The sequence below is a fragment of the Megalops cyprinoides genome, chromosome 1 (genome assembly GCF_013368585.1).
Source record: "Megalops cyprinoides isolate fMegCyp1 chromosome 1, fMegCyp1.pri, whole genome shotgun sequence".
In the NCBI taxonomy this organism is placed as follows: domain Eukaryota; kingdom Metazoa; phylum Chordata; class Actinopteri; order Elopiformes; family Megalopidae; genus Megalops; species Megalops cyprinoides.
In genome coordinates, this window is record NC_050583.1 from 13,486,347 (window position 1) to 13,608,242 (window position 121,896).

The following is a 121,896-nucleotide window of genomic DNA, read 5'->3' on the forward strand; positions in this document are numbered from 1 at the left end:
GTAAACACATTCAGTCAGTATATCCCCTCTGTCACTGCAGTGTTAATGAACTGGAGTGTCTATACAGTCACTGTATGTGGAGCACGTTAGTAGCAGTGTGCTGCAATGTCCAGTAAAGGCATGTGGACTCATGTGTAATGCTATACCGTATGTATTAGATCTGATTTGTGCTTCTGCATATGCACTCGCTTCTGATTTGAAGTATAAGTCACCCTTTAAACAACTCACTCTCTCATTGCATTAGACTGTTAATGTATTGTAGTATCACTTTGTTACAGTGCTTTAGTACTGTCCCTTTGGGTGGAATTCCGTTCTCCCCTTTTTGGATTGGCCTTAACTGAGGATGACGTGTTGAAGGAAGCATCACCTCATTCGCGACGCATGCGGAACGTGCTGTCCATCTGACTGTCGGTGTGCATTCGCTGCACTAACTCCAGTCTGTGTGTGCAGGCCTGTTCGCCCTGCAGAGAGAGCTCACGGAAAGAGATGTCATGTGGGCAGAGGAGAGGGAGAAGCTGATGGCTGAAATAAAGGACTTTCAGTTAACGGTCGAGAGGTGAGTTTGTTTATCAGCATGCATGCCAGTGTGTCTGTAAGACATCTCTTGCAAGCACTTTTTCCTATGCAGTGTGCCTGCAGTTTCTCTTCAGTGCTGGTGTATAGAGTGTCTGCACATTTCTCCGTAAGTGGCAGCAGTGTGGCGTAGTAGTAAGTAGCAGGGCTTGTGACCAAAAAAGTTTCCTGGTTCGATTCCCTGCTGTGGCACTGCTGTTGTACCCTTTGGGCGTGGTACTTAACCCGCAGTTGCCCCAGTAAATATCCAGCTGTACAAACAGATAAAATTGTAAGTCTGTCTGGATAAGAGCATCTGCTAAATGACAATGATGTATAATGTAATGTGTAAGTGCTTGTCTGTGCTGTCTGTGTAATGCCCCCTGTGTGTACTGTTTCTGTAATATCTCCTGCAAGTGTATGCGTGCAGCAAGTTGGTGTAATGTTTCCTCACAGTGCTTTTGTCTGTGTAGCGTCTGTAACGTTTCTTGTAAACACTTACATTTACTCATTTGGCAGACGCTTTTATCCAAAGCGACTTACATAGGTTACAGTTGTTTTACAATGTTATCCATTTATACAGCTGGATATTTACTGAGGCAACTGTGGGTTAAGTACCTTGCCCAAGGGTACAGCAGCAGTGTCCCAGCGGGGATTGAACCGGCAACCTTTCGGTTGCTCCTTAACCACTATGCTACACTGCCACCCACAATACACAAACACTTGTGTATTGTTTGTGCAAACCCTTCTACATTTGTTTCTCCTCCTTTCACAGTGTAATGGATTTAATGAAACAGCAGGTGGACTCCCAGAAAACAGTGAGTACGAAGTGCCCAGAAGTGCTGGTATGGAGATAGAGTGGCATGCTAAATGCACACATACACGTACGCATAAATTAACAGACTGACACCATGACCCATGGAGGACACCCTGTGTACTGGCACACTGAGGATGCTGAGTCAAAGAGCACACTGTAGCAGTTAGACTGGGTGCATATGCATGTTGTGTACAGTGTGCAACATGAAGAGTGTGTGTGTGCTAACCATTTCATACTCTGACCTGTCAGAACACATACATTGATAACCCTTTTCTTGACTTGATATGTCCATGTTGTTGAGTAGGCGTCCCTCAGTCTCTCAGTCTTGATCTTTGAGAAATGGAGGGGAGCAGAATTGTGAGGAAACTCACCCGTGTGAATCTGTGTGTTTGGAACAGGATGTCCAGCAGATTGTAAACAGGGCTCTGAGTCTGTATAGAGCGGATGGAATCGGCATGGTGGACTATGCTCTGGAGTCAACAGGTATGTCACCACACCACTGCCTTGTGTCCAATCTCTTTTTGAACTGCATCTGTGTGCCCAGCTGTGGCTGGCTCTGGTTTAGGTTCAAAGTTCATGCTTTGCATCATGGTTTTGCATGTTTGGCCACAGTATTGACCTTACGCTGGTGTCTCTGTCCAGGTGCCAGTGTGGTCAACACTCGTTGTTCAGAGACCTACCGGACCAGATCAGCCTGCCTCAGCCTGTTTGGGATTCCGCTGTGGTACCACTCTGAGAGTCCCCGCACTGTCATACAGGTAACTCACCTTCAGTCCCCCACCCCCCTCCCTCTGCCTACCTTTCTGTCCACACCCAGTCAGATCTAACCCTCTGACCTGCTGTTCTGCAGCCTGAGGTGTACCCAGGAAAGTGCTGGGCATTTCGGGGTGGAGAGGGCTTTGTCACGATCACCCTGCCCTACCCTGTCCGTATCACTCACGTGACCCTCGAGCACCTGCCCAAAATGCTGTCCCCCACTGGCCACATTGATAGTGCCCCTCGAGACTTTGCTGTCTATGTGAGTTGAGAAGCATGTTTTGTATCCCAAGAGTCACACATTACTACATTCCTCTTACATTTTTGCATGTAAGACCATATCTTTGCTTCCACCAGGGATTGTCCAATGAAAATGAGGAAGGGACTTTTCTAGGATCATTTACATATGACCAGGATGGACAGCCTGTTCAGACCTTTAAGCTTTTGGTGAGAGTAGTAATAATAATAATCCTAATAAGAAAAAGAACCTTTTATCAGCTTTCACATTTCTGAAGTCATCCTAGAACACTGAAAAACAGTCTGCATGTTTGAGATGCATAAGGCAATATAAATTGGGGGTGATATAAATGCCAGGAACAAAAGGTGAAAATTGTGTTTGTTCTTATGCTAGCGTCCTTGATCTGCAAAAGACAGTACTGATATGGTAGATTGATTAGACATCCCTGTCAAAAACACTAAAATGCAGGCATTACCTAAAAATGAATGGCTCAGATTTCTTTTCTTGGCCAAAATTGAAAGTAAATTGATTACATGCACACTTCCGTGTATAAATGGGCTCATCACTGGTGTACTTAAAACACAATTTTCTTTTCTATGGAACTTTTTGGTATTACTTTGCGGGTCATTACTTTCTGGGCAACGTGCATTAATAAAGTATAAGGACGATGGGACTATCTGCAGCCACTGGCACAGAGCAGTGATACTGTACAGTACTGCCTGTTCTCACTGTGGTCTCTTCCCTCCCAGGACTCAGCAGAGGGGGTGTACAGGATGGTGGAGCTCAGAATCTTCAGTAACTGGGGCCACCTGGAGTACACCTGTGTGTATCGATTCAGAGTACACGGCCAGCCCTGGTCCAGATGAGGCCAACACTTGGCAGAGAATATGATCTACCTGCATGTATTTTTTTCTTTGTAATCAAACATAAAAGGGAAAATCATTCAAGAAAAATGTACTAAATTCTTGGAAACTTGACTAAGTCAGCCTACTCTGGGACAGAGTGGCAAAGAGTTACTATACTATGGGACTGCTTCCCTCATGCTCTGCCAAAGTTTCCATGTGCCCTCATGCCATGTTGTGTTGGGATGAATACTAAAAAAGTATATGGACACACAATTTACTCAGGGTCCATACATGCACAGACATGATCAACTCAGATCAGATACATGACAAGTTGTCCCACTTAGTCAAAAAAATCTGTAGTAAACAGGAATTAGGTCGTTGAAGCTCATGAACTGAAGAATACAGACAATTAAAAAATTAAAACAAGAAAAAAATTAAAATTCCTTTATTGATGGCTTTCTGGTTTGTTACTACATGACAATCACCAGGATATTTTAGAACAACCAAAGCAAGTAGTACATTTTACTTACATCTTAAACACTTTCAGCAAGTCTTAACTTGAAAGTTTGGATAAGCAAAGGAAACAAACTAGTACACTTCTAAATGACCAACTCCATCCTCATAAAAAGAGTCCTTTTGACAGAGCTTTTAAATCCAAATAGTACAAATAATAGAGGTTCTCAAACCGACAGGTAAAAAGAATGTGTCACTGTTGTCATTTTGCAGTTAGCTATATCTGAATGTTCTGCTCCGCTCCAAGAAAATACCCTGTGAGCGTGTGTAAGCGTGCATGTGTGTCTCTAGCGGCTGGAGGGAGGGGTGAACATCATCAGGTCCCTCTCGCACACTGACAGCCGCACTCTGTCCCTTGGCTCAGGGGTGAAGAGCAGCAGGTCTGCAAGCTGAGAAAGAACAAAGGAGGGGCCATTAGACTTGGGGGAAGAAAGACAAACACCATTTCACACATTCAGAAACTCTGAATGAACATGGTCAAGGCCATCAGACGAGGCAAGGAAAGACAAATGCAGAGAGAGAGAGAACCAAAAATCACCCTTTCAGTGTGTTGTGGAAGCATGTGTCGGAGGGCAGGTGACTGGGCCAGGGCTGGTGCTAGGGTGAGGAGACAAAGGAGGGAGAACCCATAAGAATGAGAACATCAGTGACCGGTATATGGCTGACCATGCATTTATGCAGAGCTCAACTCGGACAGCAGCTTTCTCCACCTGTTGGTCAGTTCAGTGCTGTCCATATGGGAGCTGTGCAGGTGACAGACATTGCAGGAGCTAAAAGGCTGTGTGACGGTGTGTGTCCAGTACCTGTGTCTGTCGGGGCATTTCTGTCTGGCATCTGTTCCTGCTGTGGCTCAGGACTGTCCATCTGCACGTCCGTCATTGTAGGCGTTGCCAACAACGATGCTGCTTCCATAGCAACGGGCGCCTGTGGCGAAAGGCTGCTCCTCAAGGTGGGCTGCAGGTAACGTTCAAAGTCCAAACTTGGGACACCCTGATACACACATTAAGGGTTACACATTCACCTTGACAATTCAGTACAGATCAACTGGGAAATGTTACTGGTTAGCAAGTATCACCAAACTCGCACTTTATTGAAAGTGTGTATTTTGTCAATATGGTTTTATCCGTACGAAGCCCATAATGATGAAACGCATGAATAAACAGTTCTCGTGTTTAGAGTATGACCTGGGTATATGGCCATAGGTTTTTTGAAAGTTAACAATCGCCAGGGTCACAGGTGGTCACCTACTCCCACCTCTAAATATAGAGAACAGAAAAGAGGTCCGAGTAGGAAAGCTGGCAGGTCACTCACTTCCGAGTATGACGTGTCTGGAGTTATGCCCATGTGCACATCTGCAGGACTAGCAGGACTGGAGAGAAGAAAAATGAGTGAGCCTGGACACGCTGAACAAGCTACACGCATCATCTCACTGGCAGAAATACAAATCATTACGTAGGTAATACAAGTATGCAACAGAGTGTACAGACTCCCAACTAACTGGGAGAAAATAGAGAAGCATGCCTACAAGAGGATAAAAATGAGAAGAGAGAAATGCAAAAGGCAAGCAAAAATAAACACCAGGACATGCAAAATTTGCATTCAACCATCCAAAGGCGTACCTGACAGTGCGGCAGACAGTGGGTGTACACGAGCTCATGGGAGCTTGCAGGGTCAAAGGGGTGATAGGAGGGGACATTTGCACCACATGAGTGGGAGCAAGTGATGAATCACCGGGGTCGCCATGCCCTCCCTGAGTGGGGAAAATGTGAGGTGCGCAAGGGGAGAGTGTAAAACTCAACCCATGGCCTTCAGTGGGGAGGGAATCTGCTTTTGCGCATGGTGAGAGGGAAAGACAGATGTTCTGCTCCTGAGTTTCTGCCGTCTCAGCCTGTCGAGATGGACTGCCGGAGCCAGACAGGGCAGGGACAGAACTGTCCATTTTGGGCTCGGAGACATCCCCCAGTTGGTTAGCCAAGGGGTCTATCGTCTCTGCAACAACTTCGCATTGGCTGTTGGTCTCTGCCTGACCCATGAGGGTCTGTACGGGCATTACCTCAGCCTGCGATTGGTTGATGACGGCGACTGTTGCCTGGCTGTGGGCTTCTGGCTGCTCCACGAGACCATCAGGCTGTTCAGAGACAAGCTCTTCTTGCTTGTCAGGGACACTACACTGCCTGCATTCATTTTCTGGCTGGTCAACAGAGGCAGACTGAACAGTTGGAACTGAAGAGCTCAGTAAGCCAATGCCCTCCAGCTCTGAAGGGTCAGCGAGTTTGGGCGGACTAGAGTGATCCTGAGGCAGAAGAGCCCGAGATACAGGGCGAGGGGTGCAGACAGGGGTCGTGTTTGACTTTGCCAAGGGGGTGAGACTCAGTTGGGGAAGAGGGGAAGGCTGAGCGATGGAGCGACGGAGCCTGGCTGGGGTGGTGAATTTTGAAGCGGAGCATGGCGAGGGGACAGCACTCATACGAGAGGATCTTCTTATGGAACCTGGAGGAGAGCAGATGACCATATGAAAAATATGAAGCACAGCCCAAAGAGACCCTTAACCATCTCACTACATACTGTTTAGACTTGAGTTACTACTTTATACAGGAGCGTGTGTGACGTAGACAAGTGTGCAAACCATAAATATTTAATAAAAGGGCTTTACATAAAAATCTGAATTTAATTAGTGGTTTGATCACAGAAATCTATACTTAAATTCCAATTGATTTATAGCCAAATTACACAAAGGAAAAGGTACACAAATTTGAAAAGTTTCATATATAGGACAAAAAACCAGAAATCATTACATTCTATGTGAGCATGAAGTACCGTGTCTCTGCATTTGAAATACTATCAGTAGAGATGATTCAGTAGAACCTCCACATAGACAGAAGCTCTACTGGACACAGACATCAGAAAGTCATGCCCCAGCTGGTCAGGCTGTAACAGGAGAACCCTTCCTGGTGCCACACCAACACTCACACAAACATGTGTTTCCTAAGTAACTAATGGCAGGACAGATTTATAGGTAACCCACTCTGGGACCTTTCTTGGAAGATAATGACTCTTGGTCAGCCTGACAGCTGGAAATCTACTTCACCCAGTCACAGCTTTTACACAAGTCTAAATTTCTGGCATGTTGCTTCCGGCTTCCGGGATCTCTACACCTCTGTAGGAACCTTCCCAGGAGGCATAACATGAAACATTGGACGCCACAAATGTTCCCCATCACTTCCTGCAACAATGAGCTTGAGTGACAATCACATCGGCAACCTGTATAGGCGATGTGGTGGCAGAGAGGAGCTCCTACCAGGCGCTTTGGCGGGGCTCTCCACCTGGAAGAAGCCCCCGTGGAACACCACGGTTTCGGTGGCCGTCGCATTGGCCTGCGGTGGGCCTTCAGGGTCAGTCGCCGCCCCTGCAGGCCCTTGTGCGGCCTTTGCTGCCTCTGCCGCCTGCTTGGCTTTCATGGCCGCCTTCACCGCAGCCAGGCGGCTCTTGGCGGCGGCGGCGCTCGCCCCTCCACCTGCTCCAGTCTTCCCTGCTGCCGCTGTGGGAGGCAGCTTCTGCGAGCAGAGAGAAAAGGCACATGTTCAGAAAGCCGCACCCACCCAACAGTGACTACACAAGTGCTGAGATGGATCACTCAGCCTTGCCAATGGGGAGGGCAGGACAGCCCACTGCTCAACAGCAAAGTAAAAATAAAGGCTCAGTCAGAACAGATTTTGACATTTTGACAGACGGACGTTTTTCTACTCTGTGAGGCCTTTTCAGGAACAAAGAGGCAGGTCTTTGTGGTGATTCAGTAGCCACAATTCAGCTAATTGCGCTCACCTTCACTGCTTTTTTTGGCCGGGGTGGGGGCTTGCGTTCCTCTTGCCAGCCCCTTGTCTCCGCCTCTTTCAGAGCATCAAACTTCCTGATCACATCATCCACCTGGAAGAGAATAAGTGACACTAAGAGGGTGAGAACACATACAAGTAGACGGCAGTTTATATCTACAACTGTGAGAAAGAACCAAAGCCAGTGGCAAAGAGCTGTTCAGCTGAAGAGATTAACGCTCTTCAGTGCAAATTTGTACCTAAACATGCAAACATGCATCCTAAAGATGTCTTTGTAGACATACATGCACATGCAGGTGTCTTTGTACACACACACACACACACACACACACACACATACACACATACACACACACACACACACACACACAGGCACACAGACCCAGAAAACTGAGTTCCAGATATACATACCTGGTAGTACACCATATCCCAAAAGCCCTGCAGGTCAGTGCAGGTGGTGACCTTCTCCCCCCTGCCCAGGTCACAGTCGTCCACAAGGCCTTCAAACTGGGAAAAACGCTCCTTCATCAGTAGCCTGGCCTGTCCCACTGCAGTCCGCATCCTGTCTCGACCTGGAAGGAGAGAGGATTGGAGGGATATGGAGCAAATCCTCTGTATGTGTGTCTGTGCATAAATGCTGAGCACAGGCTGTCATTCTGTTTCACCCAAAAAGGGAAAGATCAGACATTTACCTCTAAATGAATTAAATCTTACAGATAACACGCCCAAGTATACTGTACAATAACGTAACATGATGCTTTCACTACATTAACCACCACTCTACAGCCCTTATAACAGCAGTTTAAAGGAAAAAAAATTGTAACAGCTGAATGGCTGCTGGCTTTTGAGGTGATAAACATTGGGTCCCACATTCAATGAGCGGTGTGGTGACCAAGCGCAGACACTCACTCTCCTCTGGGATGGACAGATCCTCAGTGCGCACCTCCCACTGCTCACACAGACCATTCAGCCTGTCCGTCTCACTGACCAGCACTGACCTGAGGGAGAGACACACATACGTATGAGAGGGATGGGAAAAACCTACAGGCTACAGTGTGAGACAATAATGGATCCACCAACATACTGCCAACGCCCATGCAAATAGTGGCTTAGGGGCTGTTAGCCGTTCTGTTCCACACAATGTGAATGAATCACTCATGGCACCTTGTTTTTAAGTGGTGATGAGTGGGTGCATCGAAGCTTTAACTTATGCCAGCTGGTATGAACTCAGCACTACGCTTGATCAACTGTTTATATCTGGCTTTGGTAAGGAGGTTGTGCTTAAGCTAACGTACCCAGTACAAATTTTGCAAGTAGACAAGGACAAGAATATCTCCCCCCCACAATTTTAGAAGGTGTCTTGACTGCTTTTTAATGCTCGTTCCCCTTTTTCCACCAAAGTTGGAATCATTTCTTTGAACACCATCTATGCTTGCAGAGTAGCACTGAAGCAAAGCTAAATTGTACACCCCTGGTCACTGTATGCTGATAACTCAGCTGGGATCAAAACTGCAGAACAGTAGATCTCAGCCTGCGCTTTAGCCGGTCACACCGCTCAGTAGCCCTAAAACACCTGTTCTTTCCTTCTGGGTCTTTTCAGACAAGATGACAGCATTTAAAAGAGAAGAGTCTCCGACGAACATGTTAACAGACACTGTCGTAAGACGGCTTGGCGGCTTGCCCGTGTGACGTCTTACCTGAAGTACGGGACGTCGTGTTGCGGCTCCTGAGGGCCTGCGGGAGACAGCAGGGCCTGAGGAGGAGCAGGAGGAGATGGGAGAGGAGGCTCCACACAACGCTGGGAGGCCACAGGGGAGAACACCAGGGCAGGAGGCACGCTGCTGTAACTGAGGATGACAGAAGAGGTTAAACTCCTCTCTGTGACAAACAACAAAGTCACAAGACTCTCAGTTCAGCAATAAACACCATTTAAAGTAAACTGGGCACCTGTGTGGTGTAGCAGTAAGGGAAATGGGCATGAAACGAGAGGCCTGCTGGCTGGAATCCCAGGCAAGACACTGCTGCTGCGCCCTTGAACAAAGCACCTGACCATTTAGCAAATGGCTTCAATAAATTTCCAGCTGTGCAGATGGATAGCATTAGCATAACATGTTAACCAGCAAAGCCCCCCAACCGCTGTTAACAAATAAATAAATCAGACATCACCTGCCCTTTTGATCTGTTCTCTGTATAAAGAGGGCCATCCCTCTGGGGATTTTTTTTTTGGTCAGAGAGACAGTAATTTAGAGGAGAGTGCCCCAGAAGCAGACAGTTGCTAATTATCTGGCTCTGTACAAGGACAGAGGCAGAGTGTGGATGAGCTGTGGGGCAGTACCTGGGGGTGAGGAAGGCGTCCGCCGAGCGAGGGGTGAGGGGGATGGGCTGGAAGGGCTTCAGCCCAGAGGGAGCCTGGAACACGAATCCTTGGGGGGCAAACGAAGGCAGAGCAGGTGGTTCCTCCACCTTTGTTGTCTGCTCTTCTGTACCCATCATCTGCTCCTCCGCCTTTGCTGTCTGCTCTTCTAACCCCACTGTCGTCTCCTCGATCTTTGCCTCCTCCGCTTCAGGGTGGGGGTCAGCAGAACTGGTGTCCATCTCCTCTTCAACAGCAGGCTGGACGCAAAAGATGCGGCGCAAACATTTATGATGCGGTGATCTTGGGTCAAGGAAAAGACAGCGCCAAAAGACTGTCTGCCTCACCTGCATGTCACTTAGCAAATTCAATCTCTCGGCTTACATTCTTACGACAGTACTTTGGACACAGGCAAACCAAGCAGAAAATTTAATTCACCCACTTGTAATGTATCCCACCAATGCAGCACTACCATGCACAGTTGTTCTCTACATCGAGTCAGATTCATTCACCCACAAGAGGAGAAACATTACTCACCTTCTGTACCTTGGTTTGTGCCTTTGTCTCATTCTTGCCTGTGAAACAGGATATTGGTGTCATACATAAAATTGGCTGTATGGGGCTGCACTTTCATGGAGCCTTCTATTACAATGCACTCCTCGAACTGTTTAAAAGCAGATGCACATGAGTCAGGATAGTTAATCAAACTTGATGCTAAACATGTTAAAGAGGGTGGAGTTGATTGCTCCTGCCCAAGTATGATCTTAATCTTCATATTTTTACTACCTTGTGCAGGTCTGCCTCTGCCTGCAGGAGGCGCTACAGGCTGCTTGCTGGCAGCTCGGGTTTTCGGACCATCAGCTGCCGCATCTGCTGGAAGGGGGAAAAAAACATCACTGCTGCATTAACTCCACATTTCATTTACTTTCACTTGCTTCCTTTTCCTTCAATCAAAACTCACACCACCATGTCACCGCTTACTACAAAAGCACAAATGCTGACACACAGAAACACTGTTAAGTGGTCCTGACCCTCCCATTTACTTTGCATTATGTCATGTAACTGAAGGAAAGGTTTTGTGTACGAGGCACCTCAGAAGGTAAACCAGCTCTGCTGTACCTGATGTGGGTTTATGCGGGGCAGCTTGAGGCCTACCGGCTGCTCTGGTCGCTGGGGCACGGGCTGTTGGCTCGACTGTGACAAACAAAAGCTATCGATTAAAACCACCCTGCATTCTGTGTGCGAGTTACTGCGGCCTTTTGACAAAGGCACAGACCCAGGCAGAACAACTGTGAGGTTATAGAATCGTTTAATAAATGTACTAGTATAACAAAGAGACAGCAGAGGTGATGAAACCTGGGCACAAAAACTTGAAACGATTAAACATTACAAAATCTTGTGTACATTGAGTGGATAACATGCCAAACGCCACTGCACTAAATTGGCTTTGGGAAGTAAATGACCTGTATGCCTAACTATAACAGTGCTTTTAAGGCAAAATACATTTTGACGGTGCAAATGTTACCTGGAACAACTCTGCCCCTGCTGGTCGTGGTGGCTGTCTGTGGTTTACTGACCACTCGGCTCCTTGGTGCTCTGACTGCTGCGGGCTCCACTAGGGAAGGACGTTGACAAGGAAATGACAGATAAAAATGAACAAGAGAGAAGTCAAAATTTCTTCAAGTTTTTAAATTGAAACTTGAAACTAATTTTTAAACTTTGGTAAAAAGGCAGTGTTCCTCCCCTTTTTTATTATGCATCAAGGTTTCACAATTTTTCAGCACGGAGAAAGTTACTATGGATGTTTCATGCATTGCAGAGGAAAAACAAAGCCATTCATATCCAGCTGCAAAAATGAGACGAAATGTGAAATTTCATGGTGCAATTTCACAGCTTATGAATTACTGAGAACCTATGTAGCTGGTCATCATATGGTAAGGGATGCAAGTTTAACGGTTTACGCATAAATTCACCTACCTTTCTTGGACACAGACACAGGCTCTCTCTGAGTTACAGGCTGGCCAGTTGGATTTTATGGAACATGTCAAATGGAAAAGAATATGTTACAAAAGAGAATTAAATTTCAATTTCTACAAGATAAGGTGTGAGTACATTCAAGGGACTTACAAAATTATGAGTTAAGATCATACAAAACTGGGCTACCTTACAGAAACTAGCTTAGAAAACATACAACAGTAATAAGCAAAATAATTACACAGTGAGCACAACTTAAAAAAAAAGATGTTTGCAAAATGATGCTAACATCAATTAAAGCCCCAAGTCAGCCCCAAACAAATATAGTGTCAATATTCCTCAAAACAGCCGTTTACACAAACATGAGGGAGGTGTGTGTGTGAGAGCTAAATCGGCAGTCCTACCCTCTGAACCTGCTGCTGTTTCATGGAGCGTGTCACCCTGCTGGATGGGGCAGGTGCTGATGTCTGGCAGGAAAGAGAGAGCATCACATCCACAGTCCCCTTTCACATTGCCTGTGTCCACCACATGGAGCTCTGTCCACTTGTGCATAGTAAGGGTTTTAGTCAACCACTAAAGCACAACATTTTATAACAATCAAAGCCAGCAAACTGGACAAAGTATTTTTGAGTATTTTGGTGACAAGTCCTGATACTATACTAACTGATACTGCTAAAGTTGGTTTTTCACTCATAACATTTACTTTCAGACTATAAGGTCTTGTGAACACATCCAACTTGAGCCATTGCATGTGTGTTTAGAGAGAGAAAAATGCGTCCAAAAGTGAGCACACTGCCATACAAAGACTAACAGCAAAAGCCAATGACCCTGCACGCAATACAACAAACAGGTCAGATTGCCACAAGAAGCCGTGTACTTTCCATGTGGACAGGACAATAAGGACGTCATGCAGAGCCACTTGTGAGTGTAGAGATAGCTCCGTTGAACATAAACCTGATGAGCAATCACTCTCACTCTCAAACGATGATCAAGTCATTAAGCCTCCTGACCTCACCTTGGCCCTGCTCGGGGCAGCCGAAATCTGGGGCAGAGTGGCAAGGGGCTGGGGCTTGTACAAGCCCACTCTAAAGACTCCACCCTTTTTTTCCTTCTCTCTTTTTTCCTTCTCTTTCTGTAGCTCCTTGGCTTCCTTATAGCGTGCTAGCATCTTCTTCCTCTCTTCCACTGCAGCATTTTGATCTATAGAAGGGAGATAGAAAAATTGATCCCGAGAAGGAGGATGAAAGTTTCTGTACAGCACGCTAACTAACAATGACAGAAAGCTTGATGAATTCTGACTTCTTAAGTTCTACTTGCCTACAGAAGGGAGGAAGTGTTGAAGGCATGCATATTTGTAATGCAAGCATAGCAAGTGACAGAAACTGCATTGGCATAAATAGGAGAGAATTACTTTTCACTGGCTTCTGTACAGATGCAGTCCCTTCACTGCCCGCCACTGACGCTGTGATTACAGATTCGTCCATCACAGAGGCCTCTATCTCAGGCAGCTGGTCAAGGTGACGGCGCTGGTTCACAGCCCGCTCTCGGTTCTCCTTCTGGGATTGGGAGCGCCGACGGGCCATCTTGACCCGCAGCATGGAGACACTGCTGTCCCGCTGGTAGAGGTGAGAGAAGCGAGTCTCCATCCTGAGGGAGAGGGACGGAAAGCGGGGCTTGTGATTTAGGGAGTTTCGTATTTTAATTTAGTCATTTAGCTCCACTCCAGACTGACTTACTCCAGAGAGTATAAAGTTCAACTAATAAAGTGGCTTTAAAAACAGTACAAAAAGGACCACGTTTGAACATGTGTCCAGTCTCACTACAAAGTGTAATGATTACCAGAGCGTAAATACATAAGTCTTCACTACATGCAAGTGCAGTACAATGTAGTCTACAGTAAGACTGCAACATACTACAGGGTAGAACTGAGCCTGCAGAAAAGATACACAAATAAAGGAATGTGATTTACGCTTAGCTAGGGGAGTCAAGGTGCAGTCTGAATAGGCAGGTCTTTAATCTGGGACTCCACTGTCCTGACTGCTATGGGAAGTTTGTTCTACCACACTGGTGCTAGAACAGAGAGTGCACACAGCCAGAGCGTACGGCTTTGAAGAAGGGGCAGAAGCTAGGTCCTGAAGTTGCAGAACAACCTGGCCAATGTGTACGGTTTGATGATGGACTAAAGATAGGGGGATGCTGTTCCCTGTCACCACATGGTACGCTAAAACCACTATTTCGAACTGAAAGCTAGATGTTACCGTTAGCCAGCAAAGTGAGATCAGCAGGAGTATGATTAAGGAGTTTTACAAGTTTCAAGTGCTCACTTGTGGTGCACTTTCATATTGCCCATTTATTTATTTTTAATTTCCCAGCTTAGGAATTCTTCAATTTACAAGTAAATACACCTAAATTTGAATTAATCTGTAAACAAAGACAAAGTTGATGTTTTCAGCTCACTTGCTTGCTTCTGTAAGATGACCAGAAATCTATTGGTTTCATACTGAAACTTTTCAACTGTGCACGGCTCACTTGCTGTTTATTTCCATCAGACTGGATAACATGGAGTGATGGAGATACACAGGAAAAACGTGCAGAGTACAGTGTGTCAAGTGGTGTTTCACAACTCATATGCATTAAGAGAACATACTAAAATAGTCCACCTTCTAGGCTTATCTGTGGAAGACGCTGCCCTGTTGAAAACGACTCTTTGGAGACATCGGAAGAAGCAAACACATCAGCACACGCCATGTTCACGGAATGGTGTCCTTTTGAGGTTCGTTTCCAGTTTTCCAAATCGTAATAGATTAGTAGTGCTTAAGTGGCGCTGGGACTAGCTTTAAATTCGCATCACTGTGTGATTACGTCACTGTCAGTGTTTCACACACAGCTCCAAAATTAACGAATCAAACAGCCAAACATCTCAGTAGGAAAAAGGCCCTTAAATGGCACTTTAGGACAGGGCCACGGTTACGGAGTTGTTTAGTTACAAGTGTTATTTTGTTAACATTTTGTGACAGCTTTGATAGTGCGTTCGGCAGAAGTCATCCAAGGTTACCAAAATATTGGGTAACATTTTGGACATTAAAGAGCTTTCTCTGAACAAAAGACAACAAAAAATCATAGTAACCCGATAAATTAAACTCGCAATACAGCATTCTCCTTACCTACCCACTCTGAAAATATCCAAACCAAATAACCCATAAGACCCGATAAGATATTTTAAACACAACACAGAAATGATAAATTAAGCTAAATATAATGTAATCAAATAATACAGAATATTGACTAGCTCTACCCAGTTCACTTTAATTAAGTTAATTAAGTTAACCTTAACTCAGAAAAAGCACTTCCGCCAACTCCGAAATGGGTGTTCGAAGGCAGCTGTGGTCAAGACACTGGAAGGGGATCATTTCATGAACAGGGAAACTGAACTGAGGCCTTAACTTAAACTAGGCAGCCAACTTCGCTAGCTTTAAACTGTGGACACGCGCAAACGTTAACTAACTTCCAACACCACTACGTTAGCTAATCTAGCTAGCTAGTTGCATGCTGATAGCTAGCTGACACACTATTTATCAACACAACGGTCAACAGAAGCAGCTAACAAAAGCTACATCATTGGAAATATAATACTACTGGCTACCTAGATTTAGCTACAGCGCAAGTTATAACGTCTCAGTCCGCTAACACTGGGGTAAATAATGTAACGTTAGCGAACTAGATTGAAGGATTGCTACTTAAACACATGAACACACCTTATCATTTGCAGACGATTTTACACGGCAGGTGTAAATTTTGTGAAATAACTTACCCGCGGTATGTCGGTATCTATCCTTTAAAAAAATCCCGAAACTCTGGTTAATCCAGCTAACAAGAAGGCTACGTTAAAAACAAACTAATGGAACATGGCGGGCATGGTTTTGAAAATTGTGGTGCGGCGTCCCAATTGGTTCGTCTGTGTGCGTAGTAATGACGTCACACATGTTGGCCAATCATTCCTGTTAAAGAGTTTAAACGTCATAAACGTCACTGCAGTAAAGCATGGCGAAGGAGTCGTTTGGTTACTTCTTCTCTCGTTGTGACCACATTTTAAAAACACCAAATGTGCAATCCAAATGCGTATCTGTCCAAAACTGGCAGGCACTGCAAAAGTGTACAATGTAGGATAGCCTCAAGTGTGAATGATATTGAGTAATGAGAACAGAAATATGGAAATATGTGAGGTTTCAGAAAGCTGATTTTGTTCAAACCAATTAATACCTCATGAAATAAATACACCTGAATGTTTTGTGATGAAAATGTGTTTCTATGGGATTTTCTCAACAAACTATTTTCTAAACACTTGGGAAATTATGAATGTGAAAACACAAAAGATGGAAAAAGGGAGTGACAGAAAGTCGTAATCAAAGTGTTTCTTTATTGACCTACAGATCCAACACCCAAGTACGTTTCTTTGTAGTTCCAGACACTTCTCTCTTGTAAATCTCACTTAATACGAAAGCTTTATTTGTTGAATTGATCAAGAATGAGCAACAGCAGTTGTCAATGGCTGCAGGGTCTGCTGGTATCCTTCCTGTCAGACAGGAAGTTTGCTCACAAAATACTTCTTGTGTAAACCGGTTGCCCACCGAGAAGCATAAGTAACCACATAATCTTGATGATCGAAGTTGCCCATTACAGTAAGTGAATCAAAACCTTATGACCCTCGCTCTCAAGACATGTGCATCTGCGTGTATAAATGTATGTGCCCTGCATACGTGTGCATCAGCATGATGGTATGGTTGTACTTCTCCCATTGTGTATGTATGTGTATGTACATCCAAATATATCAAAGTTCCAGCTCAATCTTGACGTCCATGTTGTTCTTGTAAGGCTGCAGCAGGGGGCGCACCTCCTCGGCCAGAAACCTTGTCACCTGAGACACATGCAAGAAAACAAGATAAGAGCGTAAACACACTCACGCTCTCTCTCTCTTCATCTCTGACCTGCTCATATTATCAAGGGCATTCCAAAAGGGTGCAACAACTAGCAGCAAAGTAAAAACGGTATCATGTATCTTCGGTTTAATAACGAGGAGCATGAGTGGTACTTTCATGGCAGTGTGTTCACACCTGCTGAGGAGCTCGTCCTATGAAGGTTTTGGGGTCTAGGAGGGCATCCAGCTGACCCAGGATGGGGGCGAAGTAGGGGTCGGCCTGAACTCGTGCCAGGAGATCGTTGTCACCTCCCTCTTGTTTGACCACAGCTGCTGCTTGTTGGGAGAGCACTCTGATTTTCTCATGGCAGTCCTGAAAAAGAAGGTGACACAGATGTCTTAATTTCCTATATATTTCATTTTGGAACACTCCAGGAAAAAAAAAAATTCTACCATTGGCTGCCTAACTCTACCATTGAAACCCTGGGCAATTTATGCCTGACCGAAGGAAGAGAAGGAAAGAGGGAGGCAAAAGGTCATACATTCAAAAAAATTAAGCTAACATGAAGACGACACTTGACAACTTCAATGTTTGTTTTAGTGTTTAGTGGTGTGGGACAGCAGAGTCAGTGTTTCAGGGTAGAGTAGTTAATTGACAGTGTATCACTGTAAACCAGGCCTTTGACCCCATATCCAACACTAGAGCACTAGTTCTGCTGTATCTGCAGTTGATGGGGGTACCTGTCTGTTTCCTCCAGCCTTGACCATGGCCATGATTATGTTCTCTGTGGCCATAAAGGGCAGCTCTTGGCGAATGTGCCTCTCAATCACCTGGTGTGGCAGACAGGAAGAGGAAACATTTAAAACTGTGTGACCTGGACAACTGGACAGTTCTTAATTATGTCTATTTTCTTTAAATGCCTGTTATTACAGCATTGTCCTTGTCTGTAACAATCCTGTAAAGAGTTTTTACCTTTGGGTAGACCACCAGCCCCTCCGTGATATTCTGCAAAGTACTGAGGATGATGTCAGCAGTGAGGAAGGACTCTGCCAGGGAGATTCGCCTAAGAGAGAAAGATTGTTTGCAAGTGAGAGAGGGAAAGAGATTCCACTTATCGTTCAAATTGTGCAGCAAGGGTCTTGCGATCATGGCGAGGCGCGGTACCGGTTGGCGCTGTCATCCAGCGTTCTCTCCAGCCACTGCACCGAGGCAGTCTGGAGCGGGTCAGTCATCAGCGCCACCAGGTGGCGAGACAGGCTGCAGCAGCGTTCGGCCCGCATGGGGTTCCGCTTGTAAGGCATGGCGCTGGACCCTGCATGACACAGGAGGAAGAGCAGGGGGGAGATACAGCAAAAAAAGGGGGGATAGAGGGAATGAAAGAAAATACATAGGAACATATGAAGTTTCATCATGAGAACAGGCTATTCAACCCAACTAGGTTCATCGCTCTACCTATAGTCTAAAGTGTCATTGAGAACGTTGTCAAACCTAGCCTTAAACACTGTAAGGGCCTTTGTTTTCAAAGGAGAGCCATTTCAGTCATTTATGACTCTCTGAGTGAGGAAAAACACTTCATAATGTTAGTGTGAAAGGTATCTTTAACCATTTTCCATCTATGTCCTCTTGGTCTGTTGATAGAAGTCATCTTGAAATAGCTTCTGCAGCCCATTTCATTAATTCATATAAAAACTTCAGTCAAATCCTCAGAGTCATTTTTGATGTGATTAAAGTTAAATGTTTTAAGTCTCTACCCATAAATGTCTTCTCTGTAAAGAAAGACAGAGAGCTGGGGGAAAGTGTTGAGCAATGATTCTTAGGAAGGGAGTCACTGCTATGGGCTGCAGTCACATAAAAAGTTGACAGCTTTTGTCACTCACCAATCTGCTCTTTCTCAAAGGGCTCCTCAATCTCCTTCAGATTGGCCAGAAGCCGAATGTCAGTGCAGATCTGATGACAATATAAACATTTCATTAACACCATTCCTACAAAAGCCACCAAAAGATAAAGACATACAGTACATGTTTGTGGAGCAGGATGTTCATATCATTTCTTTCATCATCTTTTCATATTTTTCCCAAACCACTCAACTCCTCAAAGTGAACGTCTTCATGACTGAGTAGAGCTAGTGAAAATGAAAGGAAAATTCTCATCTACACTTATGAACTATAAATGTTTCATGATTTTGAGACTACAGTTCAGACAAAACACTGCATGAAGTTTAATAAAAATGTGTTCACGAATATAAACATAAAACCCTTCATTTCTGTCTTTTTGGGAAAAAAGCTGTAGTGGCAATATCCTCGCTTAACAGACAGTCTCTGAGTAAACATCCGGTTTATTCCCCTACTAACAGTGAGATGAGGCTGAATATATGTCAGGTACGACTAAGGCTATTGAGATTTCAAAAATATGAATATTTTTAGTCATGTATCATATTTTCAAAAGATAAATCCCGTCAAATGGAGAGAGTAGCAAGAAATACCTTATGGACGGTGGCTCCAAGACTGGCCAGCACTGCCAGGGAGTCAATATCCACCTTGCGACTATAGGTCTGTCCAGTCACCAGATACGCCCTTAAAAGGGATTACCACACATTATGTAAAGAAGAAATCAATTTAGACACACAGACAAAGATAACTAGATACAAACAAAGGTAAAGATAAACAAAATGTAGGTTGGGGAAAATAAGCAACAACAGCTACCTTTCTACTTGGAGCCATAGGCAGTGAGTGCCAATTATTTTCCATTATCTTTCTGAAATAAAAACTCTGCCCTGATGACACACTTAATACTATCAAGGAGGACCACAACTACAGAAACTTGCTAGTTAAAGATGGCAAATTTCAGTGACCTCTTTTTGTGGTTTGCCTTCAGAGGAGGTTTCTTCCTTACCATCTAGCCTTGAATGTCACATTCATGCAACTGATGTCAAATGGTACTTTTACAACACTTTGTATCCTGAAAATGCCAGTTTGTTTTAGTTCTTGCGCTGTTGCCATTGGACTTACAGCTGCTTCCCAAACCACTTGTTTCACAGCCTATGTTCCCCTTTCAGATCTTAATGGAAGTGTGAAACTAGCCTTCAGGGGAATACTCACTTTTTAAATCCTGCCATTTCTGTCACCATTCTATCAAGTTCTTCAACCTAGATGAGAGAGTACATATACCCAGTGAGTGACTCCAACAAACCAATCACATGTCTAGCATCAAATGTTTCATTTCTTTGTCTTTACAGACAAATTAAAGCCAGTTTATCCTCCCGACTGTCCATACATACCGCCCATATGACTCTACATTATTCCCCTCCAGCTCTTTCTCAATGTCTTTGACCCCCTAGGTCCTCAGTGACATCATAACACTGTGTGCAAACAGACAAAGGTTTCATTTCATCAAAGTGTAGTAAATGTGCTCACTTTATCGTGGTCCCCCTGGAAAAGCTGCAGGAAGCTGGCCTGCGTGCCAGTGGTCCCCTTTACCCCCCGGAAGCGTAGGTCGTCCCGGGCACGCTGAAGGTTCCGCATGTCCATGGTCAGATCCTGTAGCCAAAGGCAGGCTCGTTTCCCCACTGTGGTCAGCTGGGCTGGCCTTAGAGAAGAGAACACAGTTACAATGGGTAATAATCATGCTGCAGTCAATGTAAGTGAAACCACGATTTAAACAACTAATTTACATACAGGAAGACACACAGACTCACTGGTAATGCGTGAAGCCCAGTGTGGGCAGGTCGGCATATTGCTCGGCAAAGTTTGCCAGTCTGTCAATCACACGAGCGAGCTGAGAGGGGAAAAGGGGGGAGAGATGTGATACACTGCAGAGATTCAATCTTCTGTTTTTCTGACGCTGTTTTCTACATGTAAAGCACAGAGACATCTGCAGTCTCTCTCACACCTTCCTCAGAGTTAACACCCATGCACTGTCACACTACACACGCTGTCACACGTATCTCACCTTGGGTAGGAGAATGTCAAAGCCATCACGCAGCACAATCAGGTCCTACATGTGAGCCAGAAAAACTGCATTAGTGGAACTGAGCATGAAAATGTATGTGTCTGACTATCTCATGAGAAATTCATTTCCACTTCCATTGCCTAAGGGATATGACACCCGTGAAGTCTCGTCTTTGAATTCAGCAGGGACTACCTTTTATAGCATTGGATAACTATTTTTTTTTCTCACCACGTATCAAGATAGGCATACTGTATGGAATTGCTCTTTGAAACCACCACATCATTAGCCTTACACGCATGCCATTGTATCACTTACATATTATAAGAATTCAGTGAAAAGATACAAACAGGAGCATTCAGCCCATCTTGGTTCATCCTTAAGTCAGTATTTAAAGTAATTATGTTATCACGTTCCCCTGAAAGTGTATTGACAAGTTCTGCTTTTTGTAACATGACCGAGACAAGGCTGTGACAGGTCCACACCCCTCACCGTGTTGTCCCCCACATAGCAGGAGGTGGCCCCCAGGTGGATGATGGGAGCTGCCGCCGGGCAGCAGTGGGCGAAGGTGTGCACGTGCGCCATCACGTCGTGGCGCAGTTTGCGCTCCTCCTCGGCTGCCATGGCAAAGTCGATATTGTCTGCGTGGCACTCCATCTCTGCCACCTGCGCATCTGTGATGGGCAGACCCAGGGCCTGGGGGGGGGGGCAGGGTGTGGGAGAGGGAGAGGTCCACAGGGAAAGCCACAGCACACATGGCAGGAGACAGATAGCAATAATATTGCACTGAGGACTGATGTCAATACAGAGAAGACATTTTTGCACTGCACTTTGCTGGACAGAGCCAATAAAAATGAAAATTAAAAGAGGCCGCACATACACAACAGGCCCTGACACATATATAAATGCTTTGGCGAGGATTAGGCTTTTGAAGCTAAAGCATGTGGTACAATACAGCAGCCGTCATTAAGAACAGAGCCCAAACCAAAAAAAAATTAACTCCTCTAAAACCTACAAGCGCTCATAAAAAATGCAGTTGACATAAAAACCACCAAAAAGACTAGCACTATCTGTTAAAACTGCTCACTACATGACTGAGACAGTCAGAGAGTGAAAATGGCTCTCTGTCACTATCCGATTACCCTGACATTCTCTGCTTACTTATTTTAGGCACACGAGCACACCCAAGCTAATGCCCTTGTGGTATACTAAAACACACTCATGCACTGAAACATACAGAAAAAAAACAAAATAAATGCACTAAATGTACAGTATCTTCTGTATGCTCTGCAATGACACAGATACTGTAGCTACACAGATGATAATGTTATATTCTATCATAACACAATGGGAAGTTACAGAAAAATTAGCACTGCCTTAAATGTGTCATTGAAAGATTCTCAAAGGCATGACTGAACCACACCCTCTGCATCTTATTTATTAATGTAGAGCCTGAAAAGGCAGTAATACATAAAGTAACTGAAAATACAGAAGAATGAGTAACTTTCTCGTTTGTGTGTACTGTTGTAACCATATACTGCCTGCTGTAATGGTCATGAAATGTATGGGGAAAGCCCTATTTGGGACAGCACAAGTTGTAACAGATTTTAGTGGTTAACATGAATGTGTTGAGACATCAAGAATCAGTATTGTTATTCAGTCTTTACTTGTCACTGACACCAGAGTTCAACCCCACTAGTAATACTGTATGTTAAATCTCAGAGTCATATGACAATGCACTCAAATTTATGCAAGTTAATTTAGCACAATGTTAGCGCTAATATCATGTCATGCAGTCTTGATCTGTTGAATTCTACACTGGTCTCCTCAAAATTGATTTCAGCTGAGAAGACTCATGTGACAAGTAGCATGTGGAGTTGGTTACATTCCCCTTCTTTTTTGGAAACTGAAATGTGTGTTTTGGTGTGGGGCTGAGCAGGTCAAAGGGGAAAACTGGACTCACAGAAGTGAACTAGAGAAAAAAAAAATCTCTCTCGCATCCTTAAATTATTATTTTCCTAACTAATATACAATTGTCATCACATCTTCCACAAAAACACAGCTAAAGTGAACTTCAAAAGGCAAAAGTAAATTTAAAAAACCCAATAACCTATTCACTGCTTCAGCTGGTTAACCCTTGCACCACAAACCAACACAATTTTTTAGGATCTGATGGGTTAAGGTTCAAATGCTGCGTGATGGGAGCAGGGGTGAGCCAGATAACAGGATTGCAGCTTCGTCTCAGTATTCTGCAATATCTAGATGTAGCCTAATCATGACTAGACAGTGCAGTAATCTGGTCTGCATTTTAAAAGAACACAGAGGTTTTACAAAACTATTTATAGAATAGCATATGAGATTGCTATCTCGGTAACGTAGTTATCAAAGGTCGTAACAAATGACTACTTATTTTGTGTGGAGAATCAAAAGAAAGCAATAGAGGGAAGGAAAAGTATAACGTTATCGAACCAAATTAAAGTCGCGAGCTAAATTTGGCTAGATTATACAGTTTGGGTTGTATAACTCGAACTGATTAGCTAGCACTCTAGCTAACAAAATTAGTTGACAAAATCCATGCACACCAGACCTTTTCGGCTTTTGCGAGGTAGATCCATAATTTTCTCCATGTGGTGAATTTCTTCCTGTCGCTGAAGTTATATGCCATCTCCTTACTGGCGTATCGTGACACCAGTGGAGACCGGTATTTCATGAATTCGTCCGCTGTTGCCTCCATGCTTCTGATCGCTGACAGCTCCAGTCCACACACTGACTGCAGATGTGCTTGCTACAACCCGGTCGTGTCGAAAAGAGCGCTGCTTTTGCGACTTTCACGTCAGAATACGTTTAATGCCAGGAGGGGGAAGTCGGGCGAAGAGCTGCATAAAATGTCACTTGCATACCGTCGGGTTCACACATGGCGGTCGATGACGTCAAAGACGGCGCAGCGCTTGCTCTGTGTACGTGCAAGCGCAAGGGCAGCCTGGCGGTCACGTGAAGAGTTTTCTGAGTTGATTGGCATCTGTCTTGTTGCAAACGTTTTTATGCATGGGGAATTTTTAAGTAATAACTCGTCACATACATTATATGTCCTGATGTTTATTTTTTAGTGTTTTACGCGACCTTTTCACCCAATTTTGGAAATCAGAAATTGCACACTTGGCTCCACTGTTCTCTTGTACAATAGTTCTGAAGTGAGGCTAGTTCAACCCTCCATTACTCTCAAATGGAGCCATTTTTACACTGCAAGTCCCACGGGGCACATACCAGTAGCAGGGGGAGGGATCTCCACTGACTGATTACACAGCTAGGATCAAACCCAGGTTGTAGGGCTCAGCCTACACTGGGACCAGATGCTAGCTTTTAAGAACTTACGAACAATAATAAGGCCAGGTCATTTGACCTGTTCTACGCTCATCATTCTGCCTATTGTCTACAGTGTATGCAGGATGGGACATGTATGGTCTTGAACACTCTGAGGGTCTCTGCCTCCACAACAAACGCAGTCAGTGTGTCTTATCCAAGTTAGATCCACTGCAAATGCACTGTAAGACTACAGTGCAGAGTCCCATTTGTCACTGAGCTTTCATGAACACAAAACAGATGCATATTAACGAAGAGATCATCATGTCTCTAATATTCTCTTTTTCTGTTTTTTGTGTTTTATGTCTTATCCTACGCTGTATACATGTCCTGCCGGCTCAGTATGCATTCACAAGGATGACAGAGGAACTGGATTTCATGGCTCATTTGAGGCGGGACATCTGTTAGATTACATATATATTGTATGGAATCTGTGGGCCTACATGTTATGATGGGACGTGACCTCATGGGAGGTGACTGTTAATTCTAAGCACTACTGGAATAGAATCTTTGAGGTGCTCAAAAAGTATGAGCTGCTGTGTAGCATGTATAGATTTCATATGTAATACCTTGCATCATTTTACAATGCATTTTATTTTTGTGAACAAGTATTGTACATTGTATGGCACTAGTATATTGCATCACTTGTTTACATTAGTTCTTATATTACATCATTAAAGAAAATAATACCTGCCTACACCTCTGCCTATATGCTGGTTGCCAAAAAGATATTCCCGTAAGAGTACTTTTATATAGCCCTGCCCCAAATGTACAGCAACTATACTGAGAAAACATACCCCTATTGGATACAGACTTTGACGGCTGCAAGAGTAACAAGAAAGCTACAATTGCAAAAACACAGGGCAAAGCCATTTCAGTTTTTTTTTAGGTGAGATTCAGTTTTGTTTTTCAAATTGCACTTCACCAAAGTCTGATGGATGTTTATGTCCTCTAATGTTTTAAGCGCAATGAGGTTAGCACATATACAAGAGAAAGAGGGCTGCATGATTGTGCTGTTTGCCATAGAGCTCAATGCTTGCTTCAGCCATATTGTTTGTAAAATCACTTGTATTTAGCAGTTTTCTCAATGACAAAAACTTTGCAACTCAGCAACTGTTAGGTTCCTGACTGTTTTGACAGTCATTGTTCCTTACATTTTTTTTTCCATTTTTATGGAAATTTATAAGGAAAATTACATTTTTGCTTTTTAAAATCCTTGTTATTGGATGCAACCACAGGTTCCACCAGATTGCTGACACCTTCCATGGTGAGTAAGAAAAAATGTTATTTTCCTCCCCACAGTGATGAGTAGTGTGCAAAATAATATTTTGCAGTGAGGATGTCTGAGGATTCATATTAACACATGCATTGATTCAGACTTTCCCTGTATTATGAATGGAAGGCATCGTGGTGCCACAAGCTCATTAGCTACTCCAAAGTTGTTGTGAAGAGGGAGAGGAAAAAAGTAATGTCTACTCAGTGCACTACCTATCAGCTGGTGCCATTTTGGCCAATGACACCTTTTGGTGCTTAGCACTGTACTCATGTGTAAGAAGTACAACTTTCAAAAGCTAATGCAAGGCATTAATACAGCTGTCAAAGAGGCATGTCAGAATCAGTGATGGTACTTTTGGTGCAGTGCAGAACTAGAATGAGCGTTGAACTCATTTGTGGCCAGAAGGATAAAAAATAAATAAATAAATAAATAATTTAATAATAAATAAAAATAAATAAATAATTTATTGGCATTATAATTATTAATCAAGCAATTTTCTTCTGTATTACTTGTTAACTTTCAATGTTTTTTAGAAAATATCCAAGGTCATTGTTGGCAATTGTGTGACACTTTGTATGATGTAATACTGAAAAAAAAAATAATCTTGCATTGAAATTTAATTGCAGAATGAATTTTTGAAAATGGCAAAGAAAGTTCATTCATGTCCTATCCACATATTTGCTCAACACCATTGCATGACATTGGTATCCAATGCCCAGATGTTTGAACACAGAATGAATTGAAGTGAATGCAGTTGATGGCGCTCATGACACTGCCTTGACTGTTATTTTAAATAATACTCTATTGCACATTCAAGTATTAAGCTGAGTGGAAACATATATGATTTCAACTGCAATAAATTCAAGGTGTGCATTAAGTGCAACACAACGGCAATATGAACTGATGGGTGGAACAAACTCATTCCATATTAAAAGTATGTCTGAAAAAGTGGAAATGGAAATCCAAAACGCTGCTTGGTTTCCAGTTGGATAGTAGCATGTTTGGACTTCTTGGTAGATTATATCAACACCGGCAGAATTTGGGAACATCAAAAGGACACCTCTTGTTGAGGGAGGTTCAGCATTAGATTATGTTTAGTATATATTCCATAGGGCTGTTATAAGAGGGAAGGGTTTGAAAACCTGTGTCTCCTTATACAGAGTCCAACAATATGACATGATGTCTGTGTTTCACTTGAATTGCAACATTACATTGTATTGATCCAGCAATATAGGCTACATTACTTGAATCAAGGCTATAAAGCATAGCTATATGAAATATGGGCTACATTGCATTATCAGAGATATATCTGAAAACTAAAACTCTCTCCGACTGTTCCAAAAACTCAACAAATTACAATGCAATGCAGTCTGCGATTGGTCCAATCACACATACATCTCCCAAAAGCAGAATAGGTCAACAGGCAGTCTTGTCCATTAAAGAAAGGGTGAAATGAAAACCTTCCAGCTTCTTAAAAACACTGGACTGTAGGATTTAAATACTTCTTTTTGAGGAATGCCAGGTTATCCATGCCCTCAGCCTCTTTGTCACAGTTTGCTGCTATAAGCCAACTGTGACAGTCCCCCTCCACCAAAGTGGGATCTGATATGGGTATGGTGAAAGTCTACAACTCTGCAGAGATGCATTTTTCATCAACCTTTTCTAAAGAGCTAACAGTTGCATATTAACAGAGGCTACTGTTAATTCAGACAGTCTCTACTATTAACTGACTTTCCTGTTTTCTATGGTTTGTACTGTATGCATGTCCTGTATGCTTTTTATGCAGTATGGTGTTGTAGTCAAGGAACTGTACTTGAGGCTCAATTTAGGCATTGGTGTTATGCACCTAAGCAAGTACCTATCTTCAGGTTCTTCATGTAACACAACTTGATATAAACCACTGCAAAACAAATTAACATAAAATGTATGAGTGAAATTTCATATGTAATAGTTACACCATATTACAATGCATTTCTCATATTCACACCATTACTCTACACTCTTATGTTACGAGTACATTGCATCACTTGTTTACAAAGATGGGGGTACCTGCCTGCACCCCCGCCTTTTGATGTTTTACTGGTTAGCAGACAGTAGCCTCCCACCCCTTTCATCCATGTGCACCATCCACACCCGCCCATTCCAGAATATCAACCAATGGTGATATGGTACTCTAGGATTTCATCAAGTGCTACCATGGGAATGGTCATAATTTCCCTATTTATTGGATCTGCAGTCCCAAAACATCTCTGTCATTCCCATAAGAGTACTTTTATATAGACCTGCCTCATGTGTACGAGAACTATATTGAGACACATTTGGATACAGACTTTGAAGGTTGCCAGTGTACCAGGTATGTAACACCTCAGAAAACACAGGGTGAAGGCATTGCCATTTCTTGGGTGAGGTTTGATTATGTTTTTCAAATTGTACCTCTGATTGTTCATGTCTTCTAACGGTGTAGGTTTGGATTTTTTTTAAATTCTGTACTTTGCAAATTTACTAGTATTTTTAACTGAAGCAGAACTACCTCAGGGGCGTAATCGAATGAAAAATACAAATTTGAACTTTTAACCATATTTTTAAGTCATTGTTGTTAGCTGGGTGATGCCTTGGATATCTCTGCCTGATTAGATATTAGATGTAATGCAACATAAGGTCATGAGTGTCCTCACAGTGTTCCCGAGAAGGCTGAAACCGACCTTGTCATCTGCTAACAATAAATGTGACCCCACAACAGTGTCACAAATTGGCTTCATTCCGGCAGGGATAAGGCTGTCTTTGAATTGCTTCCAAGAAGTCAGTGGAGTAGTGTCTATCCTCTTGTTGGCACCCACTTGTGGTCCTGCATGTGTGCAGTTTTTGTCATGGAGAGACAAGCCTTGTACAATTGGCAATTCCAAACAGGGTTGTATGAAGCAGTTGATGATATTTGACTTACAAATGATATTTGACTTACCCTTGTCCACAATGAACTGATTAATAAGAGGATTTAATGAGAGGACTTGTTTCAGAATTAACATTTCTGTGCTAGACAGTAATGGACCCAACCACCTCTGATTTTCTTCTCCATAAGGACCCCTACAGCAGGTGCTACTACAACACCAGGATTAATCAATCTGATGACATAATGAACAGCTCTGTAATCAACTCCAGTCTACTGCTCAACCAAACCACTCCAAGCTCTGGACGCCTGCCCTGGTACCAGTTTGATGTATGTAAGGAGGCACCAAGTGGTTTTGTGTTTTACTATGCCGTGAAGGTGTTCAACCTGGTGGTGGGATTTCCAGCAAACATGATAGTGATGTGGCAGGTGCTACAAAAGAAAACCGATTCCTCCACATCAGACATTTTCATCTTCAACCTGGCCATCTTCGATGCCTACTTCTGCCTGATGACCCCCATTGAGCTGGTGAACCGTCTCCTGCTGAATGACGATCGTATATGGTACTTCCAGCGTTTCGCCTACGGAATCAAGGATGTCACCCCCCTCTTCCTTACCTGCATCTGCCTGGACCGCTATGTCGCCGTGGTCCACCCAATTGTCTTCACTGGAATCAGGGACAACAAGATCAGGGTGGCCTTTTCCCTGCTGGTGTGGGCACTGGCTCTCGCCTATGCCCTGTCTAAATCCATCGTGGGAGTTGACAGCACAACAAGCATCTTCACCGGGCTGATCCTGTCCGCCTTCATCATCATGGTCTTTTGTAACCTCTCCATCATCTGGGTTCTGAGGAAGTCAGTAGTTGGCAAAGAGGAGATGCACCCAATGAAGAAGAAAGCCTTCAGAATGGTCTCCATCATTTTGGCTATCATTGTCTTTAACTACCTGCCTCCAGTGGCACTTTTTCCCTTCACGGCGCACTACAGCTTCTTGGCCTTCAAGTGTCAGATTAGTGTGATTGCCTTCTCAATCATGGACCTGAGCTGCAGTATTGAGCCCCTGCTCTACATGTCCAAAATGGAGAAAATGACAGGCTTTGCTAACATACCCTGCAGCTGCTGGAATAACCCCTCCAAGTAGCTATGTAATGTCAATCCCTGAACAGCTCATGTTATCATATGTTGCAATACCTGATCCTTAGTAGCTTGCATCTGAATATGGCCTTAGTTTTAGATCATTACAAAAATTAGAGCAATTGGATTGGTTAGCTTTGTAAAAAAAAAAGAATACATCAGCAGCACTCATCGGGTTGAGGGAATCACTTCACAGGAGAATTAACTGATGAGAAAATGAGTCTGTAAAATGTTTTCTTGGCCCAAATATAAGGCAGTGCTGGATGCCATGTGCCCACCATTTTTAAAGCTGAGCAATTTTAAAAATTATGAGTCATGTCCTCCTATACACTATTTTATACATTAAATGTCCCACAGTGCACTGCAGAAAATCTAATGCCACTTGACACTTTTGTCATTAATTTAGCAACTAATAGGTGCCTGACAGAGATATGATTTTTTTGACAATTGTCACTACACATATGTTTACAATTTATAAAGAAAACTCAATTTTTTTGAAAACATGCAAACAATTTTTGTGGCACACAGGATTTTAAATCTTTTAATTAGATACAAACACAAGGTCTTCCAGATTTCTGAAGTCGTCTATGGTGAGTAAGATTTTTATCCCAAACATGCATTGTGTGAGAACTGAAGCCTTTGGCTTTGAGTTTGTTGGATGATATGTAATGGCACACAACTTACTGTATGTCTGCTGGTTTCGTGTATGACTGTGGGAAGGTGTTGTGGTGCAACAGTCAACAGTCTGCTTAATAAACTATTCCAAACTTTAAAACACTGGTGCATGGCATTGACACAGTTGTCAAAGAGGAATGTTAGAATTAATGTTGGTATTTAATCTACGCAAACACGCATGCTGTAAGTACAACTGAGCAGGAGTAGAGTTTGTGGTGAGATGTGTCTACATTTACATTACATTTACATTTATTTTTTTTGGCAGAAGCTTTTATCTAAAGCAACTTACAAGTGAGGCAGAGTACAACACAAGCAAAAAGCCATATAAAGAGTGCGACTGGTATAAAGACCATGTCCTTTACATTACCTTCAAAAGAACAATTGCTCCAGCGTGTTGATGCACTGTTACACGTGTAATGGAACATGTCAGCTTTGTTATAATCACTCCTTGTCTAGTATTCCTGTAATGCACATTACACTTACATCTGCATTAAAAGTACTGTTTGCCTGGTCAATTTTTAGAACCATATAAACAGTAATGTATGCTGCAATGTATGCTTAATGTAATGCTGCATTTATGCTAATCCACATCCCAAACCAAATGGTCTCACCTCAATCACACCCGCTCAGCACAGACAACTAGGTAGAAAATTTCCTGTTTTGTGCTGTCCCAAAATAGCAATTTTTTGTGACTAAATAGGGCTGCCAGCATTATTATTCATTACTATGAATACAAATACAACCTGCCTTATATTCTGGTCAGTGCAATGAAGAACCGTCATTCCTCTCCCCTGATTTCATCTCACCCTTCAGTTGCTCGAGGCTCAGGGAGGCTCACAGTTGTCTCTCGTGGGTAATGACACGTGGCAATGCTACATTCTGAACATTAAAATCACAATCATAGCAGACATCACAGTGATTAAGGCCTTGACGTGTATCAGATTTAGCTGATTAGTATCCTGCGCCAGTAAGAGTCAACAGACTTACAGTCTTACAACCGTGAGAGATAGGGTGAACTTTGCAGTGATATGATGATATTTTCTGTAATTAAACAACCTGTGTTTTTTTTTTTAAATGCATAGGCAGTCTGTAAAAGGCAACACGCTGAACTTACAGCTCTTTCACACAGAAGGAAAGCCTATGTGTATTTATTGTAAGCATTTTGGACTTTAAATTAATAATGCATATATGAAACAGTAGTATGTCTATATTTATAAACACGACACACTTGTGCATAGCTTTTGTCATATTCAGAATAAATTATTATTATCACCTTCTATTTGTTTCTTGCGTGTGGCAAATGTTCAGTTTAGAACTGGTAATTGCTAGGTTTCAGTGGGTGTCCACTGGGTGGTAGTAGCCGGATGGAACCTGAAGAGTTTGGGTCAGGTTGAGTGTGCATTGCATGTCTAACGCTTGGGCTTGGACTGGGTCAGATGTTTTAGGTTACTTATGCATTTGCATGAGAGCACAAATTAAAATTAGCAGTGTCTAAAGTTCAGTCCTCATATTGTGCATCTGTGATGCATGCCATTTTGGAGGGGAAAAGGCAGACACTGTTAACAGGAGGGAAAAAGGCAGAAGCTTCATCAGTGAACCGTCTAAGCACAATGGATGGCAACGCAATCAAACGAAAGCTTGTGAGAGCTAAGTGTGGTGGTGAACCAGATCTGCAAGTTGTCAGTTCTGAAGTTCATTCCACTCCAGTTCCAGTGCTCAGTCCAAGAAGGATGGATGGATTGCATCACCATTCACCGGTAAGACACAGACTCTTTCCTCTGTGTTCCACGTTTATTTGTTTTCATGTCAGCCAACAATTTTTATGTGGATATCATGTTTTCATTCTGGAGTGGTTCTCTCATTTTCGCACCCAGTTTTGTGCTTTATTGAGTTCTTACTACATAGGCCAGCTATGATCAGCTAATTTTAGCAGCAAAATTATTTGTTGCCAGTTGCCTGCCACTTTACCTATAGAAGTTCTTTTTCCCCAGCACCATAGCTCACACTGTTTTCCAACAAGTAAGGCTGCCTTGGTAAAACCAGCCTGGCTGCAAGAACTACTCAGTAATTATTTTTTTCCTTTTTGTTAAAACTCAATCTAAAACCCAAAGAAGACTGCATCGCTGGCCTCAGAAGAAGACCAGGCTGGCCCAGGTTACCAAGGGCAGTGCCATCCATCAGATTGGTGAGTCACACAAAACGTCATAACTTAAAAATAACATATTAAATACTATGTAGACATCGGGATATAAGGAGACAATTGGGGGTGCACTGAGGTCTGTCTGGGGGTGCAGTGCACCCCTAAGCACCTCCGGCCAGCCGGCACTCCATCAATCATTTTGTATCCTTGTACCTCTTTTACATATGTTATGAGGTAAAACTGCATATAAATTCATCACACCAAAATGAAAATGGCTGAAATCAAGTATTCATAGTCCCTGTTCCAAGCTTAATAGCATCCTTGTACTCTTCACAATATCATATTAACATTATTTTACTCATTATCACCGCATATACCAACAACTTGATGGAGTGCATGCTATGAATGCTTGATCTGCTCCGTCTCCGTTACAGGGTGCCTTATCATTCATCCAAGATGTCAGAACTAAGAACATGCTTGTTCATGGAACTTTGTCAGTATAAAACAATCAATGAGCCAGTGTTTAGAAAATTATTCAAGGATTAGGAATCTCTAATAATAATCGTTAAATTGATTAAGTAATTAATGATTAAAATAATTGATAATTTTAAATGTAGGTCTGATCTGAACTGAAACTACAGTGTTCGCTTGTGTGGGATTTGAAATAATAAAAAAACATAATTTCCCAAACTTGCTGAGGCAAAATTTTACTTGAAATCTCCACCCCCACCCCCAGCACCCCTAAAGTCAGCCCACACTAACAAAGATAGTTACCTACATAGAGGAAATTGTTTTCATAGCCAGAACAGGAGGTCAGTCCTCTCTCTTCTTAGCTAGACCTGCATGGAGCTGTCACTAGCAGGTAATAGATAAGTATAAACACCCACACAAAGCAACCCCTGTCAGAGTTTAGAGATACATACAGTTCCTACTAACAGTCATTTCTTGCATATGCCATGTCACATCCAAAACAGTGTTCTGAATTTTCTAATATTATTGTCACTCTATTGTCACTCTATTGTCATACTATTGTCGTATGGTCATTCATGTAATATACTTGTTTTGCTACTTCATTTGATTTGCTGATTGTAACATGCAGCTAAACTGAAACCCGAAGTGTTTAACATTAGCACATTTAGACTTGACAGACTTTTTGACCACTTGTATCCTAAAGATGTCACTTTGTCCTGGAGATTTCCAACTTTTGCGTTTAGATTTACATTTGTCTTACATTACACTCTTCCGGTTAGGGTTGCCATCTTATCATCAGACTTAAATTTCTTAATAATGAACACTACACTTCTTTCAACATTTTGTGAATTCATTTACAGCCACCTCCCAATGTATGGAGGAGAATGATCATTTGTGTGCAGTCTTGAGGTCCGTCTGGCCTTAATCATGATAATGAGTCAGTAGAGCTGTGCCTATCCTCCAATCAGCACTTACTTCACTGTATCACCCAGTGGGACTTGTAGTGTGAATAACAGCCATTGGCTGTGTGCGAGCATCACAGAATTTTCCATTTGTGTCACTTCAGTGCTTCTGCACAAGAGCAGAGGTTGTTGAACTAAGTCAAATCACATGTGTAATTGGCAGCAGCATAAAGAGGAAAGTAAGATTAAAAACATCAGAGTTCACAGTTTAAAAAAAAACTGCAAACTAAAAAAATATCCATCACATTTCTGTTATTTCCCTTGTTCCTGTTTAATTTTGGGTATTAATATATTCTCAGGGCACTGTATCTTACCAGAGATAAACCTAACCAGAGAGTCAAGGTTCTCCACTACTGTTCCAAAAGCTCAAAATATGACAATGATCTGCCTGTTGCAGTCTACTTTAGGCCCAATCACACACACCACTCCCCACAGCAGAATAAGTCAAAATAAACTCTTTTCTTTTAGGGCAAGACATGAATGAAGTGGAAAACTTACGATTGCTTAAACGCACAGGATTATAGGGTTTAAATACAAGGAACTGTTGAAGGAAGGCCAAGTTATCCATCCATACCTCTCTGTCACTGATGCTGCTAAAAGTGAGCTTTGACATCTTCCCTCCACCAATCCGATATGGCTATGGTGAAAGATTACATCTGTGCAGAGTGCATTTACTATGGAGATTCATGTTTTCCATAGAGCTTTTATGACAAGCAAACATTTACATATTAACAAAGATTTACACTGTCTCTTCTTAATTTGCTAACTTTCTCTTTTTTGTGTTTTCTATCTTATCTTGCACTGTATACATGTCCTGTATGCTTTGTATGCTTTCATAGGGATGGCGGTGTGGTGTTGCGGTGAAGGAGCTGGACCTGAGGCTGACTTTGAGATCAGGCACTGTTGCTGTGCACCTATTCAGACAAAGCAAATTTAATTCAAATAAAATATATGACTGGAAACTTTGTAAAAATTTAATTGAGGCGCCCATAATGTATGGGCTGCTGTGTAAAATCTTAAGATTTCATACGTAATACCTTACACCATATTACAATGCGTTTCTCATTTGCACACCATTTACTCTACACTCTTATGTTACGAGTACATTGCATCACTTGTTTACAAAGATGGGGATACCTGCCTGCACCCCCGCCTTTTGATGTTTTACTGGTTAGCAGACAGCACCCTCCCACCTACACACCCACCACCCTCGCCCATATTCTCAATCCACGCCCGCCCATTCCGAAACATCAACCAATGCTGATCTGGTATTCTGTGGTTTCATCAAGTGCTACCTCATGGATGGTCCTCGTTTCTCTCTTCATTGGGTGTCCTGATTGGTAACAGCCCAAAACAATCTCCTTGTTATTCCCACATGAGTACTTTTATACAACCCTGCCCCAAGTGAACTGGAAGTATATTAAGAAACTGTAACCCTTTTGGATACACACTTCAAGGCTGCAAGAATACCAGGACCACCACACTTGAGAAAACGCAAGGTGAAGCCATTCCAGCTTCTTAGGTGAGCTTTGATTTTGTCTTTCCACTAAGTCTGTATTCATGTCTCCTAAACTTGTAAGTGTGGGGAGTTAGCACATATATGAAATGAGTAGGAGGCTTTGGGAGGCTCTGTTACTGTGAAGTGTGTTACAGATGTCAATGATTACTTCAATCTGGATTTTTCTTTAAGGCTGTACTTTGCAAATTATTGCTATTTTGAACTGAAGCATACCTATTTGTTAATACATGAGAAAATCTCCCTGAATTGATGCAAGCTGTAGAGGCAGAGGGACTTTTCCTAAAGTGGAATTTTTGAGTCTTTTTGTGCTTGGGTGTTGCCTCTGATGTCTCTGTCTGATTGAGAATTGGATGCAATGCAACATAAGGTCAGGAGTGTCATCATGTAAGATTTTTTCATGTCCACAATGAAATGATTTTAATCATGGGATCTGATTCACAGTGAAAATGTATGTACCATACACTATACTGTGCCTAACCAACTTTCTTCTCCTCCTAAGGACCCCTACAACAGGTGCCACTACAACCTGCAGGATTAATTTACTTCATGCAAAAATGAATGACTCTCTTGTCAACTCTAGTCTCCCCCTTAACCACACCACTTCAAGCTCTGGACGCCCGCTCTGGTACCAGTATGATTATTGCAAAGATGTGGCAGGTGGGTTTTTTTTCTACTATGCTGTCAAGCTGTTCAATCTGGTGGTAGGATTCCCGGCAAATGCATTGGTGATGTGGCAGGTGATGAGGAAGAAGACCGATTCCTCCACGTCAGACATTTTCATCTTCAACCTGGCCATCTTTGATGCCTACTTCTGTCTTATGACCCCTATTGAACTGGTGAACCGTCTAATACTGAACGACAGTGGCATCGGGTACTTCCAGCGTTTCGCCTATGGGATCAAGGATGTCAGCCCACTCTTCCTCACCTGTATCTGCCTGGACCGCTATGTCGCCGTCGTACACCCAATCGTCTTCACTGGAATCAGGGACAACAAGATCAGGATCGCCTTTTCCCTGCTGGTTTGGGCACTTGCTCTTGCCTACTCTCTGACCAAGTCAATCCTTGGGGTTGGCAGCACAACATATGCATTTACTGGGCTGATCCTCTCCGCCTTCTTCATCATGGTCTTTTGTAACCTCTCCATCATTTGGGTTCTGAGGAGGTCGGTAATAGGAAAAGAAGAGATGCACCCAATGAAGAAGAAAGCCTTCAGGATGGTCATCATAGTTTTGGCTATCATTGTCTTTAACTACCTGCCCCCAGTGGCACTTTTTCCCTTCAGGCCATACTATACCTTGGTATCGTTCAATTGCCAGATTGCCATAACCGTATTCTCAATCATGGACCTCAGCTGCAGCATTGAGCCCGTGCTCTACATGTCCAAGATGGAGACACCGACATGCTTTGCCAATGCCCCCTGCAGCTGCTGCAAAAGCCCCATGAAGCAGTCATATAACGTCAATACCTGAGCAAGTCAATACTCCTGCTCTAATAGCAGTTTCTCAATAGATTGCACCTGAAGGGGGCAAGTGGATTGGTTTGCTTTGTAATAGTGTATTTCAGCTACATGTCATGGTAAAGGGAATGTGTCAGAGGGAACCCAACTGATAAGAGTAAGTGTCATGAAAAATAATACATTGGCCCAAATACAAAGCAGTCCTGGTTAAAATGCAACTCCCCTTTAAGACAAGTTTAAAAATTACAATGAACTTTATAGAATAAAAAAAATCACCAATCAGCAGGGGAGAAATTATGCTTTCTGAGTCTGGAATTCTCCCAAACACTATTTCATACTTTACAGAACAGCCAGTGCTGAATGGAGGATTTGTTAGCAACTCATGTGGTGACCATTGCTGTATGTACATATTTTAAGCACTCATAAAGAAAATTCAAATTTTATTTAGCAAAATCAGTAAACAATTTTTGGTGACATGCTGGATTTCAAATCTTTTTATTCAATTACAAACGTCACATCTTCTGTAGTGAGAAAGAAAACATGTATTATGTATTCTCCCCACTGAGAATTAGCCTCATGCGCAAATTAGCCTTTGGCTGCAAGCAAATGTATTGGAGGGTACCTACTGGCATATGCCTCACTTTATTACTTCTGCAGTGTCACGGTCATAATGCTGAATTAGTGATAGAGTAAGGCTAAAAAAGGAGGTAGTAAAAAGTAATCTCTATTTAATGCACCCTCTATCCACTGGTGTTGCCTCAGCCAGTGACACTACCTTCAACACTTTGATTGGTCTACAAACACAGTATGAAGTACATTTTTAAAACATACAGTTTTGGGGGAAATCCCACCTCATATTCAGGCCTTTATGGTAAATGACAAAAAAGTTTCAGTGCTCCCCACTGATCTCATCTCAGCAACTCCAACCAGGTACACTTTTGCTTCTCATGGGTAATCATATATGGCAATGCCAAATTGTGAGCATTACAATTAAAATCTTAACCTAAATCTATTTTAACTGTTCATAAAAATACTGTAGTATTAAGAATCAATAGATTTGAAACCTGAGACCTAACATTAGGTGGGTAGACCTTTGCAGGGGAGACATTCTGTTAATAAGCGGGTTGTGTTAGTTTAGTTACAATCCATACAATCCACAAAGTACAACATATTGACCATTGTCATTTTAATATAGAAGAAAAACTATGTATGTGTGTATATGTGTTGTAATTAAAGATCATTAAAGAGCTGGCACTTATTGAAAGACTGATGTGTTCCCTCTGTGTCTCTGTCTGTCACAATTTCCATTTTGGCTATCTACTCATTCTTCTGTGTAATTGTCCAAATCTTTCTTTCATTACTTAAGATGATATGTGATAATCATTCTGTTTCAAAAATGGATGCTGTGCATCACGTATCACACACTTGTGGTGGTTGAAGTACGTTGTAAATCACTTTGAGATACATGACAGGAGCTATATAAATGCAGTCCATTACTACCACCAGGCAACATGATCAACAACAAGGAAGGGTAAATGTTATTAGTGTATTACAATGGATATTTCTTTAGTTGGTTGATTATTTAAGCATTCACAATGTCAGGTGATCTTAACTGATTTAGTCCTAGCCAAGTTATCCATCTTAAGTGCTACGAATTTCAGAGTGAATAAGTGTATTAATTTAACTTTAGTGCTATGTGAACATTCACTTAACTCATTCTATTTGTGTATAAAATTGAGCTTGAAGTGCTCTGATATTGTTTTGTTGGAAATGTTGTTTCATTGTTTGTTGTGCTGCCGTGACATTACCTCAAACAAACTGGAAAAACAATATGTCAAACCACATCAGTCCAATGTTTCTTAAATTCTTCTGTATAACAATCTTTTCCATCTTATAATACCTAATGAGAATATAATGGCTGCAGTCAAGGAGCTATATTTTTTAATCTTATAGTACCTACAGAGAATATAGTGGCCACAGTCAGGGGGTACCATTGTCACTCCAGCAAAATTTATTTTTTTATGGGATTTCCCCATTTTTCACTGTTACTTTGAAATCATAAGCTTGCCACCAACATCCTTCACACTTGTGCGAGAGTGCTGGAGCACAACAAATGCAGCCCTCTTGTACACAAATACCAGCAATACTATTTTTCACATGAAAAGTCCCACAGTGCACAACATTGGAGCAAATGGCGAATGAAGGATATAACTTTCCATCAATGCCATCCATGCTACTCATAGTAGCCTGACTAGTCACTAGGGGGTGCTAATGAGGAGTTGGACAAAGGGACCCTGGCCAATGCAACCCTCCCTACCCCCAGCAGAACAAAACCAATTGGATTCTGATGCTGCAGACTCCTGTCATTGTTAGCTAATGATGGGAATTTAGCCTCACGCTTGCTAGGTCCTGGACTGTAGGGTTCAGCTTGCACTTATGACAACTGACTTTACCAACAGAGCCTCTCAGAAACCCATCCAGTGACTCCATAGTTCTGGTACCCTTCCTTGACGGCAGTCTACTATGTAATATTTTAACCCACACTTTTGTCATTTTTGCTTTTATGGTTTTTTATAGGCTAATGCAGTAGTCATACAAAGCATTTAGAGCTGCCTGACTAGTGACTCATATGATTAAACCTTTCAGAAAAAGTATACTGGAGGACACTGAAAACATTTGTTTGGTTGCAAACTAAATGGCACTAGGTCAAAGGCCATACGTGAATTCTTAATATTACAGTTCCTAGCCAATCACAGTCATTCCAGAAGAGAGCAACAGTTTATAAAAAATATAAGCTAGTATGCATGAATGTGGCCATTGTAATGACTAGTTACTGAACCACCCTTCATTTTGGATTCTTTACCTCCCACTACCCCAATCTGCAAGTCTATCAAGCACACACATGCCTGATTTTAACTGCCTTAAAAAAATCTTAGTGAAATAATGCTAAACCACAAATACATAACACTCAGCTGACACAATGATGTACAAATGGGAAACCTCAGGTTCATGAAGTCTAAAGACGGTAAGACAACAGTTGGGAAAGGATTGTTTTACACTGATATCAGGTCTATAGATCTTAGGAAACGGCTGCCATTGGTTATACTACTATAACAAGGAGCAAGGTGAATCCAAGTGCAGAGATGGCTCTGGAAGAAAAAGGCATGGTTCAAAGGAAATAACATTTCATTTACCAAGGACTCAGAAAGCAAACAGGCTTTGTACAAGATTTCACACACGACAAGTATAGCAGCTCAAGACTGAGCAAATATAATATGTGCACAAAGGGCTGGTCTTAAATAACAGATAATACAGTTGAAACCAATAACTCAGTAACACAGGTGGAAGATTTTAAAATAAATGACACATAGAACACAGGAAGTTATGCGGCCATCTGGTGGTCATCTCAGGAAGCAGCAGCTGCATTCCTGACAATTACATTTTGATAAAGTACAAAGCTTGAAGTTTACATGAAGAAACATAAATATAAAAATATATATAAAAATATAAATAACTAAATAATTAAAATCTACAAAACAATCATAAACACACATGCAGGGAAAATGAAATTTTCTTACCAGAGCTATGTCTTACCAAAGAAAACCTTCTGAAACAATCAACCCCTGACATGGAACTATATGTTCAAGTCCCCTTTAGGTCCAGTCTCACACACAGCTCCCCACATCTGGATATATCTATTACTGACAGAAAGGGAGCAATGAAAAATCTTATGTTTACTAACTTGACAGAGCTATAAGATTTAAATACACCAGGGGCTGTCTGAGGAAGGCTAAGTTACTCATGCACTGGGCCTCTCTGACACTGTTGTTGTTTTAAGAAGTCAACTCTGATACTATATCATCCCTCACCCCTGCTGGCCATGACGAAAATTACATCTGATGTAGGTACAGTGTAACACTGTGCATAGGCCACTAAGCTTTGCCAGTAAGCGTCCATGAACACCAAACAGCTGTATCTTAACAAAGAAGCAACCACAAATTGACATTCAAGAAAATAATATTTTTCAGGGTATTCTATCCTAACGTACACCGTATGCACGTCTTGTAGAGTCTGATGGCTCTACATGTACTGCCTCGCATGTCTTTTACGGTCAAAGTGTTTTCCCGTTGATCAAGTGCTATAGCCTGTTAAGATTCTCTTTGATATCTGTGCCATATGGTCAGCCTGTTGTCCATGAACTCTGGCACGCAAAAATTCTCAAGTGAGCTCTATATTCACTGAAAGGTTAATATAGAGTAATCTGGGGGCAGATCTCTGTGCACCTTGCCTCTAGAGTACTCTATATTAAACCCCCTTTGCTTATACCAGGGAAGCAAGTTTTCATATTGTGGGGTGGGGGTGGGCGAGGGGAGGAGACATATTGTGCAGGTTTTTTTATGAGGCTTTTAGGTGGTTAATTAATTGGGTTTGATATCATTCGTTGCACTTCAGTCATATTATACCACAAATGACTGATGAAATTAAGCTATTAAGTGAGCATGTTCCTCAGATGCTGTTTGCTGTCAATGTTCTGATATAGGGCATTTATACTTAATTATTATATTGATACTACTACTGTGAACTCCAAAAATTATATTCACAATAGTAAAATTAGCTGAATTTAATAATTATGATGTTGCATTAATTGTTTGGTGATTGCTAACTTATTCCCGTACCACAAACATGGTAAACTCTCACCACTAATGTGATATAATTAAACTACTAATTCACAACAGTATAGACACATGGTAATCTCTCTAATCTCCCTCTGCCTGACTTAAATATTCATGCCTTTGGGCATGAAAAATAACTGCCTGTTTAGGCAGTCATACAGGTTATGTTCGCAAATGAATCTAACATTACTCATGCTTGCTTTCAGTATGAAAAACCAACTTTGCACACATAATTGTTAATCAGATCTTATTGCTTAAAAAACAGAAATGATTTATATAAGACGCTACATTTAAGCATCCTAAGTATTTCTCTTCATCTGGCCAGCAAGTTAACAACAGCTGAGACAATTATGCCTACATAGCTACTTCAGTAGGCTCACACTACTTCAACGCACTTCTGAACTCAGTTTGGCTACATTCATTTTCTCCCATGACAAATTTTAAAGGCACATATCGCCACCTATCACGATGGAGTGTGGATCATAGCATACTTGGTCCTAAAATCCATAATTTTGAAAAAAGTGCAGGAGAGAAGGACACCCTTCTGGAAGTGTGAGTGTGTGCGTGTGAGTGTGTGTGTGTGTGTGTGTGGGAGGCATGCCCACCTTGCGGCTGATAACCCAGTCTGTGTCTTCAAGAAAATGAACCTTACAGTTTTGTTCCCTCACTGTGCATTCACAAGGATGGATTGCTGAGTGGCAGATAAACTAGATTAACTCTAGACAGGAGCAAGTATGAATCCCAGATGGGACACTCCTGTTGTACGTGTAAAACAAATATTAATTGGATTAAATTGAATTAATTAATGTTGTACAAATGGACGCTATGTAAAAATTTCAATTGCAGAAGTTGCTGTTGACAATTGTACCTGCAGAGCATGTCTGTGGTGAACATGATATACAAGCAAATGTGATGCTTGTAAGACAGAAGGAGTCCCTCAACAGATTGCATAATAGTTGTTGTGTGAAATCTGTGTAACAACATGTTATGATATCTTGTCACAGAAGGTTTTTTTTTTCAGAGCTGCTGGAGTAGAATCCTTGAAGTGCTCATTGCATAATGGTCTGCTATGTAGTATCTGGAGGTTTCATATGTAATACCTTACACCGTATTACACTGCTTCTCATCTGTGCACCAGTAGTACATTGCATCACTTGTTTACATTGGGTCTAGAGCTCACCTCTCATACTGCTTGCATCATAAGAGAAAAGTCAGTTCTGGGCAGAGATAAGGGGTACCTGGTTGCACCCCCTCCTTTTTATGTTTCATGCCAAGCACCCCCCCCCCCCCCACCACCACCACTCCCCAATAAACACACCCATTCCAAAACATCCACCAATGCTGATCTGGTAATTCGGGGTTTGGTTAAGGGCTACTATGCAGATGGTGCTCAGTGCTCCCTTCCTCAGGTTTCCTGATTGGCCACATCCTAAAATAATTCCGTTAATTCCCACAAGAGCGGCTTTGTATAGGCCTGGCCCAAGTGAACTATATCTATTTTGAGAAAACCTACCCCTTTTGGATACAGGACTTTAAGGGCCGCAAAAGTGCCAGGAAAGCTGTACTTGCGGAAACAGAGGGAGAAGCCATTGCAGTTTCTTCAGTGAGGTTTGATTTTGTTTTTCAGATATGAACCTCAACAAAGCTGGATGATTCCTTATGTCTTCTGATGTAACTGCGGATGAATTACTGCACATATGAAATTAGAAAAAATATTTTGGGAGAATGCATTACTGTGCATTTCAACACATTTCAATTAATCCAACACAAATGTCTCTTCAAAACTGCATTTTGCAAATTCATTGGTATTTTGAACAGAATCACAACAATGTATTCATACATGATAAATATTTCAAAAATACTTTATGGAATCAGTTGAAATGCAAGAATTATAGCTTTTTGCCAACGTGAATATTTTGAGTTTTGTTTACGTGGGTTATGTCTTTATGGATGGTGCTAATATGGTGTTTAAACATTAGAACAAAAAGTACAAAAACACCTACACAGCCATGCTCAAAATAAGCACTGTACCAATTAGTCATAAAGACAGAAAAATGCAGCAGAAATGTCAGCATTCATCTGAAATGTGATCATCAACTCCTACCTTTATCGAAATGAGCACGGTAGATAAAGGATTCAATGTAAAACAAGGTCAAGTATCCTCATTTAAGATTTGTTCATGACCACAATGCAAAGATTTTAATCAGAGGATCTTTTAAATTTCTGTACCATTTGGAGCTGGCCTTAACTGCCTCTTTGATCTTCTTCTCCATAAGGACCCCTACAGCAGGTGCTATCCCTTATTCTCCAGGATTAGTTAACCTGAAGTCATGTCAACTCCAGTCTCCCACTCAATCAAACCATTCCCAGCTCTGGACGCCTGCCCTGGTACCAGTCTGATGGCTGTAAGCTGGTGCCAGTCGGGTTTGGGTTCTACTACAGCATCAAAGTGTTCAATCTAGCGGTGGGATTCCCAGAGAACATGATGGTGATGTGGCAGGTGTTCAGAAAGAAGACCGATTCCTCCACCTCTGACATTTTTGTCTTCAACCTGGCCATCTTCAATGCTTGTTTCTGCCTGATGACCCCCATGGACTTGGTGAACCGCCTCCCACTGAACAAAAAAGGTCTCTGGCACTTCCAGCACTTTGCATATGGAATCAAGGATGACACCCCCCTTTTCCTCACCTGCATCTGCCTGGACCGCTATGTCACCATGGTCCACCCAATCATCTTCACTGGAATCAGGGACAATAAGATCAGGGTTATCTTTTCCATGCTGGTGTGAGTGCTCGCTCTTACCTATGCTCTTGCAAAGTCCGTCCTGGGAGTCAAAAGCACTACAAACGCATTTACCAGCCTGATTCTGTCCGCCTTTTTTATCATGGTGTTTTGTTCTGAGGAAGTCAGTCATCAGCAAAGAGGAGATGCACCCAATGAAGAAGAAAGCCTTCAGGATGGTCATCATTATTTTGGCGATCATTGCCTTTAACTACCTGCCCTCCGTAGCCCTTTTCCCCTTTGCGTCACATTTTACCGTCATGGCCTTCCAGTGTCACATTATGGTAGTCACCTTCTCAATCATGGACCGGAGTTGCAGCATCGAGCCCCTGCTCTACATGTCCAAGATGAAGAAGTTGACATGCCTTTCCGATGGCCCCCCTTCAGCTGCTGTCAAAGGCCCTAGAAATAGAAATCCTTGAGCATCTCAATGCTTATGCTACAACTGCTGATCCTCATTAGACTGCATGTGACTGGGGCTTTAGTCTTTGTTAATTATAAAAAATACTTTGCATTTGGGTTGAAGAGATTGGTTAGCTTTATTAAAAAAACAGGGTATTTCATCTCCACATGTCATAATTAGCAGGGTCACTTTACACAGGAATCAATCAATGACAGAAAGAGTCAGTAAGAATAAATGAAACAGAAGCTTCGATCCTTTCACCTGATCTCACCTCAGGAACTCATTCACCCCCTGTTGCTCATGGCACAGTGAGGTTTATGGTTGTTTCTCATGGGTAATTACTTGTAGCAATGCCATGTTCTTAGTATTACAATTAAGGCCTTAACAGACATCAAATTTAGCTGTTAATTAAAACCCCTTGGGACCAATTAAAGGTCAACAGACTTGCTATCTGAGAACTGAGACAGATGGTGAACTTCGCAGTGGAGGCAAATAAGCAGCCTGAGTTAATTTAATTAGAATTTATACACAATCTGCAAAATACATACCATTGAGCCTCTTCATCATTCATACAGAACAAAGATGCATGTTTAACATATGTGTACAACACATTGATTCACAGGGGACACAGTCTAGCAACTGCATTAAAACATGAGTTATCAGTAACTGATGTAGTAATTGTTAAGGTCTGGTAAATATACCGTAACATTTGGTGTGCTGCAACTGTCTATCATTGGTATGCCCTCTTGTTCTTTAATATTCAGTAACATGTTCAAATGTTCAAACATTTTTCACTTTCTACAGTTGATAGCATGTATGAATGAGTAGTATATATGTGTACAAACAAAGCAGACATGTTCATGTGTAGCTTTTATGACATGCAGAATAAAGCATCACCATCACCTTGCCTTCTTTCTCATGTGCTAAATATCAAATTGGAACAGGTTAACACTTCATTAAACAAATAAAATGCTGGATTTTTTTCAGGTCCACAATCAACCAAAGAAACTAAACCAACATTAATAACAGTGCATATTAACAAAAGAAAAACAGATGGTTATAATTACTCATGGTGTCAGTGTCTTGGGCATACAGAATAATGTTATGCAGGAGTTCCAAGCTGTTACAGTTTTGATGCATATTCATAAGTATTTTCTGTTTCTCAATGATCACAGGGCAGTGCAGTCAGACAATGGGGGCAACCATTCTCACAATCACCTGCCAATCAAACATGCCTGACAGCAAATCCTTCAGCCAAGGGTACAGAGGCAGTAAAACACTGCTGTCTGAGGTGATACGATTCACTTCATATTACTACACTTGTTTATATTATCACTATGCATAAACCATACCCTTCACATTCATCCTGCATATATCAATAGTGCAAATCTGTATTGTTAGGTATGTTTCCATTGACAGTAAATTCTGTTCATATTCCAGTTAAGATTATGCTGTTTCAAAATGTTTTGGTCCAATCAGACAAGCCACTATGATGAACATACACAAATTACACAAAGACACGGAAATTATGCTCTACCATAAGGCGACATAAAGCATATAAAAAATATTGAAATTCCTCTTGATGTGAGAATGGATACAAAACACTGTAGAGAAAGTATTTATAGGCTTCACAATTATTCCATTCCATGAAAATTGGTCAGATTACACCAATGCAAGCAAAAAGGATTCAGATCAAGCAAAAAAAAAATCATAATAGCCATCAATATGTTTTCTTCAATTAATATGCTTTCTTCAATCATTTTTTTAATGATTTTAATAATGAAAAAGCATTACAGTATTGGCAGTCCTGCTAATATAATATATGTCTGCTAGACAAAACTGACTGTAGTGACACCAGAAAGCACTAATTTTAACTCCCTCAGCTGGTGACAGTGAAGTGAAAGGCCTTGTTTTACAAACAGTCCTCAGTTTCCAGAGTTTTGTTCCTCCGTGAGAGTGTAGTTGAATGGCTTGAGAGAGGAGTAAAATGGAGAAGGCTGCAGAGCAGTGCGTCACAGCCCTGCCTCAGCTATGATTGGGTAATTCTGGTCTGCATTTCCATGAGGCTCTCTGGGCAGGATGCAGGGCCATCGGCAGATGTTACATATCCGGGGTAGATGGGACAGAATTGGGGAGGACTTGCTGGGGGGTTGTCAGGTGGAGGGAGTAATGGAATAAGCTTGGCGTGGGCATAGTCAATCTCAAAACCCTCAAAGATAAGAGCCACGGCCCAGGCGCCCAGCCCTTTTTCCAGCAGCTGAGCCACCTTCTGGGTGGCCAGGACCAGGGCCCTGTAGTCACCTTCCTCTAGGCGGAAGATGTCACTGGTCAGCGGCCGGCGGGGTACCACAACTGTGAGCCCAGGCGTGTTGGGGAAGGGTGTGAGGAAGGCCACATGGGCATCATCCTCCCACACCCGCCACTGCTGCTCCTCCCCTCGCACGATACGGGAGAACAGGCCATCGTGCGAGGGTTCTCCTAGGAAAACAAAGCTTGGGGGCGCGCTGGGGTTAGGTAGCAGGGCCCGAATCCTCTCCTGGACCTGCTCCAGATCCGCATCCTGCCAGCGTGGCCCACTCTTGGAGCTGCAGTAACCCGGGTCGTGAGGCTGGAAGTCCTCCCCATGCGCCAGGTGGGGCCTCCAGTCAGACTCAAGCCCGTGCAACGGCAGCACTCGGACCTGTGCCTGCTGCTCCCGATGCGGCTTGTGCACCAGTGCACAGCGATGCAACCCCAGGCGCTCGCAGAGAAGGGCTCCGACTGCCCGTGCACCCAGCAGCAGGTCCAGGAGCTCGCGCTCGGCTAGCTGGAAGATGCTGCTGGGCCCACCAGAGGTCTTTCGCGTCAGAATGGTGGCTCCAGGAGTCCAGGGGTACGGATGCAGGTAGGCCACCAGCTCTTCAGTTTCCCAGATTACATGCTGCTGGGAGCAAGCAGATCTCAGGGCTGCCATCCTTGGTGAGAGGAGAAAGGAGGAGGATCACTGCCCGATAGATAAAACAATTACGCATCACAATAGAAAGTGGATGCTACCGGAACAGTATTTGGTTCATTTCTGCCTCCTGCACTGTCACCTACAAATACCCATTATACCATCATCTCAAAAATTTCCTTTGAAATAAGCTCTATGTATAATGAAGCGTAAATCCACTTCAGGGCAAATACACTTTGCATTGAAATCCTATTGAAAATAAACTGGTTAAATTCAATTTCGAATACACTACAACAAAATAACATTAACATTTTAATCTTAATGGTTGATTATGACAGTTGGTATGAAGTCAGTTGTAGACAGCTGTGTATAATCTTGTTTCATGGAACATACTGAAACACTATCTGCATTATCTGCTGAAATAGGTTTTACTCCAACGTGTTGAATCATAACAAAAACTACATTAAACTAAAGAGACAGACGAACTTCAAATATCATTACAGCGCCAGTAATTACCATACGGGAAACCGGTCGTGTCATGTGCAAATCTAACCAGCCGGGTTGCTATGAAAAGAAGTTATTCGCCTGGATTATATATTGACTTACCTTTTGAATAATCTCATAAACAACATGCATCAAGTAGTTTGCTTTTAAATTAAGGCAGTGTTGCCCAACTGTCACGAGTACGAAGAAACTGCACACAAAAAGTATTTTCGCTGCAGTTTAGACTCAAATATCGGCCATGATGTGCGTGTCAGTATCAGACTATGTACACGTTACTGGGTGTGGCGGAAGTCATGGAAACTAATAACAGAGGTTTGAACACTTTCGTTGGTTTCAGACGTTCGCCACTCTTTGACACCTACATGCAAAAATGATCATTTTAGTTAAAATAGAACACGGTAAAGGGAAAAATACATTAATCGAACAAACGTGACTAAGCGGAAGTGAATAGCAGACTGTTTCTTTAAGTACACGCCAGAGGGCGCTCTCATTCTATTAACATGAATGTTCGAAACGTGGTCAGGAGTTTGCTGAATGCTGAATTTCTTGAGAAATACCTTGTTCCTTCCTTCTGTCTGGTGCAGACTAAATGAGGAAATTAACCTTTCCTGTAGTTGTACCAGTAGCATCCTATGTGGCTGTAACAGGAAGTCTAGAAGTGCAAGAGGGTGTTTCTTTGGAATTTCACAAAGAGAACACAGTGCCTTGCTTGTTCTCTTGACATCAGGAAATTCAAGATATTATGATGCTTTTCCCCCTCAATTACCAGGTGAACTTGTCAGTTTGCTTTATCAACTGGTAAACACAGACTTTGGCAAGGCAGCTGTGTTCTCACATCATAAATCAAAACTGTCATTTCTCTCATTAATAAAATAGTATATAAACTAAGATTTTATTAATGGTTAACTGTATTCATATAAGATAGACATCTTGTGACATTACTTAATGTATGTATAATGTGCATTTATAAATCCATATGCAGAAGAAGTGTAATGCAATAGTAAGGGAATAGTTTCAGTTACTGCTTGCTACTTATTAACTTCCTCATCTTAGAAAACAATATTGAAAAAGCTCTTTCACCGTTTGCTATGGTGACTAATATAAGGAAGCAACCCTGTATGACTCAAAATCACCTTGTGCAGTTAATAACCCACACATCGCCATGTTGATTAAACACAGACTTTAGATTTTGAAATCCAACAGTGTCTTACACACTTCCCTTGGCAATTTTTCAGCAGTTACCACACACAGAACCCGAGCTGCCTGACTTAGTGTATTTAGCTGTGGTGAGCAGATTGTTGTAATTACCAGGGGATTAGAACGCTATATATAATCTCTGAACTAGGCCAAGGTTCTCCATACAAGATCAAACATACAGTACTGATCACTTGGAGAAGCAGAGGTTTAGTTGTCCTCTTCTGCTGTAATGACTTAGGCCTATAGAGCTCCATTGTATCAACACAAAGCTAGTCATCTTGACTGTGGAGAGCTGCAAAGAAAATTAGATTACGGTCATCCATGAGCAGCTTTTGGTTGCCCGGTGTTACAAGCACAGGGCTGTGGCCTCTTTCACAGCACCAGTGATGTCTTCCTCTCCAGCTCTGACTGTTAGCCTGACTAAATGGTGGGAAGTTTGGAGAGAAAGGCATGTGTCCAGTTCAATTTAATAGTGTTCACCAAGCCACCTGGGTATATAAACTGGATGGGATGTTCAGCCTCATTCTGTAAAAATGAAAAATGGCATATACAGCAATACCCTTTAGATTTCAACTCCCTGTACGGGTCCCATTAAAATCATGGGCTGATCAAGCAGGTGCAGAAAGGACAAACTGAAAAAATTCCCCTGCCCATTTTAACCGCCATATTTGACTTTTCCCTTTACAACATATTGGCCTCTGTTCTTGTTTCCTGAAAAACTCATTTGCACATACTAGGTATGTTAAATTAAAAACTGTTATGCAAACAAGTTTCACCTTGTTTGAGGCTTTTACTAGTATGACTCACCTATCTAGTAACTGAATTCCATCATATCAGCTTAGCAGACTCAGACTTAGCAGATTCAAGTGAAAGTATGTCTTGCATTCATAGATAAACAAAGCAAACTATGTCCAAGCACCATTTGAGGGTTGGTATGCATTACATGCAAAGGGCAGCTATGTGCTTATAAATGTTTATGTATGTACATTTATGTCAACAGGACATTCAAAACACTGTACTTCTTGCAAGCTGGAACCCATTTTATGGGAACATTAAACACCACTAGTTTACTCTCCTAAACCGAACAGTAAGAGCTATAGCATTACCTCAATTTGGTCACGTTTTACACACCAATTTATTGATCTCAATACCCGACACTTTTGTTGTCTTTATTACGGTAGGTTCCCAATTGGTCTGACAGTAGTTTCAACAAATACTTCAGTCTCCACAGTTCGGATGGAAAATCCCTGTTCAAAAACAATCACCGTTTCACAGGCCGTCAATGCATCAAATGGAAAACAACACTACACAGAAAAATAGTTTCACTACAGCTTTATTTGAAAACATAAAAAGCATTTTTACAAGCCAACAGTGGCACATGACTTACTATACACAAAGATCAGAGGTTTCTGTAATAAATAAAATCCACATTGAGCACAAGTGGTGCATGTTACAAAAACACTCGATTTGGGAGGGGTAACAGAAAGTTGTATAAATTAATGTGACCCCTTACTGGACTGAAGAAAATTAAAAGTCTTCTGAGACGCACAGAAGAAACAGATGTATGAAAGAATATTTAGAAAATTTAGGAGGCAATTCATAAGACTGATTGTTACTGGAGAATGTGGGGTGGGGGATAGGGGGTTGCCAACAATTCATTCCTGTTCCTAACTCAGCTACAAACTACTACAAATGTGGGGGGGGGATATCAGACAGAGACCAGCATATGTGTATGTTTATTATTATTATTATTATTCAGCACTCAATCTCTGTTGTTACACAGGGGTACAAACTAGCCATTTCACTTCACCATGAAGCAGCTCTATGGCTGTTCCTGGCGCAACTTCTTCCTGCTCTTGGCAGCGCGCACCTCCTCAATGAGATCCTTGAGGTACTGAATCTCCTTGCTGATGGAGTCCGCCTTCTCCGCCAGCTCTTGGTTCCGCTGCTCCAGCCTGGTGCACTCTACGTTCAGGCTCTCCTGCTCCGCCCTCTTCTTCTGACGGTAGCGGGTGGCCGCGGTCTTGTTCTGCTCCATCTTCTTCAGCTTCTTCTCCACCACTTTGGGCGTGCCCGAAACAGACTTCACTCTTCCGGGCGCAGCTGTTGCCTCCAGGGCTGGTTTAGACTTGCTTAGGATGGAATACGGTTTCAACCTGGAGGAACCGGACGGCGGAGGGGTGGAGCAGGAGCTGTGTGGAGGAGAGCCGGACTCAGACCCGATGCCACTGTCGCTGTCAGAGTGGTCATCAGAGCCAGCGGGCAGGGCTGTGGGCACTGCGCTCGGCTCTTCTTTGGGGGTCAGGAGGAGGACAATGTGGGAAGGGGAGAGGGAGAGGACGATCCCGGGGGTGATCTTCTCGTTTTCGGGCACGTCCACTTCGCTGCCCAGTTCCAGGGTGAAGGCGGGTGAAGGAGGGGGGAGGGAAGAAGGAGAGGGGACCGGAGAGGCGGGCTCAGACTTGATTTCCAGCTCCTGCTGGGACTCTAGGAGAGGTGGAGAGGGGTGTGGGGGAAGCTCAGGCAGTGGGACTGCCAGCTCTTCTTGAGGGGCGATCATGGTGTTAAACTGCAGGGGATCCAGCTCCAGGTCCATGTGGGACTCCAAGGAGGCGATGAGATCCTCTGGGGAGCTGGGGGGCTCATCTGAGTCACAGGAGCCCATGAGGGAGTCCAGATCAAACTCACTCAGGTCGAGGTCTTCTGCCATCCAGTCCATGCCAGCGAAGGCATCCTCTAAAAAACAGAGGAAGAAGCATGAAGCAGTTTGAATTCTCAGCTTTATGTTCCTACATTTAACACTGGCAGATTCCTACTCTCAGAGGGGAATCTATAACTAAAGTGCAGCAATGTTCCTAAGCTAAACAAACACGACGGTAACCTACAGTTTAGTAACAACAAACTAGAACTGTGGTGATTTAACTTTGCAGACTATTGTGAATGCCTGTTACTAACAGAAGCATAAACAGGCACACTATCATCACCCCACAACCCTTCTACCACACAATGGGCTACTGTGTGTCAGAGACTTTATGGGTCTCACCTTTGCCACTGTCTGGACTGATCGAAACGTCCAGCACCTCACTGGCAGATAGCCAAGGGACAGGCGGCAGTTCGACCCCAGCCTTGCATCCCAGGAGAGGAGAGGAAGGGGGGGACAGGGAGGGAATAGAAGAGGAATCAGTGGAGGAGAAAGAGTGGGGGGAAGCAATCCCCCCTAAGGGTTCTTCATCTTCGTCCAGAAGGGGCCCCAATGGGTCAGCCGTCAGAAACGAGGGCCCCAAGAACAGGGCCCCCACGTCCTCCAGGTCCAGATGTGAACTCAGAGACATGGCCGCTTATCAGACGGATCTGCCACAGACTGAGAGACCGCAAGACAACTGGCTGCTGGGGGTAGAGGAGAGACGGGTCTGCTGGTGACAAGGAGTCGAACGGTTCTATTACGCTGTCGACTGCAGCAGTGCTGAGGGTTGCCTCGAGAGACCTGGAGGGAGAGACAGAGGATGACGGTGAGCCATCGCAACAACAGTCCAATCCGGTACTGGGCCAGCATGACTCAGAACACTATGGCAATCTTAAATGTCTTAAAGTACATTGTATAACTTGTCTTTAACTCTATCTGCCCAGTGCCGGCCAGAAGCAGATGGGCTCCCCCTCTGAGCCCGATTCTGCTCAAGGTTTCTTCCTGATAGGGAGTTTTTCCTTGCCACTGTTGGCTTAGGCTTGCTCTCAGGGGGCCTCGGGCATGGGAACAATGTAAAGCTGCTTTGTGACAACTTGTGTTATAAAAAGCGCTGAACAAATAAAAATGAATGGAATTGAATGTCAGAAATGGCACCTTAATGTCCCTTGAACCCAAGGCATATAACATTCCAAATATTTTTCTCAATAACTACAAAAGTAGTGAACTAGCCGGGTATGAACGCCACACACCTCATTGTACTTATATTTCCAAAAATGGTAAGACCTCCCGCAGTCTTCCAGTTGTGGTTGTTCAAATATAAACCATCATTTTCACCACGCCAAAGAGGTGCAAGAACCACCCAAGTGGTCTGCACTAAATAATCCACTGATTATGCAGCACATTTTTCTTGACAGAGTGTTGGTCAGTTTATGAAATTACCACCCTAATACACCTTAAATTAACTCTAGTGCAAAACACTGACAGGATTCTATTACGAATACACATGCCAGTAAATACTGACCAAACGGAAGCATTAACTTGTACCGCCAGGCCATAACTGCTTCAGTGGAATCCCTCTTTAGAAACACTAACCGAGAAATACCCGCCCTCTGCCAGTAACAACATATCCAAATATGGTCATGGCTGATCGGTAACCCCGCCTTTCCGTCTCGACACTGCCCAGCCAGACTCTTTTCATCACAATGACCATGACGTTTAACAAGGGCGGCCGCCTAAACAAGCGGGCCCGCTCCCTCCGTGAAATGACATTCACTAATGTTAACGAAGGGAACGGCCTCCGCGGGGAGGAGGGGAAACCAACTGCCGCCATTTTAATAACACAACCAACTCCCATGTGCGGGAAGCACGGGCGAACGCCATTTTACAAGTGCCACGTTGCCTTTTTTACATTCTCTCTGGCTAAATAACATTAAACAACTTGATAAAGGTTTCCGCTGATTGACAGAAACTCAACATACTAGCTAAGTTCTCACTAACTGTTATCTTAGATGGCTGAAATATGACTTTTTAAAATTCCAACATGACTTGCAGCGCTAGCCAATGTTAGTCTACCTATACCAACAATGAAGTTAGACGACAGCTGGCATCCTGACGAACTCTGAACAGCCTACCACAACTAGCCACACTTCATATTGATAATCACAGCTAACTACGGGCATTCGTAGTCATTTTTACAGCCTGTCACTCAAGGTTAATGTAAATATGTAACATTACAGATGTTTATAAATTTTATACTTACGCCATTTTTGCCAGATAAAAAGCCAGTGCACTACACCGTTGCACTGTTCGGTTTGCCGCTGTTGGGTTGGCCGCCGCCGCCGTTATTCCGCCATGGTTACACGGAGAGCGTAATCGCTCGGAATGTATAGAGTAAATTCAATCTGTGTTGTTCCTATGGAGAAAGACCGAAATACAGGGTCACGCGGTTGTATATAGTACACACTACAACGGAATATAATCTTCCGCGCTCACAACTGTTGTTAGTATTATTCCGCAAGGCATTTAAGGCGGATTGGTCAACACTCGTCATATTACGCGTCGAAGCCAATGAGAATAGAGCTCATTGAACTCCTAGTGCCTAAAAATGTCGGGCGCGACGTTGGTTAACTAGGTCATATAAACAAACGTTAAACAATCTAATCAACGCAAAATGTTTGAAATGTGTGGTGATTTTAGGAAAAATTTAAAGCTGTGCTTTGGTGGAGTCGTTGTTCGGTGATATATGTAGGGGAAAAATCAATGTGACATGCAAGAACAGATTTGTTAACGTTCAATTGTGACCGTCGACTTCCTCAAATAATGCAATCATGTTAAGTGGACATCCTTGACACAATAATATTCCTACGTATCTAGTGTAAGGGATGATTAAATGTTAAAAAGGTTAGTCATATTTGTGCAATTTACAGTTAATATCACTGAGTTGTCCATTTGAACCTAGGATTATCAAACCATTGCACGTTACATACTTGCATACTATTTTGTAGGCGTCTGAAATTATTACATTTCTATTACATAGAATTTTTTCGCACTTCTGCCTCCATAATTAAATGGAGTGTGCATGGGGTGCAAATCGACACGAGTCGATCTGATCAAGTGGGACTTAAGAGACTACTAGACAATGGACTGTCCTTGAAAAGCAACCAGGAAAGACCATGTTTGTGTGTCGTGTGTGTCATTACGTGCTAATACGAGTTACGAGTTGAAAACCACTGTACAACTACACTGTATAATTACATTTCATTTGAATAAATAGTTTTTCAGGGCACGACAGAATCCTTTCAATAATAATCTTGGCTGGTTAGACAAAGTGTTTTGAAATAATCCTTGTTGTATACTTGTATACTCTGCGCAACCGATTATTTAGCAGATCACAATGGAGGTTATACTGCATTTAAATGTACAAATGCACCTTATACTATGGGCGCGGAAGTTGTGCTTGCAGTTTAGGTATTGTAGACATTCAAGCTAATTTTGACCCAGGTACAGGACAACAATTCACAGGCAAAGCGGATATTTGTTCTGGCGCAAGGCTGCCCCCTAGCCGTTGTGGAGCAAAATAACAAACAATGCGTTGGTAATCATGGAAGTGAAATTATTTCTGGTGGCACTGAAACTGTGAAGGATTGAGCAACTTCTTTATTGTAGGGTAGTTTGTTATTCATTCAGATACATAATTCATTAAAGGTAACTGACATGAATTTCTTCAACTAACCATAAACATATATTTTGTTTAGCAGTAAAAACATACACAGAAAATCAAACTATCTGCATGGTTTTAGATCTTCAGTGAAAATAGGCAGAAGAACAGGTTATGACAATCACATACTAAGGATCATTGTCACTCATGGCTCAAGTTCTGTCAGCACCTGTAGGGAGGATTGTTTCACCTTCATCAGTGCATTCTGGCCAGCTTTCAGCTCTTGGGTCAATTTCCGAATTTTTTTGGCAAATTTTGTTTCAGTGCCTTTCTTAAGCTTGTTGGCATCACCCTCAACAAAGAAGAATTCCATGCCCAGGGCGAATCCATGCAAGATTCCACCAGACATGCTGGCGGCTTGCATGACATCGCTGCTGCTGAAGGCCATCTCTGCCACCTTCGCCACCTTCTTGGCCTCTGGGTTAACTCCTTGCAGCCTGGAGAGATCATGCCGCTTCAGCTGCTCCCTCCCTACACTGATAAACTTAAGGCACTTGTCAATCTCCCTGATCTTGTCCATATAGTCCTTCACTATATTCTCCACCTTCTTCCGGTCCATGCTGCTGCACACTTTGTTAGTGATGACCGCAGATGCCCCTGTCAATCCTCCAGCCGCGACTGCCCCCACCCCGGCCGCTGTCACCAGCAGGGAGGCGCCCATGGTCACAGGGGCTAGAATGACACCAGCCACAGCTGCCACCCCTCCAACTGCCCCTGTGGCTCCCCCTGTGATTCCTGCGATTTTGGCGCCCCTGTAGACCTTATCCAGATTGTCTGCAATGCTGTCCAGCTCAATGATGTGGTTTAGCAGGGTCTCACCATGCTCAGTCAGAAGGTGGGTGTAAACATGGAGTGCCCTTTTGACCCGGCAGGCTTTTCGATTGAATGCGCTGAAACAATGAGGCCATAGAACAGAATGTTATACTTGGGGGCTACAGCAAAAACTGCTGCTAACATTACATGATTTTCTTTACTGTCAGTCCAGTTGGCATTGTCAAAGGCGTGCATTGCACCTTTTTCAGTGTGTCCAAGGCAATTTCATTTTGAGAATAGTGTGTTCAGAACTTGTGCACATATACACATATGTATGTCCAGTTTACATTACATTACATTATTGTCAATTAGCAGGCACTCTTATCCAGAGCAACTTACATAAGTTACAGTTTTTTCCATTTGTACAGCTGGATATTTACTGAGGCAATTCTAGGTTAAGTACCTCGCCTAAAGGTACAATGGCAGTGCTAAAGCAGGGGAGTCAAACCAGCAACCTTTGGGTTACGAATCCTGCCCCTTACCATTATGCCACACTGGTGCCCAGTTCAATACATACTGCTGTTTTTACATTATGGTTAGCTATGGTATTCAGTGTAAGTTAAAGAGACAAACACATAACGTGGTTCGAGCTTTGATGTGGACCGTCCATATGAAACAGAGCTCTTACTTCACTTCATCGTCCATGATTTTGTAGTGGGAGGGCAGGTCCTCCCATGCTGAAAGACAACCACACAGCAGGCCATTACACAGCGGACGGCAGGAAGATGTGGGAATAATACAGAGAGGACACAGGCAGGAAGAGGCACACTAAAAGGCAAATAACCATGGTTTGGGAGACCCTTACAGCAATCGGCATCATCTATACAACTGAGATGTGTGCTGGTGACATGGAGCTGGACTGCTCTGATTTTTTCATAACTAGGGGAACAGAACCCTTTGTAAAAGTGAAAAGCTGCTCTCATCTTAGGTATACCATTTGGATGTAACCTCTACACGAACAAGACAGTGCCAGTTTTTGTAAGCTACATTACATAAAGTGGTAGAAACCTCAATTACACTGTACCCAGTTAGTTCAAAACTGAGATACTCACGTTTCACATTCTCCCACCATTTCATTAGGTCACCATTGTTCTAAAGCAGAAACAATAGGGATACAAAGGTATATCTTGAGAGAATATTCATGCTGTCCATGTTTTCAGTCAAGCTTTGTTCTGTTGATACATGTAAATGCCAACAATATCCGATTTCACGTGTTAATGTTATGTGAGTTTAATCAAAAATACATTTTGTTTGTAGTTAGTCAAACAATACTGTCACAAAATTATCATCACATTTTGAAAATTTATGTTACCACACAGTTGTTGCTTGTTTTTTTCTTGCTTGAGAAGCCTATGTTGTTATCCCGGGGGATGCCTGTGCACGGATTTTGAAAAGGTAAATGTGACTGAGGCTTGGCGGAGTATGAATCGCTGACAGTCCCACTGTTTTTCACCTAGGATTACAAAGAATTGTTTATTGAAAAATGAGTTTTGGGAACATGTTTTATTGCAGAAGCACAGAGCAAGGTGCTTATATTTAGGCCTAAGGGACCATAGACACCGTATTGTTCAGAATTGTCTTTTAAGGCTGATTGTTTAGATTGTGAGTGGATCAAGGGGCGGGTGTTGTTGTAGGTTTTGTGGTCAATTCAGCAACAGCATCAAGGGTTTAGGTCCAAGCAGACATCAAATGTGAGTCTCAAGCGTAGCTTCGACATTGAATTTGAAGGTTAGATTATTAAATTGGGTCACTGTTTGGGGTGGGTACTGCCACTGGACCAACACATACAAAGTCTGTAGGCACCCAGCAATACCTTAGCATCACAAAGAATACAGGTACAAGCTGCATGCTAAAATCTTCCCCTGCCTCCATTTCCACTTGATGGCAGACACTGAACTGGATTCCTGTGGTCAGAGTAGTTTAAGGTATATGTGTTTGTCTACTGATTTCAGGTTATAATTAGCTGTGCCTCTCACCTCAGCCATTTTTTCCACAGGCAGTACTTCTTGGTAAAGAGGAATCTTCTCCTCTGAGGTGTTGAGTGGAGTCTTTGCCCAGTGTGCATGAGGGAGCACTGGAGGGGACAGCTATGTAAAATGGAAATCACAATGAACTGAAATAAAACAAACACTGGACTGGTCCAGCTAAACTACCCTGGCCTTTTCGCCATCTAGTGGAGCAAGGAGGCACTGGCATTACACTGGGGGGAGACAGTCATTTAGTCAGTCAACAATTTACTGAGAGAACCAGTCGGGGCCACTGTTGTTTCCAGAACAATTTCCTCCAATAACAGCTAAACAGAAATTGATGTTAAAAACACAATGTCAGCTCTGCAGTGTGAAGTGAATAAATTTCAGACAATAAACTCATGTAGTAGATACCGTCACAGGGCTGCTGCCGTCCACAGTGTCACAACCACGTGAAGGTGCCTCAGTGGGAGAGGGGGTCACTTTCTTTGCCTTTGGGGCAACAAGTGGTGGCTGCTTTATTTTCGGATAACCAAAGCCCTTGGAGTTCTGTTATCAGTAAACAATACATTACTCAAAAACATGAATCAAGTCATATTTCCCTTCAAGTCATTATGAGCAGGCTAGAGGAGGGGGTCGCGTTACAATATTTAGAGCAGAACTTTCGTTAAATAACAGTACAGTCAGGTAAATTCTGCATTAGTTGTGTTGGTGTGGTTAGTCCAAGCCCTGTTTTTATTAACAATGTAGTTAAGATATCCTTAATAAATCATGAAATTTACACTTAATCTACTGAAATTCAAAATGGCAATTGTAGATAGCATGTCCTTGCCTTCCCAACCTGTCAGTGTATTTTTGATCATGGGTTCCATTTCTGAAGGAAACTTAAATGCATTCAAATGAGAATGCTGCTCAGCTGTGTCCTCCCTCTCACATTCAATTGGCTGGCCACGTGCGTATGAGCATAAAAAATTGGTAGTCAGATTTTTTCACACCACAATGTTGTTTTTTTTTTACACCACAATGGCAAGATACCTGAAAGTAGCAGATGAATCAGTTCATCAGAGGTCATTTCTAATGCCTCCCATGTCAGTCAATGGTAGTGATAATCAGAACCGGTCATAAAACCAGTTTGTTAGTGTGAGTACTACTAAGATTCCCTTAATGGCGATGAATGTCTCAAGTGATTCTAGTCACTTGTTATCTTGTAGATACCTCCACAGTAGTCTGGCTTCTTCCCTCTATGGTGTCAAAATGTTCCACAAGAGAGAGGATTGCAGACTTTGGCTTTGGGGAAACAGGGGGTGGCTGCTTTAAGGGATGTACATTCTGATGACCAGAGAAATTGGAGATTTGTTATAAATTAACCATGCATTACTCAAAAACATGAAGCAAGCCATATTGCACTTCAATTCATCATTACTGTCTTTGAACATGACTTTGTAAGCTAGAGCAGGGGTCTTGTTACAATATTTACAATTAGAATTTCCATTGAATAAGAGTGCAGTGTATTACTTTGGTAAAATCTACAATAACATCAGTTGTTATAATGGTTGTTAGACCGAGTAGCTGAAGGCCTGTCAGATTTTTTCACGCCACAATGTTTTTTTTTATGCCACAATGGCTAGATACCTGAAAGTAGCAGATGAATCAGTTCATCAGAGGTCATTTCTAATGCCTCCCATGTCAGTCAATGGTAGTGATAATAAGAACCGGTCATAAAACCAGTTTGTTAGTGTGAGTACTACTGAGATTCCCTTAATGGCGATGAATGTCTCAAGTGATTCTAGTCACTTGTTATCTTGTAGATACCTCCACAGTAGTCTGGCTTCTTCCCTCTATGGTGTCAAAATGTTCCACAAGTGAGAGGATTGCAGACTTGGGCTTTGGGGAAACAGGGGGTGGCTGCTTCAAGGGATGTACATTCTGATGACCAGGGAAATTGGAGATTTGTTATAAATTAACCATGCATTACTCAAAAACATGAAGCAAGCCATATTGCACTTCAATTCATCATTACCAAGTCTTTGAACATGACTTTGTAAGCTAGAGCAGGGGTCTTGTTACAATATTTACAATTAGCATTTCCATTGAATAAGAGTGCAGTGTATTACATTTGTAAAATCTACAATAACATCAGTTGTTATAATGGTTGTTAGACCGAGTAGCTGAAGGCCTGTTTTTATTGACCATATAGATATTTTACAAGTTATATTTGATATATGCAACCATACAACTAAAAGTATAACAATGTCCAGGCTAAGGGCAGGCAATAAGTGGATACCTAGATCAAGTGAGGTGATAGACTGTCAAATTCACTTGATTCTTACCCTCCCATCACTACCTTCCTGTGTATCAGAGGAGGTAGGCGACCCCGGTCCAAACTGTCTAGCATTTGCTTGGTAATGCGTCCTGGGGAGAGGAGTTGGTACCTGTTGGAGAAGGATAATTGGGCTGTTTTTCACTACTGTTCTGAGAGAAAGGTGGCTGCATTCTGGCCATGAAATGCGGTTTGGTTTCTGTTTTGATTCATGACAATGAATATAGCCATTCACTACGATCACTTTAATCAGGTTTGACATGTCAATCCCGATTATCAAATTTGCCAGCATTTCTTGAATTCCTTGTTCTTTGACATCTGCTCTTTTGAAATATTTTGAGTCTGAGAGCTTGTTTAACCTGCTTTTGATTAGTTGGCACACTACACCAAGAGTGGACTCAATCATATTTGTGGTATATTGAGGTTATGTAGCTATTGATGACATTTATATTTCTGTTTCCTGTTGTCATCCAAAAAATTTGAAGTACTTGGAAAGGAAATAATGAAAGGAGGCATTCCATAGACCAGTGTAAAGATTCATTTTTTATGCGTCACTACATATTCACCATTACCTTTCCCAAAAAGTGCATTTCTCTCCCTAAATGGTAGTGGTTGTGTTTCAGCACCAATAGGTGACTCTCATCAGACCATATAAGAAGGTATAGAATGTATAGGATGTTTGTCTGTACCTGCTAGCACGACCTGATGCCAAAACATAACCACAACCAGTTAGTCACAAAAATGTATATTTTGAATAGCTAACAGTAATGCCATAAAGTGACTGTATTAAAACTGATTTTTGGCGGAACTGATTTCTGGAGCACGCTCACAAAGCTGTTTGTTTGAAAGGTTTGAAAGGGTCAGTGCAGCGCGCTATCCCTCCTTTGATGTTCTTTGTAGTTGCGTTTACCTTCACTTTGTACACCACTGTCATCTGATATCTGTATTAATTCTCTGAATTGTATTTTTGCCCCTCACTTCTGCAGTCTGAGGCTGCATAAACAACACAGTAAATACAGAAACAGTAATCATACCTGTCACTCATAACTGCTATTGTTGAGCATGTGCAGTGATTGACAAATGTCAAAATGTGTGCATCAATCTATGTCAAATTAGCATACTGGTAAAACGTATTTATAATATTATTCATCATTATAATTAATTTTATAATAATTTATTAGAATTTGAAATGTTGGAACGATCTGATAATTGTGACACAGGGCAATTCCTCTGTATTAAGTGTATAGGAAAAAAACTGAACTTACATTTGCCATCCTTCAAAATCCTTTGTAGTTCAGGTTTTTATGCCTTGCCTGGGGTCTTTCTGTTCTGTTAATATATCTGTGCTGCGAGTGCACCTTCCCTGTGATAACAGAGATGAGAGAGCTTTCAGTTTCTCTATCTGTGCTCTTGTCATCTCTCTTTATAGCTGCTGAGAAGGTGAGAAGGAGGGTGTGACTTATTCCCAACTTTTCTTTCATCTCTGTGGCTTTATCCTGTTTTTTAGGACACATCATAATTACGAGGTTAAAGGGCAGAGCTCGCTTACTACAGAGCACACCCACAGCGGCAGTGTGGGATTGTTCCCATGAGCAGGCTACTTAATCAGAATTTCTTCGGCAAACATTTAGTTGTATAAATGGGTAAAATGTGAGGTCTGAAAGTCACCAGGGATAAAACAGTCTTCCATTGAACAGTCTGTCAGTACACTGGAAACCTTTCTCCATTCCATGTGCAGTCCCGGTATATTGCACACATGTACTCTTCTGCATGGCACTTTCTTTGTATGAGCTTCCATGTACTTTTGATTGAACTTTTATCATTCTATTGTTTGTCATTGCAGTAAGTATGCAGCAATCTTCTGGCAGAAGGCATGGAATCATCTTGTCTGTGACCATGCCATGTGGAAAGCAGTGGAACCTGTCATTCATATGCATACAATAGTACTGCACCTGTTTGGATCTCTCTCCCCTGTGCCTTCGGTTTGCAGGCTTGGTGATTCCTGGCCAGCAGTTTGAGAATGGAGTGTCAGTCCACCAAAGCAGATTTTAACAGAGTAGGGGAGAGTGGGGTAAGATGAGCCAGTGGGTAAGTTGACCCACCACCTGTATCTTGGCAACCATACACAATTTTTGTCATGTGACCCTAAATTTAGTTTGCATCCTCCATTTTCATCTTGCTGTGGAAGAAAGAACCATGCAGATGAAGTGGGAAGCGTATTTTTTCACTTAAAAACTTTTTTGCCAGTCAAAGTTTCTTTGCATATCAGGTATAATCAGTCTCACATAAAACGTAATTTATCTCAGTTTAAAAAGTTATATCAGATATGTTGATGAACTGGCAGAGTGTAAAAACGTGAGTGAATTAGCAAAAGTGTAGCTCTGAGTTGCTAGACTAAGCACTTTTCTCAAAATGGTGGCTGTGGGGCAAAATGAGCCAGAACCTTGGGGATAAGTTCAACCGGTGGTTCATCTTGCCCCCTCATGTTTACATGAAGTTAAGTCAAATATTTGGTGTTTAAATTAGTGTCACATCCTACCAATGAATAACTGACATTATACTTCATATTTTAGATGTAGCATAACAGCTGTCATGCCATGTAATTACAGAAGAAAAACAGATAAGGGCTCCACACCCCGAGAGGAGTTAATGAGTGCGGTCGCTGAAGTCAAGGGAGGAAAATCCACCAGAAAAGGGTCAAAAGAAAGAAAGATTGATAGGTCAACCCTTCACCGATATCTACAAAAGGTAGATGATGAGAAGACATTAACAGCTGGATACAAAGGAACCTCTGAGGTGAAGAAGATATTTAGGGAAGATATAGAGAAGGCGCTTGAAGACCGGTTCTATGGCCATGAACTGGCATTTGAACTGGCAAAAAGGAACAACATTCCAGTCCCCAGCAACTGGACAGAGAATGGTTTGTTAGTTAGTAACTGTTTTCTCAGATGGCTCAATTCACCCTGTCAGCTGGATCAAATTACCCCTGACATGGGGCAAGTTGAGCCACAGGATCACTTTTTTGGGACCCCATATTTTGTTGTCTATTTGAATTAGGCACACAACTAAGGTTTCAATTGATGACACACATCCTGAACTTGTGTTGTATGCATTAGTTTTATTCCTGTCTCATATTCCCTTGACTTCAGTAAAAAAACGGCTCATCTTACCCCACTCTCACCTACTGGGCGTTGGGACACCCTTTTGTGTGACTGATTCACCTTATACGTCCTTCCCTAGTGATGTGCGGGGATGAACTGTATGTGTGTGTGGTGAGGGCGGGGGGTTAATTGGCTGTGGGTGTTTGGATATATTGAAAGAAATTCTTGAATTTTTTTGGGTGTTTTGACATTTGCTGCACATTTCCCCCAACAATCATACATACGTTATACAGCTGATAACAAAAGAAAAGATGGTGCAAAAGGATGATGTTCAGAATCATTACTGTATTAAATCTGCACCCACAAACTTCATCCTACCCATTGAGACCTTGCAGTAACCATGGAGGATGAGCTGAATTCAGAGGACAGTGATAAGCAGGGGGAGCTACACTGTGTCAATGTCACCCACAGAACTTAACCAGCAGTTTGGACTGTGTGTGCATGTGGTGATAACGACTTTTGCCACTTCTAGGCACATGTACATGTGCATGTTTGTGTCCTCTGAAACAAGGAACGCTTGCATGACAAAATGTGTCCTTAAACAATCCGAAGGCGTAACCTACGGACAACAATAACCTGTCTGTCTGGGCTGCCGTGGTTGATGATGCAGATCGAAGTCACTCATGCGCTGCATATTTGGCATGTTCTTCTGCTCATCCAGCTTTGCAGGTTTGGCTGTTGGCAACCAGGCGATGCTATGCAATGGGCAGTTGCCAGGTGATTGTTGACAGGGGGACCTCGCCGGGCCCTACCCAAGAGGTCCAGATTGTAAAGGTGCTGCTACAGGTGTGAAGGAGAGGCTTCACAATGTGTTTATGCCAGCATCTTTGTCTTCCATTTGCCATTTTCTCAATAACTGAGTTCCATTCAATCAGTTGCATTCAAGCCCATTAATTGTTTAATTGTAATTGTCTGTTGGTCTTTTGGCAATTTGGCTCTGCTTGGCTAGATGCTGTTTTTTTTGTTCTACAGGTTTAATTTAATTATTTACTTTTGGGTGCCTTTGTTCCCTCTGCTCATGTTATGCAGGAGGTATTTTCCAGCTTCTTCAAAAGAAATGAGCAAGAGGTTGAAGATACTCTGTGAGTCCTGGCAGGTTTGTAAGTCTGTGTGTCTTGGGCACCTCCGCCATTGTGACATGGAACCAGCTCTGCAGTGAATTGTGTCAGCACCACCTCATTCAGGGTATGCATTCACTGCTAATTTGACAATTTTAAATGTTACCGGTCTGTGACCAACATAGACAGGTTAATTCTATACAGGGAAATAAAGTGGCGTAAAACCCTAAAGCTCATAGAAAAGCACTGCTTTTACAATAGCAGATTTGTGTACGCAGCACTGTCCCATTTCACTCCATGCACTTCGGCAGGAGCTCCATGACACAATTAACTGTATGCCCAGCAGAGCCAATGTCTTGCAAACGTGAACGTTCTACTTGCTGATAACTGTGTGCTTCTCAATTGTAAAGAAATTTCAGGACTGCCTTTTTTGCATTTGAAAACCTTTATTACTGAGTACAAAGTGATTTGTGTGGCACATTTTCTGGAAAACTGAATTGAAGGACATTGCCAGGCTGTAATCCACCACAGAGCAGAAAAGGCCTACCTGGTGAGCTTCCCAAAAACCTAGACAATAACACCTTTAGTTGATCACATAGTTAAAGAGCAACTCCTAAACAACATGGGAGCGTTATCTTAACCATCTTAACCGAGTAATGGAAAAACAAAGCACAGAGGCCTGCAACTCTCAACTCCTCCACAAGGTCCCATTTTGGATAAAATAACCTGTAGAAACCCTTTCAATTCAACAAAATCTATGGTGAGGTATTTTTATTTATACAAGGGTAGATCTGGTGTGGTGTGGTTGTATTACAAACATAAATATTCTGATACTCTTTTGGCTATATAGTACAAAAATATTAATGTTTTCACACGATATGCACATCTTTATAAAATGGCATCACTGCACAACCCAATTTCATTAACCCCCAAAAGTTTATCTGTACATAACTCTGTTCTGCGTGAGACATAACCAGTAACAGGAGTTGAATCTCTACAGATGAATATCTAAAAATAAATACCTGAATCCAACTTTTTAGAAGAACCAAAAAGGTCCTCCTGAATTTCTGTGCCTTAAACTGAAAAGCAATATTGCTGTCAAGGCAGGGGATTGTAGCATAACTGTGGAGGACACACCTCTAGTATCTTCTATCACAAAACTAAGACCTGTCAAGGACCTGGCAACACCAAGTCCTCAGAAAAATCAACAGACTGAAAAGCATTTCAGTATGGAAGACTATGACGCATCAGAAGTGAAAAGATGGCTTCCTTATCTCACATCAGCACTGATAGCTGATTCAGGACACTGGCGTCCTACAATCTCTTTCATCTACGAAGAGAAGGTGCTATTCTGCAGCCAAGATGAGAAACAGCCAGGTTTGTGAAACAGGGCTGCCAATGACATAACAGAAAATGCACACTGAAGTGAAAAATGAGCAGCCTAGGAAAAAGACTTTACTCACTAGTTCACAGACAAGCGTGTGTGCATTAAGTTGTGCACAGGTAGCACAGCTTTTTTTCCCCCCCAATCAGTGACTTCACAAATATATAAAGGAAGTAAAGTTCTCCAGATGGCTCGGCCTCTTCCACAGTTTGATAGAATTTCATGACATATGCATTGATATATTATCTATTCCAGTTTTCACAAGATTTCATTCTAATAAGAACGAGCAGGGAAAACCTTTCACAAAGACAGCAATGTGCTGTTTGACAGGAAAATGGGGAGTAAGGGAGTATCTGCGTTATATGTGCGCGCATACACAGAGTATACAGAATATACCTTAGAGGATTCTATTCAAAACCCAATGGTCAAACTAATACCCAATGGGAGGATTCTTGTATACATCAGTACCACCTACTTAGATGACAAAATTACAAGAATACAATTTCTCAAACTCATCATGGTAAATCTTCATTCACTGTGGCTGATACCAGCAAATATTCCTGTTTCAGTATTCAGTTTCAGTCTTAAATCACAGTTTTAGGGATTTTCTTTTTGTAATTGAACCTGAATGAACTGGCAACCAGTGACCAAAGCCCTCTTACTAAAAAATTTTAAAACCAATTTACCTGTTGCTTTTGAAAGTAACAATGTTCAAAACAGCTACTGTTCAGCTGAAGAAAATGAAGAAAAATAAGTGGAAAGCCGAAACACCAAGCCGAATACTACCATTCCACTTCTGCAGGAAACGATGCACTTGACTGATTTAACAGCACAGACAATCTATCACTGATTCTCAAGACTGTTGAGAGCTGACCATGTTCAAACATGTGGCAGGACAACTCCCATTAAAGGAGCTGGCATATTTAAAGTGGTACACTTGTAAAGCCACCTTTGCTGCAGTGTGCGTAATGGCAATAAACACAGTGGGCAGTCATGTTTGTTGGAGCTTGTGGATTCACTACTGAGGGGTCATAATTCATTCCCCCCCTCCCCTCCTTCTGAAACAGCACTATTCCTGTCTAATGCTCCTCTTTTGCTGCTCTGTTAACTTCATCTGCATTTCTAAAGAAAATTACTTGATACACACACATTTACCTTTTTTATTCTTAATTTCAACATTCTTTTCCAAATGACAACTCGAGAGGAGAATTCAGATTGCTGTGCAGCATCGCTACACCCTACCGTAACAGCTCTTCAGATACACGTCGTATACGTGTCTGTGCATTTAAGTAGAGTGGAACTGAGCAAACCTCAAATTCCCCTATTCCTGCACTGTGCACTGTGAGTCACTGCAGTCAGATGATGTCGTATGATGATAAAAGCCAATAACGAGGCCCTTTGTTGGAACAATCTGAAACGCTTCGGGGCGAATTCGTTTTTGGATCCTCAACTGTACACACGCCAGTTCTAACTGAAAACCTGGACAGAGAGAGAAACTACAGGCGCTTCTAAAATGCAGACAAAGGCACTGAGCGTACAGCCCAACGGCTGAGCCTAAGACATGAGCGATGTCGTTCATGTCCCACAGGAGTGGGTGGAGCTAGCTTTTCTGATAAGACCCTCTGAACGGACGCCGCTTGTCATCGTTGGTCCCCGTGGGGGCACAGTGAGGGCAGGGGTCAGGCAGTACTCAGGAGCCCCTCCGGCTCGGAGAGGGCGCAGTAGAGGGTGTAGCCCAGCTCGTCCACCTCCTGAGGGGTGAGCTCGCAGAAGAGATCGACTTTGGGGTAGAGGGCGCAAGGGAGCCTCCCGGCCTCTAGGTGTCCCACCAGGGCGCGCAGCAGGTGCAGGAAGCGGTCGGCCAGCGCCTCCTGGGTCCAGTCCCCCTCCCTCTCGCTCAGCAGCAACAGGGCGTTGGTCAGCTGGCTGGCGGAGAGGCGCGAGAGGGCGGGGTTCAGCTTGCACACGGCCTTGGCCACCTTCAGGCACAGGCAGCGGCAGCCCCCGTCCTCCTGGTCCAGCGCCCGCAGCCGCGCCGTCTCTTCCACCCGGAAGCTCTGCCGCCACAGGTTCTCGTGCCGCTCGGCCCAGCGGTGCGGCTTGGCGATCAGGGAGACGCCGTCGCCCATGGCGAGCGCCGGCAGGAAGTCCACGAAGAGCCGCCGGTCCGTCTCGTACTGCACCTCCAGGGTCAGCGTCTCCGAGGGCACGGCCGGCCGGATCACGTAGTCCAGCACGCTCCCGATGGCCGGCCAGTTCACGGAGCGGGCCACCACCTTCTCGAAGAGCTCCAGCACGGACTTGGGGGACAGGTAGCCCCCCACCACACAGCGGTCCCAGTAGCTGCTCCCCCTGGGGAAGTACTCCAGGTTCTCCCGGCGCACCAGCCAAAACCCAGGCATGTTCATGATGGTGTCCTCCCCCGGCACCGGTGACCACAGGTTCTTCTCCAGGAGCAGGGGGACCATCAACTGGGCGTGGTCAGCAGTCACCACCTGAGAGAGAGACTGTTTTTACTTTTAAAAGCCCTTTTCCTAAGCTACCTGTTTAAATAAAGAGCTTAGAAAAGGTACAACTTACATACAAGTAAGAAAAAATAAACAACAGAGCATAGAAAGAAACATAAACCATGATCTGGACAGAGACAGACAAAGGAAGTGACAGAAAAGCAATTTTCTTCTTTCTGTTGCCAGCAATCAGCTATCAAATCACCTGCATTACTCCACATGGCAACCATCTCACATTAGATACATTCATAACACACTACTGTCATAATGACTGATAACGCCATCGTGAGTAAAGAGGGAGGCTGCCTGATGCCACAACTTTGTGCAGATCCACCCTGTATTGCATGAAACTGTTGACACAATATATGCGTAATGATAACCAAATCAAGTCTGTTGATATGAAAAAAAAAAATTGTGAGCTGGGGTGGGGTCATTCCGGGCCTGCAGCAGTGTAGCATAGTGGTAAGGAGCAGGACTCGTAACCGAAAGGATACACCACTGGGCCACTGGTGTTGCACCCAGGGGCAAGGTACTTAACCTAGAATTGCCTCAGTAAATATCTAGCTGTATAAATGGGTAACATGCAAAAAACTAACCTATGTAAGTCGCTCTGGATAAGAGTGTCTGCTAAATGCCAACAATGTAATATAGTGTAATGTATTAATTAGTCCTTACCTGCAGGTCGTCGTAGAGGCTGCCGCTCAGGTACATCTCCCTCAGGGGCATGTCGGGCAGCTTGGCGTGCAGGAAGACCCTGAGCTCAGCGCAGATGTCCAGGGCGGCCTGCCGGGCCCTGGCCTGCTCCTCGGGAGGGATGGCCACAGTGTGCCGGTAGAACGCCCACAGCCGCTCCTGCAGGGAGAGGCGCTGACGGGCGTGGCGCAGCTCCGCCTGCCCGACCCCGCCGTGACCCACCGCTCGCCGCAGGCAGTCTGGGGGCAACAGCGTAGGGAAATCAGTGAGATTACCTAGCTAGGGAAGTGCTGGTTAGCTTGTTTTATTCAATCCAACTAAAAACCCCAGGTTAACAACTCATGATACATTCAAGACATATAAAATAAGGGTGTTTGTAAATGTTTGTCATACAGACACAATTACTACTATGTATTACTTGCTCTTTATTTGAATTTTGGGCCATCAAGAGCAATATAAAGAACATTATAAGAATGATCCAATGCACTTGCCCATAGTAAATGGCTATTTTATAAACTACAAGTTCCACAATGCAACACCAGAGAACAAACATCAATTGGAGGATTGACGTGTCTCTCATGTGTCACTAACTTTGGAGGTACTTTTGTGCAAAAGAACACTGGGCCAAGATAACCCTGCTCTGGGCCCAACAGGACAAACCAAATTACGTCCTGCTGCTGCTGACCCCTGATTACAGTCGGGTAATGACGTGGCACAGCTTCAAACCAGTGACTGGGCTTTAGGCTTCAGTGTGAGCCTGTACCAGCTGAGCCACTCTATGACCTCAGAAATCCCAATAATTCCAAAATCCAACACTACATGGCACCAGATCAATTTGAATAATTTCACTTTCAGGAATACACCCACAGAATCAGATCATAGTTTAGTCCCCTTGCAAAAAACCTCCTTCCAAATATTACTCAGTCACCCTGATTCACTAGAAATATCCCATCATATATTCACCAAAAAAAAAAAAACAAAAACACCAAGCTATGCTAGTACTACAACAATAGTACTACTGCTCTAATGTCAAGCTGCTACAAGGCAAAAGAGGATCAGTATTAATCTCACTATAAATCTAATTTCTCTCAAAATAAATCAACAAACAACGCTAGCTCCTGGGGTGTCTACACTACCTAAAGCTACAACAGGCACCAGGGGAGGAAAAAAACAACTTCACCCACTATTCAGACTGAACACCCAACCGTCATCCTCTTTGTCTGTCAATAGAGGCATCCCGCATTAGAAGAATAACATTTCAACTTCTTGGTTTAGCATAGCTGTCTCAAGCCCAAACGTTGAGAGTCCACAAACCACCTTCTTCTGCTTAAAGAAATGACATTTTTTTCCTGGCTAGTGGTCACATGTAGCTGCTGACTCAGGTATTCACAAGGGAGCAAAGCACACAATCACCCACCGCAATTAATAAAATTACTCTTTTCCAGTCAGTGTGGTCAGTAGTCCAGTTCTTGTTTCAAGCGACAGAGACACCTATTGTGCAAGCATTTGAAAATGTGCAGTTTTAAACAGCCACATGCTACTCCGTTTCCCCTTGCCAGGTTTTTCAAATTTCAAACCGATTATAAAACCGATGATCTGCTTTTCTCTGCATTTCTTCTTTCACGGGCACAAAACAAGCAGAAGTGTAGTCACAGCTGGCACTTTGGGCTCTGCCTGATTGTGTCAGATTGTTTCAGTTAAGACCGGGCACTGAAATAGGTTCCTGACTTGTTTCCAATAGTACTAGATTATGGAGAAAGAATAATCCAAAAAATCTATACATACAGAATGGAATGAGGATTTCTGTTAATGCTTGACCGTGACCAGAGAGTAATGGTACAAAAGAAGAAACGAATAAAACATATGGGGGGCCCGCCCCCTACAGGAATGGTCAGGTATGACTCACCTGGATCAGAGACACTGGAAGAAGTCGGAAGGGACTGTAAGGACCTGCTCACTGTCGACTTCATATCATTGGTCAGCAAACGAGGTGAGGAACCAAGCCATTTTGGCTCCTCCCAGCTCCTCTTCCCAGACTGCTCCACCTTGGTTGGGCTTGTGGGAGCACTTATGGCACGGTCATACATCTGAAAGGGGATCGGACACAACAACCTCTCAGTGGATATGTTTCCATTATGACCGTGCATGGAGGCACACAAATACCTCCCTATTAAGCATGTTGACTCTTATCTTTTTTTGGAAACTTGGTTGGGTAGAAATTGGGCAGTTAAAGCTCTCAGAGCTAATTACATCTACTTCGATTAAACATGCTGCACTGGTTTTGCACATGGATTCTTGAGGTGACAACTACTTCCAGAAACAAACCACTGGTGCTCAGACAATGACTTTCTTCCTGTCATTTGAGTGGTACTGACTCATTGATTATCTGTTGACAGTATATATTCATTAATCTGTTCCTCATCCTCTGTAAAATTAATCCCTTTTTTAACCTATCAAAGCCACCAAAGGTTTTCACTATGAATACTGTAAAGCTAGGAATACACACACCTGGCAGTTGGCTGAAATGTATAGTATAGTCAACAGTCTATAGTTCAATAGTATAGTCTTTGATAAATACTCTCACTGATGGCTGAAGCCGATTCTACATTTTGTATTGGGAATGACGGCCTTTAATGGCGGGTGACTACAGACTACATGTGGGTCACACTGTGGTGACTACAGGCAACAATTGGCCACAAATGATTTTTGACCGACTGTTAGGTGTGTGTATCCCCAGCTGAAGAACACTCGAACGACAGGAACCTGGATGGATGTAGCAGACAAGGCTGTTACACATCTGCCAAAATTAACACGAAGTAAAATACTTTACCAGGAACTCTGTGCTTTGGATTCTGAATGAGCTCGTTTATAGCAGTTTATTTGAAGAAGAATTTCCAATTCGATATGTACAGTAGTTTTAAGACTGGCCTGTCTCTCTCAGGTCACTGTACTCTGCACTCTCACCTCTACACTGCAGTCATGTGGTTACAGACCTCAGATACCCGCATCCACTGTTGTCTGTTCCCAAAACCAGCCAGAAATGAATGCGGGAATGGAGAATGAAGTCTTACTGACAACAAGTTCTCTTTCTGTCAATAGTAAACTAGCAACTCTAATCACCATGCTGTCAATAACATATGTACATGTACCATGTGTGCCATTACAAATTCACTAACTGCTGAATGCGGTGAACAAATTTAACATCGAAAACCACAAAAATACACAAAACGCAAAAAATACACATATGTGCAAAAACCCGCACTGACTCTTTTGACTGCAAGTGTGGCGATGCCAAGCATAGCTGCTCCTCCGACACCCAACACAAGCTTGGCATTGGAAAGCACAAAGTCGATGGCTGTGCCCATCCCGTTGTCATCCTTCTTTCCCTTACGCTCGCCACTGACACCCGCCATCTTTTCAGCCCTGCACAGAAAAAAAGACAGAGAATAAAAGATTAGCGCCAATAAGAATGCACACACAACAAAACAACAGCAACCACAAAAAACACAAACACAACACCACACTCACCTTCTCCTGGTTAAATTTCTGTATGGGTTCTATATGGTATTGACTCTGGCTGCGAGAGCAGTCTCTGCGTTTCTCATCAGAACATTCTGTGTTTGGCCTTCCTGGGCATATTCAGCACATTTCGGTCTCAGACAAACAGCAGCAGCAAAGATTACATCATGTCCAAGGTTTGAGACAATGTGAACGAGTCATCTCTCACGGATTTCCCATCTCACAGCTGGCTTCAGTTATGAGGCTCATTCTTTTAAATCTAAAACTTCAGGAGGAAATCCAAAATTCAAAACTTGACAATGAGGTTTTTTTTTTTTTTTTTTTTAAACTTATGAAAAACTGGACTTAGGATGGATACAGTACTGCATCAAGGGGGATTAAAAAAAAACAGCCAGGGTTAAATGTGTGAAGGTTTTTTTTTTTTAAAAAAAAAAAAAAAGCTTCTGGAATCTTCCTGGTGAGGAGCCTAGACTAGGCCCCCCAGTTGGCTGTTGAGGAAGAACTGGCCCCTCTTTAGCGCCTCCTCCTTCTCCCGCGGGGCAGTGAGGCCCTGGCAGCGCCGGAACTCCCGCGACACTGTGCGCCGGTAGTAGTTGCGGTCGGTGTGCTGCAGGTGGCACCCCGCCCGGAGCAGCGCTTTGTACAGCTGCAGCACTGCAGTCTTTGACCAGCCGCCCATGAGGGAATGTGTGCAGATACTGGACGGGGGGGAGGGGAGGGGAGGCTCAGTCACCTGTGGCACACACAGACGCACATGGACAGAGAGAAGGCCATTACAGAGAATGTCCGCAGCCAAACCATTCACTCATTCACTGCTTGGTTAACTGACGCCTCTACCCAGTTCCATATTCTAAAACATTATTCATATTATCCATATTCTTATCTTCCCTGCTGGGAGAACTGACTTAAGGTATGCCACTCAAGGGCACCACTGCAGAGGAAGGCACATGGTTCCACACTACCTCAGCTTCTCAGGGCCAAAAGGCAATGCTCTGACCACTGCATATATCAGACACAGAACCCAAACAGGAGGACAGACATGTACTGCACTCTAGTGTATAGAAATGACAGCTAGCAACTACAACTTTTCAGTATGGTGAAAGACTTTACTACTCAGGTTAAAATTAGAGGCCACAAACTCCCACCGCTAACAACACAATAAGGTCTGATGTGTAAACAGTAAATTGATCACAAGCAATTTCTTCATTAAACTAAGCCATCTACTGCACTACCTTGGTTGACGCTTTCTGCCCACATCATACAAAATAAACAAAATGAATTTAGCTGACTCTGAATTTTTCTATGCTTAGACAAGTACATAAAAGGCCTCACAAAAAGACAAAAAATTATAATTCTGAATTTGTAAAATATCGGTATTATGTTGATTAAGGGCGCTTACCTAATGGTACAAAGACAAAAGGCACCATTGTGACTCTGCTGCATAACAAGTTTAATCTGAATTTACGAGGCAACCATCTGGTTTACTAGCAACCAAAAGATTAAGGGACCCTAGCAAAATCTTATCTTGCGACTTCTGTTATTCAAATCAAATGAAGACAACTGTGAAATTACGCCTCAGTGGCTACCGCCCTAAACACCAACCATGTAACTAGCTGACAACTTCTAAGAAAACCAGTGTCGTGGAAAAAGGCTTTGAATTCCGACAAGAATCCTATCGCATAGCGCAGGTAGCCAAGCAGCTCATACTAACAAGATTAATAACGTTACTGCATCAAGTTAGAATCAACTAGTTAACACCAGCTAGCTATTAACAGGCACAGGTTTCTAAGCTTCTAAAATAAGGAGGGTGTGACGATGCATTCTCCGGTTGCTACACAGCATTCGACATCTATGACTATTGTGAAACTGTATTTCATTTGGTCAATTCTATGAATTTTGTGATGAGCCAAGGACAGCAGAAGTTACACCCTGTAGAGCGCCGGGAGGCTAACGTTAAAGTTATCCAGCCATACAATGTATATTGCTAACTTAATACACAAGCTATCTAAGCAGACACCACGCTACAACTACAGCTACCTAACTAGTGAAGTTCAGCAGTTTAAACTGCAGCTATTTAGAACTGCCACCTAACGTTAAAAACACTGAGCTCGGACGCTTACGTTGGAAACTGTGCTGACAAGTCCAGTCAGCGATAGTTAGCTGGTAGTAGCTGGCTAAGAGGCTGGACGCAGTGTTATCTTGTAAAACTAGCTGCCTATCTACCGTTAGCTTACTCAGCAAGTGACCTTAGCCACTCTTTGACGATACTCGTGAAATTAAAGCAACAACAGAGCCACTATATTGACTCGAAACAAAATTCATATAATAACTCTATGGGAAAACGCACACTTACGTTCGTGAGGCAGTCGATTTGAGCGTGCTCTCAGGCAGCTACAGCGCCGCTCCCCCTCTGTCACCGCGGTCAAGAAATATAGACCGGACGCTAATGGCTGCCGAACTTTTCTACTGCTGAAATATAACTTCCGGTGTTGTATTACCGTAATTCTCTGTGAATAACCAAGAGCTGGAAAAGAACTTGCAAGTGTGACAGATCATTGGTCTACAATAAAGGCATAATGGTTCTGAACTACTCATAGCTATAAAAGCTCGATTAACTTGCCACACATTTTTTTTTACCCAAATGCCATAGTTGTTATTGCATTTCGGGTGCAGTCTCTTGCAATTGAATATAGCCTATTTATGAGACCCAGCCTGAATCTGACATATTTACAGAGAACAAAATGAATATGTTATGAGGAATCTCTAAGTGAATAACAGACAACCAATTTTATGTTTTGCCCATTTCCTTAATGTGCTCACCATATATTCATCTTTAAAATTCCATGTTATCCACATGTGTCCTTCATCCTTTGTGGCTGGGTGCATGGGTGAAGTTGCAGAGACTTTGAAGATTTTCAGATTGTATTTTATTGTCATTACACATCCACAGTGTTGTACAGTACAAAATGCACAAGATGGTCATTTTCAAATATCTTTCAAAAAATAAAAGCTCAAACACATTCTCATGGAAATGAAAAAAAAAAAACAAAAGAAAAATCACCAACAATGAACAGGTAATGCAATTTCTCCTAAACACTTACTGCCTTGGAATAATTGTTCAGACATTGATAATAAATGTCTGATCCCGCAGTCCTTGACACAATATAGAGAATCTTATTTATTTATGCTGCTTATGAATGTAAAATTGTACCAGTACATTTTATATATATATATATATATATATATATATATATATATATATAAATATATATACAATGTAGATGCTTTGGATCCCATGTAATTATACATATTACATTACATGGGATCCAAAGCATCTTGACTTTGTTCTCCAGAATTTAGCTTCCAAGGCCTCTATGAAGTTTTTCATGAATTGTTCCAAGCTCAGTACTCATAGACAGGCCGTGAGAAATGTTTTTCCTGAGTCACACCATTTCCAAACATGAGCAAAATGGCTTACTTTGCTTGAAATTAACTGTAGTCCCACTTAAATAAAGTTTTACACTAAAATCTGAAAATGTGCACTATCTGAAGTCTTCAAAAGTATCTTCACACTCTTTTGAACTAACTTTGAGCAGTTTCCTTTGTAGATTGGTGTGGACCTCCAGTAGGACTTTGAGACAGTGTTTAAATATGGCGGACATATCTTCTGCTCGTGTCATTTTCACCTCTGTCCAAAGTAGCCCTGGGTCTTCATTTACTTCCTCCTTCTACAGTTCTACCAAAATACTCCTTCTGGAACTGCTGGAACTCCTCCTCTGTAAACAGAGACCTCTGCTCCTGCTGTTTCTTAGGAGGACGGTCTGGGTGATGTCGAGACTGCCGCCCCTGATTCTGAAGCAGGATCTGGGTAAAGATATGCATCATACTCAGTCCTCAGCACTGAAATTTCATTTCAGGAGTGTGTGAGATCAACAAATTCTCTTAACACTTCTCTTCACACATATTCTTGCTATGTACTACCACTCTTTGTATTCCTTGGCACAATTTCATAATTCACATGAAACATCGATCCACGGCAAGAATTTTACAACACAGATAAATGACAAGTACCGGCCTTACACACTGCATAGCTATAGAAAAATACAACAACATACGAGTAAACCAAGACAAGGCAAGTCACCTTCTGTGTGTCGCTCTGTGCCGCTTTGTATCCTGTTCCCAGGAAGTACCGCAGGTTTGCACTCATCTGGCTCTGTTTCTGGTTTTTCCTAAACTCCTCTGTAGCAAAACAGCGGCAGAACATTCATGTAACACTCAGGCTAAGGTTTCTCAAACTGCTACCAGTATAAATAGTTAAAGACTAATAGTTAAAGAATACGACACCAATAGACCTAAACAATCATTTAGATGACACATTATAAATTAACCTAACATTCATAGTTACCTTTTAGGAAAGAAATTCACTTATGTATGTGCAAGAGATGTAAACACTACACATTTCTTACTCTTATGCTCGGCAGGCTACATTACAGATAAGTAACATGCTGTACATGCATTGTCACAACAGCAATAATAATAGGAATGTGATGGGTATTGTTTTGCTGAGATGTGCAGGCTCAGTGCCGTTTAAGACCTACCCACTGCACACTTGATGCGTTTGTTTTTGACAGTAGCCTGGCTCTTGCCGGAGCCCAGCCGCCCCTGGAGTCTGCGAACCTGCTTGGTAACGCCCTGCCTGTTGGAGCTGATCTGGCCCATTACTCCTTCCTCCCCTCCTGCCTCCTTCTTCTTACGCTTCTGTTTTTTGTCTCCATGTATGCCTACGACGGTACAGGCAGGAAGAAAGGGACATAAGGATCAAGCTGTGGTGAAGGTGAGGTGTGGTGGTAGTGGTTTACAAAAAGATAGAGGTAGGACAGATGTAAACGTTTATCAGTGTAGGAAAAAAGGGTGTAAATTAAAGAGCGGAAAAGGGCTGTTAACGCCAGCGTTACTGAATTGCTTAGTGGACATTTAGCTAAGTGTATTCGTAGGTAAGAATAGGTAAGTCTAACTAACGATCATTAAACACTCCAACATTTATTTGTTACCTATTTAGCGAAATGGCAAGAAAAGACATTTGAAGAATAACATGAACTAGTTGGCTAGCTATCCGGCTGAACACTTCTTGCTAGCAACGACAAACTGACACGAGAGTTTGGATGCTTCTTGACGTTACCTTTTATGTCATCACTTAGCAGCTCCAGTCCCCTCCTGAGCATAGACGCCGACATAGTTAAACTAAATTGCAGCTTTTAGAGATACGACGTTACTCTGATTTATTCACAAAATCTCAGTATAGACCATAGGCTCTTAGGCAGCCAGACACATGGACTCAACTTCCGTTTCAGCCCTAAAACCATCTCGTCGTGATGCTTCCCGTTGTAACTCCGGCAAAAACGTTCCGATCTAGACTATTAAATTCATCGACAGTCTTCAACTTAGCTTTAAGGTAATAGGCACAAATAGAACGCACATGAGTACCTGTTCACTTGTGTCACTACTTTGTTATCGTTTTAAAACAGGAGAAACGTATGTGACACTTGAACACATATCGGTTTACACATCACGGTGTATATGCGTGCGTGTTTTTTTTTTTTTGTTTTTTTTTGGGGGGGGACTGTCAACTTTAGCCAATTTGGAAATTCAACCAGGACATGGAAATTAACACCCTACACATCTGACATACGCTTTGTGATCTTTAATGGTATTGTTGAAGTTTAGACGTTTAAGTCCTCATCTGACGTAGGCCTACAGTACTACTTAAAGCACCGCGCCTCCGTCGTGCAAGCGCTGGAGCGATATTTGCGTGGCCCAGGAGTGGATTGCCCCCTCCTGGCGTACCAATACCATACACAGCAGCAACTTTGTATTCCAAAGTGATCTCTCATCCGCTTACTAACCAAGCACAAACCAAGATTACTTTAACTCTTTAAGAGAAATCCACACGGTGGTGTGGCATCTTGTAATATATACCCGTAACCCTCACGAGATCTAAAGAAATGCAGCTTATTAGTTATCTTATGCCATTTTACCTAGCTGCTTCTCCAAGAGTTAGACACATAACTGCACTTTGCGAGGCATTGTAGGTTACATTTTAAGAACCAGAGAATGTCATCCCCAGTAACAAGTAATATAAACGTTCCTTGTGACGTTTTCGATGGATGTAGGGAAATAAATGCAGACAATACGGTAGCGGCGGGTCCCCTTCAGCAACTAGCGAGCAAGCAAGCCTATGACAGGTTGAGAGTGAGGGGCGTGAGGTTTAGTGGGAGAGTGCTTATTCTCGCCACATCGTTGGTCCTATACCTGATGTAGACTACCTTGAGGAAGGAGATCGACATGTCTCTTCATACGCGTGCACTTGTGGCAGCAAAGTGGTTGGCCGATGCCGTCAAATCTAAACAAGTGGGACCCAGTCTTCGTGTTTTGGATACCTCATGGTACCTACCGAAATTGAAGCGTAATGCAAGAAAGGAGTTCAAACAGAGACATATACCCGGTGCAGTCTTTTTTGACATTGACCAGTGTTGCGATAAAACTTCTCCGCTTGATCACATGCTCCCAACTGAGCGCGAGTTTGCAGATTATGTTGGCAATTTAGGAATTAGCAATGATACACACGTCGTGGTTTACGATGCCAGCGATTTCGGGTCATTCTCTTCTCCGCGGGTGTGGTGGATGTTCCGGGTTTTTGGGCACAGTTCTGTCTCTGTGCTAAATGGCGGACTGAAGAACTGGGTGCAAGAAGGCCATGCTGTCACGTCCGAATATTCTAAACCCGAACCGGCTGACTTCCGAGCCAGCCTCAACCGCTCTTGGGTCAAGACATACGAGGACATTTTACATAATCTTGACGCTAAAGAATTCCAGGTTGTAGATGCCAGACCTGCGGGTAGATTCTGCGGGACTGAGCCGGAACCAAGAGACAGTACGTATCTTTTCTTTACAATTAATCTAGCTATGTCAGTATTTTTAAATTGCAGAATAGTGTATTGTATTTCTGTTTTTGTCTCGATAATAAAACATGTAGTTACAGTATGAATATCGGGTGTTTAATTTACTTGACAAAAAGAAGGCAATGTCTTCTGGTAGAAGAGGCAAGGTTTGAGGTTTACAGGTAACGTTACAGGTAACTTATACCTGCTAGCTAGGCTACATGCATCTACTATTCAGCGAACTGTAAACAATATAACAAGTAGGTACATTATTTATTTATTTATTTATTTATTTTTAACACAAATCAAATTTGTAAACCGTGACAATGTGTGCATTTGAATGCACCGCGAAAAGGATAGATTAACCGTTTGGTGCAAACTTTTTGGTTTATCTCATATAAATAAAGTCATCATTTTTATCCTATCGCACAAGGAGATAAACTGCTCTTCTAGACAGTGATTACACAAGTTGAGGAACAGTACAGCCTTTACTGTCCGTGGACTTTGTTTCGGTCACAATATAGCTGAGCTTGATTGAGTTCCTGGTTGTGCTGTACGTGAGCTAATAATCAAGGCGGGTTCAACGCGTGTCAGACGTTTGGCAAATAGTACAACGACGGAAACACAGTAATTAAAAGCAAAATAAATATCCGTGTTTGCTGTATGTGCAAGAATTTATGCGCAAATAGCCAACTTTAAGTTTCTTTTCCTTACATGCAAATTGCAATTTATGTGGTGTTATAATATCTTGTATTTTATCGAATCCAGCTTTTTTGTGCCAGTCAAGATAGGAAACTTACTCCGTGTAAACAATGACTCGGCACAAAGAGATCTGATGTACTCACGCATTCTGATATTTTATTATTTATTCATTCTAAGAATTTTATTGTTAATTAGCAAAGTATTAATTCTGAATAAAACAATTTAAAAGCGATGTCATCATCAAATAAACATACGTACATATTTATGATTAAATATTAATAAACAAATAATAATTCTCATCCCTGATGTGTACAGTATAGTGTGCCTATGTGTGTGTGTGTTTTTTTTTTTTTTTTTGCAGTATTATGACAATACTGTGGTATCTGTCATCGCATCCTGGTAGATCAAGGCTCTATATTTTGCTAACATTTTGTTAAGCCATTGTGAGGATTCTTCTTTTGTCGCATATTATGACATCACTTCCTCTCTCTTTGACAGACACAGAGCCCGGGCACATCCCGGGCTCCATCAACATGCCCTTCACCTCCTTCCTGGCTCCCTCTGGCCTGACACTGCCCCCCGAGGAGCTGAAGGGGCTGTTCAGCAGGGCAGGGGTGGACCTGGCGCGTCCGCTGTGTGTATCCTGCGGCTCGGGGGTCACTGCCTGCCATGTGGCCTTGGCCGCCCACCTGTGCGGTCACCCGGGGGCATCCGTGTACGACGGCGCCTGGTCAGAGTGGTACACCAGGGCAGTCCCTGAAAACGTCATCTCGGAGGGACGGGGGAAGCATGTCTGATGGAGTGGCATGTGGCTGTTCATTAACCTGTTGGTTAATGTATAGGGGAGCAGGGACTGACTGCTGGAAGACAGATTGGGCTTTGTGCCGATGTCTGTGGGACGTGGGAGGAGTTGTTGGGACCAATATGACAGAGGTGAGGTTAGGTTGAACACATTTGTGAAAGACAAAAAATATCTGGAGTTTAGCTAGGGTTACAGGTTTTCATACCAAGTAAAGGGTGTAGGGTGTTTTAAAGGGAAATTCTTAATGTTTAGCTAGACCCATTTTTTTCTGCCTGTGTGGGAATCAAATGAATGTAACATGTATGTAAGAAAGGTACAGATTGTGACATAAATGTAGGTGGTAGTGTGTTAGTTAGTTAGTGGTGTGTCACTCATTCATTTGGCCGACGCTTTTATCCAAAGCGACTTACAAGTGAGGCAGAGCACAACACAAGCAAAAAGCCACGTGAGGAGTCAACAATAAAACTGACAAAAAACAGGTCATCATAGGTATATTCAGAAACTCCACACTGTGATCCATACTCCATACACATACATATACATGACTGTTATACAGTATACAGTATGTCCTGCAGTAAAAAAGACATATATTTTAGAGAGTTATATCAGTTGTACAGTGGAGGTGGTTGTAATTCTGCTGCTCAACATATGCCGATGATTTGCTGCAAAGACTTATGTGCCTTAAGCACAGCAGTGCACATCTCCTCAGTTCAACATTCAGGTGCTGTCCACTCTGTACCTCTCAAAACAAAAGTTGCCGTTTACCTTGTGTCTTTTTTGTCCTTGCATTGCCCTTGTTCTTGAGTTTCCTCTCTCACGGCAGGGTTCTTATAACTACGTCATGTCTGACACCGGTGTACTGTTTACCTTTGACCCGTGCCTCAGTGCCTTCTGACAGTATCAGATTTGCATAAATTATAATGCTTTAATAGCTCACTCTGAGCGTGCTCCTTGTACAGTGCTGACACGGCACAAACAATAGCTGCTACGCTGCGGCATGGAACAGTGGTGCATTCTAAGCATCCGACCAATCACCAGGCAGACGTGGCATCCCAAGGGGCCAGGTGACCATGAGCCATGACTGAAAATCAAAGCTTGTTGCATTTAGAAGTTTAAGTTAATAATGCAGAATCCTGCTTTATTGAAGTAATCACAAAAAAGGAGAAAAAAAATTTTTTTGGATCCCTATTAAACACACATTAACGAGCTAAAGAAAAATCTGTATTCATATTTCCTGGCAAGTTCCTGAGCTTGTAAAAATAATTGCTGTATCTTAAGAAAAGCAATATAACCACAAGCCATTCATTAATGGTGGATTTGAAGCAAGTTTTCTTTTTAGAAGCAATAGCCATGTTTTTGTTTCAGTGTGTTTTTGTTTATCACAAAGCCAGCCACAAGCCGCTATCTTTCATAATATGAGAAGCGCACCCATGGGATGGTTTCGAAAGATAATGTAGCATGCGCCAAGTACTAACACACATACACACGCAGAATTTTCTTGAATTCCAGTGGCACCACAGGGGTATACCGAACACTGTTTCCTTTAAAGCAGGATGGAATATTTGTGTGTGAGTGCATGTCTATTCTTAGGTCTGTATTCAGTTGATTTCTGAATCTGTTGGGATTGCTTCTTTACACTTGCTCTGTAATTTTTTGCATATTAATTAGCAATGTCTAAACTCTGTTTTCCACTCACAATATCAGTAAACCAAAGCTCCAGGTTTGTAGTTTCCTCTTTGTTTTGGTCTGACATGTTGGTGTATCTGAATAGCCTTGGGTTCTATTAGTATTACATACCTCAGCATGTTTCTAAACTGAATGTAATATTGTGTAACAAACATGTAACTGGTATCCTACAGCCGAAGCACCTTGGATTACAGCAACTCATTTTCCATGAATCCAGGCATATTGGTCTGAGATGTTTTTATACTTTACCTGAATCACAGTCTTAATATCATGTTTTACTTAATATGGCATTGAAATATAAATTATTTTGGTGTTCAAAAATACTGTCCTTGATTTGTGTTTCTGAGTAAAACCACTTCTGCCATAGATGTGCTGTCCTTATTTTAAATTAAGAATTTCTTCGTGAGGGTTCCTATGTAGTACAGGCATAGACCAGGTGTCAGATTAGAGCATGGCAACCTCTAATATCATCTAATAAAGGTGATTGTAAGTTTTGATACATTATAACTATAATTAGCAAGTATTTTGTTGAGGAAGGTTTCAAAAGAAAAATATATTGTCAAACATAATGTAAAATGTGAACAGTATTTTAGAAAATAAAGCTGTTAATATACTAAAATGAGCAGCATTCTGTCATTTCTGTCATGCTTCTGCCTGGTCACTGTCACTGTATTTTTTTAACATATCACCATCAAAGTCATGTTCCTGATGGATATAAACACAGATTTTATAAATAAATTGAGAGCTAGATAAGCTGCCAAAAATGATCACATCACATCCAATGACAGGGGTTTGTTACAAAACTTTATTCATGAAAGAAAGCAGTTGAACATCATTTTTATCATGGCCTGCATCAAATAAAAAGGTGAGCCGTTATAATGACAGAGAATATAAACATATAATGGTGACACACACCCTGTCTTTTATTAGTGAGACATGGAAAGAGCACTTTGGTCAACATACCCTGTTAGTTAAGGCGGCGTGTTTACACCCTGACCTGTCCCAGACCAGCGGGGTTTAACAGTCTACTGAAGGTTCTGTCATTATGCTAATTCCCAACACTTTAACCTTAACACCTGACGATTGTAACAATGGCATGGGAAGAGAACAGCACGTGGTTTCCTCAAATAATATTCAGCTTGTTCATACACAAACAAAAGAGTGCAATTTTACCACACTGAACACACATTCTCGACATATAGATACACCAATGGAAGAACGAGATAAAAATGACCTGAAGAAGGAGTGTGGACAACAGGAGGAAATACTGGAGAATAAAATAAGACAGTTAAAACAATGTCCTCAGAAAGAGAGAGAGCAACACGAATGCAAAAGAATGAAAAGAGAAAACAAAGGGATTAGAAGAAAAGTAATAGCTTCAGCTCCTGTAAACTTAAAGCATTTTCACACTTATAATAGCATTCATTATTGCACACAAACAAACTTGTTTAAAGAAAGCCATATTGACAAAATAATTATGACATGAACACAAAAAAATGATTATCTGGACACTAGTACTTGGACGGGTGGTCTGGTTAACTCAATGTAAAGGGCATCACGTCCCTGACGCAAGGAGTTAAGCACAATCGTCAATCAAGCTCCTGTGAGACTGATATGTCCTGAATATGACTGCCTGCCCATACTCAGCAGTATATAGCTTCTTATGTCTGCTTTGTTATGTGTATAATGCATAGTCTTCAGTTTGAACCTTTGTGCTGCTCTATTTGTCCATGTGTGTATATGTGTGTCCTTTGTCTACAGTTTTGTACCTGTTTGCAAAGGTATGAACACATAAATTCAAACCTGGAAGACTATATTAATAAGCTAGCCCATAACTGTCAACTACAATAATGATGTAGAATAAAAAATACAAATATTTGCTTAAAAAAAGCCACTGAAGTGCAGTTGGACACAAGTGTTTGAGAGCAACACAATATGTCTTTGTAATGGTTGGGACCAAACAGCAAATACCCCCCACTACAACAAAGCGTGTGGGCTTCAATAACGCAAAGGAAAATGCAAATATATGCCACAATATAAAATATAAAAACACTTTCTGGCGCTCCATTAAAGACCAAAGTGAATATGAAATATGGTTTATGTATAAGAGGAAGTGGGAATATAATTTTCTGTATTTTGTACAGATGCTAATACATTCATCAAAAACCTACACTCTATTTGGATGAAAAAATTATCTGTCTTGTTTAGTTGTAGCTTAGAAATATCATTTGTATCAACACACAACACTGATTGAATATTCAAGTACTGATTCAAGTAAGTAATATGCATATCAGTTTGGAAAGTACTGCTGAACAATATGATTCAGTAACTGTCTCTTGGCTATTGGTAAAGTCCAAACCACATTCATGAATTCAGTTTCCAATCATCTGGCACAGTAGTCATTCTGACAATATATTTTGCACATCAACGCTCTTTGAAACCATAGATACACTCATCTGATTCTCATCTGAAGTCCGTATGTATCAATAGGCAGCTGAAACTAGACTGATCGTTCTCTTCTGGTCACCTCCCATTCCCAGTCTAATTCCACAGTTGTAGTACTGGAACTGACCACTTAATCAAAGATTAAATTGAGAAATTGCCTCAGGGAGGCCCTTCCGTGAAACACTGTACCACAATTATTTATGTGCAGTTTGAAGCCAGATGAATATCTCATCATTCATTTCAACCAGCCATTACACCGTGACAGTTGAACCATATTTCCAAGTCATTTTAGCTGCATTATCAGCAGAACATGCACAAACACCTGTCAGTCTACTCCACTGACATTCTTGTCCTTTTGTTTAACAATACTGTAAACTCAACTCATTTTTGTACTGAGTTCTTTCTAAAATGAAAAAAAAAAAGTTTCAAAGGACAGGACATGCAATGAAAAAACTAACACAGTGAAGTACCACGCTTTTAAATAACATAAGAAAAAAGGACTTGTTGCTTTGGGCAGAGTACCAAAAATGAGTCAAAGCCTGATGTCATTTATGTATAGAGTGCAAAGCCAACATAAATTAACAAAAAAATACAACTCAAAAGCTAATAAAATAATAACAATTATAATGACACCTCAAATAGTGCAAAATATCAAAATATACATCCAAATTCTTATTATTACTATCCTCATACTAAAAGACATGACAGGTTGTAACTTAATATTCATACAAACATCTTTTTCCTCATCTTTGCGTGTGCATGTGTGTATATGTGTTCCTGTGTACAAGTGCGTGCACATATGTAATTGTTAGTACTCAATCTTGAACAACAATTATTAGTGCTGTGCCACAGCCAGTACAGATCATAGCCCAAGAGAAACTGACAAACCGAGAGAGAGAGTCCTTGAAATCTTGCACAGGTATTTATCTGTTCCCACTTTACACTGTGGCCCTAACACTTGTGCATTTACACCGTACCTCCATTTGATCAAATTATTGCATACGTGCACTTAATTACATAGTACTTACAATCAATAAAGCTTTGTAGCTTGCGTAATAACAATTGTGTTGTGTTGATACAGTGTTCAGTTTATACTGGTACAGTGTAAATGTAAAGTGGGACCATGTATCCTTTTACCCTTTCTCTGAGTTCTTACTATACTATTTCCAAATTGACTTCATACCTTCCTTGTAAAGGCTTTTTAAAAGATATTTTGCATAGGAATAATTGCCTGTAAATGAAGCCTCAATTTCTCTCTCTGGGGCTTGTGTGTCACCCTCATCCTGTCACGGGCTGGCCGTGCACTCTGAATCGATACACACAGGTGTACTCCAGGTGGCCCCAGTTACTGAGGATTCTCAGCTCCACCATCCTGTACACCCCATCCGCTGAGTCCTGAGAGGAGGAGAAAAGAGATGTGGAGATGTTGTTAGCGCAGTACATACGCAGTGCTAAGTTACACACTACTGTGCCTTTTACACTACACTGGGAGAATGGGAGTTGACACAGTATGTTTTCTCTGTGAGAGAATGCTGAAATATATGAAAGGGATGATCCAGCATTAGATTCGATGCTCCAGTGTTAAAAATATACCCTCATTATTAACATGTTCAAATCCTCCTTCAAATCGTATCCATCAGCTGTAGAAGGCTGGACATTTTTAATGGTACTGCAAAGTGATCTGAGATAGGTAACACTGTTTAGTAAAAATACAGTTCAGTAAAGATACAGTTTTGACCATAACAAATGTGACCTTTTGTTGTAATGTAATAGCAAAAAAGCAGAATAGCAAAAATATTACCCTATAATCAACTCTGCGATGAAAAATAAGGGTCTCTGATCAAATTATGATTTAAGCAGATAAAGTCGGCGAGCTAGCTGAGTTCAGCCAACAACAGCTGGGTAATGGTATCTCTGCTCTTTTCATCATCTGATCAACATTGAGGCTCAAGCTGACAGTGTAATATACTTAAGAGGTTATGTTTACTACACTCAGCCACTGTATCGAACAGACAACCATGCAGCCAGACTCCTGCAGTGATTGGCTGTCAGCAATTGTACAGCACCTTGCATCACTTTTACAAATACCAGGCCCTGTAAAGTTAATAATTCAATGAACATCATGAAAAGCAAAAATACTAACGATGTTTGGATTTGACCCAAAACAGCGGGATTTTGTTTTTTTGGAAAATGAAAATAATGAGCTAAATTTAAATGAACTGCAAACTGCACATGTTCAAAAGTTGACCCTACTGTAAGTACTCAGCTGCATACTTAAAAAATGTCCAGCTGAAATTGTCACTACAATAAAGACAAGCAAGAAGTCATGGTCTCGATCTACAGAGCAAATTCATTCTGCCTTCCACATGCAAAGACGCCTTCTCACTGCCTCCTGCAGGAATGGGTGACTAACAACACCTCTTACTGCAGACCTGTGAGGAAGTGCAGGAAAAGATACCACTCTATATGAAGAAAAGTCTCACCGGCAGCTTAAAGGTCTGAACAGGCTCTCCGTCCTGGTCGTATGTAAAAGATCCCAGAAAAGTCCCTTCCTCACTTTCATTGGACATTCCCTGGTGGAAGCAAAGACACGGTCTTACTCACATGCAGAAAGGTAAAAAAACAAAGCAATGTTCTCGGTATAAAGCAAACATGTTCATATTGAGCCACTCACATAGACAGCAAAGTCTCGAGGGGCGCTATCGATGCGGCCGGTGGGGGACAGAGTTTTGGGCAGGTGCTCGAGGGTCACGTGGGTGATGCGGACAGGGTAGGACAGGGAAATCACGACAAAGCCCTCTCCACCCCGAAACGCCCAGCACTTTCCTGGGTACACCTCAGGCTGCAGGACAGGAAGCCAGAGGGTTAGATCTGACTGGGTGTGGACAGACAGGTAGGCAAAGGAAAAGAGAGGGGGAACTGGAGGTGAGTTACCTGTATGACTGTGCGGGGACTCTCAGAGTGGTACCACAGCGGAATCCCAAACAGGCTGAGGCAGGCTGATCTGGTCCGGTAGGTCTCTGAACAACGAGTGTTGACCACACTGGCACCTGGACAGAGACACCAGCGTAAGGTCAATACTGTGGCCAAACATGCAAAACCATGATGCAAAGCATGAACTTTGAACCTAAACCAGAGCCAGCCACAGCCGGGCACACAGATGCAGTTCAGCTACAGTGGTGTGGTGACGTACCTGAGGACTCCAGAGCATAGTCCACCATGCCGATTCCATCCGCTCTGTACAGACTCAGAGCCCTGTTCACAATCTGATGGACGTCCTGTTCCAAACACACAGATTCACATGGGTGAGCTTCCCTTCTCTCCCTCTGTTGCCAAAACAACAGCAACAGTAACTGGGCAACGAGGGTGGGATGAGATCCCAACTACCAGGCCACAGCTACAGTGTCAAAGATGTTGAAGATAATCAGAAAACCAACATAAACGCGATCCAGGGGTCTCCCCCACAATAGTGCAGCACCACCATGTCCGCTTTCTAGCGCCACCATGTGGCAGCAGCTTATCTGTATGTAAGCAGGCTACACACTGCCTAATGATGAACCACACGACTATTGCACTGTTTGTGCTAAGGGCTAGAGATCGTGACTTTACACGGAGTACAGTGCGGTTTTTCACATATATCAAGGCAAACATACTGACGGTTTCAGGACTCACGTTCATGTGTCTAATCCCATTATTCCTTGATTTTGTTTCATAATGATTGATACCCATTGTTACTGACAGAAGAGGGCATAGTATCAAAGATGGCTTTATTGGCAATGGTTATGAATATGCAACAGACTGTAATATGCAGAAATTAAAAAATGCCCATACCTGAGAACTCCAGCAGGCAGCGTGACTTGCGATTAATGAGGTGTGTTCTACAGTATTAAAATTCCGTTGCAGTTCCTACCCCCAAGGTTGCGGCTGATTATGAAATTACATTCAGGCATGATTCGTGAGACACATTCTCTAAGAGGACTTATGGACCGTACCTAATGAGTGAATGCATGAGCGATATCCATTGCTGAATTAAGATGAATGCGTAAATGATATCCATTGCTGAATTAAGATGAATGCATAAATGATATCCATTACTGAATTAAGCACCGTCCTGCTCGCACCACTGCACATCTAAATGTGTTTGTTCCGTCGATGTGAGGGAGAAACTGCCACTTTTTTTTAGCTAATAAAACTCAATTAGATTCCTCTACATGACACCATTGAACCTAATTTCAGATTCCTGACAGATGTTTGCAATTACCACATTTATCAAGTGAATGTGCCACTATACATCTTCATTTAGCCCCGCATTTGCTGCTTGGGCAGAGGGCTGTGTAATGCCTAGGATGTTGTGGAGTGGCAGTGCAAGCTGTTCTGTTACAGGGGCACTTCACAGCGCCTAGTAACTGTGTTACATCATCCGACTCCCTCACCTGCACAGTGACGGCCCCCACCCCCTCTCCTTGCAGCGTCTCTCCTACGCTCCTCCACACATCTCCCCTGTCCTTCTCCCTCTCCTCCACCAGCCGGTCCAGGAGTTTCTTCTCCAGGCTCTCCAGCGCCCCCTGCAGGTCAGGCCTCAACACAAAGTCCGCACTGTGCGCTCCCGAGGAGAGATACTCCACCAGCCAGTCTGACAGCTCAGCCTTCAGCTGAGGTACACAGAGGGGGGGGGCAGAGTTTAAACGGTTAGGATCATCATTTGCTATTTGATTCCTGTCTAACAGCACAGATCCATTCAGCCAAGGGAGGGATAATGAATGTAAGGGACACCCATACAAAAAAAAAATAAAATATTGAGAATATACTGTGGAGAATGTATTTTTCAGTTCAATAAATATATTTGCAATTGCCAGTTCGGCGGACAGTGATGTAACAGCATGCCGAGAGTAGAACACAGACACTGCATGTTAGAGACACAGACACTCTTTGTGCTGCATGCTATAGAGAACACGCATCTGCATTCAGGCTAACTGCTATGCTCTCTTTGACTCAACGTCTTCAGTGTGCCAGTGCCAGGGTCAGAGCTTTCACATATGCAGAATCCGAATGGCCCTCCTTTTGTGCTCTGTACGCCAATACTTGGTCTAATGCGAAATCCAAGTGAATCAGAGGCACCTGAACTCTTGAGCCCTGTTTTTTCATGCTGGGAACTGTGGTTGGTGGAAAATGATGTCACATATATCACATTAGGCAAACAGAGAGCACTTAGCTAATGTTCAGCCAAAGGTACTTCTCACACCTTTTTGTGCACCAAAGTGATACAGCATAGGGCGATATATTAGAATTTGAAGACCATATGTGAAAGCTCTCTCAGTGTTGCAGCCTATGTGTTATCTGTGTGTTTAGCATTCCACTCGGAGTCTACATCAGAGTGTCAAAGCACAGTACCTTAGCATTCCTTGTCTCCTGGGACTCCACTTGCTGTTTCAGTAAATCCGTTGCAGTATGGAGGGAACTGACATCAGCTCTAAGCTCCGAAATCTGTCTGTCCAGCCCTGCTGTTTCCTGTCCAATCCAGCTGCGGTGCTCAGTCTCACCACTGGGGGGAGACAGAGACCAGTAAGAAACAAGAAGAAAGCGCATGCAAGCTCCAGGTCACATATAAATTATCCTATGCTTTTAATGAAATGCAGAGTATTTACGCATTAGTTCATTATATGCCAACAAAATAACATTCTACGTTGAAAGAATTAGGCAACACCAATGCAGTTCACATGCAACGCAGATACAGTTAAATTGTTGCTTTTGCATCAGTGTATCAATACAAATGTTTCATTACACCCTTATTGTGTATACATGGAGAGGAACATATACAGACAGACCAAAACATGCAGAAATAGGGTTTCCAAGTGAACAACACTTGAACAAGAACATCATATAGTAAGTAAGTGGACAAGCACACAATGCACGCACACAGTCATGTACAGGGCGCATTAACCAGACATTTATGAGAGACAGTACACAGGCCAGGACACTTGATAACAGATAAACTCACCTCTTCATTGCTAACTTCATGTCTGTTATTTCAGTCTTCAGTGTCTTGGGGAAAAATAAACACAGACCACTGAGTTACTGATGGACTCTGTTTCCATCAGTCTAGCGAGTAAAAGAGTCAGAGAGGTGTGGATTCAGAACAGTTCAGTGTCGCGAACAAATAGACAAGAATCTAAAGAAGGGAGACAGTGCCATTCTGGAGGGGCTCTGCATGAGACACAGAAATTCAGGGAAATTCAGTCCTTTTTACCTCAGACAAGAGCTTAAGCTTCTCTCCATCCTGCTTCAGCTGGGAAATTTCTCTCTGGAATAAACACGGACCAAGAAAACTTTAATGATGAATATTAAAAAAAAAAAAGTGATCTGTACACTGGTGCTACTGACAGATCATCACTCCCTCTCTGTTTCACTTACCATCAAGCTCTGCTGTTCTCTCTCTCTCTCCTCCCTCCATCTCTCCTCCTTCTGGATCGCCCTCTCCCTCTCCTCCATCCACCGGGCCTCTCTCTCCATGAAATGGGCGCTGATCTCCTCCTGGAGGGCCGATAAGCTGGGAGACGCCGCTGTGTCCTGCGTGGAGAGACAGAGGGATGGAGGACGGGAAGGAACAAAGCAAAGGAGGGAGAAAGGGGGAGCAATAATGTAGAGGGTGGAAAAAAAAATAGAGAGAAGGAGAAAAAAAATGAATGAACTTCGAAGCAGCTTTTCTCCCATTCCATCGTTTGTGGGTGTGCGTGTATGTGTTTGGTTGGGGTGGGGGGGGTAGGGATCGGGGGAAGTTTTTAAAGAGACAGACAGAGTGGCGGGAGATCTGAGAAAGGAGGGAAGGAGGGCTACAAGAGGAGCTTGCACTAAGGGACATGGTGGAGTAATGAATACCACAGAGAAAGGGGAGCGGTCTGCTCATTTAAATCTGAGTGACATGGGTAAGCTCTCCAACTGCAAAGACCCACCTGCGGGACACCGAAGCCATGCACAGAGGTGACGGAGGCAGGTCTTGCACTTCTCTGGGTGAACAGGCTGGAAATATAGGGGTACCAGTAGCACAGAGCTGTTCACAGAAACACAAAAGTTAGTGATGTGCATACGATACACACACAGACTGACTCATACACTGAGAGAGGGAGAGGGAGGGATAAGAGAAATAGACAGCAGATGCAGTTTTGTGTACACAATGACTTATTTGACAGTGCAGTAACATATATAGTATGTATATGTATATATAGTAATATACAATATTCAGCGAGGTCTGTGCATTACTCACAGTGACTTGAAAGCTTTCCAGCACATTAACACTGCAGTAAGAGTGGCTATACTAACAGACTGCACAGAGAGCGCACAGTTTTACAAAATGAGCAATCGAAGGTTTCATCAGGACTCACCAAAAGCCAAGAGGATGAAGAGGAGGAGAAGCAGGATTGCCTTCTTTATGGCTGCAGGCCGTCTGCATGGAAAAAAGAGCCACTGTTATGATTAATGAGTCATACACACAAGTTTGTACTCGTATTCTGATGTAAAAAGAGACGATTTTTACCTTATCACTTCCTCAAACAATCAAGTGATCAAACACAAGCAGATACAGGCCTCTACTCAATAGAACTTTAACATGTTTGCATAAAACCCGTCATGCAATGAAATAATTTAAACAGTTTTTTCCTTAGTCGTGTCATTTTGTTCCTTTAATTTTAATTTGTACTAGTAATTTGATTTGTCTACCAAAGAATCTCTCCGGTCCATTTTATCTGAACCACAATGTCCTTTGAGTCTGGCCATCTAATTATCCCTCAGTTTAACTGGGTGAAGTACACCCCTCCTCCACCGCAGCTGACGTGCGGTGAGCACTCCAGCACAAAATGGCTGCCGTGCATCACAAAGGTGAGTGCAGGACTGGTGGTGGTTTATCTGAGTCATTCCCCCTTCACTGCAAAGGTCTTGAGATCCAGAGGTGCTATGTAATCACAGTCCATTACTATTCTCCTTGTTCTTATTAAGTCTGTTTATTAAATACTTTATGCAAGCTATTCTCCACTTTTTTTTCTTTCACGTAACGTTTTGAGTCCTGCAGTCAAAAATAATGCAAAAAAGAGAAGAGGAACTGTCTCTCTGTGGGGGAAACTGGTTACTGAAAGAACAGCAGAAGGAGCGCTGTGGTTAGACTGAGCAGAGGACACACCGCAGTCATTTCCAGAGACACGAAGCACCTCTCTGACACGCACACCCTGTGCCCGTTCAAAGGAACAGCGTTTTGGACAGGAGCGGAGGGTCACGGTGGCGCACTGTGAGCGGGGGGAGCGTGCAGTACCTGCTGAGCATAAAGACGTCCAGCAGGGAGAGTCCAGAGGTGAGGGTGTACCAGGCGGTCCCCAGCCTCCAGAACAGTATGGCCATCACACGAGCTGCTCAGGCAAGAGAAACACATTGTTAGCTGCACGTGGCTCTTCCATCCCAGCATGTCATGCTGTTGCATGTTACAAGTCAAATGCTTGGGCACACTTTTCCTTTATTTATTTTTTTTTACTATTTTTAACATTTTAGAAAAATAGAAAAGACATCAAATCTATGGGATAACACAAATGGAATTGTGCAGTGACAAAAAACACGTTATAAAAAAAGCGAAGCTATCTTATATGTCATATTCTTCAAAATAGCAAAAACTATTTCTTAAAATTAAAATTTTTTGGAAACTCATACATAAACACATATAAGGTGAAACTGATGCCTACGAAACAAATTTCAAGCATTTAAGCATAAGTCTTTAGATCGAAATGTCTGTGAATCCATGTTTCCCATTATCAGGTGTGTCCAAACTTTTGACTGGTACTGAACATGCTGGCTTCCCTCATGATGAACATCAGTCACCACAACCACCATCCTCATGCAGTGCGGTGCATATGGTACAGGAAACGGAATGTCTGTAGGTGAGACTTGTTTCCTGCAGGGCTGCTAAGCCTGGCAACTGAGGGGCATCTCCAAAATCAAAACGGAGGTCAAAACACCTCCCCTCCTCCTGCTGCGTCCCAGTTTGCGCTCATCATCACCACACCCTCCAGAGAGCAAACCCCTTTTACAGCAAAGCCTGATATCCAACTGCTTCAAATGCATCACAAGCCTGCCTGTCAAAGGATGACTCTGTGAGCTATCGCCGTCAGCTAAGTCTAGTTTTAATTGATTGCCCTGGGTTTGGCTACCAAGAATCGATGGATCTAACAAGGGGTTTCAACCAGACAGGAAAATGACTCACTAAGACTAGGGTGTACTACAGTGTTGTACAGTCACAGATGAAGAGCTGAAGATTGATTTAGTGAAGAAAAAGAAGAAAAGACTGAAGAGTTTAAGGTCACAAAGACGTTCTTCAAACCTCAAATCACTTTAAAGAGCACGTTAGTCACGGGTGTCACACTAGTAAGGTCACTGTCCATCCCACGTCCATGGCATATATCAGTGAATTCTACTACCGCTATAAATACAAATGCAATCATTCACACGAGATGATGCATGAGGCGGAACTTTATGTTCAGTCAGACCAATAACTGCATGTGAACTTCACCACCCTGTCAGATGTGGCCTAGTGCATGGGTTAGGGTTGGAGTGAGGCAGACAGTCGCTCAAACACAGCTTACCCGGAGAGCGGATGACATCCTTGATCCCAAACTCTGGTTCTCCAGGCGATTGGGCCGATTCTAAAACACACAAGAGAACAAAGGCAGACTGCTGAGATGGCCCAATGAGTTTCCTTAACTGCTGCTGTCCTTGTGGAAGTGACCCAGTTCTTACACAGGAAGAGACATGGGGGGGGGGGGGGGGGGGGAGGAGAGGACTGTGGGAAAGCTGGGTCAGATGAGAAAGTGAGAAGGAGATGCAGACAAACTTAAATAAGTAACTTAAATAAGATCATTCAACTCAATGTCACATATAAAATGAATTGCTTAGACTTGACTGGAAGAGGGAAGGAGACAAAACGCACAAATACTGACCCCATGCTCTCAGAGAGAGAGAGAGAGAGAGAGAGAGAAACACACTTTCAAGACTCTCAGACAGTACATGGTACACAAACACAAGCGCTCACACACATACAACACACTCTCCCACACTTCCACACAAACATACTCACTGAGGCCCTGGCGGGAATAGCCTTCTTCGGAGGAGGAGTATCCAGAAGAGTGGCCCTGGTGGTCTGCATGGCTGTTGACCAGCGTGGTGCTGGTTCTGGCAGAGCTGACGGGCTCCACGCTGGAGGTCCTGAACGAGGAGGGCGTCCTCCTCTGGGACACGCTCCTACGATCTGGAGCCGTGCGTGACACAGACGCATAGGGAGAAAGAGTTACACCCGTGCTCCCTCTCTCTGGGGTGCACACTGATTACCAACGAGTGACTCGAATCAAACACCCACCCCAATCATCCTCTGTCACGAGGGGCTCCTCGTCGGTGTATTGGCCCTGTAATTCGTTGGAGGTAACCACCGAGGAACGTGAGGACCCTGACCTGCGTGCTCCAGTCTTCTTCTTAAAGATTCTATAGGAGAGAGTAGTTTTTGCATTCACAATGATACCGGTGTAATGCGGTGTCCAGTGTACCAAAAGAGGATTGTGAAAGTATGTATGCACAACTTGAAAGCATTCCAGCGCATTATGGGGTGAGGAAATTCAAATCTCCAACAACACTGCCGTTGTTGTTCAAAGGCAATGCTGACAAAGACCGAGAAGGACACAGAGACGGTCACAGCTAACACAAAGACGGTGTCGCGTTTCGAGAGCGAGCATTTCTGTCAGACAGGCACACAGGCGCTGTTCTGTACCTGATTGGGTTCTCCTTGTAGGAGATCTGGCCAGCGGAGCCAGTGGAGCTGTTGCTGGCTGCGTCGTCATCCGGCCCGGGCACCAACCTTGCACTGCGCCTTGACATCTCTGAGGGAGACACACACACACACACACACACACACACACACACACACACACACACACACAGATACAGTCATTACAGCACAATGACTCTGCATTGAGACATGTTACGATAATAGCACAGTGCCGAGAAAGGGTTAACTGATTTCTTGCAGCAGGAAGAAGCAGGGGTTAGCAAATTACATTTACATAGGCTGAGAGTGAGGGAGAGTGTGCTAACACAGGACATCGGCACTGCAGTGCAAAAGAGGATAACTACAGCTCTGTTATGCGCCCTGCTTTGCGTCAGCATTCATAAACTAGGGCTAAGAGACGGATCTGGGGATTTTCAGAAAAAACAGTTTTTGTTTGGTTGATCTTTTAGTTACAGTCTTTGTCAATACAAATGAACTCTTCTCTGTAAAGGAAGCTGAACTGAACTGAACTAATGCAGGACTTCGCCATGTGTTATGATTCATTGCTCCAGCCATATCGATCCAGACATTCACTAAAATAAATGCCAGACTAATTATTGTGTGTCTGTCATCTGTCAGAAGCGAAATGGAGCTGAACCGAGAGACCTTTGTAACCAAAATGCGGTTTACAGCAGTAGCCACAAAGCGTAAAACACTTCAGGATTTTAATTTCAAATGGAGAGGGGAGGGGAGCGAGAGAGAAAAGCAGGGGTCAGTTCTGGCCCTGGTCTCATGAAGACAGGCCTGTATCAAATGTCAGCGCGTAACTGAACTTCACAGACATGTTTACTGAGAGGGAGGCTAGCAGTGGGACACAGACAAAGGCAAGCCAGCACAAAGGAGATAAGGTGAAACAAAAACCCTGCTGTCAGTGGCATACTGTGCAGCCATGCCAATGAGGCATAATGTCAATTTTCCACAGGAAGTTACATTAGAACTAATAGGCAAAGAGATAAGAGAGTGACCAAGAGTAAGAGAGCCAGCGAGAGGGAGGGAAACAGAGACAGAGCCAAACTCATTGCAGCAGAGTTAATTTCTTCGTTACCGGGCGAAATGTGAGCAGTCTCTGACAGATGCTTGAGTAATCTCTAATCTGTAATCCCAGCTAATCTCCTGGACTCCTGCTGTTTTACGACTCCTGCTCCCAGCACTGTGCGTTCAAGTCAAGGCGCTGGGATTTCTTAAGGACGCGAGGGCCGCACACGTGGAAAGTGGCTTTCCCAATCTAACCAGTCCAGTCCAGTCTCTTAGTTCAAGCGGGATCTGGATGAGTGAGGCGTACAAGGACAGTCAGGCCTCCAGGGGGCATGTGAATAGAATGACCACTGGCTACTATAATTCATCACACACAAATCCTTCCTTCCGGAATGTACAGCTCTGAGATAATTGTTTGTCAATGTCCATAGATTCATACAGTCAATTCAACTTTTCTGGTCTGCACAAATGAAACATGCAATTTACACAATAAGATGTGGTATGGCTAAATATACAGAAACACTTTTATGCTTGAAGTGCTGTCAAATTTAAGATATTGATACGCATCAACCTAACTAGGGGTCATTTCTTCTGATCTGAACAGCTTATACTTATATATGGCTAGCTAACTACATCTGTTTTGGCAGTCCTGGACTAATTACAGGTAACTAGCAAGCTAGTACAATCTTGAAAATTAGGAAACGATTACAATGAAACTTCTAAGCAAATTTTCAGGCTGCTCTCAAAAAATATCAGTTATTTCACATCTAAAATTTATTTAGCCAAGATGTAGGTGTGTAATTACCTCATGCCAACCTATGGATATATAAACCAGGGCTGTTTTTGTTGCGACAGAAAACCATTTCAGCTACATTCGACTGTTGATTAACGATGGCTGAACGCCACTATACGAAGTGATGCAGCTAGAAATAAACTAAACTGAAGGTCCTCTTTGAATCGAGCAGGCAGTCAGACACCACTGTGAGTCATGTGGCAGCCATCCACTGGGAGAGGACTGAGGCCAGCTCCAGTAATGTTCCTTAAGGTAGAGATAGCCTATTTACACTAGATTATTGTCATTTAGCAGATGCTCTTATCCAGAGAGACTTACATAGGTTACAATGTTGTTAGTCAACTCCCAGAGGATCGAAATAAGTTTTATTCCGACAAAGAAGTAGATCCGATGTTCGTAGTGAAAGACAGGAAGGTTTATTTGCACAGCCGGCCATGGGAATATCAGCATGGAGCAGAAGTTCGACAGGTATAGAATTTAGTTCTTTTTTATACAGGTACAGTAGGTCACATTTACATATGAGTTACAATGATCAGAGGGGGTGCTGGTTTTGATTGGTTTTACGGAGCTGTGCATTGCTAAACAGCTCCCTCTCTAATTGGGTCTCTCCTGAACCTCATTACCTAATTGGCTCCGTAGGGTTCAAACTTCCGAAGTGAAGTCCATATATGGTCATGGGGAACCCCATGTTCCACAGACTGTTATCATCAAGAGGCGCCTTTTGGCTCCAGTCGGATGCAGTGGCATCGCTTTGTATTTTAATACACATCGCTTGTCTCCGGCGTTTGTATTCTAATACACATCGCTTGTCTCCGGATCAAACGCCATGCCGTTCCACAGAACTGTCTCCTAATAATGTTTACATGTTATCCATTTATAAAGCTGGATATTTACTGAGGCAACTCTGGGTTAAATACCTTGCCCGAGAGTATAGCAGCAGTGCCACAGCGGGAAATCGAACTAGCAACCTTTCCGTTACAGACCCTGTTCCTTACCACTACACCACACTGCCAGCCCTATTTAACGAAGGCAGTGTGGCATGGTGGTCCAGTGACTGGACTTATGACCAGGTTATGTGTTCTGGTAGCAAGCTGATAAATGATTCATAAGTAAAATGTAGGCTGTGTAGGTTGCCCATAATGAGAGGCATTATGCCAGGCAAATGCATAATGTAATACACCATAAAACTGCAACAAAAGGGCACTGCTGCTGAGTTTTCAAAGGGAAGGGACACGTTGGATGTAGGAGGACAAAAGCACTAGCCTATTTATCCAAATGTAGTTGCCCTCTCTTGTGGGCTTTACTACACAGTGCATGGCACCTTACTATTAACAAATATTTACTTTTTAAAGCATGGCAGCTGTGACTGCACGGTTGCAGCCACTCACAAAAGCCTGAATGGAATATGTGAGGATGTGACCGAGTCAGTAACAGCATCTCCACACAATGAGAGGGTACAGAAACCTCTCATAAAGAAAGAGACTGTAACACTATTAGCCTCTATTCAGCTATTAACCACTGCTTCAATTTATTACACCTTAAAATGCTAGCCTTATATTATAGGGAATTGATAATGGAGGCAACAACAGTGACTTCATCGTAGCATAACGTCAGGCTTTTGATACTGCATTACATTTAGTGCTAGTTGAATTATTTCCACTCGGTCGATTGTGTTTTGGACAGCACCCTTCAAAACAGAAATGATCGCAGTTTGCATGACACACAGATACAACATCCGTCTTGCTCAGTGTTATGCTCAAAGAAAACAGTTGCGTGGCAACCCTATTAACACATCATCTCATATTCAACGTTCTTCAATTGTGACGGCTGTCTGCACAACGGCACACCACTGAGGCTCACAGGCATCACCCTACATGGCACAGAGACAAACAACACAACTGATGCTGTCACAGGACAGGTCCCTTCTCTCGCACCCAAATCCAAAGCTCTAAATTGATCCTGCTCTTACAACTAAGCTCCACAAATCTGCCCACTAGCTAGGCCTGCAGGCTGGCCAGCAGTACCGTGTGAAGGCACTAATTAGCAGAGAGAATCAGGTGGAGAAACCGCAGGGGGTTCTGATGCAGGAGCAGGCTCGGGCGCATGCACACAGACATGCACACGCAGGGTTGAGAGTGCGGAAGGAAGTGTGCGTGCGTGTGTCTGTGCGAGGCCGCTATTTCGAGAACCGCACTGAAACTGAAGTGTGAAGCTAACCGCCATCGGGGGCATGTTCTCTCTGCCAGCCTGCAACAGCCTCCTCTCTTCCTGTCTGTCAAGAGAGCAATGTGGGCTGCGGGGAGCTGCAGCTGTAAGGAGCTTGACTCCCAGGTGGGCCGCTGATAACACATAGCGTACACGCTTTTTTTTTATATACGTAGCTCTGGATGAGACCGTCTGCTAAGATGATGTAAAGAATAAGATATGCAGTGACAGCAGCACACTCTGTGACCCCCTTCCCACTGATCCGACTGCTCAGGTCCCAGATCAGGTCCCCCACCACTGTCAGAGCTCAATACGCTGTTCGTGGCTCGGATTTCTAAAGTAACTGAGCTCCTCAGCTTAGAAATACTGAAAGGAAACCCCTATATTGCTGCTTTCAGCTCCCAGTCGCTGGATTACTGACTGCTCAGGATTCTTTACGGCATAAGATTTCAGGGCAATCTTAATATCTCTGAGAACTGTGACTGAGCTGTTTTTGAAACGGCCTGTGTGAAGCATGTTTTGTAAAGAAAAGCCAAAAGCTTCCGTCATCAAGAAACTGGTCTGATCCTATAAACACAGACGTACTGTACACACAGGGCCTACTGCTGTACTTGCCGACTCACCTTACGCATCTACCTAGTTAGACTCAGGCCGCTTTGCTTTACAGTCTAGTGGTGGCACTTCTTCTATGCGCTTTTGTCTTCCATAAGTGTAACTCAATGCTCGTACACCACTGAGGGTGCATCCGAAGCCTCTCAGCTGCGTTCTCTCCCTCAGGCTCAGCACAGTGCCAAATTCCTCCTCGCTCTGTTCGACATCCACCCTGTGTATGGTGCTGTCACCTTGTTTTCACTCTCCCTTTCCCGGATTTACCCTCACCTGTCAAGGGCCTCTGCACTGTGTCAGTCTTTCCCTCCAATTCCCCGATTCACCCTCTCCTCATCCCTCCCGTCCCTCATAGCAGGTGCGGCTCTCAGCTAAGCTCTGACACATTAAACCGATACCTTACAAGTATGTGCTCTCGCACATTCACACGCAGTCACACACTGACATTCTGACCGATGCAATACATTCCATACATAACCTTCAACGAGTTGAACAGCAGATGTGTAGGAGCTGACTTCAGAGCAAGTAACTTTGCTATGTCTTTTTCTTTCTTTTTTTTTTTTTTAACAGCGGCTAATTGTGTCATGCACTGGCATAGCATGACACTGCATACAACATGCTAAATTACACAGGGAAACCACAATACTGTTTCAGATAAAAGAGTGTGAGAGAGAGAGGGTTGAAGGGAGAAAGGAGGAGGGAGGGAGGAAAACAAACTAAAAAAAAAACAGAGAAAGAAGGGTGGGGCACAATGGGAAAAAAAAATTGAGAGAATATAAAAGGAATGTTTTTTTTCCCCCAAATCTATGTACAGTATTAATAGAAACCCTCTAACTGTGCAGCAAAATAGTAGTTCAGAATTCAAACTGAGGGGTCGGCACAGTTCCCAGAAAACATACTGTTGATAATGAGAGACCCACTACGGGGTTTCTAGGGGTTTGTGCGACAGTGGTAGTGGAGTAGCACACACAAACACCGTGTGAGTCAGACTCTTTCGAGCGGCAGGAGAAACCGATGCCCTGGGCTGGCGCTGCAACGCTGGGATGGGCTTGCATGTGGTTGATTCGCAGATTCCAGAGTCACGCCTGCGAAAAGCCTTGCCAAGACGACTTGGAATAAGCGCTTGTCAGTTTGCACTGCCACCACTCAAACTGTGCTCTCCACAAAAAGGCGACACAGGCCAGGCCACCGTATGAGTCAGCGCAACTTGCCTCACCACAGGCATCAGCCAAGTTGCACTGATTATTAAATTTACATACACAGATAGACAAACGGTAACGAAAGTTAACGGGATGGCGAAAATGAGTTATGGTATATCGGCAAATTGCATAGACAATACAGACATGGAGTATATGACAGATGCCGACTGTACAGAAATGGTGAGCAAGCGAAAAGTGTTGACAGTGTATTGAAATGAGAAGATACACCGACAGTGAGACAATGAAAAGGACTCGTCGAGGTTTGCGTAACAAAAAAATATTGATAGACGACCTGCCGTTGAGTAACAAAAGCTGGCAATGAAACAGCCTGGCTAATATTAGAGCTATGGTTACAACAGCGCATGACGTCTTGACAATTCCAACACAGTACAGCTAGCTGTTTAGCTAAAAAGGTAGCTTGTTAGGCGTAAAACAAAAGTGAAATGACTACAAAACGAGGCTATATCTGTATTTTACCACGAGTTCAGTGTACATAGGCAGTCAGCAAAGACAGCTGTCTTTCTCATTCTGGGAGGTTCTCACGTGTGTTACTCGCTATAGAGCTTTGAGGTAGCTAGCTAAATGGCAAAGGCTAGCTAGAGAGCTAACTAATGCCTTACACACTACAGCAAAGTGATGTGAATATGCATTGGCAAAATAGCAACTAGATCAAGCTATTGTTATAGCTATGGCTAACGTTATAGCCAACCTATGTTGCTCCAGCCTTGGCTAACTTTTGCTAGCTAATCAATTTAAAATCGCTCAGTCTCAGACAAAGCATCCCAGCAACATAACGAAAGCCTCATTCACAACCCACCGTCTATACCGCAGAACAGCGCATCACGAAAGCATTTAAAATCGCCACATTCATAAACTAAAACAATACAGTTTTGACCAAGAAAATAACGAATGGTCGCTGTTATCTTACCGCACGACGGGTCGCTCTGTCGCGGTGCAGCGGGATCTCAGGTTGAGTTTCGCTGTCACTCCTGTCACTGGTCACTGTCAGTAGCCTGGCTAGGCTACAAGCTGCGCACAGTAGCTAGCTAGCTAAATAGGCAACTCTTCAGATTTTGTTAAAAACCGATTTCAACGAACTGGCATCCAACGTATCTATCTGCAAACGAAATGTCAAATTTGCTTATATGTACTGGGATACGTTTTCATAAATAAATCCGGATATTCAGAGCGAACGGTACAGAGTAACACTCACCGTACAGTTATTCTCACTAGCTAACTAATTGGTTGCAAAACATCCTTCTTCCTCACCCTTTCGTGCAAGCGACTTTTTTTCGAATTGACTTGCGCCTGGTAGGCAGCTACTTATAAAAACGCCCCTTCATAATTTCAGCCAATCAGGTACAAACCTCTTTCAAACCAAACATGGGTGCAAGGCGAACATTTTTGAAAGGAGGTGCGTTGGAGCATAAGGAAGCTACAATAAGCTACTGTATTTGTGAGATACTATTTATTATTATTGGTTTTAGAAACAAGAAACACGTTGGGAAATCCATACAAACAGCCTAAATGGATTCACAATATTGGATGTGCTGCATGACCAAGTTTCAATAGTTGGCTAGGCAAGGTACGAGCTAGCAGGGAGAGTGCTTTTAAAACTTGTTTTTTCAATGGAAAACAGAGTTTAGGACATAAAAATGGTATTCCAAATACGTGTTTAGTCGGTGTTTTTGCCTGACTTTTGGGAAGAATTTTATTTATGACTTGATATATTTCGCGCATTTACAGGTAATTTATGTTGTTATATTTTCAGAGCAAATTTTCCAACGGTCTGTCAGACTTGTGGATGGTTGATACACCTGTTTTATCAGGGCTTACAGGTACAACAAACTGCCAGGCCAGGGATAAAGCCACCGTGTGCAGTAGACATTTGTGTGTGTGTGCATGCGAGTGTGTTTGTGCGTGTATTGTTTTGTTGTCATAGTATCCTACTTTAAAAATATAAACATAAACTAATGTATGAAGTCCCGTTTTTGTTGTGCTGCCATTTTGCTGTGCCAAGTTCCATTAACTTTTTTTCCAGTTAAAAATGAATCACATTAGCCATATTGGTGCACTGAAGGGGTTATCTCACAGTCAAGATATAATCAAGTACAAAAGCAAGGTCTGTGTGTCTACAGGAAATTCATTCTTGCCAAGATAGATAATAATACCTCTATTAAGGACCGAATAACACTGGATAAGGTGAAAGTTTGTGTAATTCACAGTGGCAGAAATACCCCTTGACATATTCTTTAATAGACTGACCAATGATCATGTCATAGCCACGTCATCTTTGCATCCTCAACAGATTCAGTACCAATGGTGTTCACGAAGACTTACCAATCAACTCTGACAGTGGGTGGTTAATTGTTTACACAAAATATTGTATTTGTGTCTGATGTCATACCACATAGGCCCTAATTGATTCACTTGTATAACAGTTCACTTGGGCTTGAATTGGCAGCCGCGCAACAATAATATTATGCAACCAACAACCCGGGGGCTGAGTGAGCTGTCATTAACTTTTTTTCCACCTGAGCAACTTTAACAAGCCAATTTACAAAATATATAATGAAACTTGTCACCGAAAATTTCAATATTTTGTATTGTGGTTAATGTGGTACTGGTCTGAAAAAGTACAGTTCACAACCAATTCATTTAAACATGTTGAATGTTAAAGGTTTTACAAACTTCTCAATTTTCTCTGAATGCAGTCAGTTTCAGAAAACACTTCATTATTGCACAGTTTGGTACGGCTTTAAATGCTAACACTCACGCTAGGTACAATTCAGGGTGGAAATGTGGAGCAAAAAGATGCCCAACGCTAGTTTTTCCTCTTTGAATGATCATGTTGAGGCAAAGCCTCACGCCCGTCTCGCTTGCGCCATCTAGTGGAAACGGCTTGCTCTTTCAAACGCAATATTTTTAGTACTCATGTATGTTTTTCTTGGGGTATTTTGTGTGTTTTTACAAATTCAGTGCATCTCTTCAAACTTAGGTAATAGGTGGTAAACTATTTAAAAAATATATATAAAATATACTTGGATAGATGTAGATGTGTTTGGCAACTTGAGAATGTAATAGAGAATGCCAAAAACACTAGCAAACATTAGGTTTTTATCTAAAAAGAGAATATAAAGACAGTGTAAATAAATATATGTATATATAAAATACACACTGGTAACAATTTAGTATACTGTTCAATTTTCGAGAAATTCCATTGGCGATTTTAAAACCTGGAGGCTGGCTGCTTCCACATCGCAGTAGTGCTTTGCAATACCCATACCCTGACGCATGAGGGCCGTGTTGAACTAAGTTTTGCGTCGAGCGGTATCGTGCTGTTGAAGTTCGGCAGACGAGCTGCTCTGCTACAGTGGCGCTGATGTACGTCCATTTTCGTGGCCGATTGTTAAAGGATCTTAGCCTAGGAAGAGCCTTTTTAACGGAGTCTCTTTAGTTGACATGGTGCCATTATTTTATTGCTAGCACTTGTGATAATCGTAAAAACATGGGACATAATAGATTAACAATGTTTTTATACATTTAATGCATTACAGTTGTCTTCTTCATTATCACTATTCTCATCATGATGATTATCATCATCATAAATACGATAATAATCACGATGATTGTCAGCAGAGGAAATGCTGACGGTATACAGAAGGACATGAATGTGTCCTCTGTATTCTACGCGTTTATGGTTCAGGCGTAGAATACAGAGTTCAGATCTAAATTACTTTACTGCAGAAAGTGCATCTTCGTTTGCTCAGACAAGCATAAATTATATCAAAGTCAAAATGTCTCTTTTTAGTATGAGTCTTGTGTTAGGCCTACTGTTTCTGGGGCAAGGCAGTAATCAAGACTAGCAGTATGACCAGCAGGTAGGATAGAACATGATAAAACTGATCATGACTTTTATTGAAGTTCTGGAATGAACAATATATCTGCTTTTCAGGAATTATCTGCATGTTCTGAACATTGGATAAACATGATCTTTTTGATTGTCTTTGTAATGTACTGTATATCAGAATCAGAATCAGAATAGACTTTATAGTCATTGCATGGTGGGGGTACAACGAAATATATGTTGAAAGACAAAAATATTTTGCTGCACTATAGCAGCATGCACTATATGCACTATAGAATAGACAGCTGAACTTGTACTCCCCATGGTTTATATTTTTGCAATTATATGACTATTTGAAATACCATTGTAGGTGTGTGTGTGTGTGTGTATTGTGTGACACAGACAGTGAAGGGAGTTTCTAGCTCCTGCTATGTTTGAAACTAATCTTACAGGAGATTAGGATGGTAAAGTTGATGGTAGGGCAGGACACGAGTAGGTGCTTGGTGCTGTATGTGCTAGTTCAGGAATGGGTTTGGCTGAAGGCAAGAGTCTGAAATATCTCATCCTCATACTCATTTAGTGGGGCCTCGAGAGAATTTAAAATAATCAGAAGGAGGTGTTGGAAATAGAGGCTGTTATTCCATTTTCCAACTCAATGGGGTCTAAGTTCACTTTGATTCCATGGTACTCAGTCTAGTATAATATGCCAAAAATACACCTGGTCTATAACATTACATTACATTATTTCATTTAGCAGATGCTCTTACTCAGAGCGACTTCCAAATAAGTGCATCACAATGTTAAGAATGATTATTGAAAAGTACTACAAGAGGTCAGTAAAATACTGAGTTAAGTGCTAAACTAGTGTATAGTGCTTTTTTAAAAATAGAAATAGGGATAGATAGAGATGAAGGTACGGCAGAGATAAAGCTTGAAGAGACTGGTTTATAATGTATGTGTCAGTGTTCTCACTGTGAATGTTTGACAGTGTTTCTACAATTATTATATGGATGGTAAGGCTTCCCTTTACTTCTTGAATATCAGATAATAAAACACTGATTCTCCATAAAACACTAACATTTGGAGGTGATTCACATATTAAAAAAGATGTTTTTTTTTTCAAAAGCACACTTGCAGTAAATACAACCAATTGATTGGGTAACGGAGTCATCAAAAAGTTGGGTAATGGCAATGCTAGATGCTGTTAAGAATAAGTTTAAGCTACTGCTAATGACTCAATGTCTTATTTTTCATGTATTATAGCATAGCAATGCTGAAAACCAACTCTGAATGTTATACAATGTACTGTTGGATAGTGGTGGCATTCATTTAGTCCTCTTCCCTTTCCTCGGAGTACCATATTATGAGCCCAAATGCCACTGATGTTACACCTGTTGTAATGTAGTTGATCCCTATCTTACTAATAGCCCTTATTCCCTCAACTCTCACCCTGATCCATATCTCCAAACAGCCATTTACCCCCCCCCCTCCCCCCAGCCCTAAACATGATCTCTATCTCTAATAAAAACACATGCCTGTCAAGCTAGACCCTAGATCCCAGTGCATTCCTCGACCCTTATCTTTTTCCCTCCCAATTCCTGCCTAAGCCTCTTTACTTGTAAGGCTCTATCCATCTCTAGCAGTGTAATGGGAGCAGGCCCACAATGCCCTGGGAGTGAGAGTGGGAGGCTGCCGTAGCCTGGCTGCAGTGAACGGGCACCTCCAGCCATTGCCTCACCTATTTACCTATTTCACACTCTAATCTCCAATTTTGGTATGGGGTTTGAGAAAACGGCTGTTTTATAGAAAAAATGTCAAGCCCACCACATTGCACGGTCATACAAGAGCCCTTTTCAGACAAGGGATACATATGCATACACACATACACAAAATGAGTAAGAAATATGAGAATGGCTAAGTTCAAAGGCTAGTAGTTAGCGAGGGTATTGTACCAGAGCACAGTGGTGAATGGCAGGCCTTCTGACGGAAGCCATTGTGTACTGTTTAGTTTGTGCCATTTTTACAGGTTTGAAATTACAGAGGGAAAGGGACACAGTGAGCCAAGTATGTGAGTGACGGTCTTCACGCTGAGGACACTGCTCTGAGACAGACAGACCACAGGAAGCGAGAAACAGACAAGACAGGTAGTGTACAGAGACTGTGAATGACACATAGACACAACACAGCACACAACACAGACAGATACACAGACGTGGAAACAATTAAATGGCATCGTTCAGAAACAAAGGGGACACATTCAGGTTTGCGCACATAGAGACTTATAAAAACAGTTACAAACACACTCTCAATCAGAGCGATAGATGAGACCAGACTGAGACAGGCTGTTACAAAGGTACAGCATGACACTCATTTACGTGGATGGGTAAATGACACCCAAAACACACCCCCCCCCTTCCCCTCTGAGAGGTGGATTGCACCACTGTCTCTAGAGTTTGGCCATTTCCCAAAATCCCAGTGGTCCAGTCTTGGGATGGGTGTGTCCCCCTTTCTTGCTTGGCAGCAGAGAATAGGCTATTGTTAGCCACAGAAGACGAGAGAGAGAAAGAGAGGGGGTGTTCCTCTTAAACAATGCAAATCCCCCATCTCTCACACACACACACACACACACACACATACACACACACACACATATACACACAGACACACAGGGTCCACTGACGCACTTCAGGACTGGCCCGAGAGGGGAAAGTGGAAAAGAAAGGTAATGGAGAGAGAGGACAACACATGCCGAGCTACACACCCACATGTGTACACATGAACACAGTCTATTTATCTGTCCTGCTCCGGCCATCTCCCTCCCCTGTCTCCTGTCCTCAAACACTCAGGTCTAAAGGGACACCTAAACAAAAATTTTGACAGAAAACTCATGTGCTCACAATGCCTCTGTTTGATCTGGTGAGTGAGACAGAGTGGGAGATTTGAGAGGGGATATATTATAAACCTGCCTTTTATGTGCTACTCACGGCTTTGTTTTTCTTTTTTTTCTTTTTGCCCCCCTTGATTGTGTAAACAATAATTATGGCTTTCCAAATTCTAACTTCTATTTTTAAAGCTGTTTCTTTGTTTTGAACTTCAAAATAGATTTCTCTGAATGTTGCAGGAATACTCATTAGCTCAAACTCATCAAAGCGTTTTTTAATTCCATCAAATTGATCTTTTTTTCAGATGTTTTTTGTTATACAGCTGCTTACAGATATCGTCCTTTCATGTCAGCCTACCATATTGCCAGGAACGGTCCCCTACATATATATGTACATGAAAAGGCATTAATATGTATTCATGAGTGTTACAGTACAAAGATCAAAACCTTAAATTTGTTCTTATAACTTCAGAGTATTTGATATTAATTAACAAAAATATGAACTCAAGAAAGAAAGAAATTAGAAAACAACTGAGAAAGAAATAAGTAATTTATGTTTCAGACACAAGTAACAAAATAAAGCCTTTGAAGCGTAAATATCACCAGAAAAAAAAAACAAGAACTTACACAATTTGAGGGAATTTCATTTGCTATGACAAGCTATAGTTCCTATCACAGGATGTCCATGTTCACAGCTTCCTCTGCCAGGATAGAATTTATAGAATAATATTATTATGTACATAACATGTGGGGGCCACCGTGCTTGTATATTGCAAACATAAAACAGATCTCCAGAACAAACAGAAAGAGAGAGAGGGTGGTGTTTTAACCTTCTAGTCCTTCATTATTTCAAGTCCTGGGCATGAAAGAACAATTCCAGTTGAAAGTTTAGTTTGAACCATGTGGCAGTGAAAAATTGTTACGTTTCTGGGAAAACTCACAATGTAGTCCCAATACCAGCCAAATCTATGCTTTTGAAGATGAACTCAGGTGTCATAGTTATGTCCTTACCTCACCTTTTCAAAAAAATATAAGTTATTTTTAAACATTTTTAAGATGAAAATGCAGACAACTGAAGAAAATAATGGCCAATCGTTACTATTTATTCAGTTATTGGTAACGCTCCACATTAAGGGTAAACAATGTGGCAGTTGGGGTGGCAGTGTAGTGCAGTGGTTAACACAAAGGACTTATGACCAAAAGGTTGCTGGTTTGATTCCCCACAGGTGCACTGCTGCTGTATTCTTGGGCTAGGTACTTAACCCACAACTACCTCAATAAATATCCAGCTGTATAAATGCATAATATTGTTTAAAAAAAAGTCTGTAACTGACGTAAGTCACTCTTGGATAAGAGCATCTGCTAAATGCCAAAAATGTAATCTAACAATGTCACATGAACTAAGATGTTTATTATCATGAAAAAAAATATCCATCAATGTAGTTACAGAATAGAGTGGAGCTTATGCAGGTTTAGCAAATAGCTAACAAATGAATACTGTGCTGTTGACGTTTTGCATAATTATAATGTATTAGAAGCCGTCACGGCACGTTAATTTTGTTTTAGCTGTGAATAAGGTATGTTTGGATTTAAGGAATATCAGTACTAGCAGCAAAAACAAGAAATGTTGTTTTTGTTAAAATGCACTCTACCTTAGAGGGAATAAGTGAAATCCCACAAAAGCTCAAGATTAACGTAAATTTACACAGAGGAGAATTAAATCTTTTGGTGGTTGGAGACGACGCAGTAAACAAAAAAAAAGACTTTGATGAAAAAAGTAACTTAAATGAACAGACAAACATATCACTTTAAGTACATTTAAACATTATATTTAATCACATTTAATACTTTTAATTGGTTTTTGCAAAAAAAAAAAGGTACAACATTTTCAGTTTCTCTCTCTTGTTTCAATTGAAAAGGATTCTGCAAACACAGTTACATGAACACTGTTGCAAGCGAAACAGCTGTTGTAACTGAGATAAAAGTCGAGGGACAACATTGGACCAGGCCATATGGCAGATGCTCATACAATGTGGGACTGCACTGGAACAAATCCATGATAACTACTTAACAGTTTCAAACATGAAAAATGCCTAGAGAAAGTGTGTGTTCTTTCTTGATCTTAACCTTTTGAAGGCGTCAAAGTCTATGCCAAGACCTTTTCTTGAATACTGCGACCTTTGGGTGCACTTGGTGAATGCCTCTGTTGTGTAACTGACCTGACATTTGGGGGGTCTTTGCCTTGTCTCAGTACCAGAGATGTTCATTCAGATAATATGACAAAAATGGCTGACCTTAAATTGTGTCAATGGTTGTGATGACAATGCTATAACAAGTATAAAAAGAGTTACTCTGTGCCATAAACGCAGGGAAAAGCACACATTCTTTAAGCATTAATCAGATGTCTTTGAGACATCTTTGTCAACACTAACAGACACAAATGCAGTCACTGCTTGAATTTTGAGTGACAGTGCTAATTTTGCCCATTTGTTAAGTGTCAAATTGGAGTTTACAAATGACCTCTTACAGCCCACCATTATCCTTTGACTAACATGTTCTAGCCTCTGTTAATATCAAGAGAACATCCTTTATAATGAGAACAATGTGAAACCTTATTTCTGCTGGATATCACAGACAGTGGATAAAGACAGTGTAATAAATATCCTTCTTCGTGTACTATGATATACGTCAGTGTGCCTAAACTGCAGTTGGCCACCACCATGTTGAAAAACACTTCAGTGTCAGGAACGATAATGCTGTTACACACTGGCTTACCCATAAACCTGAAAGCTCCCAGGCCAGAGGAACCTGACGTCAGAGACATTTTGGGACCGTTTTTAACGGCTTTTTAAAATTTCTTTGGCATGTCCGGACTGTTCCACATTTGAAGAATAAAAGCTATCAGAGTAATGACTATTATACTAACAATAATAATGTCTGGAGCAAGGGGAAAGCCTGCAAAGACTAGCTGACCTTTGTGGGCTAAACTGGTCTTGGCTCAGGCTGTCTGTCGCTGGGTCTATTGTGTTTGAAGCTGTTATCACTGTATTGCAGTTTCCTCTTACTGCTGTGAGGTGGTGGTGGATTGGGGGGGGGGGGGGGGGGGGGTGGCAGAGGGAGAGAGAAAGCAAAGACAGACTTACAGGGAGAGAAAGAGAGGGGGACAGAGATAGCATAGAAGATACACACAAACAATTAGTCAAACTGTGTCAAAAACAGAACAGGGAGGATGTCTAAAAATGGGCTCCAACTGACATTCAGAGAAAAATTCAGACTCTCACATTTGGGCTCAGGCGCACACAAATATTCTACTAAAGATAGACTATATACACACAAACAGCATTACATAACTACAGCGATTTGGTAAGGAGAAATAGATGCGTACGATCGCAACTCTGCGCACAGAGAAAGAGATGCACAAAAAATAAGCAGAAGATACAGAAAACACGCTCACACCCACTCCTGACGTCACAGGTGGCTGTGATCTCATCACACAGGAATGTGATCAAAAATAGAGTGAGAGTGAGGGTAGAGGGAGGGAGGGTGGGTGTGTGTTGTTTTTTAATGCAAAAGATACGAAGTGAATAAAAAAGAGACAGAAGAGAAGGGTGGGGGGCAGAGTACGACATAGACAATGTTGTCGCTGAGGACTGAGGACTGAGTGACTCACAACCAGCCAGACACACCAAACAAAAAAAAAAGACCATTACACACACGTAGACGGAGTGACTCGCTCAGACACTCGCTCATAACAAATGTTAATACTCACATTTGCACAATAAAGGAAAATGGTTTATTTTTTAGTGAGAGGAACAGTAATTTCCTAAACACTCATTCTTAAACTAGCTCAGATCCTTCAGACGCTTTTCAGAAGACACCTTCTTGTGCTATAGGTGGACTTTCCTGGATTCGGCCTTCACTGTCCAACACTGTAGAGCGGCCATTGATAAGACTCCATTGGCTCACGGTGCAGATAAGATTGCGTATGTCAACACAGAATGTATTAATCTTATTTGCGGCATAAGCAGCCAGGCTGGGGTTTCTGTCTAGGTTTAGCACTGGCTGAGTAATATAGGACCCTAAAGCCTTCAGCGCTGGAATGCTGAGTGAATGAGTGATGTCACCCCCCCCCCCATGTGACTCAGTGCTGTCCGTGGGGGTAGGGTTACATTCCTGGACAGGTCAACCTGCACTGAGGGAGTTTGTCTTCGTTACATATTAGCCTCACAGCTCCAGAGAGGGAAATTCCTTATCAGTGAGGTCACAGGGAGACAGGTGAGACCCCGTGAAAATTCTACCCCCTGCTGCCCATTGACACTTATGGAAGGGCTACTTCCTCCTCGTTAATTTTAGAGTAATATGGTTTATTTATTACTAACATAGGTGTCAGGTGTACTTCCTGAAGGACCAATGTATATGATGTTTTTGTTTTTTTTTTGTTCTAGCCAATGCCCTTGGTGTAGTTGATCCAATCATTTAATAAGCTGCCTGCCTTTATGTCTAAGCATTTCACAAAATAGAACAAATACCTGTGAATATACCGCACAACATTCAGCTGTGATTTGCCATTGATCATTATGATTATAACAATGAAACAGTACCAACTGAGTAAATATACTACTAAATATACTACTAAAGCATTTGATTTTGAATTTAGGAGATGATATCTATCACAGAAATTCAACTTTTCAAAAGTTGGACAATGTCCATAGCTACACGTATCAGGTTTCACTTCTGCTTTCTGACTGCTCCTGTTGTGTGATCACACCAGACATTAGTGTCAGCATACTGCATACACTGTGTGTTTATTCTATCCACTGAATAGACATCAAATTTACATGGATTTTGTACTTTTGCCATACTCGGAATTGTATAACAGTTACGTTATCGCCGTGGATAAGGATTCTTATGTTCTTATGATTTTTGTTCTATATGAAAATAATTATGAAAAGAAAGAGCTGGTGACATCTAGCTTTCTTGTGCTGCCAGCTGCGCTGTGGATTCTGGGCTCATATACATGGAGTTTAGAGAAAGGGTGTCCCACAGTACACAGGAGAAGGTAGGGGAGAAAAGATGCAGCCTGTAGAGGTGGATCTTCAGTTTCTGAGGGAGCATGGAGAGTGACTCTGCCATCTTGACCACGATGGGAAGCTCATCCCACCACATCAGGGACCAGACACACAGAGAACGCAAACAGGATGTGCAGCCATGAACTGCAGGGCCAGCCAGGTGACCACCTGCCATAGGTGGATCGTGGTTAAAAGTTGTCAGGGGTAATTGCAGTGAGTCTGGTGTTCGATTGTATTCTGGGTGGCATCTATAAAGGCTGGTTTGCACCTCAACTTATCAGTGGGTTCCTAAATAATGTCAGCCAAACTGATAAATATATATACTCCATATTAACAGACAGAGGTGATCATTATGGAAAACATGAACACAGTATCATAGCAGAGCGTAGCATAACACTGCCGTCATAGCAATTATAATTGTCAGGATACTACTTCAGGATTAATTATGTCCATGTGTCTGTGTTTTAAGTATTTATGATGGAAATGCTTGAGCCCTCAAGTTCTGTTAATATATAGTGTTGAGAGGGGAAATAAAAAAAAAATAGTGAAAATAGTGACATGCTTTACCCAGTAAAGCCAGTGTGGTTAGTGGTAATATCTTCCACACCTGAGAAACACATACCTCCTGCAGCCACAGATCACACTGGGAATCACCGAGTGAAGTCATGTCTATTTAAGACAATACACCCACACTTCCAAATTTCCTTACCCTGCCAACAGGGGGTGCTGTTGCCCTCAATGGTATGTGAATGAGTCATTTTTTCCCCTTCCCTTCACCTCTCCTACTCACTCCATCCCCCCCCCCCTTCTGTCTGATGCATGGACAAAAGGGATCGGCACTGTTGGGGGGGAGAATAAGCGTTGCTAGGAGAAGCTCAGATTCCAACACAACGATGACCCCAGGAATACTCGCTCTGAAGAATCAATGGAGGCATTGATAGGCAGGGAGACTGCACAGAGTGAGCATCGGGGAAGGAAGTTTTATGAGTACGCATTACACAGACTGTATGAACTCTCTGCTGTCCATAAAAAGTCACGTTTTACGACAACAGACATTTAAATATGCCGTCATAAAAGTCATGTTTGTCTGATCATGGAGACTGACGCCTCAGCATTTCCAAACTGCTGTCCATTGGATTAGACACTGGGCATACTGTTTTTACTCCCTATATTGTCTGTCTGTGCTGCTGTCGAAGTCACAATCTCTTTTTGTGTTGTATGTGTTGTATGTGTTATATTTTACACCTCTGTTCTTCTTTAACGCAGAAATCATCTCAGTATGCAAATTTACTTCACAGAATCATCATTGGTAGCTTTTACTGAACATTTTATCACATCTATCAAAGGTATAATATACCTTCATGAAGAGCAGTGTCTTCCAAGCAAGAACAGACAGGGTGATAATTGAAAAAATGCCAAATGGGGGAGAATATGGTTTTAATAAGTTATTCTGTGCGCTGCAGGCAAGATAGACTGCATATTGCAAACCATCAAAGCTATCCTACCATTGTTCCAAGCCCTGAGGAAACAGAGTCTCTTGTGTTACCATTGGACAGCCAAGAAGGGTGGCGGTGTTGGGCGTGTGCGTGTGTGTATATGTGTGTGTGTGTGTGTGTGTGTGTGTGTGTGTGTGTGTGTGCGCGCGTGTGTGTGCATGTGTGTGGGGTGTACAACAGTGGGGAAACCAGGGGTACCTGAGTCACTACGGAAGAGGGACTTAGCAACATCATTCCGAAACGGAACCGAGGCAGTACAGGAAAACACCTGGGAGTTGAGAACAAACAAACACAAGTCAGGAAGCGGAGAAGCAAAGAGTTAATGCTAAAGACATGTGGAACAGTGGGCGGCCGGCCCGTCTCCTCTGCAGACTCCAAATAACAAGGGGGGGTGGGGGGGGGATGGTGGTTGTGGGGGGCTGTCCCCCTCTTCATTCATGTCTGGGTGATTAATCTGGGTGGATAACTGCAACACTAGAGGATTCCAGGTGATGTAAGCAACCAGAGGACTTTCCCTCTCAACTCACCTTGTTCTCATGAGCATGTACCTGCCTTCTTGAGCTGTTCTCTCCTGATGCTGCTCTGTTTTAAAAACTCACACTCACCCAGTTAATGTTTCAATCATCTAAGATGTCTAAATTACCCCTGTAAAATGTTGAGCACAATGGCCCTCTTTTCATTGGATAAATAAATTACCAGTGGAAGGTCTCTACATGTGATCAGTAAACTGCAATCTTCCTACAATCTGTGCTGATTGACCTGGCTAGACGCATTATTTTAACGGACACTGAAGGGATACGAAGTTCTGTGGCCTCACAATAACAGTACATGAAGGAAACAATAATGCAGGTTTCAGAAATGGTTCAGAAGGATATTAACAATACTGTAGCATGACCAAAGATTAGGATCAGTGTTGTGTAGGGGAATTTACAGTTCCTTCTCAAATCAGATTGTGACTTTCCAATGTCATTTAAAGGATAAGTGTGTTACTTCTATTTCGGGAGTGGTCAAATTCATGAGAAATTGGGGTACTTTGGAGATGAAACCGCAGGCAAAAATACTTTTTTAGTCACTTTACTGCCTTTGCACTCACAAAGAAGCTCTTGGCAGCAATTACCGGTATCAAATGACTTTTGGGACTGGGCTTCATGTACAAGGCAGCAAGGTAGCCAGTATTTTTGCTCTACATATGTATTACTCACATGGCTAGACATGGCTAGACTAACTCACCAGCAAGGAGAAATTGCTTAAAAATGATCAAGAAAGAGGGACATATTTTGCATAGTGCAAAAAGAAAAAAGCAAGAACTTTTTTTTTTTATTTGAACAAACTGAACAATTTTCATTTCACACTTTTCAAGGACAGTGGGATATTTAGCCACTTTCCAGGTTGTTAGTGACCATGGTAACCCTGAATACAGCATAATAAAACACAAATGGGACAAACGAACCAGACATTTTAATTTAGTTTTAATTCCATTGAATAGTTGTGCTATCAGCTTTTCCACCGCTGTTGCGTCATGTCGCAGGTTAGATCAGGCAGACAGCACAATTAGTCACCCAGTCTTTTATTACTGATAGTGCAGACACCATTGCACAAGTCTGGCCTGTCTGACAAACACCTGGAGACTACCAAGGTTAATGTCGATCAATGTACACTAATTAGGCCACAGTGGATAAAGGTGTTAGCTAAACCAACAGATAATAGCAATAACAACAATGCTACTGCTGCTGCTGCTAATGCTATTACTACTGAAAATGACGTGAGTAATGACAATAATGGTAATCACAAAGCCATTACAAGGAAATAAAAAAAAAACAAAATTAGAACTTAAAATGCTGTGTAGTAGACCGCAATCAATTACCTGTTGTGCGATTTTAAAGTATCAGTATTAACCATTGTGTATTCAGCCACCCATATCTGCAAACCGCTCAGTTTCTGAATTGTAAACAGGAAGACCTTATGTGTTAACAGATCTCACGACAGCCCTTCTCTTTTGCGTCAAGGACACTCAGCCACTGCAAGCAACATTCACCCCTTTGTGTTTGACAATCACAGTGACACACAGTGAAAATTTCAATAATGACTTACAGTTCTTACAATGACTCAGCTTAACAATCAGAAACAGAGAGCAATTTCTCTCTTTTTGTAAAACACTTATTTGTATTAAACCTCTGTCATAGAGGTTAATTCTTATTGCAATTTACCTTGCATTAATCACTACATTTATTGTGAAATTGCTATTCTTGCAGTTAAAGCAGTGTTAGATACAAGTTTGGTGTTTTAGTTTTAGGAGCTTCAAGCCAAACAGTAGCAATCACACAGCTGCATGTGGTTGTTTTATTCCATTTTCTGATACGAAACAGCGGGCTGTTATTACTACTGTACGTGAGAAGACTAAGTGATAAGAACAAACTCCACCCAACAGCCTCTGGCTGTCTTCACAGAAATGTGGTTTGAGTAGGAAGCCTGGATTTTCCCTCTCTCTGTGTCAGTCTTGCCCTCTCTCCTTCTCTCATACCACAAACCACTTTTCCTCATCCCTCTCTCTTTCTCTACCCACCTACCCTGTGCTCTAAAACAGCCATTATTCTCTCTGTCCTCATGGTCTTCTCCATTGCTCTCTGTAACGACGGTCCTACACTGGCATCCTTGCTGGATTCGGGGTAACCATTAACCCAGACTCCATCTCTTTGGTTCAAAATCACTATCAAGAGGCCTGTGGAATAAGTATGTTTTGCTGTATTTTTCATCCTCTGTGCTTTTCACCAACTTTGTGTTCATGCGGAGAGGCAACATTAATCACTTGGCACTTTGGCATCCAGCATTTAATGTGTGTTTACTCTGTAATTCTGCCATGATGCTCCCCACAGGTTGTCAAGTATTTGAAATAAGTAAGCATGGCCTGCAACCCTCCCAGCAGATGATCAGCCCTCTCAGTTCTGTTTGTGTCTACTTTATAAACTGCTCTAAAGGCACTGTGTTAGACTTACTGTTCATTTTGCAACAGGTTTCTGCTGTGAGCACCCGTGTGTGAGTAATGCATGCATGATTTTGTGTGTGTGTGTGTGCGTGCACATATGCAGTACCAGTCAAAAGTTTGGACACACCTGATCAAAACAATGGGAAATATGCATTCAAAGACATTTGATCTAAAGACTTATGCCTAAATGTTTGACATTTGTTTCTTAGACAAATATAAATAGTGAAACTGAAGCCTATGTATGAATTTATTTAGAAAAAAATTATTAAAAAAATATTTTTAGCTACTTTGAAGAACCTAAAATATAAGACAGTTGTTTTGATTTGTTTATACTTCTTCATTGCTGCATACTTCCATTTGTGTTATTTCATAGTTTTGATGTCTTTACTATTATTCTAAAATGTGAAAAACAGTAAAAATAAAAATAAAAGTTAAGTCCAAACTACTGATTGGTCCTGTATATGTTTGTAGTGTATGTATGGGCTTGTATGTGTATGTGTAAGCACACTGCATTTAGCATGTTGATAGGCTTTTCATTCATCCTTAATGATCTTTGAGGTGGATATTACTAACGGGATTATCGGGATTTGCTCGATTAGAGCACAGCTGCTTGGCAGGACATTAAAGAAAGACTGACAGCGAGAGGAGAACAACGAGGGTTGTTTCTCTGAGACAATACATTCGCACATGAAAACCGCGGGACAATACTATACAGTACACCAGGATGTGGAAAAGAGGCGGGAGATATGTAGGATATTTTGCCTCTACATGGGACTGTTTCCTGGCAGTGGGCAGTACCTTTTTGTGTGAATTTTCCTTTGTGTGAAGTGGAGTGAATAAACATACTGTTTAATCAGATATGAGCAAATCCCAGGTGTCTGTTTCATTGATCACTCAATACACAAGCAACTATGGAGACAGCGGGAATCACTGAATAATCACACAACTCACATCAACTGAGTATACGGAACATACTGATGTAGTGCCACACATTTATCATAAGGTGAAGTACACTTTGTGAGGTGTGTGTTTGTGTGGGACCGTGTATGTGCTTGTAGCGCATGTGTGTATTAATGGGACTATAATCACTTTACAGAATGTTGCAATGTCTCTTTGGATATAACGTGAAAGAGCCGAATCAAGCAGCTAAGATACACTAACAGCCCAGTCGAATAAACGGACGGGCCCACAGCACCAATGCAGTGTAAAACACTGCCCGAACGTCAGTGTGTGTGGTGAGGAGTCACGCACACCTTCGGCAGGAAGTTTCCTTGTAAACAGGAAAGAGAGAAGACTGGATATTACTGCAGGGAGTGGAAGCTCCTTCAGACGGATCAGAACACACCTGTATCCCTCTTTATCTCTATTCCTGTGTTACTGTTCCTGTCTGTCTGTCTGTGTCCCTGTCTCTCTTTCAGTGCAGTTTAAACACACAGATCAGAATTATAGCTATCCCCTGTCTGCCTCTGTCTCTGTTTCTCTCTCTCTCTCTCTCTCTCTCTCTCTCTCTCTCTCTCTCTCTCTCTCTCTCTCTTCAGCTCTCCGTCACTGAGGTCGGTGGAGGTGTGGTGAGGTAACGCATTTCCTGGCAAAGGAATAAACACAAGCAGCGACTCGCAAGATATTAATATCACATAAAGTGGAAGTCCCCTCCACCAGAAAGCGACCGTGTAGAGAGATAGGAGAGGGGAAGCTCAGCTGACTGTAATATGTTAACACTAGGAGGGTGTGAATTCTGGTGCTTGCCCTGTTTGAAATTATCATTAGAGTTTCTGGGGATGTTTGCTGAAAAAAGAAATTGCACCTCAACATTAAATAACCCGATGTACCATACGTTTATAAATTATCCTCAGAGGGTATCTGTTTGTTATATGCCTGTCCAGCCAAATGTGTTTCTTGAGTTTAATTTTCAGATACATTTTAAATCAGTCCACAGACGTTGTGTCGTCTAGTGCAGCTTGACACTTTCCTGTTGGTACATTTTCAGATCTTAGATTTTTTCAGATTTTATTTTTCAGAAAGTTTAAATCAATTTCAGTATATAGAGAAGAATCAAGCTGCACTAAACAAAAAAGTCCCTAACATGATTTATAAAGGTTTGGTGAGTATAACCTGGATTTGTTTCTTTCATAGATCCACCCTCTTTGCTTTTTTTCCTAATATTTACACATTTTTTTTCATGAATATATCCAAGTGCCTTTTATCTACATTTGGTCTATATGTCTTTATGCATGTCTTGGCTTCAGCCTGTTTGCCTTTCCTTCTCTCTATCCCCATCTCCTTGCATCTGTGGTACTGAATACATGGCACATTCCTCGAATACCTCTCCCTCTCAGTCACTCACTCCCTCTTGCTCTCTCTCTCTCTCTCTCCCTCCATGATTCACATTAGCTCTGAACTTGTTGACAAGGCTGTGCTGAAACATGAACGGGGAGCGTCCTGAGCTCTGAAGAGGCCGCACGAATGCATGCTCCCTCCACGCGCTCTCTCTCTCTCTCTCTCTCTCTCTCTGCGCGCTCGCAAAGGTATCAGAAAAGCACATTCGTGCGAACCCGCGTCGCCGTGCTTATTATTTCCTGCCAGGGTGCAGATTTAAGGCCACTCTCAGGGACTGGTCTACAATGTTGAATTGTACCACTCTCACAGACCCCAGTCATTGAAGTATGCCGCAGCAAACTGAGTGGCATTATTCGCCTGCACCTGAGGGTAATTAGGTCATCTGCACACCCCAGTCACAACACTGCAGACTGCTGCAGGCCACAGTCTGTGCGGAGTGCGCTGCGATGAAAGAAAACAGTAAATGCCCTCTCTGCTGCACTGTTTCGGGCTCGTCGCTGCAGCCAAATGCGGTTGTTAAGCGCTCTGAGTGCGCTGCCCACACACGCTTGTGTGATATAGAAAGGAGAAGTGCGATTAAAAAAAAAAAATACAAGGTTGATGTTAATCATGCAGAGCATCGCATGTATGATATTTTTTTCACACCACCAGCTCTCTTCCATCATCAGGAAATAAGAGGTCACCGAGCCCAAGCGTATTTCTCAGAATAACCCGAAACGACCACAATTTTCCAAATTTGAGCATTAGCCACATTTCCTAGAAGAAGTCAAGCTTTTAACGAAGCTAGCATCACTGATGGTGAGACTGTTAATAACAGTCGCAGCATTAGTTGTGAACTTTTGAAATGCAAAACAAAATTTTTTTATTACTTTATTTCTAGTAAAAGGAGATTAAAAACACAGACAGTAATTTGAGGGGTTTGTTCCTTTTTACTCTCCCACTTCCCTTTTAAACCACCCTGCTTTGGCCTGAGAGACCCACATGCCTTCCTACATAGGCACCTGTTTCCCTTCGGTTGGGGAACCCTGAATTCCTCATGCACTTGATTTATGGGATATCCTTTAATCAGGTGTGCACATTTTCAGAAAACTACTCCTGTGTAATTACACGTCAGTCAGCAGGGATCTCTCGGCTGCTTCTCCCCTTTGCTGCTGC

At 42.4% G+C, this 121,896-nt stretch overlaps 10 protein-coding genes and 1 pseudogene across 10 annotated transcripts; 4 read left to right on the plus strand and 7 right to left on the minus strand.

Moving 5' to 3' along the window:
- Positions 1-4,008: 4,008 nt before the first annotated feature.
- dlgap5 (discs, large (Drosophila) homolog-associated protein 5) lies at positions 4,009-15,754 on the minus strand. The gene is made up of 20 exons (XM_036522101.1): positions 15,690-15,754; positions 13,290-13,525; positions 12,894-13,078; positions 12,283-12,345; positions 11,882-11,921; positions 11,430-11,519; positions 11,024-11,098; positions 10,691-10,777; positions 10,442-10,479; positions 9,887-10,164; positions 9,249-9,398; positions 8,461-8,549; positions 7,963-8,123; positions 7,544-7,645; positions 7,020-7,272; positions 5,341-6,211; positions 5,033-5,090; positions 4,525-4,711; positions 4,260-4,318; positions 4,009-4,110 (listed from the first exon to the last, which is right to left on the minus strand). The coding sequence occupies exons 2-20, from the start codon at positions 13,522-13,524 to the stop codon at positions 4,009-4,011; spliced, it is 3,123 nt and encodes a 1,040-aa protein (XP_036377994.1). The 5' UTR covers position 13,525; positions 15,690-15,754.
- A 569-nt stretch (positions 15,755-16,323) lies between these two features.
- Positions 16,324-23,645, minus strand: adsl (adenylosuccinate lyase). The gene is made up of 13 exons (XM_036530909.1): positions 23,327-23,645; positions 21,232-21,435; positions 20,743-20,787; positions 20,489-20,568; positions 20,208-20,379; positions 19,893-19,939; positions 19,277-19,367; positions 18,672-18,741; positions 17,959-18,106; positions 17,767-17,857; positions 17,535-17,624; positions 16,990-17,166; positions 16,324-16,793 (listed from the first exon to the last, which is right to left on the minus strand). The coding sequence occupies exons 1-13, from the start codon at positions 23,471-23,473 to the stop codon at positions 16,707-16,709; spliced, it is 1,449 nt and encodes a 482-aa protein (XP_036386802.1). The 5' UTR covers positions 23,474-23,645; the 3' UTR covers positions 16,324-16,706.
- A 4,860-nt stretch (positions 23,646-28,505) lies between these two features.
- Positions 28,506-29,399, plus strand: LOC118773310 (P2Y purinoceptor 1-like). The gene has a single exon (XM_036522223.1). It carries the CDS (start codon positions 28,506-28,508, stop codon positions 29,397-29,399), a length of 894 nt encoding a protein of 297 aa, XP_036378116.1.
- A 6,314-nt stretch (positions 29,400-35,713) lies between these two features.
- On the plus strand, positions 35,714-36,628 carry LOC118773391 (P2Y purinoceptor 1-like). The gene has a single exon (XM_036522348.1). It carries the CDS (start codon positions 35,714-35,716, stop codon positions 36,626-36,628), a length of 915 nt encoding a protein of 304 aa, XP_036378241.1.
- A 1,498-nt stretch (positions 36,629-38,126) lies between these two features.
- Positions 38,127-44,491, plus strand: LOC118773479 (annotated as a pseudogene).
- A 5,958-nt stretch (positions 44,492-50,449) lies between these two features.
- atf4a (activating transcription factor 4a) lies at positions 50,450-54,229 on the minus strand. The gene is made up of 3 exons (XM_036551424.1): positions 54,049-54,229; positions 52,149-52,589; positions 50,450-51,841 (listed from the first exon to the last, which is right to left on the minus strand). Exons 2-3 carry the CDS (start codon positions 52,435-52,437, stop codon positions 50,928-50,930), a joined length of 1,203 nt encoding a protein of 400 aa, XP_036407317.1. The 5' UTR covers positions 52,438-52,589; positions 54,049-54,229; the 3' UTR covers positions 50,450-50,927.
- A 1,422-nt stretch (positions 54,230-55,651) lies between these two features.
- LOC118773560 (apolipoprotein L3-like) lies at positions 55,652-57,396 on the minus strand. Its single transcript, XM_036522593.1, has 3 exons — positions 57,372-57,396; positions 56,948-56,996; positions 55,652-56,396 (listed from the first exon to the last, which is right to left on the minus strand). The coding sequence occupies exons 1-3, from the start codon at positions 57,394-57,396 to the stop codon at positions 55,652-55,654; spliced, it is 819 nt and encodes a 272-aa protein (XP_036378486.1).
- Positions 57,397-65,277: 7,881 nt separating this feature from the next.
- Positions 65,278-73,213, minus strand: LOC118792866 (mitochondrial dynamics protein MID51-like). The gene is made up of 5 exons (XM_036550695.1): positions 72,938-73,213; positions 72,676-72,832; positions 71,316-71,496; positions 69,392-69,648; positions 65,278-68,704 (listed from the first exon to the last, which is right to left on the minus strand). The coding sequence occupies exons 2-5, from the start codon at positions 72,820-72,822 to the stop codon at positions 67,889-67,891; spliced, it is 1,401 nt and encodes a 466-aa protein (XP_036406588.1). The 5' UTR covers positions 72,823-72,832; positions 72,938-73,213; the 3' UTR covers positions 65,278-67,888.
- A 3,104-nt stretch (positions 73,214-76,317) lies between these two features.
- Positions 76,318-78,267, minus strand: rps19bp1 (ribosomal protein S19 binding protein 1). Its single transcript, XM_036521480.1, has 4 exons — positions 78,108-78,267; positions 77,527-77,709; positions 77,070-77,167; positions 76,318-76,792 (listed from the first exon to the last, which is right to left on the minus strand). The coding sequence occupies exons 1-4, from the start codon at positions 78,160-78,162 to the stop codon at positions 76,640-76,642; spliced, it is 489 nt and encodes a 162-aa protein (XP_036377373.1). The 5' UTR covers positions 78,163-78,267; the 3' UTR covers positions 76,318-76,639.
- Positions 78,268-79,204: 937 nt separating this feature from the next.
- On the plus strand, positions 79,205-83,507 carry LOC118772740 (3-mercaptopyruvate sulfurtransferase-like). The gene is made up of 2 exons (XM_036521356.1): positions 79,205-79,859; positions 81,067-83,507. The coding sequence occupies exons 1-2, from the start codon at positions 79,271-79,273 to the stop codon at positions 81,363-81,365; spliced, it is 888 nt and encodes a 295-aa protein (XP_036377249.1). The 5' UTR covers positions 79,205-79,270; the 3' UTR covers positions 81,366-83,507.
- Positions 83,508-86,247: 2,740 nt separating this feature from the next.
- On the minus strand, positions 86,248-103,289 carry si:dkey-92f12.2 (SUN domain-containing protein 2). Its single transcript, XM_036537753.1, has 18 exons — positions 103,057-103,289; positions 96,294-96,402; positions 95,889-96,010; positions 95,610-95,780; positions 95,119-95,178; positions 93,801-93,894; positions 92,881-92,942; positions 92,452-92,549; positions 91,913-92,068; positions 91,749-91,802; positions 91,500-91,543; positions 90,893-91,043; positions 89,935-90,153; positions 88,695-88,779; positions 88,436-88,551; positions 88,176-88,343; positions 87,985-88,074; positions 86,248-86,896 (listed from the first exon to the last, which is right to left on the minus strand). Exons 2-18 carry the CDS (start codon positions 96,398-96,400, stop codon positions 86,780-86,782), a joined length of 1,914 nt encoding a protein of 637 aa, XP_036393646.1. The 5' UTR covers positions 96,401-96,402; positions 103,057-103,289; the 3' UTR covers positions 86,248-86,779.
- Between the last annotated feature and the right edge of the window lie 18,607 nt (positions 103,290-121,896).

Excerpts from the sequence above, each read along its gene's own strand:
- dlgap5 (XM_036522101.1), bottom strand. The coding sequence starts at position 13,524 with ATGGAGACTCGCTTCTCTCACCTCTACCAGCGGGACAGCAGTGTCTCC. Across the intron at positions 8,550-9,248 it reads CACGACGTCCCGTACTTCAG|GTCAGTGCTGGTCAGTGAGA; the intron begins GTAAGACGTCAC and ends TCTCTCCCTCAG. Across the intron at positions 7,646-7,962 it reads GGGATATGGTGTACTACCAG|GTGGATGATGTGATCAGGAA; the intron begins GTATGTATATCT and ends ATTCTCTTCCAG.
- adsl (XM_036530909.1), bottom strand. The coding sequence starts at position 23,473 with ATGGAGGCAACAGCGGACGAATTCATGAAATACCGGTCTCCACTGGTG. Across the intron at positions 18,742-19,276 it reads TTGGAGCCACCGTCCATAAG|ATCTGCACTGACATTCGGCT; the intron begins GTATTTCTTGCT and ends TATTGTCATCAG. Across the intron at positions 17,625-17,766 it reads GGCTGGTGGTCTACCCAAAG|GTGATTGAGAGGCACATTCG; the intron begins GTAAAAACTCTT and ends CTGCCACACCAG.
- LOC118773310 (XM_036522223.1), top strand. The coding sequence starts at position 28,506 with ATGAACAGCTCTGTAATCAACTCCAGTCTACTGCTCAACCAAACCACT.
- LOC118773391 (XM_036522348.1), top strand. The coding sequence starts at position 35,714 with ATGAATGACTCTCTTGTCAACTCTAGTCTCCCCCTTAACCACACCACT.
- atf4a (XM_036551424.1), bottom strand. The coding sequence starts at position 52,437 with ATGTCTCTGAGTTCACATCTGGACCTGGAGGACGTGGGGGCCCTGTTC. Across the intron at positions 51,842-52,148 it reads CAGTCCAGACAGTGGCAAAG|AGGATGCCTTCGCTGGCATG; the intron begins GTGAGACCCATA and ends TCTGTTTTTTAG.
- LOC118773560 (XM_036522593.1), bottom strand. The coding sequence starts at position 57,396 with ATGAAATGGTGGGAGAATGTGAAAC. Across the intron at positions 56,997-57,371 it reads ATGGTGGGAGAATGTGAAAC|CATGGGAGGACCTGCCCTCC; the intron begins GTGAGTATCTCA and ends GTTGTCTTTCAG. Across the intron at positions 56,397-56,947 it reads ATCATGGACGATGAAGTGAA|CGCATTCAATCGAAAAGCCT; the intron begins GTAAGAGCTCTG and ends TCATTGTTTCAG.
- LOC118792866 (XM_036550695.1), bottom strand. The coding sequence starts at position 72,822 with ATGGCGGGTGTCAGTGGCGAGCGTAAGGGAAAGAAGGATGACAACGGG. Across the intron at positions 71,497-72,675 it reads CCACACTTGCAGTCAAAAGA|ATGTATGACCGTGCCATAAG; the intron begins GTCAGTGCGGGT and ends ATCCCCTTTCAG. Across the intron at positions 69,649-71,315 it reads TTCCAGTGTCTCTGATCCAG|ACTGCCTGCGGCGAGCGGTG; the intron begins GTGAGTCATACC and ends TGTTGCCCCCAG.
- rps19bp1 (XM_036521480.1), bottom strand. The coding sequence starts at position 78,162 with ATGTCGGCGTCTATGCTCAGGAGGGGACTGGAGCTGCTAAGTGATGAC. Across the intron at positions 77,168-77,526 it reads ACGCATCAAGTGTGCAGTGG|AGGAGTTTAGGAAAAACCAG; the intron begins GTAGGTCTTAAA and ends GTTTTGCTACAG. Across the intron at positions 76,793-77,069 it reads CACAGAGCGACACACAGAAG|ATCCTGCTTCAGAATCAGGG; the intron begins GTGACTTGCCTT and ends ATCTTTACCCAG.
- LOC118772740 (XM_036521356.1), top strand. The coding sequence starts at position 79,271 with ATGTCTCTTCATACGCGTGCACTTGTGGCAGCAAAGTGGTTGGCCGAT. Across the intron at positions 79,860-81,066 it reads TGAGCCGGAACCAAGAGACA|ACACAGAGCCCGGGCACATC; the intron begins GTACGTATCTTT and ends TCTCTTTGACAG.
- si:dkey-92f12.2 (XM_036537753.1), bottom strand. The coding sequence starts at position 96,400 with ATGTCAAGGCGCAGTGCAAGGTTGGTGCCCGGGCCGGATGACGACGCA. Across the intron at positions 92,069-92,451 it reads ATGGCTTCGGTGTCCCGCAG|GACACAGCGGCGTCTCCCAG; the intron begins GTGGGTCTTTGC and ends CTCTCCACGCAG. Across the intron at positions 86,897-87,984 it reads TTCAGACCTTTAAGCTGCCG|GACTCAGCGGATGGGGTGTA; the intron begins GTGAGACTTTTC and ends TCCTCCTCTCAG.